The sequence below is a fragment of the Arctopsyche grandis genome, chromosome 7 (genome assembly GCF_051622035.1).
Source record: "Arctopsyche grandis isolate Sample6627 chromosome 7, ASM5162203v2, whole genome shotgun sequence".
NCBI lineage: Eukaryota > Metazoa > Arthropoda > Insecta > Trichoptera > Hydropsychidae > Arctopsyche > Arctopsyche grandis.
Window position 1 is genome coordinate 17,803,220 of NC_135361.1, and position 144,179 is coordinate 17,947,398.

Sequence of the window (144,179 nt, forward strand, 5' to 3'; positions counted from 1 at the left end):
GGTAGGAGCCTATTCGAGACACACACAAACATAAAAACAACAAACTAAAATATGTAAAACCTACAAATGTATTTTAACTATCACTCTAAAATTAAGAATAAATTTATGTAAATGCAGTCCATTCGATACAGTCTCCTTAAAATAACACAAATGATTACAAAATGTTGTACATAAATACTTGAAATAAATTTGCTGAAAAACAACGTGTTGCGCCTGCAAAGTACTAAAATATAAGCACACGCGTAAACACAATTGCATACAATCAGGCGCCAAATCAGCCCGTTCGTCTAGTTTTCAGCAGCTGGCTTGCCCCTGAAACCGACGATGACGGAATCGCGCTCGCTCTGTAACTCCGCACGATAATAATCTACCATATCCAAAAATACATACACAAACACACACGACGAACGAACCAACAGCTAGATGTTGAGAAGCGCGTGCCGGCTTACGTCACGCATTGTAAATATAAAATGGGCGAGCGCGCTAACCTTAATCGCGCGCGAACATCGGCCTACGTTGCCACCACTGTCGGCTGCAGGCGCGCGCGTTTTTTTCCCGGTTTTATTTTTTGTGTTTGTGTGTGTGTGTGGGTGTGTGTTATTTCGATAAGCAATATCGTGGCGCTATCGCTTTGGCCGTAAGTGCGATTCAATTATTCGGAAAAACGTGCAATTAATTGGTGCTAGTAGGGATAAGGTGGCGGACGCGCTATGACAACATTGGGACGTTTTCACCTGTACTTTTTCCCGTGCAAAACGGTAGAAACACGTGCGTAGGTCGGTGTCACTTCGTGTAGGAAAATAAACAAAATCGAGATTCGGATGCAGGAGCTAGTATCAGCCGTGGATTATAAAAGGAGTCTGCTGGGTATGTAGACTCTTCGAAAAATGTTTCAGCATGCTTTTGATGAGTTGAAAGTTTGTCAATTATAAATTGAAACAGAGCGACTAAACAGTCCAAACGTTTTAATGTCGAAAAGTAATATTTTACATTAGCAGTGTTACGGTTTATTACGGTTTTGGTAGTGGATTGTATCGACTGCTTAGTGTCAAGTCGGTGTATTTTATTACTAAAACAATATATGTACATCGTTTTGATCTAAAATAAAATATAAATAATACCGTATAATAAGATACAAATTTAGTTATAGCATTTTGACACGTGGTAATATTGAAATAAAAGGATAATATCAGTCGCAATATCTCGTTGTTGTATTTTTTGTAGATACACCGATTTGACACTATGCAGTCGACATGTGTACATAATATTTATAACGTTGATTGGGATGTTAATTTAACCATATCTGTTAATCGGGAAAATCGTTTTGAGACGATTCTAGATTTTTTTTAGATATAAAGATGATGCCACTTAATTGATATGTAGTACTGACGTATTGTGATAGACTATAATCTATGACGTTTACGAGCTTATAAATTAATTTTGAATTTATTCTTGTAGCAATAGTGAAAATAAGCATAGTTATTTAATTTTATTAAAAATCTTTATATTCAATTCAATTTATCTTGTGGCTGAGTGACTGTTTTCGTTAAAATGTTTCAAATGAAATATATGCGTTATGCACTATTTTCTATGTATAATATCTGGTAAACAGTTTTTGTATTTGTACAATAATTTATTGTAATGGGGAAAAACTACGTCATTCGAGCCCAGAATGAGTGAAAACTAAAAAATGCTTATATCCAACATTGATATGTATGTATGTAGATTGTTAGATTACGATTTGTTCTCATGCTAACAACGATTGCCTCTCTCAAAAAATGAATGAATTTCGGAATGGATTGTGTCGTTGTTTGATTGTTTCAAGTTATCTGTCAGATCACTGTCGTAAAATGATATTTTTAATTCAAATTTTTGCACTTTGTTTCGTAGCCTTTGAAATATTTCAGCGTTGACGAATTATCTTCCAAACTTAGAAAATTGCAGTATGTACATACGTATGTACATATTTGTGTATATTTTAAATCGAATTTTCTCAAAATATACGATGCTAATGTGGCCATTGTTTATGACATGTTGTTCGCATTTGGTGTCAGAGACTGCGCGGCAGACTGCACGGATCATTTTTATTTTTGTCTTGTTCTGCTGCACACGCTGGACGAAGACCTTTCAGCAATGGCGTCACTCTATTTGTAAACAATTGCCAATGAGGAAACTCGGCATTATTTCGACCGCAATGAGCAACACGCACAAGACAATTTCCTCGTCGATCCAAAAGAAACGAAAATCCTATGCACCTGTTGCACCGAGCTTTCCATCTAGACATATGTATGTTTACAATATATGTATGTATTATATACGTAAATGTTATACCATAGTTTGTTGTGTATATATGTATTAGTTTGTCCAAAAAAATAGTCTGGAAGCAACGGGTCTCAAGCGTTGAATTGGGAAGATAACGGTGAAACTGTGTCATTGAATGAAACCAATGTTAACCTTCAATTGGATGAAATTTGGTGAATTAATTGTTAGCATGTTACATTTGCATATGTACATATATACGTTTATGACTCTTTTATACTTCAGCATAAGTATACCGAATGTCATCTTTCATAACGAATAACAATCTTATTACTTTATCTATGTACGTAATAACAATTTTGTGATCATGCGAAAATTCGAACTCGTTTTTTTTATTATTTAGTCAACAATGTAGATTCAATATTTATGTAAATTATACATATAAAATTAATATACATATGTATTTGGAATAAATAAACTAATAATGCATTTCAGAACCCTCTCTTTTGTACACTCGCTAAAAAATAATCTTTCCAAATTGAAGACGATAAAAGTTAACAATCTTATATGTACCTATGTAATTTCTTCTGACCGTGGAAAATCATGTCTGAGTTTGAAAAAATCAGATTTTCGAATTTGTTAACAAAGACAAATCTACATATGACCCATTATATTTGAAAGTGGCATATGTAAGTCCACTTTTCTTCATTTCGAGAGATATTTTGCGAAATATTAAATGTACTGTTTTGCGTTTAACAATATTTAAAAATACTGGTGGCCTGTAAATACGTTTAATGTTTATTCGACTTTTCCTAGATTCTGGACATATTGAATTAAAATAATTGATAACAATTTGTGAATGAAGTCAAACAGGAATAGTGTTTTTGGAACTGAAAATTGGACTTCTGCCACTTTCAAATATAACGGCTCATATATTGTTTGTTCATATTTGCTCATATTTGACCCGTTTTGTAAGTATTCGCCGCTTAAAAGATAGTGATGTGCAAGGATAGGATCTTTATGAGGGCTGATTGAAAGGGTGGTTTTTTGTAGAAAGAAAATAAACGACTTTTGTCTCGACTCACTGATAGAAAAAGACTGCCACTTTTTATACAATTTTAGTTTTCTTCCTTTCTGCAGTGATTCAAGTACAGGATATTCTTGTTATATTAAAACATTTCGATTGTGGCTATAGGGTTAAACTTCCCTTGTGTTATTTACATTCTTGACAACACAATGGCCATTGAAAACTGAGACAGTAAAAATCGGAATATTAATGCAGCCCACCTGAGAATCTGTACAATTCCCCTTTTTTCCCACTGTTCGGTTCGTTCGAAAGCGGTTTGTTTTATTGTGTACCTATAGATGCTCGATTTGTTTGGTCGAGTAAATATTTTAATAATCGCAAAATACTAGGAATCGTGTGGGCAGATGAAGGTGACGACAAGATGTGCACATGTGCAACAAAAGGACAATGTTTCGAATTTGGATGACATGGCGATGAGCTCACTGTCCTTTAGTCCGGCTCACTTCTCAAACATTTCACTCCAAACTGTTTCATTTGCGATAATATTGAATTAAAATTCAATTTTACAAAATTAGGACCCAAAAATGAGTCTCGTAGATATAAATAAGATCGCGGTTTTTACGACGTCTGCCTGTATAAATCAGATGTCATTCTTTCGTCTTTTTGCTTTTTTTGTTCACTTGCTGATAGACCGTGTTGAAATAGATAGAACTATTAATCAATATGTCTCGGGCTCGTTTTGAATTTGAACTCTCTTGGTCCACTTGTCACATATGTACGTGACAAGATGACACTCTGACATAATGAGAGGAAACAAGCTCTGGTGGAGTCTATTTCTATTGAAAATTCGTCTTTTGCCTATTAGAAAATTACGTATATGCATACGTACATACTTCGATTTTGATTTAATTTTCTAAATTCATAATTGAGGATGCGTTCATTTGCTTTATTAAAGTTCTCGATAGTTTAAGTTTAAGTTCATGTTATGGATTATCAAAACGTAGTCAATATCAATCAAGATTAGGGCCAAGATAAATTCAGTAGTAGATTAATGTATGGTTTCGTAATCGATTTAGATAACTGCTATCAATATTGAGCATATAAAAGTTATCACAAAATATTAACCTCCTTATTGCCGAAATTGATTCACAATGTTATTGCTCATACAATGCTAGATTTTTATCTGAAATTCCACTCGAATTCGTCTTCGGGCTCGATTGTTCACTATTGATGTAATAATGAACTTTCAGTAGGAAATGTAAGTAGGTATATATGTATTGTATTCAAGTATGCATATTCACATACTCGTATATCCATAGATAAAATATAATATAAATATTGCAAGTAAATATGTATAAGAACTTCTAATCTGGTCGATGATTCACACTGCAAGCGTATCTCGTCGAATGTTTTCAGTATTAATTTTACGACATGACAGGTTATATTACATATATAATTGCACATTTGTCACCAAGTAAACGAGTGATTTCCAGTTTATTTTTTTTATTTTTTTATTATTGACAGATATGAGTTTTCGATTCGTGTATTTGCTTTGACGAAACTTCCAGTGCAGATTATATTCTATACACGGTAGATTTCGCGATAACATTTAACTAGACATATGTATATGTAGGTACATATGACATTTAGTCATCCTTTGATTTTATTTTAGTGATTATATTGTTGAGAAATATAAAAACATAAAATATGTGTGTTAATTTTATTTGGTTTATGTTTTTGTATGAATGCATGTATGTACGTTCGTATAATAATAAGGCCATATGTCATACTAAGTTACGTGTTAGGAAATATTTACATAAATGTATTCCATTTACTTAAATATTTTGTATGACTTGGAATATATGTACAATGTATTTCTAATTCTAAATCTGATTTTTTCTGTTGATATTTAGCACACAATGTAATAATGTAAAATTTTAAACGTTTTTAGCATTAAATTTTTCTTTTTAAAGGTTTATATGCGGGCTTATGTTGATAATTTTATTAGGTTTCGTTTTCTTTAATAACATTCAACATACATACATACATATCAGTACCGTTATTTATCTAGGACCAATACTGGACAGTATTTTAATTAAAACTAGTGTGTTTTCAACTTTTATTTAGAACTATGTATGTATAATAGTTGTTTTCCCCGGCTTTGCTCAGTATTTGTAATATAAACAGCGTAAACATGGCGAATCTAATAGTAAATATTCATTTGTTTTTTTATTAAATTTATTTGAATCGAAAAAAAAGTCGACTCGTCAACAATACTTACATACATACAAAGTCTCTTTCGAAATTATATATTAGATTTTATTGAAAAAATATGAAAGCTTTCTGGGCCTCATTGATGTATTTAAAAACTATGAAATTTTGAATTTGAAATGATTTAATCGTCATATGACGACTTGTTGACACATTTATCTGAAGTTGAATTTGTATAAAATAGATTTTTTTATAAATTCCATTTTTTGATGCATGGTCTAAATGATAAACGGATTATTTCGCACATTGCGATCGCGATACGGAATGTCTGGCACTCGAGTTCTCGTTAGTATGATAGTTAGCGTGCATGACTCACGATGGATGGGATTTTCAGGTGTCAGATGTTTCGTGATCGGAATTTTAGTGACGTATGCGAAATCGCTTTGTGCGCAATAATCACCGAACCGGTTTAAATAAATGCATACATTTTCATGAATTGATACATACATATGTACGTATGTATGTATGTAGATGCATACGTGCGTACTATAGCATTATACTAAACTGCGCATCAAAAAGACTCTCATATGAAGTCAGCATCACCGGTTGTCGGACATTTCAGCGCACGACCATTTCATCCAGTGACAACTCGCTGACAGATTTCATGCAACTACTTTTAAGTATATTATACGGCAATAAAAATGTTCGTACAAAATATTATAATTTATTGTTTTGTTGATATAAAAGAAAGCTAGAATGTTTTCAATTAATTTTATTAAAAAAAAGTAACTACATGCATATGTATTATTCAAAAAATCATTTCTCCAGATATTTGAATAACGGTTTCAATATGCATTTCAAAAAGTACAGTCAACATAAAAATTAAAAATTAATATTGTGGATAAAAAATGATTTACCTGAAATCTGTCAGTGAGTTGTCCCCACGATAAATAAAGTAAAAACCACCGCGATGAAATGGTCATGCAATGAAATGTCCGGACACGGCATCACCTCTTCTCGGCTGAAATTGTTTGAAACTCTTTTATGTTTCACTTACGATTACAGTTCTGAAAAAAAATTGCCTCTTACTTTTTATTAGTTTCACTTACATAGTTGGTGTAGGGCTGCCAAGCGCCCCAGTTTTCCAGCATTGTCTCGGTTTCGCACCTCTGATGCCGGCATCCCCAAAGGACCTTTCGGGACCTTTCAAATGTCCCAGTTTTAGATAACTGTTTATTGACCTCGCATTGTTCAGGAATACCGATCCCCCCAGTAACGAAACTATAAAATAATGCATGAATCTCAGTGGCGTAGCTACCGCACCCTCAGACCCCGCAATTCGGGAGGGGGGGCGCCGCGCCTTTTTTTTTAATTTGTTCTGTAATTTCTTTGTAATAATTTTTTTAAAAACCTCTTTTTTTTTCAACTTATTTTCATCTCGTTTTATTGTATGTACATATAGCTGAGAATTCTTTCTTATTCTTGTATATATTTTTACAGTATTAAAACAATAAAACTAAATAATATGAGGCGTGAAAACCAATAAAATTTACAAATTATAAATTTTTCGCTATCTACATTAACAGGTGGGAAGTTTTTAAGGAAAATTCACCATCAGTTACTAGATTGTAGATTGTTAATAGATTGCGCACTGCTTGTTGGTCGTCCAGATTAGACTCTATTTAATTGCACTTCGATATATAGGTACATATATGGATAGATGTTTTAAAATTTCTTACAGAAATAATTTTAAAAAGTAAAAGAAATGATGAACAATCGGAAGAAAATTGACTAAAAAAGAAAATGGAAAGTTTCGAATTTATTCTCCTACTTTTTGAAAAATTCTTCGGCCTTCCAACTTTGTTTCAAAGCTCCTTTAATCAAAAAACGCTGATGTTATCAGTGAGATATGTATTATCAGTGATATATGAGATATGTAGCTCAGTCTATGATTAGAAATGCATATAGCCAGCAGCATAGCTCGGACGTTAAGCTTCTGCTTAACGTCAAGAAGGTGCCGGGTTCTATCCCTGAATGAAAATGAATTTTTCAGAGTATGCTGTTGGTCAGACCTGGATTTGTGACTCCAGGTTGATCGTTTCCTATCAGAGTTTGCCAATTTTCTCTGATTTCATTGTTGAAACGGTTCCCGGAAAAAAAAATTGGCTAAAAATCCTTCCTACCTACTATGTCACCACTATTTGAAATTTGATGGATGTACAATAAGAATTTATGTACAATTCATAGATGTCTCGTTAATTTGCGAGTTTTTTCAGTGTCTCGCAATTCAACGAATTATAATAAAAAATGCTGCATTTGTATTTGTAATTGGCCAGGAAGGCGCATTGGGATTTTCCTGTAAGGCCTTCCTGGTATATATGTAAAATAAAATAAAATAAATAAATAAAAATAAATAAATATTGCGAGATCAGTAATTTTAGAAATAAATTTGAAGAATTTGTAACAATTTCAACAATATTAGGGTTGAAGACAAAATTGAAATTGAATCGTCATGATACACGATTCCAGGATCCATTAAAATAATTTTTAAGCAATTTTTAATGCGGCACTAAACGTAACCTTAGTGTAAATGAAGGTTCGTATCACGTTATTTAATGACATGGTTTCAAAGTTCGCTTTCCTGCTAATCAATTATTATCAGATGACGATTTACATACATATGTATGCACGTACATATGTAGTATATCGTAATAACTAATAAGTCAATGACTTTGACAAATCATTGCCTAATCGGGTGCTTGATTTCCGTTCGTGCATAAAAGAAAATAAACCTTGTAAAAATAAAGAAGATCGACCGTGTTCATAATTTGGCAAAGCTCTTCATTTGTATTTTTAATCCTTTAAATTCACACTTCCGGTAACTGTCGGCACTACGGAACTTAATCATTTTTGTAATATCAGTGCCTATACCTTCTTTAATTCTTGTTTTATTTTATATTTATTTCATAAAGGCCACAGCGTCCAAACATTTTGTAAAATGTAAAAAAGATTCATACAAACAAATGAACCAATATGATTTCAGATGGTACATGGTGGGGTGGGTACAATTAAAATGTCCCGCTTTGGATATCAATAATGATTTGGATATCTGGTAGCCCTAGTTATGAGTAATTTTTAACCTTCCGAATTTTGTAAGTTGATTTTGTACCACTACCACCCTTCCGATCGCTTTGGTATTTTGCCGATATAATTTTTATTATTTTATTTTATTTTTATTTTACATATATACCAGGAAGGCCTTACAGGTAAATCCCAATGCGCCTTCCTGGCCAATTACAAATACAAATACAGCATTTTTATTATAAGTCGTTGAATTGCGAGACACTGAAAAAACTCGCAAATTAACGAGACATCTATGAATTGTACATAAATTTTTATTGTACATCAATCAAATTTTTCAAATAGTGGTGACATAGTACATAGGTCGGAAGGATTTTTAGCCAATTTTTTTTTCCGGGAACCGTTTCAACAATGAAATCAGAGAAAATTGGCAAACTCTGATAGGAAACGATCAACCTGGAGTCACAAATCCAGGTCTGACCAACAGCATACTCTGAAAAATTCATTTTCATTCAGGGATAGAACCCGGCACCTTCTTGACGGTAAGCAGAAGCTTAACGTCCGAGCTATGCTGCTGGCTAATAATGTAAGTAATTTGTAAGCAAATGTCTCCAATATGAAACTAGAGGAATTAAATAATTAAAAATTACCCCTGATCATCCGTCAGATCGACGCGATGACAGCTGGCTATCAGATACGCCTTCTCGCCCCCTCACTAAAATTCACGGGTTACATAGTTGAACGGTTATAACTGCTACTTTATCTCATGTAAACTTAATATTACAAACTTTTCCACTTTCTTGTCTACATTTTTCATTTCCAATTTGTAAAATGAATGTATTTTTGTAGGTGGCGAGGTGGGTCGTGGCGAGCGCGGCGGGCTGCAGCTGCGTCTGTGCCGCAGCCTCAGCTCGCCGGGCAGCCTGGAGCCGGGCAGGGGTGTCGTCGATGGTGGAGGCCGAGGGGCCTTCGTGTCGCCGGGGGGCGTCGGCGCCGCCATCGGGGCTTCGTTGGCGTCCCGAGTGAACCCCCTGCATCCCGATGCGCTCCGTCGCAAGCTGGAGCGCGCCGCCACCCCCTTCCTCCTGGTCGACTGTCGTCCCTTCCTGGCGTACAATGTCAATCACATCAGAGGGGCCATCAACGTCAACTGTTCGGATCGCTTCAATAGGCGACGACTCCAGCAAGGCAAGGCAGGACTTGCTGACTTGGCCACCAGCCACGAGGGCAAGGAGCTGCTCAGGAAGAAACTGTACAAGGAGGTTGTCGTCTACGACGAGTGTTTCACGGACATTGATCGACTACCCAATACTCATCCACTATTCCTAGTGCTCACCAGCCTCATAGACGACGATCGGGAGCCAGCTTTACTTGTCGGTGAGTACTTTTTACAAGGCCGATCCTTCCGATCGGTTTGAAACTTTGCCATTTTGCGCGGATTGGTCACCGATAGAAAAAAATAAACACGTTTAAGAACAGGGGCGTCATTTGGGGGGGGATGGGGGAGCAGCCGCCCCCCTAGATTTGAACGGGACTATCCACGTTGTTTAATGTATTATTATGAATTCGAATTAAAACACTAAACCAACAAAAATAGAATATTGAAATTCTTTAGAACATTGTCAGGTATAAACACGTCGATTTTTTCCCAGAAAAAAAATATATTTTGTTTTGTTGTTTATCTTGCTTTGAAAGATATTTGTTTCTCGTTTTTTTTCGTAGGACAAAGATATTTGTTTCGTAAGATAAACGAGTGGCGAAGCTTCCCATAGCATAGTCATGCAAAATATGTGAGCGCAGCTGGACAGGGGTCTAAATTTATATATACATACTTTGGTACACTCAATATAATTAACATTGTCGAATATATCGAATGTACGACTCGTCCGTATATATGTATTATAATATTATTTTGCTTCACCTTTATTTTACGTTACAGAAATGTGAAAAGATCCAAGCAACTATTTGGACTTAGATAAGCTTATACCGCACTAGGCGGTACTGCACTGCAGCGACGCAGCGCAGCCATATATTTTTTTTATTACATACCTCTTATACAGTTCACATGGTTTTCGTTTATTACATTGTAAATAGAACGCACTACGAGTAGTATGTAACTCTGATGTGCTGCGTTGCGTTGCTGCAGCGCACTGTCGCTTAGTTTCGGCCAGACTTGTATGTACATTGTTCCAGACTATAACAAGCCACTTGGGTTCAAGTGGGATCATCAATCACGTAACGCCATTATTTAAAAGACTTAATGGGAAATATATCCATAAGACTCATCGCAAAATTTTGAAAACCTTAAATCGAGAAACGATGAATTTTTAAAATCGGTGATCTAAGTTAAATTTGCATGCGGACCCAAAATTCCTAGCTATGCCACTGTATCCATCGATTTCAATTGAATTAGGTAGATATTCTTTACTGCATTTAAGCGCTTATCGCTTTGTTTACATTAGAATTCTGAAATGGATATAATAAGTATCTAGAAGATCGAACATTGCTCAGAAAAGATTAGCTGAAAGCATACAAATTCAGTAAGATGAAAACTGGGAGAAAACTTCGTATCCTTTCTGTTAGCATTGGTGGATGTTTTTACGGGGGGTAGGCTGTGATCGTGTTACGTTTACGCTCCTAATAGAATTTTGACTATGTTGGTTTTAAATTTTTTCATTTTATAGTAAACTCATATTTGATTTTTCCAGAGCTATAAAAAAATTTCGAACCACAGTCAGATCAGTTGAAAAATGATTATGTACGTAAAAACTAAGAATTCTATATTTTCAAATTTCCCGCATTTCCATTGCCTGTTAAAAAAAATTATAGGTTTGCAGGCGCCATCTATGATTTTGTTTATGAAACTCTCTCATTATCATTTTTTTCTAGCTGTGGCGCTGATTATTAATTTTTCATTGATGTAATCATCACGCTCTTCTCTCGCGTTAATTTTAAAATAACTTTTTTGCTATATTTAATTTGCTTGTGATGCCATGCGAATATTTGTTTAAAAGCTCGAGAGCGTCATTCTAAATTTTGGAACATTAAAAATGATATTTTGCCAAAGGGGTTCCGTTTGAAAATTGAGTAGCTTGGCCAACAAAAATACACATGACTTAATGCTGAAGCGGCGTATCAGAGTTGGTCTGTCAATTAGGAGGATTGAAAAGAGTTAAGAGGAATGTTGAGAGTGCAAATTATCTTCGGGCTCGGGTCATCCTTCTTAAAATCAATGTAATTGTCGCAATGAGAAACTATGTTATGATTTTTTTAATCAACGAATTGAATATCAAAACTTTCATCTTCATCTTATGATAACTAAAATAAGATGACCATTTTTTACAAAAATATTTATTAAAAACTTCAATTATTAAAAATAAACATTGAAGATTAGTGAACGTACATTTATGAAAAATGAATTCATTTTCTTGAATGTTATAAAATTCTACAAAAAAAAAAAATAGTTAAACTTATATTTAGTAACTTTAAAGTTACAAAATTGAATAGCGTTTTATTACTGGACCACATATTTTTCATCAAAGTAAAATGTTCTGGTAAATATTCGAGTAATTTGTCAGTATATTTGTAGGAGACATAATTTTGTTAAAGGTTTTAATTATTTAAATCCATCTATTAGATACAATGAGATAAAAATATGTTCTATTAGATAAAAAAGTATACTGATTTTATCTCACGATTCACTAGGACAGATATATAAAAACCAGTATTGTATTACCAAAACCAGTACGAATGTTCACCTTAATCTTGACTCAATTTATTTTTCCAATGGGAAAATTTTCCGAAATGAAAACTTTTCTTATAAGATTTGTTTACCATGCCTGTTATAATATTTTGTCAAAGTCCGCCAACCGGAAAAGACAATTTACTAATGCGTCAAAATGACTTGCGGCATTCTAATAGCACATATACTTATATGTATAAGTGTATACAAAAAATAAATTGTATTCGTAGTCGTGTTTAACAAAACCTCATTGCGCACGCACCGATAAAATTAGAGGTTGTGTGCATCGTGACCTTATGTTGATGTGATGCATCTTATGCCATAAAAAGCAACAACGATATTTATGGCGGACGAACAATGTTTTAAAACGAGTTCGATAAAAATTCGTGAGTCACCGTTTTCGATTCGCAATTTGTATTGTGCGAGGAGAGAACCAAAGGACTCGACGATTCGCGGGGGCAAAATTTTAAGATAAAAATGATGTTGTTTAGCGACAACAATATTGTATTATATGTTTATATGGCCTTTTACGAGCGTGCGTCAGTGCTAACAAATGCTTAAAAGAAGAAGTGTCTTTAACGAATGGAAAACAAACGTTTCGTTGAACTTCATGTGTCAACTGAACACGAATGACTTTATGAAGACCTTTATTTTTTGCGATTTTTACACGTGTGAAATCACCTTTCTTTCATACTTTATTCTCGTGTTCGTGTGTTTACTTTTGTAATTTTAGTGTTGTGCCAATAATAAATAATATGAAAATAAATATTTGGGGGTTGTGCTTTTGAGCGTGTATGGCGTGCAGTATACATAGTAACACGTAGTGAGCACGTTTATGTACTGGAGATTATTTGTGGCGGTGAGTCATCGCGACTTTCACAAATCACCGACCGATCTCTAAGTGGATACCGACGAATGTCAAACTTTGAACGGGAGTGCACCTCCTGCTTCGTTTGTACATATTTGAATTCCTACCGAGGGAATCGACCATTCTAATAACAGCCGCTCAATCGGCTCCAATATGGAAATTTTCATAATAAACATAAAATAAATTTGTCTTGTTGTAAAAGCATGTATTCAGACATCAGGGCTGTTGCGTCGTAGTCGGGTTGGAGTTGTGGAGTCGTGGTTTTTTGGCCAAAACCACACTCGGAGTTTGATTCGTGAAAATCGAGTGACTCCAACTACTTACGATTTGGCATTAATTACACTGAGCAACAAAAAAAATCACGTTTTTGAGTTACCAGAGCGGAGACAAACCAATCTTTACTAAGTTTGACCCACTGGATTCGAATATGATAATGTATTTTGTTGGTTAGTGATCTTTTACGAGATATGAGCGCTTAAAAAAATGCGCTAGATAATTAATTATAAGTATTTTAAAGCAATGAAACATCACAATCAATAGGAAAAACATCTGACTATTGATTCCAATACTCATTTTGAGCACAACAATACTAGATTTTGAGTTAAAGACCGCAGAAGTCAAAAAACTGTAAAAACTGCGCAGTTTTTTAAACGCTCGTATCTCGTAAACGATCACTAATGAACGAAAATCATTGTCATATTCGAATTCAGTGGATCAAACTTAGTAAAGATTGGTTAGTCTCTGCTCTGGTTACTCAAAAACGTGATTTTGTTGCTCAGTGTTATTATATACTAAGGATGTGTTAATAGGTGTAAACAAAACACGTCGGATCGCACGCACGCTTCGCGCCTCTCTGTTGTCGACGGCCACATCCCTGTAAGAAAGCGCGCCGCGTCTCTGTCGTTATGTGAAATTGGAAACAGGCTTTCATCTCAAATAATTTCAAAAAAGTCTTAGCCCTTTGTGTGCTGACGTCTTTTCTGTTGAAAGCTGGCCACGCTGAAAATTTCGCCAACATTTCCAACTAGAATTATTTAGAAATCCAATAGAATGCAGGTATTAAAATTGTAGCTAATACAAACAAACCTTAGGTAGCTACCGCCGAGGATTTCGAGTTTTGTAAAGGTGTGTTTAGACTCTCTAATAGATGCAACAATATAAAATAAACAAAAGAAGTCTATTAATGAATGTATTTTTCCAAAACTAGTTCCAGCTACTTCATTGTTGTTAAAATGTAATGCTCACAATCTAAATACCAAGCCACAATCCAACTCAGCAGTTAAAAAACTTAAACGATCGGCGGTGGACAGCATTCAAAGGGTTAAAAATATTGAATCCGTCACGAACGACCAAATAGATGGGTCTGTGATTTTTATTTGTTTTACTATTTTTTATTTTATTTTATTCATATATCAGGAAGGCCTAACAGCTAAACCCCTATGCGACTTCCTGGGCAATTATAAACATCGATAAAAAACTTATAGAGCAATTTTACAGAGCATCATAGACACATAAATTTAACAAACATTTTTCCAGCATTATATAAAATAAATGTTTATATTTTTTTTTCATAAAGAAATCATCTAGGAAACAATCAACCTCACATATTCAATGTCTGGCCAGCAGCATCAGACCAGGGATTAAACCCGTGACTACTCAGTTGAAATCATTACACGCCAACCACTGATCTATGCTGTTGGTTATATGCGTTGGTTAAATAAATAAATAAGTACTTCACTTATAATAATGTTTTTGATAATACTCGATGTATGCAAATCTAAGACGTAATAAGTTTATATTTTACTCATATTCAGGTCAAATTGGGGAGAGGCCTGATATTTGATGAATCATTTATGCCAAATGCGTACATTTTATTAGTTTTGTGTGTGTATTCATAAATAAAAAAAATAAAATAAAGTCGTCTGTATTTATGTATCTAAAAATATTATTACCCGCATAGGGAAAAAATTGAGTTTTGCATTTCCAACTTTTAAAATCGTATTCTAAGCCGGAGTCGAAGTCGTGTATTTTTTTCACAATTCCACCGGTCTTTTTAGATTTGACTTTCGTGATAGTACGTTTTAAGATTATGCAAATTTCATTTCTACAATACGAATAGGTTATTTTTCTAAATATATTACTATTATTTTTGTTCTTATTTTGTTTCGTGTGTATTAAACATCATCAATTTATTACCAAATCGACTTATTTAGACTTTGCTTATAAGTGGTAGTTTTTATTATAAACTTTCCTTATTTTCGTGCACGCAATCAGCTTGCTTGTTTTCAGTGGCACGCAACCCTTATTTTGTATCACATTTTAAATAAAGCAATTTCTCGTCTCTAAGTATTATGTATGTATGATTATAACCAGTAAAATATACGACCTTTCAGAACAAATATATGTATGTATATTTTGATTAAAGTAGTAATGTGTTGCCCATTTTTCTTTTTAAATACACAGTTTATTTAATTTATATAAATTGTCTTCAGATATATGATAATATAATATAATGAAGCAATACAGGATAAATAATTGACTCACTATTTATGTTCAATATCGTAGTTTCTCATTTCTTATATCCGTTGCTAGGTATTTGTCAGGCGGACACAATATCTACTATTTATATTTAATTATTATTAATAATTTCATACACGATGACTATGTATGTAAGTGTCAAAGTATTGTATGTCTAATGACATCATTTAGATAATTATGATATTTATACGTCACAATTTATTCGTTCAAAGCTGACATAGCCAGATTTGTTTAGTTATGATGCTTATTCTTTGAAGTTAGCGTAATACGCACAACTATAAGTAATTACGTAATTTCATGTCCTGAATGTGAAGTAATTTTCATTTACATACTTATGTGAGGCTTACATTTCATTTTACTTCTGGGATCCCTTTTCTAATTGTGTCTTTTTATTAATTTTGTGTTTATTCAGTAATCATTGTAACAATATGACAAAATTATGATAATGTACATATGTCGTTAAGGATATATCAATCAATATCATCAAGGTCGTAGCATTTTAACCAGAAAAGTTAACCGACACCAACTTCTTTTTTACAAAGCTTTTATTAGCTTCACTTCGCCATTTGGTGCGACACTATTTTTTTTTCTATATTCTTTAATTAATAGTATTACAGCATGTGTCAACTAGAGTCTCCAATGTAACCAACAAATCGTTCGACTTGTTGGTTACATTTAAGAAAAAATTGTATTTCATTGAAAAGTTAATATACATGATACAAGGGAAGTTTGACTAAATCCATTAATACATTAAAATTTTATATTAGATTTACAAAATTTATATAACATAAATAAATGTATTTATATAACATAAATAAAATCGTCGAATCGCACGTATTTTGATGTGTAGTGGCCAAACCCGATTGTCTCATTTTTTTATTAACTTGATTTGTTTGTGTATGAAATTCATACACATACATATGTACACTATGAGAGTACTTACTTTTTATTTACATCTATTTCATTATCAATAATTGAATAAACTTTTTATTACTTACAATTTTATACTTTGGCAAATTCACGTGAACTTATACTAACGAGAACTCGAGTGACAGATATTCCGTATTCGCGACAACGATTGTTGTGTGCTCGATCGCAATGTGCAGAATAATCCGTTTTATTCATATATATGAATGCTTGGTTGCTATTCGTTTGAAATTCTAAGTTTTTACAAGACTTTTCCATGTTTTACTTCGCTAATGATTCAGTATCTATTCCTACAGTCTTCCGATAATTTCAAAACTTTGCCTTTTTGCGCGGAAATTTAAATCGATTCTGATAGTTCAATAGTGAAAAATAATCGTAATAAACACGTCTAAATTTTTGGTGAAGATTGATAGCTAGTAGCCTTATTCTTATTCATTGAAAAATCAACAGACAATAAGATGTAGAAATGCATAAAAACAAAGAGTAAACATATAATATACATATATAACATCCGAGTCCAATTACAGATTTTTACAAAGATAAACAAATTAATAAGATAAACAAATGAAAAGGAAAAGAATAAAAGCTATAACATGACTAAATAGCACATTGTATAACTAAACTATAGTTTTACTTTCTTTGTAAAGCCTTATATGTTTTACTTTCCGTCGCCCTCTCGTTTTGTCAGATTTTAATTATTTAAACGCCTAAAACTTTATCTTTTTCACACTATATCTTATTTGTAGTTTAATTTTACGTGATATTCTTTAGTTAGAATGGTCAAAGTTGCTGCCAAAATGATCTTCAATAATAATATTAATATTAGTTATTTAATCTTCTATTTAACCAATGAGCCCAAATTGATACAGAGTTTGTATTCCCATTTATTTTTTTAATGTTATTGTAAATTGAAAAAAAAATGGAATTTCGAAAAAGTTTTAGAATTCCCGCAGTCCATAGCTGGCAACTATTGTGCGCGTTGTCTGAAGGCGCCGTAAAAATCCTATCAAGATCGCACCAGGTCTCAGTTCAGCTAAGTGCACCTGCAATTTTGTGCTTTATTACACATTGGCGTAAGGTTGTATTTGGTCCAGCGAACGAGTTGAACGTCATTGCGGCTCGTACGTCATGGAATACTACCTCGCAGTGGCGATTGCGCATGCGCTTGCGCAGGTGAATATGCGCCGTTTGTTTACAAGTTGAACCAGACGCGCCGTGACGTTCGGCCTGATCGACAGTGGCGCCACACCAGTTCGCTGAAAAAAAAAACCGACTTCAGCGCATGACTTTTATTGTTTAGGTGCGAATCTGTCAGTACAGAAACATGAAACTGAAGTTTACAGAGTTGGGCCTCGGGCGCGTTTCCCGCGTCTTGCGGAAACGGAAGTACGGCGAAGCGTCCCGTCAACCCTTTGCGGTCGGGTCGGTTGGTGGTGAGCCGAAAATAAATAGAGCTGAATAATGCTCGTGTGTGTGGTGTGTAGTAAGCACGCACAAAACGCGCATCCTAATTTAGACACTGGCTTATTTTCGTGTTCCCCGGCTCTGTGGCGTTTTCTTTTTATCCGGGCGTCTGAACCCGCACACCCGCACCCGCTGACTCACCACACCAAAATACACGCATGTGGGCCAACGTGAACACACTTTAAGGCCGAAGCTTCTCAAACCGTGTATAAAATGCCTATGTGGGTGCTTGTCAAATTATTCGGACCTTCGGACTGAGGTACTGCAGTACCTCAACCAGGGGCGTCATTTGGGGAGGGGTCTGGGGTGGGCAGCCGCCCCCCCCCCTAGATTTTAACGGGACTATCCACTTTGTTTAATGTATTATTATGAATTAAAATATCAAAATACTAAACCAACAAACCAAATGTCTTAATATATTTTAATTTTAGTGATGAAAATATAAAAATAAAAAATAATAGTAGTTAAATAGTTACACTCATTTTTTTTAATATAATATAACCCCCTCTGGAATGTCATTCCTTACTGGCTAAAAATTTTGCCCCCCCCTCTGGGAAAACCTGAAATGACGCCCCTGACCTACACCAAATCGGTTTTTGTATTCTATATGGATACTGGTAAATGGAAAATTTCGTACATTGCGATCATGCACACCACAATCATTGCTACGAAAATCGCGAGTACGGAATATGTATCTGGCACTCGAGTTCTCGTTAGTACATACATATGATAGTGCACGTGTGTTAACTCGTCACACGTCAATAAAATCTCGATTACGGAACATCTGGCACCCGAAAATTCCATCCATCGAGAGTTGCACACGTCAACTATCATACTGAGATTATTTAGTGCGGAATAATCACCGAACCGAGCCGCCACTGGAGACGTTACGTTACGTTACGTTATAGACGATATGTTACAGTCCGTGTTGATTCCGATTCGTTCATGAACGTACTAATTTGCTCATACACGAACAATTTATTTTAGTTTAAGTGCTAACAGTCAAAAGCTATATTTAAACTCACCAGGATTCACATGAGACTTTTGAGCTGTCAAAACTTTTGACATGTCAAAACTTCATATATTTAAAAGGGAAATCTTATGGAAACCACATTACAACGTTGCTATAATTCCTGTTCCCGTTAATATTAAAAATATTGCAACGTATTATACATATTATGTACATATAATAGATAGAGGTTGAGACAATCGATTTAGAATACTTAAACTTATACCCAGTAGTCTGTGTATGAACACGCTACATAGTGCGTTTTTCATTTTGTTCTTTTGTGTACACTATAACTGGCCAGATTGGTTTGTGTATGAACAAACTAGTACATATGTTAATTAACGAACGAAATGTACACTTGGACTGTAACATACGTATGTACTTTTCAAGTCTTCCCTTTCGCTGGTCTTGCACTGTAACTTGCTGTATAAAGGTTGAATCAATGTGTTTTTTTGTTAGTGTAGGTATTGTGTTAACTCGTTAAGAAAACAAGTCATAATATTGTACGTCCTACTGACAACATTGAAAATATCTAAAATTTACTGAAAATATTGTTCATGCCTTTTATAACAGGAATTAAATCATTAGGACAAACAAATGGGCCACTTGTAATTACTTGAGGCTGAGCTTGGCCACATATGTATGTATGTAGAAGCTATGTAGGTATTTATATATATGTATAATTTAAATCAATAGTATTCCAGTTTACCTATGAGTAGATATGTAGGTATGTATGTAGAATAGTCCATGTGGACTGTGTACCGTTTAAATTTTTATGTTTTATGAATGTTTGAAGAAAATTACTGCGACTTCGTTGAGATTTTCGTACTAATTTTTCCAGGGTTTTCCCGTCGCCTGATTATCTCAGCTGGTTCATTTTGTCGTTGATTCGTTCCCCATCGCACATCCGGGCACCCTAATTTATCGCTTTTTCTCGTAGCATCCTCAAAGGATTCAAAAATAAACGGAATGTAAACAGTGCGTATACACCCACGTTCGTGTGACTCATTTATCCCAATTCCTTTGGGTTTATTCACGCGTTGCCATTCAGATTCAGAACTGGCGAGTGCAGACAAATCGGTCCCAAAACGACACGCTCCTAAAATGAAAATAAAAAGTCCAATCCAATACTCGGAGTGTCATCGCGAGTAATAATATGGACTTCGATTGGCATTCGTGGGTGTGAGAGCCCACCCATACCGAAGCTTTGTGCATTTGCATTTTTGTGCATTGAACCACATTCTGTGATGATGATCGCATGATGTGGTCCTTAACATTACAATGATCGTAACGGATGCTTCCAATGATCGCCCATCGCCGAGCCCTTCCATTGTCTTTTCGGCCCTGACGCATTTACAACACCAATTTATGTGGATCAATTAGTTTGTCCCTTTGTCCAATTGGAGTTTACGTATCTCACGACAAAAAATAAACCGAAGGAAATTACGAATTACGGAGATGATTCATTGCCGCTTAAGTTCATATCCTTGAGGACTACTATCTTACACACAACCGGATTTACCATTTTTTTCTTCCATAAAAGCACTGAGTAGCTCAATGGCTTACTGCTAGTATTAGTTGAATATTAAAAATAATAATGTCTTATTACTGCTTCTACAATTTGAATAATTATAAATCAAATCGATCTTCGATTTTATCTGATGTGTCAAAAATTGGTGTTATTTTATTTTACTCAATCAATCTTGCACAATCATCTAACAGATTGCTCCAACGCGATGAGTATGCTATATTAAGAATTATTAATTATATATATACCCATTTATTTATATTAAAAACGACATCTATAGGTATGTTCAAACACTGTACAAAAGTATTGTAAGTATTGTTGCGTAGGTGGAGGATCCAAGTAAAAGGCCAACAGTCGTTTCACAGCATTTATTGATGATTAAGGAGATACACGCACTGGTAGTGCTCGGTCCAGAATGCCCTGATATCGCCTAAGTATCGCCTTATAAGGGATAGATCTCTCAGGACATCTTCGACGTCTAATTTGTTTACCGATTTTTATGGTCACGTACGGATATGTCTTCCCCCGACATTCGCTCCCACGGTACAGGTCAATTCTGCGAAAGGACCAATACCAGCCAACTCGGTCGCCATTGTTTAGCCTACATGCACTTAGCTTGTCGCTAATCCTTAAAACCACTTACACCGGTCACACGGTCTCTCAGGACGCTACCCGGCCTAATCCGATCGCAATTATTCGGCGGCTCTTTTTAGTATACGTAACAGTATTATACAAGGCAATACAAACATTGATTAACATCCACAGAGACATCTATGGACAAATTTCCAGCATTTATACAAACAGCGAAAATCGAGATGCTGACTAAGTCGAATTTTTGCGAGAGAGATAAAATAGGGTTGACAATTTGTTGGAGCCGTTTCGATGAAATCAGATGAATTGGCCAACTCTGATAGGAAACGTTCGACCTTGGAGTCACATATCCAAAGTCTGACCAGCAGCATACACCGAGGATAGAACCCGCGACCACACAATTGAAAGCATTACATGTTAACCATTAATCTGTGCTACTGGCATAGATCAATATGTGTATCTATGTAACAACATAGCACAGAGTTCGTTCAATGAGAGACCTACCAATATAACAATATTGGTTACTACAGGCTGACTACAAAGTATGCTTTACGCATATACATACATATGTATGTATGTACATATACATTCATTTTTCAAAGTTTTTTTCGAAAATGAAACAAAGGTCTGTTTTAATTTCTAGATTTATTTCATTTTATAAATACAAAATTTAAAAATTACGAAACTTAAAAAAAAAATTAAAGAAAGATATTTTAGAAATCGGTTATCTTAATAAATAATTCTGCATATGATCTATCGAATTCACTGTCTGATGATTCGAGGTTCGTGGAAACAAATCCATAGTTGACAGTAAAGCGCAACGATCGTCGTCAATCATTTGGTCCATTATGTGGTTATTTTCAATGTATTGGTCTTCACTTTTTTTCTGTGGTCACAAACATTGTTCCACTCGTTTTTTGTTACATCAATTTGTTTTCGGCAAAGATCGGTTTTCTTTATTCTCTTTAATATATTATATTAATTGACGTTTTGGAAACATTTAAGACATCTGCAGCTACTATATCCATGAAAGGAAGAAAACAAAAATGTTTTACATAATGAAATGCTTATTTACGAGGTGAACATTAACAATTAAAAAATACAGTAAAAATAGATTTTCAAACTTCTTTGGATTAATAGTTTCAGCACAAAAGTGTATTAATGGTTTAAAAATCTATGAATGATCACAATATTTCACATATGTACATATATAAAAGATATTACATACATACATGTATACAAAAAACTTTTTTTTATATACACAAACTCCTGTAAGTTTATAAAATACGGTCAAATGAGGATTGGTCGAATAGAATGGACTCGTATATTGACATCAAAAATTCAAGTTTGAATCATAACTAACAAAAAAAATTATTTATTTATGTACGACAAAGTGCAGGCACGTCATCCCAGGTCGAAAGCCGAAGCGGTACTAATGACTAGAGTACGGACCCAAAGCGCGCCGCTCATTGTTCAATTGTTGTAAATGCTTTGTAAAAAAGGTTCGGCAAACCTTTAACAATGCATTTACAACATTTGAAAAATACGCGGCACCCTCTGGGTCCGGGCTTTACTAATGACTAAGCTTCAGTGCGACGCTGCGCACCATTGTTCATTTTTATGGTGAATTTTTTTTTTGCTCCCTAGTTTTGTAGTTTGCCCTCTTTCCTGGAAAATAGCCCCAAAGCTCCCATTTTTTGTTGTAAAAGCACGCTCCATCGCCGAAGACTACTAATGACTAGTATATGTATTTGGTAAACGGTAATAATAAAAATAATAATAATAAAAATTTCGTAAAAAAAAAAAAGTATTTGCGACCAATTTTGCAAGCAGTTTTCTTACTACCAACTTTCCTGTGCGACCAATTTTCGTGCGACGGGAGATCCGCACTAGCGATTTTCATGCGAGCGGTTATCCTGTTATCGATTCACATTTGACAAGTAATCACCGAACCATGTATTTATACTAACACTATGAATTTGGTTGCTTCTTCGCTGAACGAACTCTACATATGTAGATACACTTTTTCGATTTATTTTCGCTTTTAAAAGTAATATGTAACCTCAAGCACGGATAGCCACCGTGGGCTACCGGCCTTCGATGGCTCGTTTTGGAAATTCGTGTCACGCATAATCGGATGAGCTGTCAACGAAACTGTCTCAGGAAGCGGGCAACGCCATTGACGAAGAATGTATTGTATGTATTTGAAACGAGCGCGTGTTGTTGCGGTTTTGATATGTAGTTTTAAAGCGTGTTTTCTGGCTTCCGTGGCGGGTCCTCTTCTGAATATTGATCAGGATAACCGACGTCAGGATACTCAGCATTCGCAAGTACATACATAGGTATGTTGGTTGGAAGATAGCTGACTAATCTTCTGACAAGCCAGGAGGAGTCACGTTTCGTTTTCGGGTGGAAATCGACCAAAGTGTGGGAACACCGGCAACGAGCGGTCTCAAATAGTTTGATAATTTAGTGAATCCCTCGGCTAATTTTATGACTAAATTCGTGACTGCATCAAATAGTTTTTGAACGGTGGAAAGTGCCCATAATGAGAGATGAGGTCGCCCAGGGCGTGGAATATCTTCAAAACACTCTTGGGTTAATGATATACATATTTCATTATAATCTGTGGCGTAAATGAGATACCGATAACCTTCTTGACCTCTTCTTGAAATTTCAACAAAAGTCTCATTTTCTTCTTATTTTTGTATTGCATTCAAGAATAAACTGGCAGGCAAAATCAGATTCAATCAATTATGTATTTAATTTTTACATGTTTTATTATTGTACTGGTAGAGCTACAGCATATTGTACTGGTAGAGCTTTTGTATACCAATATATGGGTCGTGGGTTCAAATCCCAGTCAAATACGCTGCTGGAGATGTCTTGTGGTTATTAAAACACAGATCGACCGTCTCCTGTTAGAATTTTCCGATATTTCTAAATTAATTGTTGTGATGGATCCAATAAAATGATATCCTCCCATTCGCAAATTCAAATAATTAGCATCTCGAATTTATTGAATCTAATAAATGCTACCTTCTAATGTATTTCTCGCAAAGTTTCTGTGTATCAAAATTTTGTTGATTGTTCATAGATGTCTCTATTTGTATTCTATGTACTGTTCAGTTCGAAAAATTATTAAAACTTATGTAAAAAAAATGATCTAATAACTTGTCTCGCTTTGGGGTAATTCCTGTCATATGTACATATGTAAAAAAAAATCTCATATAAAAATTGTATAAATAAATGACAGTGGCACTTTACTTGGAAGTCGTACCTTAAGATGACTTTCTTTTTTTTTATTTCAAGCATTTCATTTGAAGAATAAGAACGAAAAATAATTATTTTTATTAACTGAAATGTCATACGCACAAGCGAAAGAGAACATAAAAAATATTCAAATGGGAAAATAATGGCATGGACGTTCTTAAAATGTAATTAAAATTTTGAATATCATGCGTAATTTAAATAAACTTAACATTTATATGGTAATAATATTATAATATGTATATAAAAAGTGTGCTTCAACGTATGATATGATTGCTACGGAATTTTTCAACATATTTAGTGACTAATTTAGCATTCGTGTCATATCTGATTACTAATATGATTATCAATAATCAATTAATGAACTATTTCAGCGTCATTTAAGCATCATGTTCGTTTTTTTTAAATGCTATCTATCATTCACATCGGGTTAGTAATGTTGTAAAATGTTAAGGAAAATATACATACCGAATTTTCGAACTTATTGAATTATTTAATCTGAGAAAAGCAACTTCGTCTGAGAACTCAACTTGGGCTGAACACTTGTTTAGTGACGAAGCCACATAACATAGCTTCAACCTTGATGATAGATATAATACGTACTACATATGTATGTACATATAATCCAATTTTTGATTATGTTTAAATCATATAGGATTTTGATTAAGGATATATGTGTATAATATTAACATGCAGTTTGTTACATGGGCGTGCTTGTATGATTGCGTATTTGTTTACTATTCACGTTTTATCGTGTTTGGGAATGCCTTTCTACTACATACATATGTATGTATGTATGTATGTATGTCGCCTCTGACTCAACCGTGTTTACATTTTTTTTTGTACTGAAACTGCACTGTGTGCTCACGTTCACGTTGCATTACTGGCCAGTGGCTCGCAACCTTTCCGTTGTACCAATTATTTCGAACGATCGTTACTAACTCTAGAAGTATGGGCGTCACGATCTCTTTTTTTCATCTCTGTGTGTGTATATTTTCATAAGCGATTGGTTTCGTAAGACTCGGTCGGTTGTTAAAAGGCGTCAATTAAATTGATTGGTAGCAATTAAATTGCCGCGCATGAATCATTCGCTGCAGCAAAACAATGCGGTATTTTCGTTTGAGAAGTTTAAGAAGTAATCTGTTTGACTTTTACGATTATTGTTAATTGTGAGACATGATGTATGCATGTATGTATGTATATATGTACTCGTTTGTATCGAACTTCCGCATTGCTCAGCTACTATAGATTCTATTTTTTTATATATGAATCGATATATTGATTGATAAGTCAAACTTTGATGAAAGAATCTCGTAGCTATGTGACGTCGTTTGATTGGTAGTAACCAGCATAATAAATGGGTCAAACTTAATTTAATAACCCATCTTATACGAACGTTGCATTTAGAAGGCATGATTCACGAATGTATGTACATAAACGATTGTGCAGATTGTTGTCTTTCTACGAGTATGTGTATGAAATAAGCCAAATGGTTTTAGTTATGGTTTGCGATGACATATTTAAAATACAATAAAGACTAGTTTTACTTTATCTATGTACATATGTATGTATGTATATACAGTGGCGGACTGGGACTGAAATCAGTGCATGCCAGGAGTCAAAGGGGGCCCACCCAGGTTTAAAAAAAATTGTCCCCCCCCCCATATAACAAAATTTTCTTCTTTCCATCACTCTAAAAATCAAGGGCAAAAAATAAATAAAATTTTCAAAAATGGGAATAAACAAATTTAGGTACAAGAAAAATGGCAAAAGCAAAATAGATCCATAAATTACATTGTATATTTCGTTTTAATCCTTGTCCTAGGTAGAGGTTGTGATCGAGAAATCTCGTCTCGAGATTTCTCGAGAATTCTCGAGAAATTTTGATTCTCGTTTCTCGAGAATATTTTATTGTAAAATTCGAGATTCTCGTATCTCGAGAAATCGTTTATTAGAATCTCGAAAATATCGAGAATATTCTTAATTTATCACTACTTACCAATAAACTGACTGATTTGTATACTTGTTAACTCGTAAATAATTTTGTGAAGTATTGTAATATGTATAGATGGTCAGTATTTTTTTTATTTGTCCGGTAAGTTATTATTAGGTCATCATATAAGTACATATACACATGTTACAACGAAATCGCACTATGTATAAGTTACATATATGTACATATGTATGTGCATGTAGGTACTCGTCGCTAGTGCGAAAGTATTCGGTTATGATATCACTAAAACGCTAGTGAAAATATATTTTCACTGACAATATGACCCCTCTTAACACACATAAAACAAAGATCTTTGATTTATTATTTATTTATTCGAGTATTTGTTCCTTAGATATTAATCAATTTATAGTCAGTATTTTAATATGCATAGATGGTCAATATTTTTATTATTTGTCCGGTCACAAAAACACGGGCAAAGCCGGGTAGCAACACTGGGAATTTTATAAAATTCTTTTTTACATATTGTTATTTTTACTATTTTAAATTACTTTTGTATATTTTTATTTTCTTTTCATGCCTTCTTTTATAATATTTTTTTTATGTAATTTTACTTTTTTTTCTTTTCAATGTTCTATTATATCTCTCTATATCTTTCTTTTGTCATGTCTTTAATAAAGTTGTAAACCCCTGATATAATATACATATGTATGTATGTAGTGTTTGTGTCCTTTTGATTTTTGTATGTTGTCAAGTTTATATGCTAAAAAAATCAATTCGCTATATTAAAAAAAAATTATACTTTCTCGAGAATTCTCAAGAATCTCGAGAAACAAAAAAAGAAAATCTCGAATTCTCGAGATTCAAATATTTCGAGAAAATAAGATTCTCAAATCTCGAAATTCAAATATTCCGAGAAAAGGAGATTCTTGAATCTCGAGAATCAAAAAAAGTCGAGAAATCACAACCTCTAGTCCTAGGTATATCTTTTTTATATCGGAATAAAAATGGAAAATATAAAATATGAAAAAAATAAGCTTATTTTTGAAAAAATAATTATAAAAAAATATTATGTATAAAGGCAAAAAAGCGCCGCAGGCGAAAATTTTTTTCCAAAAATCTTCGCATGGTTAACAAAAATCGACCATCAAAATGTATCACTATATCAAAAAATATACGAACTTTCGGAAAAATAAACGATACACATCTGTTTTTGAGACAAAATAAAGTAAAGGGGACCTTTCTAACGATTCGCTCCATGGGATGAACAATTTCTAAGAATGTTACCCAAGGCATACCACTTAAAAACCAAAATATACTTGCTTCAATATAATAAAATCTTTTTTTTTTCAAAGCACATAACAGCGATTATATTATTAGTTACCCAAAAGTAACATACATAAGAAATAAACGCAGCATTCATAGATCCATAGTATCTCATTAATCATTAAATTCATAATATTTTCTAAATTCACACTATTCCTTAATTTAGAGGGGTGAGTGCCCCCCCAAATTACGTCCCTGAAAACAAAAAATGCATAATATTTTCAATTAATGTTAATCGAAAATCGGGATTTTGGGGAGGGGGCCCCTATCCTAAGTTTCTATATACATGGATGTGTCTAGATTAGGAATAGATTTTATATTCGAAAACTGTTTAAAATTGTGTATTTAAATCTTACTATATCGTCGAAGTATAATCAAATGTTATTTTAAAAGTATGTATGAAGTAAATTTAAATCGCTGGTTGATAATGAATCGTCCTATCAAAATTGTTTTAAGCAATTCAGTTTATAATATTCACGGAAATTTGTTTATTCCCATTTTTATTTCAATAGGTAGTTGTTACATAGGTATTGGTATATGCATAATCTTGAGGTTGGAAATGGGCCCGGTAAAAGGGCCCACGCAAATGTTGAAACTTATATTTCGAGCCTAATAAAAAAAGTTAACCGATCCTTGGGCTGTTAAAGCAGGTATTAGTTGTTTGCGTATATCGTAAGAAATTTGTTTTGTTGAAATAATAATCCCAAATTGCAATATCCTATAAATTTTTACACACGTGAAATAGTTAAAAAATTATTTAATTTTACTGAGGGCCCATATTTTCTAATGGATAGTGGGGCCCACATGCCATCGGGCATGTACGCTTGTATGGCCAGTCCGCCACTGTGTATATACGTAGTAACAATACATGAAGTTTTGTGATCATGCAAAAATTTTAACCCGAGATTATGACTGATTCGAACTTAGAATCGATCACTGATTGTTTTCATGGTCTAGAAATATGTGTGTGTCTGTGTATTTTGGAGATTTTTCGAACACCGTTAGTCCTATTGAATTTAAATTTAGTATCGGTTACTGAAATTCTTATAATATAACGTAATTTTTTTTCAATTTTTTAAAAAGACAGGAAATGGTACTTACTCTTATAGGTGTCTTTTATTTTAGTTTTTGGATTCAATTATCTCCCAAACCGCTCAACGAATCAGACTTTTTTCCACATGTAATAGAAATTATAAATTTTATACACAAATATTTTTTTAATATTTTAACCTCAACCAGAAGTAGTACTTTTACTCTAGAGTTTAGAGGTTTTTTATGATTTTTTCAGAAATCTTATAGTGAAATTTCATATCTAGAAGGTTAAGTTTAATTCCAAGTTATATATAAAGTTTGTTGAACACCCGTTAACCGGAAGTGGCAGTTTACTCTTGTTCCATTTTTCTTCCACTATTTTTTTCGACTCTTTTAAATATTATGTGTGCTCTTCATTTTTGTTATTAGATTGATCGTTGATCTTACTGTTTTAAACGCACTTGATACAATTATCTCGTAACAGCTGATGGCTTCGAAGAAAAAAATGCAAGTGATTGATATATACATACATATTTAGTACCACAAAGAATGTGACTCATTCAATTGACTGTGTTTACATTTGAAATGTAATCGTTAGGTGACACTTAATGTCTTACATTGGATTAATAAGTATGTATTTATAAAATTGCGATTATCAATATTTGAAGAACTTGATGATACGTTTATTCGTCATGAATATTTACTTGATTTTTTGTTGTTGAAATCCCTAGTCTTATCAATGACTCATGTGAACCGTCGAAAAGTTCAAGAAACGTGTCCTGAAAATGACTAATTGTAAGTAATAATGCTATCTCTCTTACAAAAAAAAGGTTGCTCATGCTACAGTCCGGATAATTAGTTGAAGGAAGCAAAGATAAAGCTGTGAATCACAGAGAATATACATATGTACCTATGTATATACATATCTTGATGCCTTATTTAAATGTGAACTGTTCACCTCACCTTGCATTTATGTTTTTATGATTGTTGTTTATTTATGAAGCACTTTTGCAAGTACTTGAAGTGCGCAATGGTAGATTTCGGAGTGATTTAGAGTACAGCAAACTGGAAGAGATAAAAATATGAGGGACACAAGGCAAAATTTCGCATTTCAACAAGTACTCATAAACGGTTCAAATTTAATTGCTAACGTGTCTCAAGAGTTGTGTATAGTTTCCTTTGATGTTCTCGAGTATTTTGCACGCTGTACCATTTGGTGCATTTTCCACTGCTATATAAATATGTATGCTCATATGTGCGTCGGTCAGTTTCATTTCCTGGTAAGCCGAAGACGAAAATGAAATGGTGAAAATTCTTCAGCGGTGACTTTCTGGTCAACCGTCTGGTAGTGGTCTGAAACGTCCCAGCAGACGCATAGTCTGCCGATGCTTTGATCTTTGCCAACACAACGAACTCTTTAGTCATATCGCTTGTTACAATTTCAACATTTATTTTCATCCGACGTTTTGATTAATGGATGAAAATTCTTTGTTTTGGTCTGAGTGTCCCGAAGGTCGAACGGGAACGTTGCTCGAAACGCACAATTTTCACGATTTTCCCAGAAAATGCCACAAGCCTTCTAAAATAACTCGTGTGTAATGTTTAAATGTGGGACAAATGCTTTGTATTCGTAATGACTTATTTTGCGAAAATAAAATTTGACAAATCTTTTGTTTGTCCATGTATGTATACATGTATACGTCAAACATATGTACATGTACACGTCAAAAACTTGAGAGAATCTTCAAGATAGCTTTGCTTGTTCACATTTAGCGGCTGTAATACGTCAGGTAACTGCTATAAAAGAAGCTGAAATTATTTAAACAGTTCCTTGAATGTTGTGTGACGCACATACATACATATATTCAAATCGAGAATTTATCATTTTTAAATATTTTACATAAACTTCTGAATCACATTTGATGTGTAATGATGTCAGTGATGATGTCTGACGGGGTTGAATCAATGACCCAATTTTCAAATTAGTAATTTGTATCATCCTGCTGATATAAAATTGCAACTTAATTTGAGTGCCGTTTATGTTGAAGCTCCTCGAGTAATATGTTATAACGATCTAAATGCTATTCGGCACTAATTAGTTCTTGAATTATTCAACAAATGCTCGCCGTGGACAGGTTTCGCTTTATCAGACTTTAAATTATTCAGCGATGAAGTCTATCTGTATAATAATAATATATGTAATGTAAAAAGTTGGAAAGTGGGAATCCTGAACGACTTTATTTTTCAAACGCATCTACATACATACTATCCTTCATGTTTTTATTATATTTTTTTTGTATTTTAGTTACAAATTGAAGTGAATTCATGCTATACGTGAACGTGTTCGGAATTTATATTTATTCCACTTGGTAGTAGTGAATCCATCTTTGGTATTGCAGTCGATGTCCAGCCTCCTTGAGATGGAAATTAAATTCCTGAAGACACCTCGCTTTTGCACTGCATTTTCAATATTGAAATTCCATTTTCGCCATGCGGCATTCATACTCGGAGGATTGTAGACCGTAGAAAAAACAACAATTTTGGGAAAATCCCAATAACGTACGTAGAAGTTCCGAGAGGTGTGACCGCACGCGACGAGTTCTAGTCCACGTATTATTTTGTAGTGTGTAGTGGCGAATTGAATCATCCATTAGTCATGGAAAATTAATCAGCCGCCTGATCAGATTTGAGCATGTGTGACTGGTAGATCGTTTTGCCTCCCTTTTGTTGTGTTTAATCGCAAAAATATGTCGCAAAGGAAGCGCATGTGAAGTTACTCATATAGCGTTTGTATGAATCCACACCGTTCAGATTGGATCTCGAAGCGTCTGAGATCACAAGCATAGTTTTGAAAAAAATCATGAATGATTTAAAAAAAATTAACATATGGGCACTGTACCGAGAATGAATGAATAAAATTCTACTGAATTGAATGTCTTTTACGTTACTGTGACGGACGTAAAGGTTCTAGTATACTTAGTACATAGTATAGATATACATATATATATATATCATCATCATCATCATTTACAGCCATTCGCCATCCACTGCTGGATGAAGGCCTCTCCAACACGCTTCCACTCGTCTCTGTTTTGCGCAACACTCATCCATCTCATTCCGCACATTTTCCTAATTTCGTTCACCCATCTTCCTTGCGGTCTTCCTTTTACTCTTTTGCCTTCTCTCGGGTACCATTCAAGCACTTCTTTTGTCCACCTTTCGTCCATCCTCCTAGCTACGTGACCCGCCCATTGCCATTTCAATCTCTTCACTCTATCCACTATGTCCACTACCCTTGTCATATTTCTCACCCACGTGTTCCGCTTCCTGTCTTTCCTCGTTATGCCAAGCATACAGCGTTCCATACTTCTTTGAGTGCATTGGATTTTATTTTGCATCTTGGCGTTCAGTGTCCAAGTTTCACATCCATACGTCATCACTGGCAAAACGCATTGATCAAAGATCCTTTTCTTCAGGCAGAGTGGCATTTTTGATTTAAAAACAGCATTCATCCGTCCAAATGCACTCCACCCTAATTTCATACGTCTCTTTATCTCTTCATTTTTACTACCAGACATGTCAATTATTTGACCTAAATATAAATAATTATTTACTACTTCTACTGGTTTATCATCTAAGGGGATGCTATCAGGCATGCAATAACTATTGAACATTAGTTTAGTCTTATCTACGTTAATTTTTAATCCTACTTTTCTACTTTCCCTGTCCAGCTGTGTTAGTCTGATAAGTAGGTCAGCTGAATCACGAGCTACTAAAACTATATCGTCTGCGAACCGAAGGTGACTCAAAAAGCGACCATTGATGCTTACTCCGGCTGTATCCCAATCCAATTTCCTGAAAACTCCCTCAAGCACCGCATTGAATAACTTGGGCGAGATTGTATCTCCTTGTCTTACTCCTTTTCCTATGCTAAATCTATCTGTACCTGAAAAAATTTTAACCGCAGCTGTGGCATTCTTATATATTGCAGCTAACAGTCCCACATAGGGTTCCGGCACTCCCTGTGTTTTTAGAGCGTTAAGTACTGCATTATGACTAACTGTATCGAAGGCTTTCTCATAATCGACGAAACCTAGGCACAATGGCCGTTGATATTCGTTGGCGCGCTCGATTAGTTCGCCAACTACTTGGAGGTGGTCCATTGTGCTGAAATTTGCCCTAAACCCTGCCTGCTCTATAGGTTGGTTCTCGTCGAGGATATTCTTCAGCCTTTCTGTAATAACCTTCGTGAAGAGCTTGTAGACCGCTGAAAGTAGACTAATGGGTCGGTAGTTCTTGATATCGCTTTTGTCGCCTTTTTTGTGTATTAAAATGATAGTTGCGTTATTCCATCCTTCTGGTATAACTTGGTTCTGGATGCATTTGCTGAAAAGCCTAGCTAAGATATTAATTAGGGGGGGGCCGCCACATTTTAGTAAGTCAATGGGAATATTATCTTCCCCTGGGGTTTTACCGTTCTTTGCAGTTTTTAGCGCGGCCTCTACTTCGCTAGGCAATACTGCAGGAACCCTTTGGCCGTGTGTCGATTCCAGAGCGGGGAATTGGCCGTTGTCGTTCTCGTATAGTTTTGCATAGAACGTGTAAACTCTGTCTATGATTTCTTCTCTATTCCTAATTATTACTCCGCTCTCTGATCTGATTGCGATCATTTGGTTTTTGCCTAAGAAAAGATCCTGTTTGCACTTTTTCAGGCTACGGTTATTCTTAATGGTATTTTCTATTAGCTTGCTGTTAAAATCCCTGACATCCCTGACTATTCTCTTTTTAATTTCCTTATTTACTAGATTGTATTCTTGCTTATTATTATCCCTATCTAAATTCCTTTTATGCTTAATTAGGTTTTTTGTTTCCGCTGAAATTTTGCTTAATTTAATCTGTTTCCTGAATCCACCTAATTTCTTACCTGTTGAGGTTAGAACCGAACTAATTACAGTGTTCAATTCCTCGATGTCTGCTTCTGGGTTTAATTTCCCGTATCGATTTCCAAGTTCGAGTTCGAATTCCTTTTTCCTAGACCTTAGTTGAGCGAAATCTGGAGAGTTACTGCATCCTTTTATTAATTTCCTACGTTCGCAATTTATATTAATGGCCATCTTGGCACGGACTAATCTGTGATCGCTACCTATATCTACTTTACTTAAAACACTAACGTCTTTAACGGAGTGCAGGGCATTTGTTAGGATGAAATCGATCTCGTTTCTGTCTCCTTTAGGACTCTCCCAAGTCCACTTATTGTTGGTGTTTTTCCTGAAAAATGAATTAGTGATAAAGAGCCTGTTGTGTTCTGCGAATTCTATGAGGCGATCGCCTCTGTCGTTTCTTTGGCCGGTACCAAAATTGCCTACTGCTCTTTCAGTATTTGCCTTTTGTCCTATTTTTGCGTTAAAGTCGCCCATGATTATTTTAAAGTGGTGACGGCTATTATCGTATGCGTCCTGTATTTTTTCGTAGAAGTCTTCTATTTCCTCGTCTGGGTGGCTAGATGTGGGGGCGTACACTTGGAAGATTTGACAAGTGTACCTGCTCGAGATTCTTAATACTATATAGCATATACGTTCCGATATGTCGCTTATTTCTATAATATTTCTTTCTATTCTCTTATTGATAAGAAACCCTACTCCTCCTATTCTACCATTTGGTAGCCCTCTCCAGTAGAGACAGTTACCACTTTTTAGGATTATTTGGTTTTGCTGTTTTCGTCTTACTTCACTAAGTCCTATTATATCCCATTTGATATTTTCTAATTCATTCTCTAATGCAAGCACACATGTTCTTACATTGTACGTGGCTAAATACAGGTTTCTATTAGCTAAGCTATCATCCATCGTCACTCTTACCTTGTTGGAGGTTTGGATATTATTTTTCTCGCATTTATCCAAGATGTGTTGAGAAAAAGGCGGTACTTGAGAGAGATTTCCATTCAAGGAGTGAGTTCTTACCGCCATAGACTCTTCTCTGTTGTCAGCTTTGACAGATAGTCATCCTAGGTATCACTTGGATCACTTATGAGTTATTACATGCCATTTAACAGGGTTACTTTGTAAGTGAAAGTAGTTAGTTATGATAATAATAGATTAGCAATTGTTATACTACTTTTTTACAGATCTTTATCGTGAGACGCCTCTTTGGAGGCAACGGATTTATATATGTGAGTGCGGTTTGCAATTTAATATTTTAATAATAAATTTAGTAAAGAATATAAAATTACACGAATTACTTTAATATAAATTAAATATGAAAAAGAACTATTAGACAGTTGGGAAACACCGTTTCTGTTTGCTATTATTCTATTAAGTAAAGTTCGTTAAAAATTTTTGTCTGAAAGCAATTATGTGGAAGATTTATTGCTTCTGTGGGACCGAATTTTGACTGGCGAGCAGGGACCCTTATTTTTTTTTGTATTCAGGTAGGGAGATGTATCTCGTTCGTATACGCTTTTGTAACTGACACAAAATTAACACAAAATTTTTCGCAATCACTGATATTAAAAACGCTGTTAACGGCCGATCGTCTGTTTATTTTTACACTTAAATTATACTAGGATGCAATTAGTAAAATAAGTGATTAGATGGTTAAATTTTTAGATTAAATTTCGTGCAATAGCCGGGTTTAAGCGAGTAATAGCGGGAAGAACGCAGAAGCACGTCTTCCCCGCATGACACGAAAGACCGAACCATATATATATATATATATATATATATATATATATATATATATATATATATATATATATATATATATATATATATATATATATATATATATAATATCAGAACAGGACTATGTAGGTACAACAGAGTTAATAAATGGTCACATTTCCATTGAAGTATGACTGTTTTTTAAGCCGTAAAAGTCAATATATCTGATAGGAGAAAGAGAAAAAAAATCGGAAACTGGTGGCTTTGAGTTTCGTGAATAAAGTTAAGATATAAATCGTAATCTATATGGATCTTTCTGTTTATATATGTACATACATATGTAGACCTGTTCCCTATTCTATCAACTATTCCTGTAATTCATTTTTATATGTATATGTATGTAGATCGTGCTCTTCTTTAAAAAATATTCGTAAACAATCACTGTAATCACTCATTTTGATTCTTTTCTTGCTTTAAATTTCTATTGTTTGATCACTTTTATTTTCATAGTATTATATGTAAGGGATACATATTTATATGTCTCCCATATCTACATACATACATCTTCTATATTGAATGCTCTTCTTTTTGATTTTTTGATTTTTAAATGCTTTTTATTATTACGAAATTATGTTCACAATACATCTTATATCTATTTTAATAGCTACTGATCTACTGATCATTTTCTATTTTACAATTTTAATTTAATTTGGTTAGTAATCACAGTATTATATTATTCTAATGTTAATCTAAAGCATAATTGGAAAAAGAGCTCAAAAACCTATTTACAATCCTTATAAATGTTCATAATACATCTAATACATAATATAAATTAAAGACTCTCTAAAGTCGATGACCTAAAGCAGATTGTGTTTAGGTAATCTGTGTTTATACCTGAAGGGTATAGACTCTTCTTTTTGGTTTTTATTTTATCTATATAGTAGTAACAATACAAATGTAGATAAAGGTTTGGGATCGAGAAATTCGAACTCGAGATTTTAACTGATTCGAACTCAAAATCGATCACTGATTACGTTTTCATGATCTAAAAAACACGTTTGTGTGTCAATTGACCGGAATTGGTGCCTCCCATTATAAGTGTCCTCTTTTTTTTTATATTTTAAGTTTTTGGATTAAATTATCTCCCAAACCGTTCAACTGATCAGACTGGATCAGATAAGATATCATAAATTTTATAAATGCATTTTTTTTAAATATTTTTACCTCAACCCGAAGTACTTTTTAGTAGTTTTTAGAGTATTGAACTAAAATTTTATATCACGTTTTCATTGCTGTTAATCTTTATAAACTTTTTTGGTGTCAGTTTTATGCAATTTATAATGCTGTTTGTTTCCATTTATTAAAATAAATATAAAAAAATCCGAGAAAGCATTTGAGTTGGTAAATCAAAATAGTATTTTATGGATTTGAAAAGAGGTATTAGCATGTCGTAATAAAAACTTTCTCTCGAAGTACTTATAATAGAAATCTCTCTGAAATTTCCCATCTAATAAAACTATCGATATTCCATTTACGAAATTTTAAAACGTGAAATATGAGACCCAAAAAAAATCTTTCAATTTACACAACGTTCGTCTATGGGACAAAAAATATTGTGGAAAGTTGGGATTATACTGTATTCGTAAAGGAAAATCCTAGTTTTTCAAGATGAATATTGTAAGAATTTAACTATAAATTCAATATTGATATAAAATAAAACTTTTGAGAAATTCTTGACAATCTTTCAGTTGTATCATAGGAAGATTTGATTAATTCGATTGATAATAGGAGTTTCGATCAGACAATCGGATAGCTAGAATGTACCACTAATAGGTGCATACACGGAAATGTACAGAGATTTCTTAGAGGACGGTTATTGCTTTTCTATTCAAAATTTGACTAAAAATACTCGATTAGACAGTTTCCTTTACATATGTTTTAGTAATTGTGAACGCGGATATTTCAATCAAGGATCGCCCAGATATGAAGAATCAGGTGATCCATACATGGTTTCCTATGGCGAATGTGCGCACCATATGCGAAAAATGGAAGTTCTTCCTAGAAGGATATTTGTATCCATGTCATATTTCGCAGAAAGTGGTTGTATTTATACCTGGCGACTGAGTCAGACCAAGTTGTATTGGATTTGCGACCTTACTCAACGGAGCACGATGCCCCGGGCCACCTATACAGTGCGCTAATTACGTCATGCTAATTTTTTTCACCACTTTAGATGTGTACGATATTTCTCACGTATGCGCGTCATACGTATGTAATGATGTTTTTGTCGCTGATTTCGCCGGAAGAATACCGGTATCTCTCCGGTCGCATCCAGGTGGATGAGGTTGAAGGTCCTGACGTCGTCGGATGAATCAGCCTCTTCGACCTTCGATGCTGTGGAATTTTCCACGGTGACATGGCTTCAATTTCAAGTTGGAATCATGAATAAAGCATTGAACGAAACGAAAATACAGAAGGCACAAAAGATGGCACGCTCGTATTTTCCAAATTATGCATTTTATTTTTGTATAAGATGTTAGCAGTCGTTATAATTATAAGGCAGAAATTCTAGTAATTCGAGTAATTATGATAAATACACTTTTATTGCACTTGGTTTCACAGAAGGCTAGTTGTGACGTTGGACACGATTTTTCTTAGGACTGTTTTCTTTTGATTTATTTATTCAGTATAAATCTATGAACTATCCTCTTCTTGGTAGTAAAATTTAACAAAATAAATTTATTATTTATAAGGTAATTTCTTGAAAATAAATAGCCGGGCTAAATTCTGAGATATGTTTAAAATACATACATACATATGTATACGTTTAAGAGAATCAATCGTATACACATCATCTGGATAGTGTTAAAATAATTTGGCAATGAAAAGCAATAAACGCGAAAAATTACATAAATAAACGCTTTATTCGACCATGAGCATTTATTTCCTTAAAATTTAATCATTTTTAATTTCGTCTGAGGATTTCATGACTTTATATTTTTAATAAAGCTTAACTTCACATCAACTCCAATAAGAAATAAATAAACAATAATTTGTTTAAAATAACATTTACACTATCAAAATTAGGTTATCTATTAAATATATATGTACATAATTTTGTGACTGACTACTCAACGGAGTTTTGAATATGTATTACGCAAAATCAAATTTAGTAATTACCAATTATTATATGAGCCGTTATATATTTCGGAAAACATTAAATATAATTTTTTGAGTTTAACAATATTTAAAAAACTGGTGGCTTGTAATATTATACATTTATTCTGATTTTTTGAGAATCTGGATATATCGAATTAAAAGAAGCGATAGCAATTTGTGAATTAAGTCAAACATAAATAGCCTTTTTTAAACTTAAAATTGGACTTGCGCCACTTTCAAATATAAAGGCTCATGTGCTGAAAAAAAAAAAAACTGGTTAAAAATTTTAAATATAAAATGTAAGTCATAAGAAATGTTTGTCAAATCATATGAGATAAAATAAATTTCGGTATGATGCGATTTATTTTATTTTAGAAATTTAATTTATATTCAAATAATTCGCTTTATTTGTGAAAAAAATATTATTTATTATACGAACTTAAATTTAAATCGTAAGACAATATTTGTGTACGATAAACATTTGACACTTTATGCGAATTATAATTTTTAAGTTTTGTTTATTATTTCAATACACATTGTATGTTTGTATATGTACATAAACTTTGCTATTGTGCGTGTGAGCACCATTGACAAATGTTGATGATGATTAATGGATAAATATTTACTTAGTTACATTACGCATTCGTCATCCATTGCAATGCAATCCATGGGAATTAAAAACAATACAAAAGCAGGTGTTACTAAAAAAATCAAGTGAGACAATTTTGTGATGTGTAATGGCAACTATGTATGTATGTATATACATTTTTATGTACATATGTTTAAGAAATACGTTCCTCGAGGTTGTATGTAAAATTTATCGCATCAGGTCATCATGTAATATTTTATTTATGATTTTTAATTAATTGAATTTTTAAAACATTTGATAAAAATTAAAAAAATGCACACATGTCATAAAGGGTATCTATTTTTCTCATAGATAATTATAATATATTTTTTGAGCAATATTTTAAGTAATAATATTTTAGTGGCCTTGAACTGAATGATTCTGGTGTATTCATCAAAATTAGTTGTGAAAAAATTTAACCGTGACAAATCGCAACCAGTCATCTTGAATCGATTCAATTTTCATCGATAAGTAATTGAATGCTTTTTGTGTTTCTGACCAATGTGATCGATTATTATAGTCATATTTCTTAATATAAACTTGTGATAAATCTGATTTATTTATATATTACATACAATCGCATTTGGTAGTGATGATATATGCAGGTATGTTAAATTGATATGTATAGATTTCATTTTATTTGTTAGATTAAAAATGAGTCTTAACAACCCCTTTCGAAGTCTCTTAGTAATTGGGGTCATGAGGAAAATTCAATGACTTTAGATTCGAGGAAAATTACGTCAATCGAAGCATCAAGGGAAACATGAAAATATTCAAACAAACAGAAATTACTAATTTGCATGATTAATTCACTATTTTTATAGGGTTGTCCCAAGCGTAAGAAACTATTGTTCAATGGATTATAAATAAATCACGGAATTTCATATATATGAACATATACTTAAGTACCCATATATTGTAATATCATATGTATATGAATAAAATACGTCAAAATCGTAAGTTAAAGTAAGAAGAGGCTAGTAAAAACCGTGTTATTTTCTCGACAAAAGGCGATCTTCTGAAGTGACCAATGCTTTATTCTTTATGACATGGCATTGCCAACTTGTTGACCAGCTGAAAAGCTGTCAAAACAAATAATGGTTTGCTGAAACGCCAAGCTTTCCTTCTACGGCTAAAATCTTAATATTTTCAGCGTGAGTCAAGTATTTTTGGCTGTAATTATGCTTCCGTTTTTTTTATTTATTTACGATATTTGTGTTTTAAATGTGTCATTTTTAACATAATAAATAATGATTTGTAATTTTATGGGAATATAACAGAATATAATGAGTGATAACACTTTCAAAGAATGATTCACTGCACTCTGTCCATTGGATTATCAGCTAAGTGCATTTTATCTGAACATAAAACTCCTCTCCTCAGTATACGCCCTGATATGTTTTATCAAATATGTACTTCGAAAAACGCTATATATGAAAAGTAAAAACAATTCATATGCATAGACAATATGAAGTAAATAAAATAAAAAATTTTGGCGTAGGTCATTGTACTGTGCACGAATGCATGAATAAAAATTGATTCAGATCTTTCGTTTTTTTTTTTTTTTATAATTTAGTGATAATGGTTTCCCCGATTAGGATTAGCTATAAAGTAGGCTGCGTGTATGATCAGTTTATCGGTCTCAAAATAGACTTAAAACTTTTGAGTTTTTAAGTATATTTGAGTATATGTAGCTCGATATGGGTAGTATCGATAATTATATTGAAACATTCATATAGTGATCTCATGCTTATATGGTGGATGTTTACTGGATTTTTTTTTGTATTCTCAATAGTTTTAAGGTCGTCGACTCATATATTCTTGAAATTCTTTCCTCTTGAATTCGTCACTGTATTTAGCCATTAGTAAAAGAAGGGTTGCAATCCGTTTTGAGCGTATGTGTCGATTGACCGTTGCAAAGATGACTAACCGTCCTCAATTTCTCAGTATTTATATAGAAAACATTTAAAATACAATTTCCGATTATGAGCTGTCGGCACATCCTTTGAATCGATGCGCAATTCCACATCCTGAACCCATAGTCGGATGACCCAAGTTCAAGCAATTTCCGTCCGTTACAATCTCTTAAAATACAATTTTGATATTTTCTCAGAAATTTTAAGGACATATTTTCATACCTATGTATGTATATTTGACAGATTTTCGAAATACTAGTTTGATAACTCATTATTTTACCTGCTTTCGCATAATTTATACACATTTTCCTCACTAAACTGTAATATATCTATTGTATATCCTTGTTGTCTTATGTATCTTCAGAATTTTTAATTTATGTACATATGGACTATGTACGTAGTAAAAACGTAAAGGAGGTATGTAAAAATAGATCATCCGAAAATTCGATTTTTGACTGATTTGAAATCAGAATCGATCACTGATTATGTTTTCATGGTCTAGTTTTTTTTTTATTATTTCAAAAGTTTCGGAATGCATGTTTTGATATTCCATATGTGATATTTTAAAGTTTGATATTAATAGACGTGGCTATTTTCAATTTATTGCTTTTGGAATATTCCCCTCATCCACTGAAACGTATAAACGTAATTCACAATTTCAATTAAGATTAAATTAAGAATTTCAATAGAATTTACATCGATGGTGAAAGGGCTTTGTCATCCATTACACATGGGAAATTGTTAGTCAGACTATGTATGGCCTTGTGAAATTCGTATCTCATCATATGATAAATATGGTGTAGTTTCAACACAGTAATGTCTCTTTTTCAAAAACGTTTAACTATTGTTTATGTAAAACTTTATATGTACCTGTGTATTATGTATGTATGTACATTTGTACGTTTATTCACATCTGAATATAAGGTCAGGTCATGGCTATCGTTTAATATTGCCCATATGTATGTATACATACGTATTATAGTACCTACATATATACTTACAGTGCAACAACAGATATTGATTGATGTTTCAGCAAACTATAGTTCTGGCACAGTTATTTTTAATTTGGCGTATTCAAATTATACTTCATTAAAAAAAACTATCTATTTTGTACGAACACTTGCTCATAAATCAGTGTTTGTGTATATAATAACATTGTATTTGATTAAATAGAAACGCACTTTGAACTCCTAGTTTTCCATATAATATAAATATTTCTTTAGCCATGAATAATTCAATTCTAAAAATTATCTGTTTAGGCAAGAAGAAGATACGTGATGGATAATATGTTTCTGTAGCGATCTGATGTACGCATGAACACACTTGCTCATATATGTATATACATATATGTACATATGTATATTATTTGCGAAATTAAAATTATCAAAAACTCTGATAAGATAATGTTTTAAGTCTTAAACTATTTGCTGTCTACTGCATTTCTAAGCATATTCATTACTAATGAGAATATGCATTTGTGTTTTTGAATGCAACTACACATATTATTACAGATAATATATCCATGTACATATGTATGTATAAATATTGTGACGATGGCTACTTATCGGAGATACATACATATGTTAGATGTTATTGACATATTGCGATATACATATTATAATATTATTCATTCATTAATACTTTATCCGCGAATGACGCACGTCGATATACATATAATATCATACATATAATAGATAAAAAGGTATGTTCGATTTAAATATTTGACATTGAAATACAGATTTTTAATCTCAAAATTAAATGCATTTTCAGTCGGAAACGGATAACGATTTGTGATTTATGCGATAATGAGTATGTGCGTCTGTATTTGATTCACTACAACTGAATTAAAAAAAAAAAAGTAACAATGTTCTTTATTTAAAAATAAATCCAAAATCGTGTCGACGTTAGCGAAATCTTCCACCTATTGAAATAAAAGAGAACGTATTAAATTGAAAATATTAAAGTAAGTTATTTTCTAATTTTATAGAATGAATATTAGATTTTCGTGAATCAAATAAACTTGTTCACTGACCAAATTGATAAATTAATTGACTAAATTTATATATACATTTGTAACTAGTTACTAACCAATTATTATCATTAATAACCCACTAAACATTCAATTACCAAAGAAAATCCGTGGTGAAATGAGTTTTTCATTAAAAAAATCAAGTGGAAAAAATTGTCGCATAATATTTAAATAATAATAAAAATGAATTGTGCTGTACATATACATATATTCATGTTTTACATATATTGCAAATTTTGACGAATACTTTTGGAAGAAAGATCTCGTGCTCTTCCCACACAATACCACAGTGTATCGGTCTCGTAAGTTCTTTTAGCTACGAGATTATTCCTTTCTTCACTCGATTACCCAGCATGCATTTTCTTCTCTTGGTGACAATATGGATTTTCCTTCTTAATCACATGTAATAAATATTACATACATTTAAATTTTATTTTCTAGCGTAACTTTTATTAAAATAAAAACTATCATACAATAGTTTACAAAATAATCATTTATTTAAAATAAAACAAAGGAAAACTTAAGTTAAACAGTCAAATTGCAATGATATGTATATTGAATATAATATTGTATACAATTATATCATACACATATTGCAATTCTTCTACAATGATTCTTTCGCAGGTGGTTCTTTTAAAATGGTATTTTTTTTAATCTGAGATTTCTTTTTATTTTCCAATATAAAAATCAGACGTAAAAATCGATAGCGAAGTAAGAAGAGGCTAGTAAAAAAAAGCAGCTGAAAAATCAATTAATTCAAAATAATTTCATTTGTTTTTTTTTTTTCATTTATATCATAGTGCCAAGCAGGTTGCCCCAAATTGACACTTATGGCCAAACTCGTACATGTTTTTATATATTTTTGTATGTATTATATATTTTAATTATTCCATTTAATTTTGATCTCATTAAAAGCAATTTAATCTTTGAAGAGATGCTGGACTTTTCGGTATTAGTGTCTAGCTTTAGTTTGTTTACAATATGTCTCATCATATTCAGTCACACAAACGATAACGATAAGCGATCGACTTGGCCACGCAATAATCGCCATGAACATTTCGCAACTGAACGTACTGCTACATATTAGCAGGGAATCTCCTAGTGATTTATTAGTATTAGTAATAACAATAAGAATAAGGCCGTCTCATTACGAAATGTGAGGATGTGTGTGTGCGTACGCAAACGGCGAGCACGACGCGCGTGGCCAGTGACGTCAGTGCCCTCCCACTCGCCCCCGGCCATATATACGTGGACGTGAGCGCGCCGCGGTTCATTTGAACGCGGTCGCTCGTCGGGTGCGCGTCGACGACTCAGTTCGCGTCATTACACATTACACGCCGATGATTCGCGGAGTGACAGTGCGACACAAACATTGCTAGTGCTAGTACATAGTAGCTAATAGTAACTCGCGATCTCGGAAGCGGTGCACAGGTGCATCGGTGCATCGGTGCAACGGTGCATCATCAGCTCGAGCAACATTCCGTCGGTGAAGGGATCGAGAGCGGCCCGGTCGGCGGGCGAAGGCCTGAACATGAGGCTCAAAAGGCAGTCCCCATGCCTAGTGTTGCGCTTCATGCCCCTACAAACTGTCGGTACGTCGACACACTACTTTACCGACTCGAAATTCGTACATGTTTTGTATTTGTTTGTGTGTGCGTGTGTGTGAGTGGGATGTCATTCACGTGCTGGAATGTGTTGGTTGGTCAGTGTGTACGTGTGATCAATTGACATCGTTTTAGCGGCAATTCCGCAATTGCTGCCATGGCTACGAAATTATGTATGTGTACGTTCGCAATTGAAAGGACACGGCGACCAACTGTCAAAAAGTGATGCGCGCGCTTTTTTTCCGCGCGCGGTCGTAACTCCGCGGTGTACGGCCGTGATCCGCGCGAATAAATTAAACATTTCGCGTCAAAGGTGTGTTTTGTGCGCTATTGTAATTTTAAACGGTTGTACGACGACGCGCGGGTGCAAGGTTAATGTAAACGAACGTCTGGTTTCGTGACTCATCGCGTAGCGTTTTTCCGAACCGGGGTCTCGCGGTTACCTTTTGTGCTCTAGTGGTCGCCGATGACCGTTTTTTTTTTTTTTTGTTTTATTTACTTAGGTTCCATCCGGAAGTTGGAGGAAACTCCGACTTTTTTGACGCGTGGGTTGATTGTTTGGCGGGTTTTCGATGTTATGTTGTGAGAAGTAGGAAGGAGATTGAAAGAATTGCGAGTGGTGAGCAATCGTTTTGATGGGAATTCCCTCATTTGTTGTTTAGTAAATATTCCGAATTTGTTCCATAACAGTAGACAACTTAATCTTACTTTAAATTATATCAGTTTCAACACCAGATTGAGAAGTTACTTCTTCGATTGATTCATTTAAGAAACCACCTTTGACTTTTATAATTCTTAATAGTTTGTATTGTTGTTGTTGTTGTTTAGGTGGAAATTTCAGTATCTTTTTGTGAAGAGATGCACATATGTGTATTATATGGTTCGGTGATTACATTCCAAATGTTAATCATTACCAGGATAACCGTCGCTATGAAAATCGTGCGGGTCTCCCGTTGCACGAAAATTTGTCGCACAGGAAAACTGTCCAAATATTGCTCAAAAATGCCCAAATCTTGTAGAAAAAAAAGCATTTTCTGAGTAATATTTGGACAGTTTTCTGAATGGCAATTTTCCTGTCAGGAGATTCGCGTGAGCGATTTTCGTAGCAGCGGTTATCCTGGTTCACATTTGGGATATTCACGTTTACCGTGCGCCATTCGTCTGCTTTTCAATTGAGTCACTTTCGATCTTTTCGATTTCGCATACTTATATATTTTTGCCATTGATATTTTTCATATCAAGTGAACGAATAATGATTTCCTTTCAATGCACCTCAATTCAAATTATTTTTTTAGCTTCACTCTGTTAGTTCCAAGATATTCCCGCCCGTCAAAAAATTGTGAACTGATTTTGAACCAATTCCACTCTTTAATAAGTCGCTTTGCTATTTTACCGACATACACAGACTAGCTAACATCGAAGTAAACTCATCTTTCAGACATGAAGCGAGGAGTTTAATTATTAATTAACTCGTTAAAAATTATTCAATTTACATTTGAAAATAGTAATAGGTGCCGATTGTACTTGGCTTAAGCCAAAAATTACTTACATTTTTACCCTTTCCTCTGTATATTAAATGTTTTGATAAAATTATTGTCCAATAGAGTTTAAAGTTAAAAAAAATCATCAACTGAGAAACTTTAGTCCGTTTTAGACTTTTGATTGTGCTTCTGTATTCTACTAATGCTATTTGCAGCATGTTTCTCCATCGTAGTTTTTCTTTAGCGTCCTTTTTTATTATATTTTTTTTTATTTATCATTTAAAATATAATAGAAAGGTCTTCGTAGTATAGGAAATGGACTTATTTTCTCAAAATTAGAAAGTAATTTGGCTAAAAATGGTTTCGAGCGTTCATTCATCGCTCGGTAGAGATCCACAGGCGGGGTTAAACTAGTCGAACAGTATTATACACGCGGCAAGGTTAATGTAAACGTCTGGTGACTCATGCTTTTTGGATCGCTACATTTTTACGCAGCCTAGTTTCTATGCCAAGTCTGCTGAATGTGGCCTCTACGGTACGATGAGTGCGATATTTAGCATCGCCATAGTTGAACAATCGATCCGTAATCAAACCATTTCCGAAAAGATAATCCAATCTTATCGAATTCGATCGAGATGCTGTGCGGAAATGATACACTGCGTGTGCATATTTTTTCGACGGCCGGCCCGTGTGTGTACATAGCGTAGTCTTGTCATGATCGCTGATGTCATTCTCGATGATAAAGTTTATTTGCATTACGCACATGTTCGGCTATCGTTTGTTTCTCTGAATATTTAAATTAAATTTTCCTTGATAACGTTATTATTATTTCCGTGTAACTACCTAGGTTATCAGTATTTCTGTACTGTCTGTGCATTGACAATTAGGTCAGAAAATCTTATCCAATAGAGGAGTCGGCGAGTTTCCTATGACACGTAGAATTTTTTCGCTCGTTGAACTTTGTTTTATATTATAATATTATTTATTAGATATGGCCCTAATTTTTTGATCGTAGGCATACTATAAAAATAATCGATATGTGGTTGATAATGACAGATAATCATATCTGACTGTGCCTTGATACTTTATGGCTGTTGATCGTGGAGACGCTGTATATGTACATGCTTTTTAGTTATTTATTTATTCAAAACATAATAAATTATCGTTGTTTGCATACTAAACATGGTAATCGTTCGTACGTAATAAACACTGCAATAATGATTCAGATAAGCAGAAACTCTCACCTGAAAAATACAAATATTTATTACGTTTATCTCTTATATTATTAGCACCAGTGTTTTCTTATACGCGTTGCTTTTTTATTATGTGTATATTTAATTGTTCGTATATCGCGTTTAAGTATAGCTTGATGTATTTCTTGTCGTGTCCGGGATTAAGCAAATACGCCAAGAATCCGAACCGGATTAATATATGTGGTGTCGTACAAAACAACTTTGTTTGACCTGCTGCTCGGTGCTGGACCTGGTCTTGTTGTCTTTGGCGAAGAGATGTGTTCATGACTCATCGTAGACAGGTTCTGCAAGGTCCTCTCCTTCGCACTCTCTTGTTATTTCGAGAGGTTTTCTCCGACTGTTAAAAGTATGTGGTCTTGTATTTTTTGAGAACTGGTAGCTCTTCTTACCCGAGAGAATATACATACCTAACCAACCTTGCCGTTTTTTCAGTATTTTGATTTACATTATTTCGATAATACGGTTCAAAAATAAGCAAACACATCCATTACACATTGGTCCAATGTCCCTCTATTACTGAATTCTACATGTTGTAGTCATTGGGGAAAAAAAATCGATTTTTTCGTAATACCGAGTTTATGTGCTGTCTGACACCATCTTCAGATGTTTGAATATAGATTGGGCAATTTAATTTTTATTCTAAAATAGAGGTCTAGTATCAAATGTCTAAACGAGTGCACGATGAACAATGAAGACTGATCGAGTGTCACGGATGTTTGTACTCGTAGCTATAGTAATTCGAGTGGGTCGTACTCGTACACAGTCGAGAATTCCATTCCAGCGTTTCTTATTTACATTTAATTTACATAGTTTAATGTTTGTACACATCTTCGACGGCACACTACCGGTTCAAAGTTGCAATCTTTAATGTGCAGAATCCTGCATTGTCTCGTGACTCAATTTGTGATTAACGAGTGTGTGTGTTCTGTATCCTTGTCGGTTATGATTCATTAAATTGCGACGTAATCGAGACTATTGAATATTGATGATCAGTGCGTGTGTTGTTAACATGGTATTTTTTTTTCTTTTTTTAGGTGGTCATAAAGAATTTCAAAGGAGACACAGGGAATTATGTGAAGATGCGTTATTACCAGGCGCTGTACCTCGAGTGCCTCTAGCAGGAACGCCGTGTCCTCCTCCTCCCCCATTGTCTGGAGAACTCCCCCTAGGAAGCCCAATTGAACCTGCTGGTAATTATAAAATCATTTTATTGTATTTGAAAAAGGTTAATCTTGAATATTTTCAATTAAAATTACCTTTTCTTAATCTACCCGAACAAACGGTGTCAATGTTGATGAATCATTCGGTAATTACAAATGCTAATGTTTGTTGTGGAAAAACGCTACAAAAATTTCAACTCAAGTTCACAATTCAAAGTGTGTCCGCTTAGTCAGTTTTTTTGCTTTATTATATTAATTTATTTCACTAACTTTTGTTGTGTTTTTATTATGTTATTTATTTGAGTACGATGAACTGATTAGTTCGGCATACAAGTCCATACGATATCCCTCCGGTGGATGATCAATCTTTTCTAGAACACGCGTCATATTAGGACAAAGTTTCGTCATGTCCTTCTTAATTTTAAGAAACGGATTTGTGTGATGAAACTTCAAAATTAAATCATTCCATCAAAGGTCGGAAACATGTGGAATATTTTCCTCATGCGGTCAACCGATTCAAAGAATCGCCGCCGTCACGTCTAATAGTGCAAATGTTTTCATATTGTGATTCATTATTTTATTCTAATTAATAAATTTTATACAAATGACTTTGTGTAGGGATTTCCCGGACAGTTTGTAAAATTCAATCGAAGTGTGTAAAACTCCGATGATGACACGGGTTTAGTATTGCGAGAGGACGCAAGAATGCTACCCATGGATGTGAATGAACCAATCCCAAATGACTCACTGCGAATAGAAGTACCTCCCGGCTAATTTATCAACATGTTCTTTTTTTTCTGCCAAAATACTTTTAGCTCGAATGCCTTGTCTGTGTGGCGTGCCAAAATATTCCGTCAAAGTCTTGCTTTGAATTAACTAATGAATTTCGTCAATTTTCGCAGATATTGACAACCACCCGGCTTCTCGGGTTTTACCCTTCCTGTACCTTGGCAACGGCCGGGATGCCGCCGACCTGGAACGACTGCAGGAGCTAGGTGCAACCTGCGTCTTAAACGTGACTTGCAGCCTCCCTGGACCCTCTTCTACGGGCATCACCCACAAAAGAATACCCGCCAGCGATTCGGGCCAACAAAACTTGAAACAGTACTTCGAAGAGGCCTTCGAATTCATAGGTAAGTCTTCGACACCGACAACTACTTGGGTATGAAAGATAAGCGTGACCGGGCGTGTGTGCAGTCGGATGATACCATTTATGTCTAGGGCCTGTTTGTTTATTGGGTGGTGGCCAGGAGTGGTCAGAAAATAACGCGGTCGACTCATCATATCACAATCGGTCGGTCATCATCAGACACTCCTCCACGTCGGTGACTCATTTCTTGTGTTTGAAAGTATTAAAATAAAACACCCCGAGAGCGGGGGAGGTCGCCGGGTCGATTTCCGATTTACGCATGGGCCGCTGCGTGTAAATAAACCGGTTATTTTTAGGCCGTTCTCCTCTATGTTTTTGTTTCTGTGTACAACTAGTCCCCCACATTGACGAACTATTCTCTCACTTGCTCACTATACACATGGGACGTAATCGATGATTAACATTCTTTTAGATAGTCACCAGTGGCCTGCCGTGAAAATATCCCTGTTCTTGTCGCACAGCCTAACTTTCGCACACGTAAGTAAGGCTGTGCGACAAAAATAGGGAAATTTTCACAGCACGCCATATATAGCCACCTATAACTGTAACGCAACGCCAAAAGGATATGCATTACTTGACAAATGCACACATTTTTATTTTATTACATCAATTAATCATGCACACTCGCCTAACAGATTGCTCCAAAGCGACGATTGTGCTAAACAGATTAAGATAAAAAGATAAATACATGAATTACAGAATAAAAAAAGAAGAGAAAGAAAAAAAATGTATATATACATCCATACATATATACAAGACAAATTACTACAAGAGATATATAAAAATATAATAGCCAAGATAACAGTTGAGAATTAGAATGGTCGACTATTAACTGCTCTGGTTCATCGCGACCCCCATAACCGAGGAAGTGGTGCAAAGAATGAAAAGAGATATGACAAATACAAAATAAAAGCTCGAATTCGCGTCAAAAGGACGCTCGCCTTAAGCTGTCTTGATAATGATAATAGTAAGCATTTTGATATGTGGGATTTTCCCTCGTACATTAATTATATTGGGTCGATACCCCAATTAGGAGTTTTGGTGGCGATCAAAGCAATTGCATGCGGCCAAAAAAAGAAGTCTTTCGCTGTGACTCATTCGCGGACCGCCTTCATCTCGTGTGCGCTTTATTTTGTGAAAGTAGCGATCGAAGCGCGTATATGTGTGTGGGTTTCGCTACGGCTACGTCTTCTGAAAGTGGAACCCGTCCGGCGGTGGAGACAGACGGTGCGGCTCGAAGAAATGTGCATCGGAGACAGATGCTCGCGTGAGTCAGCCAACGGCCATTCAGAGCACAGGGACGAGAGATGCCAAACGGAGAGAGGAGGACAACAGAAAAAAGGGGAAAAAACAAGAGTGGTGCTCTCTCAGGGACTGGTGGCCTCGCGCGTCCTTGTCTGGCACGCGGCAGCGGTTAACGACCGACGAGGACGCAACTAGCGGCCTCAAGGCGAGCTGCATACTCTTTGACTTGGACTCGCTTACCTGCAAAGGTCGCCTGCCACTGCCGCCAGCCATTCAGCTCTGGGCGGACCACTGGCGTCGAGACACTTCCGTTATGTCTTCTTTTCATGTCACCACCACATTGTCAAACTAATTGGTGGTCATTATTAGACATCTATCTAGTGGCGCTAGTCTTACGTGACCCTTTGCCCGCAGCTACTTTAGTGGTACTTTTTTTTAGCGATTTTTCTTTAATCGAGGTTTCGACCATAAATAAATATATATACGTATTCAAGTGAACAAATATCTCAATTAAAACCTGAAGTATTTTGTTTACACAGCGAGTCACGCTATTCTTGCTTCTTACATTTTGCGCATGACGTCTATAGCGGTCGTCCGCAGGCAAAGGGTTAAGAATAATTTTAGCTTATTAGGCAAAATTTGTAGAACTACGTATAGGTCATTTTGCACAGATGTAAGTAGCAGTTGCTATTTGACCATTGTATTAAATATTTACTTTGTAAACATTTTTCGCATAAAGTTGACGCTAAATAAATCACCAGTTCAAATAATTAATATTACCAATGGTCAATCTTATATGATTAGGGCTAGGACATATAGGTTTTTTTATAGATAGTTTTGCATGACATGTTAAAAAAACGCTAGCACGCCTGATCTATGCCAGGAGAGGTGTTTTCGGTGATATATTTTCCTTGTATTGACATATGCTTGATGGCGATCGATAACGGTGATTCCCATATTTGAATAAATGTTTAAGAAACTTAATAATGAGATCGTACGAATTAGCATTGACATAAGACATACCCATTCACCGCTGGGGTCTATCTAGGCAAGACGTGCCGTGCCGTACGATTCTGTGTGTCTGCGCCTTTAAATACAATTATTATTGTTATGCTAGATGCTAATATGCCGATATTGATTATATGAATCTTAATTGGTTCAATAATGAACCTTGGATTATACGAATGGAAGTAGTCTAAGTTAAAAGGTACAAAGACAACAACGAATGAATGAAAATCCATTACTAAACTCAACTCTACTGGGGATTGATGAATTTACTACGATGTACGTGGTGTGGTATTGAATGCTTGAGAACAATTGTGGCCAAATTCAAACCACGGTGAGTCATGCTACTGAAGCCAAAGAAAAAGGGATAGCTAAAGAGCTAGCGAGCGATTCGTGTTAGTTTCTAGTGTCATGCATCGTGTCTATGTAGTAAGACAATAGATCGCTATTGAGCGACAACCTACTTTGGTTTTGAACGGTTGCTTGGCGCTCGTGTTAGTTCTGTTTTCGTTCTCAATATGCATTGTATACTGCTAACAGGTGTAAAAATGTAAACAAAACAAACGGTGAGTCATTCGGCAAAATTTGCCAGCGCTCTGCCATTTTTACGTTTGCGACCTTGTGACGATCGGAAAAATTCTTGTTGTGGATTTACGAATTGGCGCTTTGTCGAGTGCGACGAAGGTTCCCTTCGATGAGTGTGCTTTTCAGCTTTTTGCACGCGGGGGTGTGCAATAAAAGCAGGTGGATGCACACCGCTTTTGAAATGCAGGTGAGAAGCGCATTCTCGGAAGCGTCCGAGTGCACTTGTTGCTCTGCTGGGTAAAAAAAAGTTGCTTCACTGCGTTTGTTGTCGATGGATATATACATAGGTATGTATATATGTAGGGGCTTTTTTAATATTTTGACAGGAAAAATAAATAAAACACTCATACATATACGCGCACGAGTACAATTTAGATAGTCATAAAATACGTACGCATTTTAGTAAATTTAGAAATTGTGATGACTGCGAAATTTATATATAAACTGTGATTTCGTGTAGTATTTCTATATATAAAAGTGGAGAGGCCGATTCTTTGGTAATTTGCCCAATTTCGAGCAACTGCTAAATTTTTGAACCAATTTTAGTTTTCCGCCAATAACTTTGTTCGGGCATTTCGTAAAATATGATTCGATTTATATATAAAACACGCCTTCTGACATTTGAGCTTGGCATGCTTCATTTTGGTCATTCATTCTTTATACATTTATGCATCTATGTATTTATTGAATACAAGATGATATCGAAAAATGGACTAATGCGAATACTTTCACTCGGCTTCACTCTTCACTCTGTTACTACAGTGACATTACTGTCCGTCAAAAATTTGTTATATGATTTTGAACCTCTTCCACTCTTCAGGTGTCTTTGATTAGCTAACATTGAAGTAAGCTACTGTCTCCGTTATAAAGCTAGATAAGTTTAACCATTAACGAACTCATTAAATATTATTCATTTTTATATAAAAATAGTATTATTTTTATATATAAAGATATTATTCATTTATATATGTATACAAAAATATTAATTAAAATTTAAGTCGGAATCTTGTGTCAGATTAGAGTGACAGCTAGCTCTTCATACGTCTGTTTCTACCACTCATTTGCAACTCATTACAACAATGGCAAAGCTATTTTTTTACTCTCATTTACTTTCATCTCGCATAAACTTAACATTAGAAGCTTTTGTACTTTCTCATATTCCTATTTTAATTCACTGTTTGATTAATTGAATGATGTCCATACAGATTACTACTTTTGCCCATATTATGGTATTGTAGTGAAAAAATGGACGATATCAATTGTATTCTCTATATAAATTTTCTTTGTTACATTGAAAAATTAGTTGAATACAAACAAAATTATGTAAATATTTTTTTTATAAATTGGCGTCGAGTTCTTTTTATATGGGTTTGTTATGCAACTGACGAAATGCAGATGTCGAGATGTTCCTTTCTCTCGTTTTAGATCTGCGCCGAGATGAGTCATCCAGTCGAATGTTGCACGTGGTGCATGGAAAAGCGTTCTAAAAGCGACAGCAGACGCATGAATAGCAATAGAAACCCTCCTCATCCTCCCCATAAATATAGGGGACTTTGCTAAAAATCACGCGCCCCATCCCACGGTTGACTCATACCCGTCTGTATTTTTGCTGTCAAACTGTACACAATGAGGGGATTTAGATGCGAAATTTAATTCGGAGGCAGACGCGGCCTTCGTTTATTTGTACGCAATATACGATATATTAGGACGATAATATAATGGGGTGACTCACACCACAATGTCTATAGAAAATGTGACAGCAATTCATACGCGTAAGTTCTGCTATTCGTGCTTAAACTTTGTACCTTTGTAGTTGGGTTTCATGGACAAAACTTACGAACGATTCGCGATAGCTACTGCAGAGTTTCTTATAGTTCTCATTCGTGTCAAGTAGTCGTGAACTGAGTTTAAGCATCCACCTGATTGCTTTGAGAGTTAATGAATGAGCATTGATTGCAAATCACTCGGCAGTGTTGAATGGAAAATTGGGGTGTTTGATACAAAATTTAATAGTCCTCCATGTCCGAGTACAACCCCTATCGCGAAAGTTTAGGAGGGTTGCAAATTGCCTGCCACCGCGCACATATGTGCCACCGATGTTTAAGCACCATTTAGGATAATAGATTTTATGAATGGGCGAGGGGACGAGCGTGGGTCCTTTCAATGAATGAATCGAGACTCTTCGCGTTCTCAATGTGTTATTCACGTGTTCCCAATTTGATTGATAGGCCAAAGGTAGTGCTCATCTTCTCTCTGGTTTGAACTGGGTCGTTGTAATGCGAGTTGCGATTCAACACGTAAAGAATTCGAATTTAAAGAAATTGGAGTAGGAGATGGGCTCAGATTTGAATTGGATCATCGTCGTTATGTGTTAGCTGGCCAAGTTTTCTACAGCGTGACTCATGCTCATTGTGTGTGTGTGTGTATTGTGTTACAATTCTGAAAGAATAGAAGCAGGTTGGGTTGCTCAACCGACGAGTAAGTAGCAGCAGCTACTGCTTTTCCTCTGTTTTGAGCTCATTTCGGCTTCGATTGAAACTCCCAGACCTTCTCATTCTGTATTTTCAACGTGTCGTGTACTTTACCAGCCATTGTTCGGTGCTTTCCTGTTGTCGATGACTAATGATGTCTCACCTGTGCATGCGCAACACGTGAGCTCGAAACATCCACCGGTTCACCCTCGTTAATCAGCGTGACGTCATATCTAACCGCACGTGTAGAGGGGTGTGACAATTTGACAAGTCATTAAAAACTTGACCAATTTTTTTTAAATATTGGCTCTCCCAGATGCTTAATTTTTGTACGAACGCCGAGACCCAACCGGTGAAAGTACATTATGCAAGTAGATGGGCACATTGAATTTGATCAACGGCTCGTACCTACATTGTGTTCATTCACCCGTGTCGCACGTAATTTCATTTAATCGCAATGAGTGCTCTTATCTTAATTGTTCGCGTTGTGTGGTATACACAGACGGACGTGTTTACCTACCTTTCTACCGATATGGCCACGATTTGTGCCTGTAGAGTGGTGATTAACGAAGTTCTGGCGTTCATACGCAATAAGATAGACACCCTAGATGAAGTATCACTTGTCCAAATATGCGACTTCTTTACTGAGGATGAAATGATGGTGGCGAGAAACGTGCTCATTTCACTTCTGCCTGATGTGCGAGATACACGACGACAAGGTGATCTAAAAAAGTTAAGATGTATTCAAGACATTATTAAAATGTTTAAAGAAACAGATGTGTCTGTTCTACCAAATTTTGGCGCTGTCAACCTGCGACGTTTGCCTCCTGTTTCTTTCGATTCGATTGATGTTACATCACTACTGAGTGCCATTCAAGATTTGAAGGAAGAGGTGAGAGTTCTGAAGTCTCAGGGTGGGGCGAATGATATTTCTCTCATTAAGGATGCAATAGCTGAGTTGCGCGAAGATATGAACAAGATCACTTCCGATGTTTCAAATCGCGATTTGAATGCGTCTAACTTGGTGGAAGAGATATTAAAAAAAACCGGAACCTTTGCGGATGCCGTACGTAAGCAGACTAATAAAACCAACAAAAATAATAGCCAATCGAAACTACCTCCTGTGCCGAACGCATCGAATAATGTTACATCGAATAATGTAAACAAGCAGAGAGCGTCAACCAGTGGCGGCGCTTCGAAAAATGTTACATCGAACGATGCAAACAATCAGGGAGTGTCAACCAGTGCTGGCGCTCCACTAGCTGAAAATGATAACAACGATAATTTCAAATTAGTTAAAACGAAAAAAAACATTAGACGAAGTGCCAACTTAAGAGGCACTTGCAAGGATTCTGAATTGCAAGCTGTAATTCCAGAATCTGAAATTTACATCTCTAGATTCTCGTTAGAGACGAATGTCGAAATAATTAGTAGATATTTAAAGAAAAAAGTAAATTTCAAATTCACCTTAAAAGAACTACCATCTCGAACAAAATGTGGTTTCAAGTCTTTCATTGTTGCAACTGAAGCCACGAATGCAACAAAACTGCTCGTGCAAGATTTATGGCCGACCGGAATTGTTTTCCGACGTTTCCGAAAAAACTATATTAATGGGGGACAAAACAATAACAATCGTCAGCTATAATTGTCGCTCTTTTCGACGTACTGAATCCTACATTTCCAAACTATGTAATGAGGCCGACGTTATTTTGTTACAAGAAACATGGTTTTTAGAATTTGAAACTGTATACTTGAGAAGATTCCATCCATCATTTGAAGGCACTGGTACATCTGCAGTGGACAGCGGTAATGGACCTTTAGTTGGACGTCCCTATGGTGGTGTTGGTATATTGTACAAAAAAACTTTTACAGTCACCCAAATTGACCTTCATAATCCGAGATTACTTTGCATTAAAATTCAGCAAGGTGATATTGAATTGTTAATTATTAATGTATATATGCCGACGGCAAAACCAGAAAACTTTGAAGATTTTACTACTTGCTTGGGCATTGTTAATGCCGCTATCGAAGATCATAGTCGCTCGAATTTTATTGTCATGGGTGATTTTAATGCTCATCCTGGCTCTTTATTTTGGAACGAACTACTATCCTTCTGTGAAGAAAATCATTTGAGGATTCATGATTATGCGTGTCTTCCATCTGATACATTTACATATGTTAGTGACGCACACGGCTCCTTACGGTGGTTGGATCACTGTATCACATCTGAAGGAATTTTAGGATCCATTCAAGATTTTAAAGTCCACACTGACGTAGTATGGTCAGATCATCGTCCGCTTTTTGTTATAATTGCTTCGAATGGTCTGAATCGTTCGAGACCATATCACAATTATCGTCATCGCGACATTGCAACTTGGATGCCACGCAACCCTTCCGACATAATTGCATATTCACTAGAAGTAATTAACTCTTTGGATCGTATTGTATGTGATAATAATCTTCAAAATTGCAATTTGAGAAAATGCACTGATACTGAGCATAGGACTTCCATTAATTACCTCTATCATTCGATTGTAGATGTGTTGAGAAATGCCGCTTCGACATCATTTTCTTCACCAACGCATCAGTATAATGATAAGAGGTTTAAGGTGGTTCCTGGTTGGAACGATCAGGTAGCGGCACGCTACCTAGATTCGAGGAACTCATTTATAGAATGGGTCGCAGCGGGCCGCCCTTCTACAGGAGAAATTGCCGACCGACGTCGTCATGCTAGGCATGTTTTTAAAATTGCACTGAAGGTATGTCAACGCAACGCTAATCAAAGTATTATGGACAAGATAGCCCTATATCATAGAAATAAAGAATTCAAGCAATTTTGGAATGCTACAAATGCTATTTTAGCAGTAAACAGTACTATCCCGGTACATATTAATGGAATCTACAACCATCGGAGTATTGCCAATATGTTTAGCAAGCATTTCAAAGAGTCGGATTTGATGGGCAGGGCTGATATGGTTATGTCTATCTCAGAAGATTCGTTTTTCGTCATAACTGGCGAAGAAGTTGAAACTGCGTTAAGGTCAATGTCTGGAGGGAAAGCAACTGGTTGGGACAGCATTAGTACGGATCATGTTCTGCATAGTGGTAAGAATTTCTTCATCATATTAGCAAGGCTTTTCAATGTGATGATTTTGCATGAACATGTACCTGAAGAGTTTTCAAGGACGACTATTGTTCCTGTCCTCAAGTCATCAAAGCTTGATGCTTCAGTCATTGACAGCTATCGTCCTATTGCTCTAGCCACCATTTTATCTAAAATTCTAGAGAAGATATTGAGTTGCAGATTAAGTGGCTACCTTTTGTCAGCTGATGAGCAGTTTGGATTCAAGAAGCACTCATCGACGGACATGGCCATCTACACTTTAAAACAGGTAGTGGATTTTTATACATCGCGAAAAACTTCCGTATACGCCTGTTTTCTAGACTTATCCAAGGCCTTCGATCGAGTGGATCATGATCTACTTTGGTCCAAACTTTTAAAAAGGGGAGCTCCAAGTCAAATCGTGAGGTTTTTAGCATCCTGGCACCGGAATCAGTTCAGCCATGTACGCTGGGGGAATTCATACTCTGATCCCGCTTCTTTGAAGTGCGGGGTTAGACAGGGTGGGTCAATGTCTCCTGGCTTATTCAACCTTTACATGGATGAACTTTCACATCGCCTTCGACAGACTGGAGTTGGTTGCCACATAGGAGGAATATGCAGTAACCACATCAGCTATGCGGATGACATGGTGATCTTGGCGCCTTCTCCGTCAGCTCTGAATCGCCTCCTGGAAGTTTGCTCGAGTTATGCTGCAGAACATAATATGCGGTATAATACGAGTAAATCCATGGTATTGATTTTCCGATACGGTCGAGGTCCTCATTTCGTCCCCAACATTATTTTAGATGGGCGTAATCTTGAAACTGTTAGGGAAGTCAAGTATCTGGGACACTTGCTGACGGAGGATCTATCTGATGACCGTGACATCGAAAGACAAAGAAGAGCCATTTGTGTAAGGGCAAATATGCTGGCTAGACGATTTTTCCACTCCAGTGTAGAGGTTAAGAGACAATTATTTATGTCCTTTTGTACTAGCCTCTATACTGGTGAATTATGGACCAGATACAAGCGGGAGACGATGAGGAAGATAAAGGTACAATACAACAACTGTTACCGTGCTCTTTTCGGGTTACCTAGGAGCTGTAGCGCGTCGCAAATGTTTGTAGAAGGGCATGTGCCTCATTTTGAAGCCATTCTCAGGATGAGAGCGGCCTCTCTACGTCTTCGTATATTTTTATCGCCTAATTGTCTTCTTGCTGCTGCATCTTCTCATTTGCATTCTTCATTGTATGTTCGATGGATGGAACTGCTACACCGACCGCCTTGAATAGACATAAAATTATTATTATTTATTATTATTAGACTTATTTATTATTATTTATTTATTATAATTATTATTATTATTATTTATTATTATTATTATTTATTATCAGTAATATTTATATATTTACTTATGTATTTATTTATTTATTTTTTGTTAACTATTTTTCAATACTTTTTTTTTTTTTTTATTTTTATTATCTATATATTATTTATATGGGCGTTGGGGATTGCACTATTCTCCTCATCGTCTGGAATAAAAAACTATTATTATTATTATTATTATTATGAACTGTAACTGGATGACTCATAGCCCGAAATGTGGCTGTGTTTTTTAATGTCGTTTGCGGCTGGCGATTTACCCTCGGTGGGTCTGGTTCGTCACAGGGGTAGTAAGTTGTTTAACTCGACACTGACGCATTCGGGATAATTGTTATGGTAATGGGGGTGAACTGCAGATCCTGTAAGGTTATTGTGTATTATTTTAACCCCAGGCGGTCATGGGGGACCCCCTTAAATGTGTCCGACTGGGATGAGTCACGTACGCACCGTTGAAAAACTGCTTGCTACCCTTCCACGATTGAAATCGGCGATATTTGCCTACCGATTGCCGTTGCTGTTGCGTCATTTCAACGAAATGCAGTTGTTCTCGCTCGAGTGCAACTCAAAATAAAGTGCATTATGAATTTTGATCAAACGGATGGTGTGTGACGCATACGCAACGGTTCAACGGACAACAATGGGACTCATAACGGATAGAGCAAATGTTCCAGTTTTTAAAAGGGGGAACACCTTTGATATGTACACGTTGGTCACATCTGTTGCTCGCTTTGACACAACGACCAGGTGCTACATATCTATAGAAACATTTCCCAAGGACGGCAAAGTTTTGGCGATTTGATTTGACGAAGAAAGCCCTATATATTCGAGCTAAATCATGCTTTCTGTAGAGAATGCTTGTGATTCATGAGGACTCGTTTAAATTTAGCATTTTATGCGTGGGAAAACACTTTTTAATTGCCGTAATGAATGGAGTCTATCCACTGCCAGATGAATGGTTTTGAAATGATGATGCATTCTCCGGATTTCCGACGACAATTGTATTAAACGAAATAAAAAAAAGCGTTTCATTCAACTAGTAGCTCCATTGCGTGATATGAACTCTGAATGAATTCATTCGTTCAGAAGGGGGACCTGAACAATTCTGCGAAATGCTTCGGATCAGATTTCTCATGGTGTACGCTTCCAAATAGCTTATTTTGCAGCGTTTTGAACAAGAATCTTTTATTCAAACTGCTTTCGGTGGTTGTGAATAGTCGTTTGATATCCTGTCGTGAGAAACTCGTTTGCCTTGGATACTCGAGAGGGGTAGCGTTGGACCACCGAGAATTTGCAGGCTATACTTATCTATACTATAATACATAGATGCTATGCTGTCGTTAACCGGTGTACTTATATGAAACGGTGTTATTAGTCATTCGATAACATTCGAGGGTGGATGATTCACGCAAGGACGATAAGGAGTGTTTGTTTAACTATTACAGGATTGTATGTCCCATCACGGCGTTGTGTAAACAGACCTATCAGACACAATGACTACAGTGTGTTTCATCGCGACTTAGTCACTTCAACACAGTGCATTTTTCTCATGCTGTCAATGATGGGGGCGCTTTCCTTCTTTGGTACTTTTTTTTTTACTCGCTGTTTGTGTTTACTGTGTACGTTTTTGCGTAAAGGACGTTGCGCAAACGGCGCTCTGGTTGGATTTCTTCAGGCGTAGTCAAGCCGATCGTTGCGATGGCTTTCCGCCGTAGTCTTCTGGGTTCAAGTTGTACAGGGAAAGGCTTCACCAGCTCTGTGTCGAGGAATGAGTCAACAGCAGCGTTGTCGAGACCGGTTCTGCACGACGGCCGCTCAGCTGCCTTGCCAGCGGCACTCGAGAAAGCTGCTGAACGGCCTTACTGTGTGACCATTGGGACAAACAAAACGCCGAATATGTTGCTCAAAACTGGAAACGACTATTTTGAATATATTTTATTACCGTGTCTTCTCTTCTACTATGCATAATATAATAGATGCCGGATTCACTCGAGCTCGCGTGACCCTGGGCTTTAACTATCTATGTATGTACATACATACAATACCATTTAAATCCAAAAATATGGCACTACATACATATGTGAAATGTATTTTGAATGCATTCGAGAAGGCATTTGCATGCATTGTAACGAATGTCATTGAATTTCTTGCATCCTCCAGCTGAAGGGTCGCTATCGTTACATGGCATCATCAGTCACGAACTTTGCGCATTATCTCATTCCACAATCTTTCGTTCTGAATGCATTGCACTTTGCATTTTGTTTCAAAGTTCCAATCGTCGTTTTGGTGTTTGTTGCTGCTTCTCTACTGATACGTGCTCGTGTTTAATTTTATCGTCTTCCGCTCTACATTTTTATCTATGTTTGTTATTGCCACCGCTTCGTTTATTCATAGTTTGTATGTACATGAAATTCAATTGACTCGACGCTGTTATCAGTCTATTTTTCAACGGACAGTTTTCTATTCCTTGTTTCCATTCACTTATGCTTCGCAATCGAATGATTTTTCTGTGGTTGGATTTTTTCTTCGTGGTCTAAAATGGACGCTCGATAAAAGTTTGATTGCGGTTTTTGTGCGCATCTGGAAAAAGTTACTTATTGTTGCTGATTGTTCACATGCGAGGTTGGTTTGTGGTCGTTAATTATGTCACAAGTAAGCGATATAGTAGATGTGATGGTGTTACATATATTTTTATTGTTATTTATCTGTTTGAAACTTATGCACAATGCTTGCTGGAGAACAATTCCCATGATACAAGTCGTTGAACAACCCAAATGCCAATCCGAACTGTAACTACACACTTCCTGTATTTGTCTCGTGATAGATGTGTTTGCCTATAGGCGCATATTTGCTATATTAATCACACAGACAGTTGGGTATCGTTCGAACGGCTTTTACTTCCTCTCTCAGTTCAATCTTTGCACTTCCTCGATTATTTTTCTTTTTTCGGAGGTCGTCGTCATTTGTGAAGGTTTTCTTTTTTTGTTTACACTCTCTTCTTGTCGTGTACATATGTATACATCGGTACGTTGTGCAACATTTGTCGAGACCCTAGTTGTGCGCAGTTCCGCAGCATCCGCTCCAGCCGTGCACCAGCTGCTCATCGACACTCCCTTTATCTATCTAAGATTCTCAAATTTAAATTATTTATGATGATATTATGCCATGTACCACTGGGACAGATTATTCACATGTACATGCCGTTTTATAAATCCCACATGATCGATTTGATTGTAAATATTGAGCAACTGTTTCGTATAGTCAATGTCATGTTAATACTACGCGTGTGCTGGTTACAATGCTGGTTATTGTCGTTCTTGAACGTTTTCCATGGGATGATGATTCATCGATGTGCTATCGGGTGTCCCGCGGTCTAGGGGAGATGTCACACAATCGACAACGCTCGCTGTGATGCTTTTGTTTGATTTGATGTCAAGATACACGCTAAAATAAATATGAAGAAGCAGTTTTGTCATTAGCATCGAGCACATGCCGTTAGTGTTTATCGTGTGACGTCACGCCATCTGCTGTAATTGGTTCAAGTGTTCGGGCCAATCAAATTCCTATAAGAACAAATTGCTACACTATTTGCAATAAAAAAAGACACTGTGTACGCGCACTATTTGGTTAAGAGACGTTCAAACAAAAAGGCAGTGCAGTGGAAAATGGTTAAAACTGGTTAAAATTACGCATTATCTCCGCCCGTCACAATGCTAATATGCTCGAATATGCGCCTTGTCTTTTTTTTCTTGAATATATTTTCTCTTGGGTATTTATTTGTCAATGAACGTGGAGATATTTACTTGGAGCGCGTAGACAGATTTTGAAAATGCTACACGTGACTCTTGTGTATTATCTGCTATTAGCTATTACATGCCTGTTATGTAACGTAAATGGTGGAAAATTACTCGGTGGAAAGTATCGCGTGGAAAATGTTCGAAATATAATCCGTTGGCAAACGCGCTTGTCTTTCACGTGTCAATCCACCGGTTGATGACTCACCAGGTATATACGGTGTGTTGTAACTGTGTTTGGTTAAGATTGCTTGTTTTATTTGTATGCCTACGAAATTTATCAAAAATTTATTGCTTAAAAAAAACTCAAAATTTGTAACTATCGAACATATTTGAATATATACACATATGTACAAATAACTAGTAAGAATTGTATTTTATTAATATTTTTTCATATATATGTACATGAAATGTACCTAAGTAGTTTATCATGTTGAAGAATTGTGATATCGTTATTACTATCGCGGTTTGTATGTTAATCGTTGTGTAAAGGAAGTATTGGTTTTTTGGTATGAAAGGGAAAAATTATTTATAAACGTGTTAAATTGTCCTTCTTGTGTATTAATGGTATATTTTATTTGTTTCAGAAAATGCAAGGAAATCTGGTACCCGTGTTCTCGTACATTGCCAGGCGGGAGTCTCTAGGAGTGCGACGATAGCCATAGCCTACCTGATGAGATACCAGCGTCTGTCGATGGTGGATGCGTACAAAATAGTCAAGTCGGCTCGTCCCATCATATCCCCCAATCTGAACTTCATGGGACAGCTGGTAGAGCTGGAGCAGACTTTGCGCGATGGCGGAGCTGGTCCTTCCTGAGGCTATGCGATCAGTGGCCGGGGCTATTCGGCCCGCAGCATCTCCAGGCGTATGCCAGACAGGCTCCACGATGCCATCTCTCCGACGCACAGATCAAGAGACGCGACGGTCAGAAGCACCTGTCTAGTGGGACGTGTTAGGTGCCAAAAAATGCAGAGTATCCCTTGACGAGGACATTCTCTAGGTTTTAGCAGTGTTCGGTCATCCGTCGGATGGTGTCCGACCTCTCAAACTGAGAATCGTACGAAGATTATGAAAGCATGAACATCCAAAGACTTGATAAGTCAGTATGTAAAAACATGTATTATCAATTATTTTTTAGTTTTCACTTTCGAATGTTTATCATTAGATAATGCTAAGATTAAACGGAATGAAAACTCGAAAAACGAATATGTGTTTAGTAGGAGGAATTTTATTTATTTGTTATTATATAGAATTTGAACTGATTGTATATAGGCTTAGTTTGATATGAACGATATTTAGCATCAATAGGAATTTACGGGTTTCGATATATACATGTAAGTATGAGTATATGTACATAATACGTACACACATGTATTCACTTATTAACAGTTTCACTACATTGTTATTTTTTTTTTATTGTACATTGTAAATATTATATTGTATTTCTCTCCTGTCATATCAGTATTCAATGAAACAATATGCATAATGTTATGATATATTATTATAAATCACCAGTACGTAATTGTGTTATAAGACAATAAGCACAAAATTATTATTTAGTAACAGTACAAACACAAACGAAAAAAAATTGGATCTCATGCTTACAATCAAATCCATGAATATTCAAGATCAAATAGTTCAACGGAACAAGCTGTAATTGTTTCGTCGCTGAAGTTTTTACTTTGAGTTATAAGATTTTTGGATTCTTTAATGTTTTATATTTTCTGACTCATGAGTGCCCAGTGTGTGTAATATGTAATGTAATAAATAGGACTTGTACCACCAGTACTTGCCCGATGAATGATAGATGTAATTTTGTGTTTTTGCTTTTTTCGTGTTTTGGGAGCAATACCGAATATTTAGAGGGCCAAAGTTTGCCGTATTCATACTGATCACTAGCATTATACTATTTAAAATTTCATTGTATATTTGTAGTCATTTAAGTTATCCTTACTGTGCCGTGCGTCTGAATAGACGACAGGCAGAAAAATCTAGTCTATTGGGATACAAGGCTGTGTTAATATTTCTTGTAAACTATATTATTATACTATTAACTTTATTATGAATAAGTAAGACAACAAACATATTTGTTTACTATGCCTCTAATATGACGCTTGTCAAATTGTACAGTGTCTAAATATTATGTAATTTATACTTATCTAAAAAAAATACACTTTATCAGGCCATATCGTGCACACTGCCTTCAGATATTTGTATATCATTTTATACACCGAACTCTTTTGTAATTTTAGATATGTGCTACATATAGCGTATTTTGACATTTATGTAAACAAAATTAAATATTGCTTTTTTGTGATTTTTTTGTAAAGGTTGCGTGTCGAGTCAATAGTACATTTTTGTTAACGACAATGATGTCTTTGCTCACAGCGTTCATATTTGTGTAAGTTGCCGGAGATTGCCTTGCCATCGAAATTGTATCAATTGATGGCATTACTGAAATGTTAATAAATTAGAGAGAAAAAACACCAAAAATTAATTAGATTGTATCTGGGAGTAAAATTTCTAATCATTATATAGTAATCTTTTAAAAATTTTGGTATTTATAATCATGTAAATTTATATATTTTTTGTAGATAGTGGACATATTGTTTTGATTTAGTTTGTAGGGGGTGGTTTTATAATTTGGCTGCTAAGTAAAATATGTTATAAATCTACAACCACTGTTTTTAGAATGTTCATAGTGTTGCAGCCAGGATTTTATTGTTTTTTTTTATATACGATATACCATTTTATTGTGATGAGATGGATTTGAAAATCACACTATTCACATGTGCCTCTTTATTTGTATTTAAGAAAAAATTAAAAAAAGTATTTACATGAAGCTATTTGTTTTATTTACATTTTCAATAGATGTACATAGTCAATCTTAAAATTGATTTACAACATAAATGCATTATATTTACAAGAAAAGCGAGAAAGATATGTTATTTATTGAATCAACAGATTTTCTTAGATCAAAATTGATTTAAATATGTAAAACAACATAATTACTACACTTTACTAATAAGAAAAAAAATCAAGGATTGCAAAGAATTCTTTCGATCTACAGTTGATGAAAAAATAAGCAATATGGCAAAGTATGAAAAAGATCGGATAAGAGACAAATTGTCCTCTGAATTGTAATCGTAAGTGAAACGTAAAGGAGGTTTGTAAACATTATGTTAATTCGTTGTCACGAATATGTATTACAGATGGACTTAAATATATAAGATATAAAGAGATACTATAAAAAAATTGATTTATCAATCAATACTATCGCGTTTAAAAATAAAATAACAATCTTAAAAGATTTGATAGGTTTGTTTTGTTTGAAAAATAAAATATCGCTCTTTTGTGTAGTGAAATCATCACCTTGATTCCTATCAGGAAGGTTGAGTTGAATGCACATGAGCGAATAGTCTAAGGCTCTAACGATGTTTAAAATAGATTTGATATACTTATGTATGTATGCGATATTAGGGGAGCGTGTCTCCCCCTTCAAGTTTATCCGTTAAGGAAATGTATGAGTGTTCAGCCACTGTGACAGAGATTAGGTAGAATGGACACGTGTTAAAAGACTTCACGTCTGATTCACTTATCACCCTTTGGCCAAACAACCCTTATAAATTGTTTTCCCCGATCCCCGTGCACACAACCATCATTTGTGATAGCTCGGGGTGACAACCACTGACTCATAATATTGGAACTCTTTTAAGCCAAATAAATTCCTCTCTAGATATCAGCCCCAACAAATCCATATTTGTATATTTAATATAAATACATATTCTGAACCCCAATGGATCATGCATTATAAACCATTATCAGATATTTATGTAGATACTGATTGTTTTTTTTTTGTATAAATAAAATATAAAAATCTTATCATTCCCATCATGTATCTACATTTCATGTACAACTGATCCTTTGATAGAATTCATTGTACACATATATACATATTTTACAAATAACACATCTTAGATGTATTGTGTATTTATTTTTGGACACACAAAAGTCATACAAAAAGTATCTTATTGTGTAAACAAAGGGAGATCTTTTTAAAGGGGCCAATGAGTTGGCGATATTATCATTCTAATAAGATGACAGACTCATCTTTATTGCGTTATAGCTATTCGATCTATACAGTCATTTGGGGTAGCGTCGATATATTGAATTCTCTACCCCTATTTGAAAAAAAATATTGCCCTCGACTCATTGATGATAACGGATCCTGTTTACCAAAATATTGTTAATTGACAGATAGGCCTTTATTGATTTACGGTTGAATTGTAATCATCACAAATCATTTGATAGCCCTCAGGTGATGACCTTATATGGAGATGGGTTACTCATATGTAAATTTGATTATTTTAAATAGCTTTTTACAAATTGTTACTCATAAATACAAAGTATAAAATGATTAGATTATCTTAGTTAAATTGCGATTAAAGTCAAAGATAAGCACAGGACAATAAATTGAGTTTTAACTTACTGCAATGTATATGATATAATATGAAATTTAATTGTGGCAATAAACCATATCGTTTTGTTCGAATAGGTTAGGCTAGATAACAAACATATTTAATACACAATATCTACACATATGACAGTTTATTACATGAAAGCATCGTGAATCTTTTTTGTACAATATAAAAAATCACGGTCTCCCTCACGGGCCCGAAAGTGAAACGCCCGAAAACGCAAATATCGGAAGGCAAAGATCGAAAATCGAAAGATCAAAAAAAAAAGGGTGCATGGATAAACCTTTTTTATCTTTCGACTTAAGATCTTTCGATTTTCGTTCTTTGCCTACCGATATTTGCGTTTTCGGGCGTTTCACTTTCGGTCCCGTGAGGTAGACCCAAAAAATCAAACTCATAAAATTTTATAATAATTAACAACATATCTATCTATATATATATATATATATATATATATATATATATATATATATATATATATATATATATATATATATATATATATATATATATATATATATATATATATATATATATATGTATATAAAACTCAAGCGATGTATGTATCCAATGGGCTCCTATACGACTCCATGAATCTTCACTGAATTTGGCACGAGTATTCTATGAAATCCAGAGAATCTATACATGTAATCAGCTGTTTATAAAAAATGATCTGACGCTATCTTAAGATAAAAAAGATTACCAGTACAAAAAGTTATTTATTAAAAATAAAAATAAAACAATTGAATAATTTAAAATATACATATGTATAACATGTAATCATTCCACAATCACTTCTCTTCTATCGTCTGTCTTCACAGAGTCCCGAGCAACGCCGGGTAAAAGCCGCTAGTAAGTACATAAATACATTGTTACCGTAATAAAGAGTCTCTGAGATTCAATTTGACTCTAAAGAGCATTCAAAAAGGTAAGTGACAGTGGCGGTAAGTGTTATAAGATTTAAATTGACCGAATCAATGAAAATGATGAAAAAAATTGTAATGTTTTTATCCATTTTCAATTTGTTGAAATAATTGAGTAAACAAACAAAAAATGTCAAATTGATACAACTTCGGTATCGAATACAATTTTCTATTATTGGTCTTATCTTGTGGGCGTAATGTGTGTGGGTGATAAGGGGAGATTGAGCGTTGATAACTGCCTGGTGAGTCATAAACAACGTCCGGAACAGATGCATTCAAGTTTGAGGGCGCGATAGCTATCCAAAACAGAACACTAATTTTTTCGTAGTATTATTGGATGATTTAGATGTGTAGGCGTATCTATTGTGAGAAAAATAATGAATAAGTACGAAAAACTCGTGAGAATATTGATGCATCATACAGAGACCATTTCCCGTATGGTATCTAATTTATTTTGACTTCTAATAACATACGTGAAAATTGAATGGAAACCATGATAATCATAATTAATATCAAGAAACAGATATAAGAAAAGGTTAGATGTTGTGCGAGAAACAATAACAACTAATATAAACCTTGTAAAAAGCAGATTCATCCTTAGCCAAGATATTCAACGCTTTAACTCAGTGACAAAATGAAATGACGGTATATTGTTATTATTATTACATGCCTCCTTTACGTTTCACTTACGATTACAATTCAGGAAAAAGTTTGCCTTTTATCCGATCGTTTTTATACTTTGCCATATTGCTCATTTTGGTCATCAATATAAGTAAATGGATCCTCCGCCATTACGATGGTGCAAAAATATCGTGTAAGACGCGTTTGGAATCTGCCCGGCGAGATAGTCGTTGACGTTTATCCACCGTTTGTTTATTAGTTTTAAACATAGATGGCGGTAGTAAAAAAAATTTATTGGTATTTTTATTCAAAATAATAATTTTATATACAAATTATAGAAGAGGTATGTTTTTAAAAAACTTTTTTTTTATATAACTTTTTCTTCAAACTGAGGTTTTCTTTTCAAACCGGCTTTAAAAAAACAGTAATGTACATATGTGTTTGATTAATCAGAGTTTCAAATCATACTCACCACACGAAAGCTTGATATTTCACAACTAGGATCGATTATCTGTAGGACATCGTGTAAATGGGATATTATGACGTCAAGATTTTTGAATAAATCGAAATTATATTTTATCCACTTTTTGAACAAAATATTTAAGAGAATACCAGTGTATGGAAATTAATTATATTTACCTCTAAATATTTGATAAAATAGCAGGTTTCGCGGGATTACGTATGGACGTAGAAAACTAAGAGTGTGTTATTTATAAAAGTAGCACTCTGAAGGACCGATTTATGTCCCTTTCATCCCCTGACAACCTTAAAAGCTTCTTGTGGAATAAAAGAAAGTTGTGTTTGAGATTTGGAGTTTTCCATAGTTGTCAAACTGTCAAAGGCAGCACGACAAACATTTCAGATCGCCCTTCCTCCCCCTGTTTTTTGAAACGGGACCGTTTCAACATAAGTTTTTATTAGTCATAGCATTCACCCTTGCAGATTTGAGTGGGTTTCAAACCACAGAAGGGTATGACTAAACACAGGAAGAGCTGGAGTGGTGCATCTTATCGCCGGAAGGGGTGTCGCTGGGTTCAGCAAACTGAGATAGCCATTTTTGTTATGATTCATACTATGTATGTACATATACGAAAAGTTAGATATTGCACAATAAATTTGAGTATTATTGATAGTAAATCTAAGTGTAGTTCATACATGTTAGCTCTGATAAAGAATAACATAGTTAAACATTTCCAAATTATTATTTTCATTTTTTAATGTTCTATATATGAAATGATATGTAGATGGGATACGTTTCAATGTATTGATGCTATTTTATTAATTATTAATCTGGTTATGCTTGAGATGAACAGATTTGACATGCGAGACTCGGATAGGGTGGTTCAGCCCTCGCGAGTTTGTTTGAGGGGATATGTTTGCAATTTTTTCACAGCGTTAAAGAGCAAACACTGTGAGGCAAATGTATTGAATAATGACGATGATTCATCTAAAATCGCGATGACGTAACCCTACAGCTTCCACGAGGGTGCAGATACCCTACCGGGGGATTAATACCCCGATTATGATGTGCACGGGTGGGTCATTTACACCCACAGCTTTCGTTTTAGAGCTTTGCAGCATAGTGCGAAAGTGAAAACTCATGTTTTGTACTGATTTATATATATAGCGAAAGTACCTAATTATATTTACCTACAATAACCGTCTGTTTCTATATATTTAAAGACCTAATCATCTTTAAACCAAAAAAGAAAAAAAGAACAAATTAATCTGTTTAGTCATTATTTATTATATTATATACTAGTGGTTTTACCCGGCTTGGCTCGGTATTTATAATATAAACTGTTTAAACATAAGGCTAATCTAATAGTAAACATTCATTTGTTTTTTTATAAAATTTATTCGAATCGAAAAAAAAATTAACGACAGCCAATCAGAAAACAAACTGAAAAAAATAATCCTGAACCGAAACTCAAGAAGGAATCGGGATTTATGTAGAACCTGAAATGAAAAAGGAATCTGGATCCAGAAATTAAAAAGGAATCGAGATCCGGAACTGAAAAAGGAATTGAAATCTGAACAGAAAAAGGAATCGAAATCGTCGCCATAGAAAATTAGATTTTTTCGATAACATCACGGATTCTATAACCCAAACCTTACAAAGTATCTTTCGAAATTACATATATATTAGATGTAATCGATTTGATTCAGGAATTAAAAATAATAACAATTTTTGAAATATAAACATTCACATGCCTATACAAATACCTGAATATTCTTAATAGTTTGGATTTGATGAGTAATGGTCAATGGAGTATGAAAATGGGGTCCACACTGAACTGACTATTCAATTTTTAACATACCTTGGTATATTTAATATACTAAGGCTGAATTCAAATTACAGAAAAATGTAATTATATTCTAGCGCTAATTTTCAAGAAGTACGTATTTTTTATTAAATACTAGTTGTTTTACCCGGCTTTGCTCAGTATTTGTAATATAAACAACGTAAACATGGCGAATCTAATGATAAATATTCATTTGTTTTTTTATTAAATGTATTTGAATCGAAAAAAAATTGACTCGTCGTCATAGAATTTTTGAATTGTTTGATTTTGATTTTTAAATGCTTTTTATTATTACGAAATTATGTTCACAATACATCTTATATCTATTTTAATAGCTACTGATCTACTGATCATTTTCTATTTTACAATTTAATTTAATTTGGTTAGTAATCACAGTATTATATTATTCTAATGTTAATCTAAAGCATAATAGGAAAAAGAGCTCAAAAACCTATTTACAATCCTTAATTTTGACTTGTTTACGAAATTCCCAATATATACATACTTACATACAAAGTCCCTTTTGAAATTATATATTGGATCTAACATTCAACTATTTAATCTCCATGTACATATGTAGATAAATAGACCCAACGATTTATTACTCATGCTTACTAACAGTGGGATATTAGTCATCAGTTAGTCGACAGGGAGGAGGGGGTGGCGCTTGGGAGTCTCTTTTTTATATTGAGTGCATCGTGTGAGGGGGTGGTTGCCATTGTCTGTTTGGATGACATCACTAATTGAAATGAGACGCAGCTGCAAGGGCGGCTACAGAATACACAGACAAAGTCCATCTCTCGAAAAAGCTCAATATAACGCAGATACACTATATTTCAATTAGCTTATTAGAAATCTACAAATAATAAATACTTTCTTATGTGTGTTTTCGATGGATTTAGTTTGCATGGGATTTTAGGCGAAACCGTTTATATCTGTGGATTTTCCGGTGAATTTTCATTATGGGATGTGACGTCATTTAACAATGGCCACGTGTCGTGGCTGCAGGAAGGTCTCCCCTTCAATCGTGAGAATTTGAACGACCCCAAAAGAGCACCCCCCCTTGAGTGTGCATCTTCCTCAATTTAAATGTACCTATATATATATTTTATATATATAAGTATATACACATAATTTTAATATTAATAAATTATGATTTAAGTACATTTCCCGTTAATATATACATATTGTTCTTCGTTGCCTTATGTGTTCAATTTGCTTAATCCTGTACATATCTACTCGTCCTTCAGCTCAGTGCACTTTTATTTTCTCTAGAAACTAGCCAAATTGCCTGAAGTTGCCCAAACTTGTGAAAGTTGAAGAAATGGGGCGGCCCATAATCTTAGAACGTGTCACTGAATTATATGTATATAAAGTTTGTTGTTGTTTTAAAGCTTGAATTGATGAACTACATATCAGACGGTTTTATGGTAAGAACAAACGCAAAAGTGCGGCACGGAGGGCGGTCGTGGTTTCCGACTGTGATGGGCGTATTTTCGTGTCATGTTAATTCGTACGATCTTATTATTTCGATAAGTTTCTCCTACATTTAAAATATGGGAATCAACGTTATTGATCACTGTCAAACCTATGTATGTCAATAGAAGGATGAAATATTACAGAAAACACTCAGGGGTGAGGTTTCTGAAGAGACGCAATGGTACAGATTTGACCTAGCAGCGTTTTGTTCATGTGCAAAATTATCTAAAAAAAAACACGAGCCATGTACCACTGTATTTTGCTTACACAATGAGTCACACCATTCTTGCTACTGGCATTTTAAGCATGACTTCTATAGCAGTCATCCGCGGGAAAAGGGTTGATACTCTCATATTATCTTCATTTTTAAAAATTAAATTCAATATACTTCACCAGATTTTTAATATAAATAAGAAGGGTTTTACTTCTACGTTCAACATTAATATCAACTGCGAATGATGTGTCATTCAATAAATAGGCCGGTCGTCACAAAAGGGGTAATTTATTGGGATGAATCCCCCACAATGCAATGGATGACTAATCGCAGACTTACCAATACTAATTTTCCGAATAAGTTTGTGTGTGTATTTTTTTTTTAAATTAAACTTTCGACTAATATATGTATGTATGTATGTATGTATGTAGGGAGATAATGGCTGATCGATATAGTTGCATTTTGGTCCTTAGAGCGAGGACCACTACGCAGAATCCGCAGATGCGAGTTTGCGCATAAGATTTCTCGTTTGGTAAACGTCAAAACGGGACATCTCATCTCAACGATGGATCATTACAAATTCGACGGTAAGTACACCCAGATAGATTAGAGTGCTTTAGAAAATGAATTATGTATAGCTTTATTATAAATTTTTTAGGATACGATGACATGGGGGACGGTCACGATGTCACAGAATCGGTGGACGAGCTAAAAGCAAAGCTTCAATCGATGAAAAAGTTGATGGGAGAGAGAAAAGCAGCTGGAGCTGATACATCTGAACTCTTCAGGGGAAGACCTACTTCTCTGAGAGGTGCTGGACTTATCAACGGCAATTTTCTGAGTTTTGTGTTTGGATCGGCCCTATGTGTTATAGTAAGCGTTTCAATCTATGCGTTTTACAATCTGTATCATGCCGTGCTCAAAAGATTCCCATCCAGGCATACAGAATTGTAAACCACATATTTTAATTTAAAATATTATTTAATTTAAAAGAAGTACAAGGTGTTTGGGTGGAAATGGAATATGTTGAATCGCATCGAATGTTATGATGTATTTCTGCTTGTATGGCGATAGATGGAAAAGTCATTTGGACACACACAAACCATAGTAGTGTTGATTTGTGACATTTCATGGCGATTTCTACATTTTATATCATCTTACTGTTTGATCATTATACTATTTTACATTTAGATACTAAAATCTTTCGTACGCTTCTTGTGAAGTCATTTTTAATAGAAAAATATATATATCCAAACACATCTAAGGAGATACGATAAATACATTTCAAATGCTGGCACGTGAGAAGCGAGTAGATACAAGATGCTAGAATGTAGTAATATTGACTTATAAACGTGTATTTTGCGGCTTAAACCAAGGTGACCATATTTCACAGAACTCAAAACGGGATCCTCAGCAAAAAAAAATTGTCCCCCCCTCCATTTATATGTAAAATAAAATTGTTGCATGTCCAAAAATTTCATAATTTATCAAATAAACTGTTTTTTTTCTGTACGTGTAAAATTAATAAATAAAATAACTACAAATTTTCAAAAATATATTCTCGGTTTCTTTTAATAAAATTATGTATGTGCAACTGAAAATTTTGATTTCAATTTTCGTTTCTTCTTTTGCTAATTAATATAATTTTTACTAAAACGTACATTTCTTTAACCACTTAAACCGATTCTTTTATTTTATTATATGTGTTTAATGTCTACCTTTAACACTACCTCTTGAATATATAACAAACTAACGAAAAATATTGACTTTTTTAAATTTCATTAGTATCACAGGATATTTTTAGATGTCGCTGTAAAGAAACCAAAATTAATTTTGAACCATAGCCTTAGATACGAAGGAGCGCGCACCGGTGCGCTTATATATATAAAAAAAAATATAATATAATATTGTATTTTAGTTATTTAAAAACTTCGTCAGACAACAAAATCGATTCTGAACTAAGAAGAGGTTAGTAAAAATAATTTTGATGAAAAAAATAACACGAAGCGATTTTTTTTAATAAACTTGTAAAATGAATCATGTAACAAAATATTTAAATGTCACCATAAAATGAATAGATATATTGTATGTAAATGTATATTTATGTAACAATAATTGTTTTTGAGAAACACGTTGATTTGGAAATACAAGGAAAAATATGGAAATATAAACCAGATCGAAAAAAAAATCTTCTGTGCATGATTGGACGTAAAAATGGGACTGTCCCGGCCAAAACGGGACGTATGGTCACCCTAGGTTTAACCCACCTTTTTACTTGCATCGTGTATAGGTGCCTTCAGTCCAAATTGAAAATTGAATAAATTGAAAACATGTTATTCATATAATTGGTATGCAAGAGACAATAATACGGCAGAATTGATTTTTTGAATTATATTTAAAAAAGGATTTTTTTAAATTGTGGGTGATTTTTACTAAAATGAAAATGTTTTTTTTAATCGACATGTGAAATGGAAATCAAAGGTTGTTTTTTTCAATTATTACTATTTAAAACTATGTATGTATTATGTTCTTTATATATTGTCAAAATAAATATTTAAAAAAATTCAGTGTACAAGTAATTCAATACAACATTTATTTTAAACTAATTTAATAAAATTAATTGGTTGATTTTTCTCTACAGACATTTTTGATCGTGCGTGTAAACAAAATCTTTTCACATTATTTATTTGTACGGGTGGTATTAATGATGCAAATTTTATTTCTAATTTTCGCATTCACTGCTGTTTTTTTTGCTATCATCGGAGCATTTGCCGTCGTCTGCAATATAAAAAAAAAGTATTTAATTTCAATTATACATATGTGTATTTTAAGTGATTGAAAAAGCACATGAAATTAATTTACCTGGAATTTCAACGGCTGTAGGGTAGCAAGTTTCGCTGCGTCCATCGCGATTGCATACGCAAATTTCATGCTTTCTGGTTTTGGTTACCATTCCTGGAAAACACTTCCTCCTTTTTGGCTTTTCTGATGGTTGTTCTGCTGGCTTCTCTGTTGGCTTTTCTATTGGGGCTTCTGTAAAATGTAAAAATATTAATAATACAAATATAATCAATCATCAGTTACCGAAAATGTCTATTTGTTAAATGTCGATCGATTTATGCATATATTGATGTACCAAAAAAAAAATATTTGAACAGATGTTTTAGTCAAAAAAACAAGTAATGAAAACAAACAGCGACAGTAAATATTCAAAGGAAAATTGATGTTTTTTCATATGTTTTTATAATGAAAATTGATGTTTTTATAATTTCAAAGACGTAGATATGTATGTAAGTAGTTTTTAATTTGAGTAATTGCTGAATACGAATTAAACGGAAAACTCAAATTGAACTATTGTACATAAATTGTCAACTTATGTATATATCATCACGTAAACATTGATTGAATGAGAAACCAATGAATAAACACGCTTAATCTTCATCTAGAGAAAGAGGTGGTTTATATTTATATTATATAAGGAAAGGCCACATATTTCATAGTTGTTTCTACATATACATACATATGTATATAAGGCATTTTATGATATATTTTACCTGTTGCTGGTGTGACCTCGCTCATGCTAGTAGTATATTGTGGACAATTGTAGATGGAAACACATTGTCCAGCAGAGTTCCTGACGGTGCCAGAGGCGCAGAAGCATCCATCTTTGATATTGATGTATTCAGGGTATAAATTGTCGCAGGAGGCTTCTGGGTAGAAGTCGGTCATGTATACTTCTCCAGCTCCACATGTGGGTGCAGCTGAAAATATAAGGGTTTATATCATTTGTTTATTCAATGAAAAGTTGGCCAATCTGATCATGCTTCTTTATATTTAAAAATTAGCTTTTTTGAGTATCATGAGGGATTACAACTCGGTATATGTATAGCAATGGTCAAACAGACTGTATACTAATGCCATTCATTTTCATCATTTGATATGTTAAGGACAGTGCCGGTTTTAGGGGGGGGCTGGGTCGGGTGGCACCCGAGGGCGTCAAATAAGTTAGGGCGCCGCACGATGCATCAAAGGCGCTTTAAAATTTAAAATTAGAGCGCCAAAAGCCATACAAAATTTTAGATTAGAGCGCTAAAGGCGAAATTTTTTTCTCAGAGTATTTAGAAAAAATTATCCGAGGGGGCCATTGGGTATAAGGTCGGCAATGGTTAAGGAATTGATATGGATCAGGAACAATTTATATTTTGGATCGTTTTCCCCCATTTTATGTGAAGTTTTATCAAATATTATACTATATTTTATAATATAATATAATATTTTATAAATTTTCTTTATCGTGTTGATATAACCTTCTAGAAACATTCTTTTGTTATTGTCAAAAAAAAAAAACATTCAAATCGCAGAATTCATTTATTTAATTTGATTATAAAAAAATGAAAAATGAAAAAATGAAATGAACTGACTGCGATTTAATATTACTTAAACATAAATATAAATATGTATATAGTTATTTAACTGATGAAATGTTGAAATAATATAAAGGTGCTGAAATGTATTGAAATTAAACTGAAGACAATGTTTCGATGGAATTTTTAAATATGAAAACGCTTACATTTTATCACAAAAATGAACTCAATAGTCAAACAATTGTATAGCACTGGTATAAAAATTCTCAGTTTGATGGAACGTGTTTATGTTTACAAAGATATTAGTAATTACTCACGATTTCTTCCTTACTGATATCTAGAAGAAATAGCGGAAATAAAATATTGTAATATAGTAAATGCGAATATAATTATTTTGTTCAAAAAAATTTGTCAAGCTGGAAGCGAAAATTTTGAATATTAAATTTCGATCGGCTGTTTTAAACTAATGATAAATCGAAATGTAAATATTTTCTCATCTCAGTTTGATTAAGTTATTTTGAAGTAGAGATGCGTCAATGTCACCTCTTGGTCCACAATTGAAGGTAGTGCATACAGTCGATTTTCCATCTGCAGCGCATGTACACAAGTTGCAATCCACTTTAAATGTCTCACCAGGAGTGCAGGTAAATTCGAAGACTAAGATTTCTTAAAATATACATATTTCTAAAGAGATACAAATGGAAATAAAAAGAAGAAATCTTCACATCTTGTGACATCACTTTTCTAAGACTTTCGATATCATATATTTATTTGAACAATTATAGCCACTTTTTTCAAACCTTGGTTGCTTGGTATAGGTACATTTCAAGAAAATTTCACACCCTTCATACACAATGAAAATAATTATTAGATATCTGGTAGTATGCATGATTATCAATATGATTTATTATACTACAAAATATCCTTAAGCCTAGTGAACGAATATTTTTCACACGAAATAGGCATGAAAATGTTAATAAATATATGAATTACCTGGTGCTTCAGTTGGTGCAAATTGTGGACAAGTCTTCACATCGATACACTTTCCTTCAGCGTTTCTGACGAAATTATCTGGGCAGTAACAACCTTCCTTTACGATCACGTTTTCTGGGAAGATATTGTCGCAGGTTGGTTCAGGGGACAAACCATTCGTCCAAACCTCTCCTGCTGGGCAAGTAGGTGGAGCAGCTGTTGTAGGTGATTCTATAAAATAAGTATTTATATGTATACTAATACTTAAAATTTAAATACTGAAAAAATAGTTAATTAGTTTTATATCGCTACCAATATCTGAGCCAGTACTGCATATTGCTTCTCCGTTTTCATTACATACACAAATATTGTAGCCTAGTTTAAAGGTGGTACCTGGAATGCACTTGAAAGTCGGCAGGCAGGATCGTAGAGCTAGAAATCGCAACTATGTTAATCGGTATCGGTTAAAAATAACAAATCCATATAAATGAAATCAGTGGCGGCTCGTCCTAATGGGCTGCCGGGCTGCAGCCCCTCCTATAAAATTCTAAAATATATTAATAATACATTTAATATTTTATTTATTAATGATATTTTTTTTATTAGTTGGATGGACGAACTATTGGGGCCTTCGACAGAGTAAATATTACTTACAATATCACCCATATCCAAAAGGGTAATATTGTAAGTAATGTTGACCGTTTCGAAGACCCCACTAACTTATATGGTGACAGATGAATTAAAATGTTGTTGTACTGGCTGTAAAGTTTTACAGCGCCGCCCTGAACGCCACGCAGCCCGGAGTTGCGAAACGAGAAAGAGAAAGAGCTATTTGCAACTGCAGATAGCTCTTTCTCTTTCACTCACTCTGGCGTTTTGGGCTGGATAGTCGGCAGCCTTCGCCTGTTAAACGACATTCATCTGTCAGTTTGTGTAAGATTTCGCGCGCTTGATCTTACATTTGATTAGTTGAATCGCACGATCACAGCTTTATTCGTTTTCGTTACTCTTAATTGGTTGTGTACGATCCCTCATCAAAACTTCGGTGAGTCGTTTTCATTTTGATAACAGCAAACTTTTTTGAAATCTGTTTAACTTTTTCTCGTAATTTTTATTTAAATATATTAAGATTTTTTTTCTTTTAAAAATGGAAGAAAAAAGAATTCAGTAAAATATTTACAAAATTTGCACTTTTCGCGACTAGAACTTACCGAAAAAGTCGCTATAAAAGCATTAGGCTGCCTCACGCCCAATTTAATTATTTCACAGCCTGCAACTAGTAGATCTTTTAGTTACTCGCGAAAATTTAATCCAGACATTTATAAAACAGGAGTTATTGACTTAAAACATTTAAACGATAAAATTAAATAACACGAGGGAAGTGTCGAACACTTAAAAAATGTGTGTAATATCACGATTTTTGGATCGGCTAATATAAAAATCCATTTAAGCGAAGCTTGTCGGCGGGAAATAGATAAGCATAACGAAAACGTCAAAAAAAATCGGGATGTTTTATTTAAAATTATTGATTAAATTTTGCGGTAAATTTGAAATGCCAATGAGGGGACACGATGAAACAGATAATTCAAAAAATACAGGAGTTTTTCGGGGGCATCTAGAATATTCACAAAATTTCGACGATTCTTTAAAAAAACATTTTCAAACTTCTTCGGTTTTTAAAGGGACATCAAAAACTATTCAAAATGAACTTTTAGATTTTATTTTGAACGTGTGTAGGGAACAAATAAGTGCTGAAATAAAAAAAGCAACTTATCTAGCTGTTATGGCAGATGAAACAACCGATGTATCGATACATTGTCAACAGGTTAATGTTTTTCGTTACGAATTAGGGGGTAAAGTTTTTGAAAGGTTTTGGGGTTTTTTTTAATCCGGAAAATAAGAGCGCATGCATTACTGAACAATTAAAACTAGTTTTAAACGATGACAATGAAAAACTTATTGCTCAAACTTACGACGGTGCCGCTGTAATGAGCGGAGAGAGGGGAGGTGTACAGAAAATTTTGAAACCAACTTATAAAAATGCACACTTCGTTCACTGTTATGCTCATCAACTTAATTTAGTTGTTGAGAAAGCCGGGTCGCGAAACCAGCAAGCGCGAATTTTTTTAGCAATCTTACTGGAGTAGCAGCGTATTTTTCGTAATCTTCATCGCGTTTGGACGCTCCCCGTTAATGGTATTTTTCAATAGTACTTAAATCCACATGTAAGTGGTCGTACGCCAAAACTGTTATGTTATGACATGATAGAACAATTATGGTCGTACTGTTATGACATGATAGAACAATTATGGTGACATGTTTTAGACATCTTTTCAGTGCAGCCCCGCCACTAAAAATTATCACGAGCCGCCACTGAATGAAATCCATCCTTCGCGCTTTTCAACATTTATTCCGAGTTAATTAAAAAATAATAAATTTTAAGTACAATAATCGCCGGTTGCTGGTACTTCAGTAGCTGGTGCTTCAGTAGCTGGTGCTTCAGTAGCTGGTGCTTCAGTAGCTGGTGCTTCGGTAGCTGGTGCTTCGGTAGCTGGTGCTTCAGTAGCTGGTGCTACAGTAGTTGGTGCTTCGGTAGCTGGTGCGTCTGTTGTTGGTTTTGGGTATGGTTCAAACATTATAATTGGCCCTGTGGTGATTGGCTCTGGGGCTGCTGTTGTTGGTTCTGAAACTATTGCTGGTGTTGCAAATTGTGGACAATCTTTAACTTGAATACATTGTCCAGCAGCGTTTCTGACATAGTCTTTTGGACAGAAGCAACCTTCCTTCAAGTTTCCATATTCAGGGAATAACAAATCACAGCATGGTTCTGGGTACAAATCAACTTTATAAACTTCATTGGCTGGACAGCTATAAGCTACAAAACCAAATGAATATAAAAAATATTAAATGCAATAATTAAATACTTTATTCATTCGTAAAATGTAATAATAATAAAAAAAAACAACGCATACTTGTGATCGCAGGTGCTACTGTGGATTGAACTGGTGCAACTTCTGGACCTGTTAAAATATTTAAATGTAATTAGCATTGAAAATATTGGAAAATTTACACCTATTTTGTAAACTGAGCTACCAATTGGGATGGGGATTGCGTATTGTGGACACATGTATACTTTGATACAATTTCCAGTCGCATCCCTTACTGAATCTTTTGGACAAAAGCATCCTGATCGGATACCAACTGCATCTGGGTATAATTCTCCACATGAAGCTTCAGGGATAGAATCAGTTCTGAATTCTTCTCCATCTGCACATCTGGTCAATTCTGCTGGACTTGGAGGATACACATACGGCTGCATTGGTCTTCCATAGACGTCACATTCTTGTGCTTCAACATCTTTAAACAGACCAAATAAATAAATATAATCCAAAATAATATTGCAAGTAATACAAATATGTAAAATCGAATCCGTAAAAAAAAAATCGTTATTTATATAGTATTGTATACGCTTCAAGCTCACAAGCATTGAAAAATAAGAAGATAGATATCCATAGAATTTTGGCCGCCATGTTGAACGATTCAGAAGCGAATGCGTCGCAGGAACCAAAGAACATACTTTATTAAACACATATGTATATTATTTTCAAAAGATATTTGGCACCTGCGGTTTTGACATATTTGCTTAAGGTTTTAAATTTGAGCCAAATATCATTACGCTACTTTTTTATAAATTTATCGTTTGATGTTTGATGTGCAAACTATAAACGTTAAACTTTAGGTTGTTGATAGCAACTTTGCTAAATGTAAGACAAACATCAATTAAAGAGAGATTGGATAAAACAAAATAAAGTATTAAATGTTCTTAAAAATTCTGAATCTAGAACTAGAAATTTGGTTTTTTCAAACACTGAGTGCCTGTGCTGTTAATAATGTGTAAACATAAATTCGCATATGAGTATAGTTATATTTCGCACTTCTGGAAGCAAGATGTAAATTATCATCATCATCATCTACAACTATTCACCATCCACTGCTAGTTGAAGGCCTCTCCAACACGTTTCTGTTTTGCGCAACTCTCATCTCACCTAGCACATTTTCCTAATTTCGTCTACCCATCTTCCCTGCGGTCTTCCTTTTACATTCTATTGGGTACCATTCTAGTACTTTTTTTCCGCCTTTTGTCCATTTTTCTAGTCACGTGGCCCACCCATTGTCATTTCAATCTCTTCACACTATCCACTATATCCATTATTCTTGTCTTACTTTTCACCCACGCATCCCGCTTCCTGTCTTTCCTCTTTATACCAAGCATACGCAGTGGCGCAACTACTGACGTGGGGGTATGCGGTGCATGCGAGCCCTTGGGACTGGAAGGGACTTAAGGAGGGTCACCAAATATTAACTAAAAATAAAGTTACAGTTAAAAAATACAGGAAAATCAATGCACACAAACTAAAAACAGTCAAAAGTATGTTTAAAAAAAATTCTGACTTGGCGAACATTAATACGAAGAAGGTAAAAATATGTCTTTGAAAAATGTGACTTTACATATAGGCATATAGACTGTCATTATGTGATTTTACATAAGGAAATTTAAGATTTGCAAGTTTATTTATTTCATTGAAAACGTTCCATACCGTTCTTTGAGTGCATTTGACTTTATGTTAAAAAATCATTGATCCAATTAAAATTTTCCTGGATTTGAGCTGTTGACAATGTGGTTTAAAAACCTTAGTATTTTTCTTTTAAAAATAAAATTATGGAATATGTACTCAATATTCAATAATATATAATTTCGAAATAGACTTTGTATGTGTGTAAGGTTTAATTTTTTGTTACGAGCATCGAAAACAAATCAAAGTTATTATGAAGACGACATCTAAATCGACGAATATTATTTTTTTTCTATTCAAATAAATTTAATAAAAAAATAAAAGAATGTTTACTATTAGATTGTTTTGCCATGTTTAAGCTGTTTATATTACAAATACCGAGCGAAGCCGGGTAAAACCACTAGTATTTAATAATATACAAAAAATTGTTTTTAGATTCTCTATTTATAAATATTGTATGTACATACATATGTAGTTCGATAGTGAAAATCTTCGAAATAAATTGAACAAGTTGAATTTAACTACTTCGAATTCCGAAAACAATCAAGAGTACGTAATATATTTTTGATTATACAATACTTTCAGAAAAAAATAAAACTTTTATAAATTAGTATGCAGCTGGTTAAATTTGTTAATATCATCAACAACTTCAGACTCAGAACGCTTCTTGAACATTGTAGTGTGTGCTCATCTGGATTCAAATAGGCTAGCACTGAGTGCTGTCAAAATGTTTAACAATGTCTAAGTACTATGTATTTATTATATTTATTGCTGACAATTGTTACACATAGTTGTCAAGAATGACATTAAGCTATACGTATCAACATGTTACATGACTCATTTGAATGCATTTTATTAATGTTATCAAATCGTTCCTACAACAATTTTAGGAACGCGTTTCAAATAATTTTTGATAATATGAGAAATATATTATACTTTTATAATTACATAGTTGTAAAAATTGTTAAATATTTACAAGGATTATAAAATTATTATTGATCCTGTACATTTACAACTACAATATATTGTCAGTGATAATTATTTTTGATAAAAATTTTGACATATGTGAATAATGTATTTATTTTCACAACACTATTTGATCAGTTGTTTTAAGATGAAACTAAATTGATTAATATGTTTGAATTAGTGAATGGTGACAGTAAACGAAATAAATATTTTATGATTTATAGTATATTTATTAAATTAAACGTCTTCATATATATTGCGATTTTTATGCAACGCTCAAAAAAAATATATACATTTATAATAAAAATAGCTAATAAATTATTGGAAAAAGATCTTTGACTAATGTGCTTTGATGGTGCTGGCGTATGGATGTGAAACTTGAACATTGAATGCCAAGATGGTACACAAAATTCAATGCATTCAAAGAAGTATGGAATGCTGTATGATCGACATAACGAAGAGATATAGGAAACGGAATACGTGGGTGAGAAGTATGACAAGGGTAGAAACAGAAACCATACCCATTCCGCTTGAAATGCCCAGACTCCACGACACCGACTCTGACTCCACAGCCCTGCTTTAAATTCACTATGGCATAATATAAATATATACGAATAAAATAATTTTGACTATAGAATAAAGAACACACCACGTAGAGATTCAAGATTTTTATTTTTTATTTACATAATTCACATTTTTTGTTAAGATTTACAATATATCACACATATTTTACAATGCACAGTCTCATTCTTTTGTATAACTCATACAGTGCATAAAACGAATAAGTAATAATTTGTTAAAAATGATAAAATTGAATATTTTCGAACACTAGGAAAATTTATACTTCATTAAATATAATTGCGCACAATACATATGTACAATCGGATGTATGGCAAATAGTATTTATTAATGTACCAAAATTAAATAAAGAAAATTCTCTCATTGTCGCATATCATATTTTAAATAGAATTGAAATTGATAATAATAATTAACTATACTAGTGTAATTTTTTTACATCAAAGCTTATTTTAAATTACTATATATGCATATAAAGTATTATTCAATAGCAATTAAAATGCACTCGCAAGGAAAGTTTTCTTACACAGATGTTAAATATGAAGACAATTTTTCTAAAATTTATATTTACATCAGAAATTTCATTAATTCGACAATGTTTCATCAAAGTTTGCCAAGTTTGGCACATGTGTTAACTATTTGCCATCGCCATATAATATAAATATCTGAAGTCATTTAACAATTGAATATATATTAATATTTTAAATTTTAAGCACATTTTCTCATCGAATTACATATACAGTATTACATATTGGTATATAACACTTGACACATTTGAGCATATCTAGTCAAATATTTTTTATAGTATTTAATGAGAATTGGAAACAATATACATAGATAAATTTATATACAGTTTTCTTATTTGTAAATAAAAGCTAGGGCACCACTGTTTCAAGACACAATCAAATTCCGTCTATAAAACAAATTTCAAAATACATATTTCACATGCAATGTATGTACATGTTGGTTAAAACAGAAGTAGACATTAATTATTTGATCTATCTCCAGATGCTGATCGTTTTTAAATTAACATCAGGTAGATGAAATGTGAAAATATTTCAATAAATAATCTTAATAATTTTTTTTATTAGAATTGTGACATAAACTTTTGTATAAAAATATTATTTTAGTCAATTCACTATATATTAATATTAATAAATTCGATTTTAAATTTACAAAAAATCACATTCGAAATAAATTATACATAATAGCAAAATTTTTTACTTTAAAGGTGAGTCATTTGGTAATAATTAACTTAAAAATAAAGAGTGTGATTCATACAAATGCAAACACAACATTATTAATGCTTTAAAATCCAAATATATATGTCCATTTAGTTACGAGTTAAACGAATTTTCTAAAAAAAAAATCAAAAGCGTCATTTATTTCTCAATACAAGATTGTCATTATACATTACGGACATGGTGGAATTTATCAAACTCAAATATAATTGCATCTATTTTCAAAAGGAGAAATAAACTAAAATAAAATTTCGTAATAAGTAAACCTGTTGGAATGATTCTTCAAATTCTTTTCATTTAAATTTCACAAATACCACCATGGTGTCATATAAAGATAAAAAAAAAAACTGCTAACATATTTAAAACAAATATCTAATAACATAAATTTGTGCAAAAATAATATTGTTTATAAAATGTTTAAAAGAATCATTGTGCATATTGAGTTACAGATTGAATAAATTTAAACATTTGAATGCATGGAAAAATCTAACATGTTGATGAAGAAGTTATGCAATTCTTGCTAAATGTTTGCATTTGCATGAAATCGATTTATCCTAAATGTCCGTGAAGTTGAATGAAAGAATGGAGGTGGATTGGAACTAAGCCTCGATAGGTAAGACTGTAGCGACTGATGACTTGAGCGGCTAAACAAGCCAAACGTCCTCTCCAGTTTCTTTTCAATAACAATTGTAAGGGTGCTAAAAATAAAAGACGTCATCATATACTTAGCATTGTTGAATAAAATCTCATTCAATTATTTGCGAACATTCAATCAAAACGAACCTGATGTCGTTAAATCTACAGGGGTGAGACCTTCAGCATTAACGGTGTCCACATGTGCGCCGTACTTGATCAGGTCGGTGACCATAGAGCTATACATTTCGACAGATTCGTCACTAGAATTGCAAGAGTACGTGCTACACCGAATGAGATAGTGCAAAGGTGTATCTTTTCTCAAATCTTGGGCATTTGGATCAGCTCCACACTCGAGTAGTAATCGACACGTAACTAAACAGGGAAACCTGAAAGTTAAATTTACATTAGTTATGCGCAAAATCTACGACAATGCATTCAAGTTTTAAACAATGCCGATACTTACTTGCAAATATCACTAGTGTGGAAATCGTCAACGGGTACATAAGGATTTAAAGCAAGGTGTAATAATGACTGTCTGTCTCGTATTCTTGGCTCGCCCTGTACAACATGGTAAACTGCGCACTTTGCATCACAAATTTCGTCGGATAGACAATATTCACTGTCAAGTTTTTCTACGCGCATATTCATTAAGCTTCCAACAATGGTAATCAGATAAAGAGATGTTCTTATGTTGCTCTCATATTCATCCTAAATTAATTAAAAATAGAAAAGGATTATACGGACAATTATTACAACATACAATATAACGAAGAAGACAAACCTGAAGTGATTCAACGTCATCTTTAGGACTAGGCATGTCTAATTTTTCTCTATTGCGATGTAATTCTAAAGAGCAAGCGTTCAATATATTTATGACCTAAAACCATAAAATAAATAAATTGATATGTATAACAACTGCAAGGCTAGATTACTTCCGATTATAAAACAGTCGTTATACCTGATTGAAAGGTATTTCTATTCCTATGTGCAACATTTGAGAAAACACTTGAGCGAATCTAAGGAGATCTTTACAAACAGATATCTGCAAAAATAAAACAAATGTAAGTATTCAGAAGAATAATTCAGAAATTGGATTAGCTCAAAAGGCGCATACTTGATTTTCTTGACGTAAAGTAAGTGCATGCCACCACAGCGAAAGGCATCGATCAAAATGTGCGTCGTCTGCAAATACAGCTCCTCGGAATACGATGGGATGGGGCAAGTCAGGACACGACCGTCCCAATACCCTCTCTCTTATAGTTAATCCTTCCATGTGCAAAGCTGCCGCGTTGTCTTGTATGGCTACTAATTCCTACAAACAATTTCGCATTACAATGTTTACGAAATGACTTTGTATTGAACGAAATTCAAATATATTCGTTACATCTAACGTTGTACATTCTCTCCAGTTATTATATGCAGCGATTGGATCCGATGGTATTTTAGGCAATGGCGAAACATCATCAGTGCCTAGTCTCAGTTCCATACTTTGTTTTAAATATTGATAAGATAACTATAACAAAAATTACGCACTATAAAATATAAAAGAAAATCTGTGTTTTTAATAAAACTTCATTAAAAGACAGTCAACACAGCATGTGTTTTTAAATTCTACAAACTTTCATTCATAGACATCATATCAACATATCTTTATACAAAATATCGACAAATAACTTTAAAAAAAAAAAATATATATATATATATATATATATATATATATATATATATATATATATATATATATATATATATATATATATATATATATATATATATATATATATATATATATATATATATATATTTCTATTGTTCAAAAGCTTGACAATTTTTTTCAAGGAATTCATCGATAATATTCCAAAATAATTATATTCAGAAAATATTTCAAATTCTCAGATATCGAAATTCACAGGTTATTTCTCGCGTAGCATACATACTTCTCAAATTGAATCTTTCGTTCAAACGAATAACACAATGATATAAAAGATAAATATCGTCTATTGCGTGGAAATATATTGAAACGTATATAAATTTAAAACAAAATTGAACACAGCAATCACCACAGTTTGAGAAATACTAATCTGATAATTCATATGATCGAAGACAACTGTAAAGAAGCTGTATTCCAATTTTGAATTTAATTCATATAAAGATTTAGTAGTTATGTTTAATTTACAAAACCTACTATTTTTACCGTTAATTCGCGAAAAATACACAGACTCTCAAAGAGTTTTCGGAAAATTCATACTGTCCATAATGAGGTAATATGAATTTTACAATTGTAGAGTTAAATAGACTAACGGGCAAGCAGTACAATTCCTTGTCATTGGCAAACGATGCACCTAACAACTCCAAAGCTTCAATAGCTTGTTCTCTAGTTACTTCCGGTCTTTCTATGAAGAACTCGACTACACTGGCTCGTGATCTCTCTGCAGCACATATTAAAGGAGTCAATCCTATAAAATAAGAAATATAAGACTAAATAATAAAAAAAAAATAGCAACAAACACATTTCCGAACAGTTCAATAAGCTAATACCATTTTTATTTTTTGATAATTTTGCTCCATGATCTAAAAGCTCTTTCACAACATTAATATGTCCACATTCTGCGGCAAAATGCAAAGCGGTGGCACCACATTGAGCTGGTTCTTCGACACGGGCGCCCCGTTCTAAAAGGTAAAGGACCTAAAAATAAAAATTGTATTGATGAAATCATCCGTAAAACAGTCAGAGTGCGGCAAAGATTCAATTATAAATATTTGAAAGTTATCCAAAGCATTGAATAATCGGATTCAGTTTATATAGGCACACTCATACAAGTCTTCTTCTAGAGAATCCCTAAATGTTTGGCCATCCCGCGAAAACATCATCCAGATGATTCAATTCTGATTAAAACAATCATAACTAACGGCTCAAATCAAATAAGCACAATGAATAAGATACAAAGCAGTCGAATGATAGGACCAGTGGTTTGGCAGTTTGTTATTTGGCCAAGTTCCAATGCTGAGACAAAGGAACCAGATGAAAACAAACAAATGGAACTTTGCAAAAAAAAATAAAAAGCGCATTCATATTCAAAAACGCTATTAGCAAATTTTCAATTTGCTATGACACTCACGATATCCATATGGCCTTTGTATGCGGCTATCATGAGGCAAGTGTTGTTAAATTGGTTAGGACGGTGAATATCAGCTCCTCGGTGAACTAAGTACTTAACAATATCCAAACGACCGTCGTAACAGGCCGCTCTCAACGGTGTAGACTCGGTAGCCGTAGCGTGATCTAACTGAGCACCCGCTTTCGCTAACCTCTGAAAATAATATCGAATGTGTAAACAACGATTGCACTACTCGGTAGGAAATTTATACATGTACATACATAAGTTTGCATACTTTGACAACTTTCAGGTGACCGGCACCGCAAGCGGCCCACAGTGCAGTGGCTCCGTTGATCACATAATCATCAAATCGAACGGAAGCTTCAGCCTCCAACTGAACGGGAGGTAAAAACTTCTCCAATAATATACGCACTGCTGCATCTCGTCCGTGCCTCGCAGCCGCTATCAACGGCGTGCAGTTTATACCTTCGTCTTCCACAGCCTGAAAACATAAAATGTTCATGTATTAAATATAATTCAAATATTTTTTTGTAAATTAAAAACGGAAACAATTTAAACGTCCATTTTATAAAATAAATGTGCATTTGAAAAAAATATTTCCTACTTATAAAAAGTGCATTAAATCGACAGATGAACTGTATCGGCAACAAAATACGAACTAACGTTTGTTTAGGTTTTATTTATTTATGGTTTGGTTAGGTTAGGTTAAGTTAGGGTTGGTTTTATTTATTTAAGATTAAATCTCACTAGAGATAAACAAAAGTAAATACTTTTGACAGTTGACAGTTGTCAATAGCGGAAGATTGCAACGTTGCCACTATATGTATCTATTCTAATGCTAAAATCTATTTTTTTGAATGATCGTTTCATATTTTTCAATGGTCACTTTATAATGCCAAAATATTTTATTCGATGCACAATACGAGACTGTCTAATGCACAAACATTTTTTTTAAGATACAAAGTATTTTTCTCAACGTACAGTTAAATTGTATTATTGAATCTTTTGTTTAACTTTCATATTAAAAAAAATAAATCTCAACACTAAGAAAATCAATAACCGATGTCATGACAATACGAGCGATGCCTTTTACACAACAATATGTAATGTTTACAAAAGTATGCGATAATTTTACCTCTAAATTTCAACGTATCATAATAAAACACCATCACTTGAAAGCATCTGCATCTTTCCCGAAATAAATCTCATGACAAAACACATTAATTTTGTGTCTTTTCAGTTCACCTTTTCAATATAACTTTAGTACTTTATTAGGTCATCCTTTTCTCACGCGTGTTCGTATTTCATTGCCTTCTCCTCATAACAAATACACTGATTCTCTGTGTACACATAATTTTACGTAACATACAAAAAAAAATTAGCATACAATGTTTATATTTTTTTTCTATATTTATACATCGTACAAAAAGATTCAAATGACACTTTGTGGCGAATGTCAAATAATCAATCGATTAATCACGATTCGAATATGTATGAATTACTATCAGACAATAGGGCAATTGAGCAATGGGTGAAAATATAGACGTTCCAGACGATTCGACACGACAGAAAGAAAGGAAAAAAGAGGAGCACGCATATAAAGATGACGGGCGAAAATGTTCTTTGTGATTCAGATGGTGGGTCATCAACCTGTCAAAAGTGTCAAAGTGAGGTTATGTGAGGATGGGAATGTGCGCATGCGTATTGTATTGTACCGTATTGAGCAGCTGATGCAAGTGCTGAGGGTGGGCGTCCTGCAGCAGAGCGAACAAAGTGAACGGCAGGCCGTCGCGGGCCGCGAAATAAACGCGCTGCTGGACGTTGTAGGCGAGGGGCGGAGGCTTCAGGCTGTCCTCCCCTCCTTCGGGGCCCTCTGCGTCCTCCGGTCTCCCCGGAGCCGCAGCCGCAGCCGCGCTACTCTCCATGTGACTGTCGACGCAACACGCAACACGCAACGCACGACACGACACGACCGCTGTGGCAGACGGCTCACAGCAGACAGCGATCCCACACAAACAATATTATTTTGGGACTCGCGCAGGCCACAACGCGTTGCACAAATGCGACCATGCCTGATTCGACTCGTGGCCGTGGCTCGTCACTCGTGGCCTTCGCTATTTTTAAGCATTTTTTGTAAACACAAAGAAAGTCTGCGTTCAATGCCCACGATTATTTATTGAATTCTGACATATACGAAATATTGCGTGAGGAAAATGTTTACGCGCCGAGTAAATGACGCTCACGCGGCCACATCGTCATTGTCACTTCGCACAGCTGCGACAAGTGCGTAAAGCGAGTAATTTTTTATGTAAAGTAAAATGCTCAATGATTAGTGTGTTCTGTCAGCGGTTGAAATATCCTGGGTTTATACTTCGGTTCGACCTTGATCGAAAAAAAACGTCATATTTTATGATTTGAATAGCCAGCAGCATAGCTCGGACGTTAAGCTTCTGCTTACCGTCAAGAAGGTGCCGGGTTCTATCCCTGAATGAAAATGAATTTTTCAGAGTATGCTGTTGGTCAGACCTGGATTTGTGACTCCAGGTTGATCGTTTCCTATCAGAGTTTGCCAATTTTCTCTGATTTCATTGTTGAAACGGTTCCCGGAAAAAAAAATTGGCTAAAAATCCTTCCTACCTACTATGTCACCACTATTTGAAACTTGATGGATGTACAATAAAAATTTATGTACAATTCATAGATGTCTCGTTAATTTGCGAGTTTTTTCAGTGTCTCGCAATTCAACGACTTATAATAAAAAAAATGCTGCATTTGTATTTGTAATTGGCCAGGAAGGCGCATTGGGATTTACCTGTAAGGCCTTCCTGGTATATATGTAAAAATAAAAAAAAATAAAAATTTCAAATTGATCGTTTTCTGTTTGACATTTTGTCTAATTTAACTGTCGAAACAGTTTCTTAGAAAGCTTAGCTTAAATAAGTTTAAGCTTACCCCTTTATTTTCACCACTTTAAAATTTATATAAAATATATCTATATTTTCGTAGAAATACATATGTACAGGTCTGTTGCTGAGAGTTGGCGCGTTCTCCGTTGGCGAGAAGTGGGCGAAAGAGACAGAGCGTCTTTTTATTATTGAATACAGTGTGACAGCATGCTATACACCTATTCACTGACACTACACAAACGCATTTGTTCGCGCCAACTCTCAATAACTGACCTATATGTGTATGTGTAAGTTCGGCCATAAAGGTCTGACCGCACTATACGGCCGTCGACTGCTGCAGTACGACACAACACGGTGTAGGCGGGGTACGATGTGTTGACCGTATCCCGGCCTAACGAAACACTGTTGTGTGGTTCAAAGATGGGGTCACCAATGTAGGCGGGGTAGCGATGTGTTGACAGCGCTGTTGGATGATCAGAAGGTTGCGTAGATCACGTCGGATTAGTACCAATGTAGGCGGGTTACATGTGTGTTGACCGTATCCCGGCCTAACGAAACACTGTTGTGCTAGTTTTATAAAGTTTTATTGTTTGCCTATGGTTGTACAAAGGTATGGTATTTGTGGGCAAAAGTATGTCGTTCAGCGGTCTCTGGATATGGTAGAGTGTCGCTGGCTCAGCATTCAGCTATGTACGGAAGGTCTCTGGATACGGCAGTGTGTTGCTGGCTCGTCCGGCTGGTTGATCTTCCAAGTCCGCGTAGTGTAGTGGTGGCTGGTCAGGAGCTGTATGTTGACTGGTCTGCTGCTGTGTGTCGACGCTTGCTGCTGTGGGTCGACTGGCGTTGTTTGGGTTGTACCTCCTTTTATAGTGTTTCTGGAATCGCCTGACCGATGGTGGTGGTTTGTTGATGCGTAAGAAAGGAATGCACTGTTGTCGAGGCGTAGAATTTTCTGGAACGCTTGATGGAAGTGGTTATTGATGCGTGCGAGCATTTAGTTGTTGATGCGTACAAGAGGAATGCACTTTTGTCGAGGCGTAGTATTTTCTGGAATGCTTGATGGAAGTGGTTGTACGAGCATTTAGTTATTGATGCGTACAAGGGGAATTTGCTTTCGTCGAGGCGTAGTATTTTCTGGAATGCTTGGCGCTGTTCCGCTCGATGTATTTTGTTGTTGCGGAATATTCTCGAAGGTTTCGATGACGATGACGACGACGAGATTCCTACAACGGCAAAGTTGATACAAAAGGCAACTCTGTCGCGTGACGCGTAGTTCGTTATATCTCATACAATTTCATACAAACAATATTTGGCCGTATGCTGCCGTTCGTGTCGCAGACGCATAGTGCGGTCAGACCTTAAGAGTCAATTTGGAGCAACCTATCATTGAGTCATGATAAAAAAACAATAAAAATATTGTATTGACTATTATTTGTTTGTTTCATTGGTGTCTGTCCTGTTCAATATGTCCCGTATGCATTGATAGTGTAATAGGTTAGTATCATGATAATCAGTAATATATCCGGGCTGTTTTGAAATTCATGATACTAAAATCAGGATCCGTGTTGATAGTGTGGTTCGGTGATTATTCCGCAAAAAGCGATCTCGCGCACGTCACTAAAATCTCGATCATGAAACACCTGTCACCCAAAAACTTCATCAATCCAACTCCACCCAAAATACTATACTAACGAGAATTCGAGTGACAGATATTCCGTATTTACGATTTTTGTGGCAACGATTATCGTACGCGCGATCACAATTTGCACAATAATCCATTTACCGATAATGTAATACCCTCCATATAAAAACTTTTCCGATCTTTATTCATTTCTGATTATTTTGTCTAGCTTAAAACTATTGTCCATTTGATTGTTTTTTTTTCATCTTGGAATACCATTTGAAAATGTACTTATGCTAACAATTAGTATCACTGAAAGCACAACAAATAAGAATCCAATGAAATCGTGTAATACATACTTACTTTTTTATTTTAGATGTAAATTCCAAATGACCAATGGCGGTTCGTTTATATAGGCTGCGGGGATACAGTCCTCCCAGTATAGTAACTATGCATGCTATTTTTGTCTGCATTTGATCACCGTTATGGTCAACGAGCTACTGCAGCCCGATCAATCTCTGCAGCCCCACCACCTATGAATTCTCACGAGCCGCCACTGCAAATGACGAATATATGTAGTACGCAAAAATTGTATCATTGCACAAATACAATTATTTCTCATAGTTCGGTGATTGTTCCGCAAAAAGCGATCTCGCGTACGTCACTAAAATCTTGATCACGGAACATCTACACCAAAATACTCCATCCATTGTACTAACGAGAACTCAAGTGTCAGATATTCCGTATTCGCGATTTTTGTGGCAACGTTTGTCCTGCGCGAGAACGTTTTTTTGCGGAATAATCTCTAGGAATATAGCACGACTTGTGCTATTACACCAAAACCAGTGATCTCATCATCGATCCTGTACAAACATGCATAACTCAAGGGCAACGTCCCCTTCGACATTCCAGAAGAAAGAGTTCATCGCTTGATCGTAAAACGAACGAAACGCAACAGTGATGGCATCAGGCGACCGCAACACATGCCTGAAAAGTCGTTAAAGGTCTGTTCATACCTAGTCAGCACGTTCCGACTTCAGCAGGTATCCGGCCGTACGAAAAGTATTCTTTGGTACATTTTGTATGGGTATATTCATTCCAACCGTCACGTTTACACCACGGCAGGCTTACAGCAGTACCCGACATTTCCTGTTCATACCTTACAGCATCATCCGTCAACGTATCGTATCCGTTTTTTTGGCCATCGTGGAAATGTACACGCGAATTACGTGCCATGAGTCTGCCGCTTTGCTGTTTTGGACCAATTATCGATAGTTACAGTTGACAGCTGTTCAATCTTTCGACATGGTTTTGGCGCTGACAATGACTTTTTGACAATGCTTCCTTAAATTTTGTAGATTTTTTGGTGATATGGGGGATGAACGAATGAGACGACTGGCATGTTAATGCACGTGTTTATTATATGACAGCTGAAGACAGAGTGAGTAGCAGCTGTCCGAACCCAGCCGGGTTGGTCCCCACTCGCAGGAAGGCAACCAAACTCGACCATGTCGTATAAGCGAGCCGCCACATCACTCCCCCCCCAGCATCAGCGATACCAAAATTACAAAGAAACAAATTTTACAAAAGAAAAAAAGTTATTGTTACACAAAAAGCAAAAAAATTATTGAGTGGGGAGAAAAAAATTATGTTGACGTGGGTCATCCGCTGTGTACATAGGTGTACCGCCCTGAATGGTCGGTAGATTCGAGGGCGGTGACGTCGCGAGCAGGACGGTGGGTGGTCCGATGGTCGCGCGATGCGATGCTGCGGCGGCGCCGCTCTTCCGAGGCTGATGTCGGTTGGTGGGGCGGCGGGGGCGGCAGGGGCATCGATGTGGTTGATGATACTCCGAGCTGGACTGTGAGTCGTTGTGGCTCGTGGAGGTGTTGTAGCGCTACCGCCCGTCTCGGCGTGACGACGCTCGTGGGGACGGACGGGGCCTTGATGATGATGATGATGATGATGGTGCTGAGGTGGTGTATGTCTTGTGGTGCTGGATGACCGTTCTATGTGTAGTGGATCGCGCATGACTCCACATCCAGCTGTCAAGATCGTCGTCTCATTCGCTCCCCCATTTTTTAAAAGCACCTGTCGTCGACGTTGTGGCTGGACGTCGGTAGGTAGGTAGGTAGGTAGGTAGCCGTGTCTGCTCGTTTATTGTCACCCGCGGGCCGCGACGCGTGTTGATGGCGATGGGGGCGCGGCGGGTAGCTTCTCCCGCCTGACTCGGCGAGGCAGGGATGAGCGGCATGTTGAAATTGATCGAGGCTGCGTGGCTCGATGTCGGGGGTCACCAGTATGGAGGATGAACGAATGAGACGACTGGCATGTTAATGCACGTGTTTATTATATGACAGCTGAAGACAGAGTGAGTAGCAGCTGTCCGAACCCAGCCGGGTTGGTCCCCACTCGCAGGAAGGCAACCAAACTCGACCATGTCGTATAAGCGAGCCGCCACAGTGATTTGTGTTTTTATTTTATCCAGTATTGTTTCACATTGGTATCGGTTCATACGGAAATATTTAAAATAAATTGTCCATCATCCACAAGCTCCTTATACAGTGTCCAAAACTCTCCTCCGGTTTTTCTATTTTTTAGCATGGGATGCACATCAAAACGCCTTAGTGCTTTTTTATTACCTTCTTGAGCTTCTTCTTCCAACAACAACGCGATTATACATAATTTTTCGTTCGATAAACGCCGAAACATTTTTGCTGGCTTGTATTCTGACGCGAAGCTACGAATGCACATGTATGCATTCATATTGTAAGTACTCGACAATACGACGTAAGCAATATTGCGCCGTATCGTCATGGCCTGTAATGTATAAGTAAGCCGATTTTGCCTTGCACTCGGCCAAATTGCTGTAAGCGTGACGTGACCGCGACGTGTAGGTAGATATGAATAGAAATCTAATAAAATGACATATTTTAAACGGAGTCGTGCGGTGCTGAAGCCGTGCAGTGCTGTTAAGTATGAACAGACCTTAACGCGTGGCACGACCCCATTCTCAAACGAACGACGTCCTGGCGCTGACCCCATAGCTATAAAACACACGTGCCTCGAAAACAGGTCAACGCGTGTTTCTAAGACACGTGTCCTGGAAACGAAGACAAAGCATCTGCACACGGCACGCCACACCAGCTCCCAACACTAGAGTGAACCTCTGGAGTTCAACCAGCTCACTTCTCCGAAGCTCAACCTCTTCGTACATACAATAACCATTGTAACGATTGAACAAAATTAAACGATCCTCTTACAAACACAAACGGTGTTTTCTTAGATCGGGACACGGTCAACACATCTGTCCCGCGTACTAAAAATCCATTTACCGTTTCTCATACACCGAAAATTAAATATTATATATAAGTAGAAAAAATAAAACAATCCACAAAACTACATTATATTTATACAATGTCACAAACCTCAGCATACAACATCTGTGCCCCTTTAAAATTGCTCAAAAATGGTCAAAACTATTTTCATGGATTAAATTAAATATAATTTAGATAAAATTGACACAAATGAAGAGATCGCAAAACGGAACAAAACAACGTAAATGCAAACGTGTAAACGTAGCGGAAAAGCCAGCGCAGTGTAAAGTATGGCGTGTAGTGAGGTTGTGTAGCTGTTCGAGAGTACACGTGCGCACGTGCGTCAGGTGAGACGGTCGGATCCTGGGGCGGTCGTTGGGGTAAAAGGGCTCAGCCTCAGCTAGAGCTGGTGCTGATGCTGTGTCTGAAGCTCTTCAAGTGTCGACCGACGGCTGGGGGTGCAGCTGTTAATTGCCTCAACTCTTGGGTGTGCCCTCTCTCACCTACTCACCCATTCACCCATTCACCCATTCACTTCATAATTCTCCAAACGTTCATGATTCACTATTGACCTTTACCCATGTTGATTATATTTCAAATAAAAAAAAATCATTTTCTTCCATCGTTCAATACTCCCTTGTATACTGAATACTAAATCTAGAATTGCAAACGTTTCGTCATATTTGCATATTTATCAATATTTCATCATCCGTAATACTACGTACATTGATGCACTTCTCCCTTACGTTACCTGTATATGCTTTCACTAAAATATACATGTTTCTTATAAATAATATAAATATAAATAAAACATAATAAAATCTAGTTGCAAGTATTGGTTTCTTTAATTCAGTTAATTGCAGCAAACATACAAATTATTGCATCATGTAATTGTTTAGTGCATCTGACTTAGTAATTCGCTTTTGTGCAATTTTCAACATCATAGAAATTGGTCATATGTACATATATACATATGTTTATTTGGTGACAATAGGTATACATATACTATATTAAATCCATTTCGGAAAAAAATTTAAATGACTGCTAATATAATATACATAATTCTTTTCATAATCTAGTTCAATACACTCCTTCGGCTCATTCTTATTGCATAAATCATGATCATTCTTTCATTAACATTCTATTGAATTACATTTTTAGGCTTTGGTGGAGAGTGTAATTGAGTCTCTAAAAATTCTACTAACTTTTCTTATATATTTGTTAAAATATGATATATTCTATCCCCTCTTTAACCCGACGACCTCAGTGATCAGCCTTTCCATTTATTAAGCATTACAAATAATATACTTTTAAATACTATAATCAGTATTATTTATATCTCTTAATTTAGGCCAGGAAAAGAATGTCTAAAAAGAAAGGAGTGAAGGTGGAAGGTGTTGGTGTGAAAGAGCTAAATCCATGGCCTGATTATATCGAGAAGCGTATCGCACTTTGGGACAAATTGAAAACCAATTATATCAACGATCTGGCTTCCAAGCCTGAACTGAACATTGTCGTGTCTCTACCCGATGGAAAGAAAATTGAAGGAAAAGCTTGGCGTACTACTCCTTATGAAGTCGCTCAAGGCATCAGGTATAAAATATATTTGCTTATGGAATTCGCTGCTAATTTATAAATAAATCATGTTTGTAATACATTGTTCATGTGATGACAGTCAAGGTTTGGCGAGTAATGCTGTCATATCTCGCGTAGACGGGGTTCTTTGGGATTTAGAGAGACCGCTTGAAGGTGATTGTCTCTTGCAAATTCTCACATTCCAAGATGCAGATGCTCAGCAAGTATTCTGGCATTCTACTGCACATATACTCGGCGAAGCTCTCGAAAGGGTGAGTAATGATTTGACGTTTTACTTTTCAATGAATTTGTAATTACATGTATTCAAATGATATATATTGACTTTAAGGTGTACGGTGGTTGCTTATGCTACGGCCCGCCCATAGAAAATGGATTTTATTATGACATGCATTTACCGGAAAAGGGGGTTAGTGTGCTTCCAAGAAATTCTTATCTTATCAGGTTATTGTGTATTTGATATTTGATTTATTTGTTTGATTGATTTGTAGGTATCGTCTATGGATTTTCCATATTTAGAAGATTTGATGAAATCTATTACCAAAGAAAAACAACCATTTGAACGTTTAGAAGTGTCTAAGGAGGATCTTTTGAAGATGTTTTCTTATAATCCGTTTAAAGTGCGTATTCTGAAAGAGAAAGTGGATACTGCTACCACTACTATATATCGGTGCGGTCCTCTTATTGATCTTTGTCGAGGTCCTCATGTTCGACATACTGGAAACATTAAAGCTCTCAAAGTAACAAAAGTAAGAAATGCTTAACTAAAGAAGCCTCGAAAAATTCTGCTAGATAAATTATTGGTGTTTAATCATTTTTATTTGCTATATATAGAATTCCTCTACGTACTGGGAAGGAAAAGCTGATGCAGAAGCATTACAGCGAGTGTATGGCATATCGTTCCCAGATAACAAACAACTCAAAGAATGGGAAAAGATTCAAGAAGAAGCTGCCAAAAGAGATCATCGGAAGATTGGAAAGGTTTGTTTGTTTGGTTTTTTAATTCTACTTCAAAAATTTATGTAAAATTTATTTGGTTATAATATTTGAAACTTTTTTTATATTTAGGAACAAGAGCTTTTCTTTTTCAACGAATTGTCGCCAGGATCATGCTTTTTCTTACCTCGTGGGGCTCATATTTATAATACTTTGATGGAATTTATTCGATCTCAATATCGTAAAAGAGGCTTTCAAGAAGTTGTTACTCCCAATATTTACAATGTAAAATTGTGGCAAACCAGTGGGCATTGGGCCCATTATGCGGTGGGTTATTTTTGTGATTTAAGGTTCGTTTATATTATCCAGCACTGCACATCAACAGCTCATCACAGAAAGGACTACTTCTATTCATACTATATAGCATCGTCCGTTTTCGGCACGTCCATATGTACTTGTTTTGTACGAGTGCAATGTAGAATCGGCTTACATATACATTACGGAGCGCGTTAATATGGCCCAATATTGCTTGCGTCGTATCGTCGAGTCAATTGTGTCAAGATATGACGTTATTGAAAATCATATGCAAATGGTAGCACTTTCGTTAGTACGCAACTATGGGCGAAAACACACAGCGGTGCACGTGGCATGTGGTTTTTTTTTAGATACTTTTAAACATGCGGAAAAAAATGGGCCATGTTCACCCTCTGGAGTATTTTCGGTAAAATTGTATGCTTGTATTTATCCTTGCTTGACAGTGATCGATAACGGTGTATCCCATATTTGAAGAAATGTAGGAGACCACCCACAGTGGGGAGCCATGCACACAATGTGCCGTTCATCGCTGTGTGTTTTCGCCCTATGATGTCACGTCATGCACAAATATTTCTACAATGGCCTAAGGCAACTGGTTCTGCTTGATACGTTTCGGTAACATGTGCTGCTGTATAATATGAATAGATTGTGACGGTTACTACTGTTTCGTATATTTTACGGAACATATAAATGTGTCCACATAAAGAATATTTTTTGTACTGCTGTTGTCGGTTTGAGCTAAACTGGTATAAACGAACTTTTTTGAAATGATATTTCGAAAATAGTTTCTTATTTTCAATATCTGGCCGATCCTCAAGTTTATTTATTGTATGTAGTATGTACAATTCACTCATTATACTATTTTTATAGGAAAATATGTTTTCGTTTGATGTAGAAAAAGAAACATATGCATTGAAACCGATGAATTGTCCCGGGCATTGGTATGAATTCAATAAATATTCTTATATAATTTATTATTTTGCAAATGCAAGGAAAATTATCATTTTTATGTTTTCAGTGTCATGTTTGATTGGCGTGTGCGATCTTGGCGTGAACTTCCGCTAAGATTAGCTGATTGGGGTGTATTACATCGTAACGAAATGTCAGGAGCGCTCACTGGACTTACACGTGTACGACGTTTCCAACAAGACGATGCACACATCTTCTGTACTAATCAACAAGTTAAACAAGAAATAGTCTGTATACTTCTACTACATCAGTACATGTTAATATAATATATTTGTAAAAAGTACATTTAAAGTATTCACTTTTGTTGTAGGTTAGCGCATTAGGATTCTTGAAGGATGTCTATGGAGTGTTTGGTTTTTCATTTAGCTTGTGCTTATCTACTCGGCCGGAGAAATTCTTGGGGGAAGTTTCTGTGTGGGATGAAGCTGAAAAGGTAATTTATTTTATTTATATATTGACTATGCATATTTTGCAAATGTATTAATTTTTAATTTAACTTTTGCAGGCATTGACAGAATCTTTGGATGGTTTTGGCCAACCTTGGTCTATTAAAGATGGCGATGGAGCTTTTTACGGTCCTAAAATTGATATCACAATTCAAGATGCGTTGAAGAGAGCTCATCAATGTGCCACTATTCAATTGGACTTCCAGCTTCCGAATCAATTCAATCTCACATATGTGAAGTGAGTGAATATATATATCAAATTATTCTTTTGGTGAATTTATATCAATTATTTTAAATATGTTTCAATATTTTCTAGTGAAAATGGTGAACGTGTACGACCCGTTATGATCCATCGAGCTATCCTTGGCTCCGTCGAACGAATGGTAGCTGTATTGACGGAACAGTATGCTGGTCGCTGGCCATTCTGGCTTTCGCCTCGGCAGGCTTGTGTCATTCCAGTGATTCCCCAATGCGACGAATATGCCATCGAGGTAGTCTTTTTTTGAAGGTAGCATATCAAGTAAATACTCTTAATTGAATACAAAAATTGTATTTATTTTATTTCAGGTTAAAAACGAATTATTGGCAGCTGGTTTCATGGCAGAAGCTGATATTGACCCTGGTGACACTCTTAATAAAAAGATAAGAAATGCACAACTCTCATACTTCAATTTCATTCTCGGTGATTATAATTATTATCATATTATACTAGAAGGTAATCTGAAATGCATTATATTTATTTTAATGTGTTTTTTTTTGTAGTTATTGGTGAAAAGGAACGCGCGGCTGGTACAGTAAATGTGCGCACTCGTGACAATAAAGTTCACGGAGAAATGTCACGACAAGAATTGTTGGAAAACTTCAAACAACTCGCAACCTCACGCTCACTTTCGGAAGACACTCTGGCGTAGAATGCTTCTTCACATTTACACGCTACAAAAGGCTTTTACAAGATGTATTATAGATTTCTATTTTATAATGAGCATTATTGCAAAGTGCATTATCAAAAGATCTGAGATGAAAAATAAAAAGAAATGGCATTGTTCTTTAAAAAGTGTTCATTTATCGTTGGACTGTTTGATGGTAAAAAAAAAGTAAGAACAATGCTCTGCGAAAAAGAATAAAATTTTTCAAGCTTGGCTTTTGTTAATTATTGCCACTTATTATATGCTATACACAATTTGATGATATATTTTGGTTTGGATTTATGTTTCGCAATTAAAATCATATTTGTAATAATTTATTCTAAAATAGATGGTTGTTTTCATTTGGCTGTTACATTTTAAGCTAGCGTGGATGTAATTGAATTACATAGCTTTTTTAAGATCAATGAAAAAGTATGTTTGTGTAATTGCAGATGTATATTAAAACAACTACTTTAATTATAAAAATGCATTTTTATTTTTTATGATTTAATTTCAATTGAATTATTTCATACACTTCGTAGCGTGGGTATGAAACTCATTTAGTAATTCATTAAAATCTTTGTGGCCAGCCAGTTCTTGCGCTTCGGTGAGTTTCAGCCATCTCAGCTCAGTGTGTTCTTCAGATAAAATAATCGGCTTTTGAGGATCCCTTAATTTAGCCAACCAGTATATAGTATTTTTATTCTTATTCTTTACTTTGTATTCTAGGGTTTTAGTCACATTTTCAAATATTTCTAAATCGGACTCATCTAAACCAGCTTCTTCTTTCGTTTCTCTGAGCGCCGTAATAAAATCGGACTCTCCAGGATCGACGTGTCCTAGTCAAAATAAAATGCCAGAAATACAAATAATGCCGTATTTAAACAAATAGGAATAAAATTACGCAAAAATACCTTTTGGAGGTGTCCAATGACGATCGCCATAAGATGCTCGTAGCAGCAAATATTGGATGTTTTCATCCAGCACTCTAAATATTACAAAACCGGTAGCCCTTAGCATGATCGACGACTAGGTGTCTAACTTATTTAGGCATCAACTGTCAGCGTGACATTAAACGTAATATTCGAGTTTATCGGGCATGATCGAAGGAATATTTACCCAAATGTTTCATTTTTATAAAAAAAATAGCAATCTATTAACTTCATAAATAATAGAAACGATCATAAATAATAGAAAAAAAAACTTCATAAATAATAGAAAAATAGAAACAATCGCTTCAGTTGAAACATAACCTTGTAGGAATATAGCACGACTTGTGCTATTACGAATCAAAACCTGTGATCTCATACATTTCACACCAACCATCATCGATCCTGTACAAACATGCATAATTCAAGGGCAACGACCACTTCGACCATTCCTGAAGAAAGAGTTCATCGCTTGATCGTAAAACGAACGAAACCCAACAGTGATGTCATCAGGCAACCGCGACATAACACGTGGCAGTCATTTACGCGTGGCACGACCACATTCTCAAACGAACGACGTCCTGGCGCCGACCCCAGCTATAAAGCACGTGCCTCGAAAATAGGTCAACACGTGTCCCTAGCACACGTGTCCTGAAAACGAAACGCTTTAAGCCAGAACGTATATAAAGCGACGCACCAGCTCCCAACACCAGAGTGAACGTCTGGAGTTAAACCAGCTCACTTCTCCGAAGCTCAACCTCTTCGTACATACAATAACCATTGTAATAATTGAACAAAAATAAACGATCCTTTTTCAAACTCAACTGAGTTTCCATAGGCCGGGAAACGGTCGAAACCTTTAACCTGGTCGAGTTCGTGCGTAAACAACAGGTACGCCACATTAGATTGATCGAATCTCTAGGTGTCCAGACAATAGACACGTTTAAGTATCTTAACGGATCCCAGAGGTTTGTCCTTTATATGGAGGTACGTACGGTAGATCAGATATTCTGGAGTGAGCGGCATAAACCAGCAGCGTAGACTAGTGGTTAGCATATATGCAAATATAGTGGTCACGGGTTCGAGTTCCAGCTAGCCAGACCTTGGTTTGTGACTCCAGGTCGATCTTTTCCTATCAGAGTTTGTCAATTTATCTGATTGTCATTGAAACGGTTCCAACAAAATGGCAACCTTTACCCATTTCTCGCAATTTTTGAGTTTCTAGCATCTCGAATTTCGCTGATGCATTTTAAAATGTTACAAATTTGTCCATAGATGTCTTGTAAATTTCGAGTTTCTAAGCATCTCGAAATTTGACGATTTATATAAAAAAAAAAATGCTGTGAAGCGACTTTGGCCTTTCATTTGGATCCCTACGCAACAATACTAATTCTCAATTACATTACATAGAATTACGACGAGGAAGATGTTTTGAATTTTGTTTAAAAGAAGGCTTATTTAAGAAAATATTTTACCTTTTGATAAGTAAATTTTTATTTTACGTTTTACATATTTTACGTTTTAAGTATTACGTAAAATATTTTACGTAATACTTATAGGCAAAACTGATTTTGGCCCTAAAAATCAATCAAAAATGTTGCTCTTTTTATTTGAAAAGGTTTTGATTAGTTACATTACTACATTTTGATTACAAAAATTCAGATGCAGTTTGTTTTTCAACTACAAATTCACTTAAAAATAAATGTTGATTTTTTAACACATTGTTCATATTGATAGAAATTCACTTACATTTTTCTTTATAAATTAGTATGGAAGTCTAAATTTTTATTAAAAATATCACGGGTAATTAAATAGAATCAAATGACGGACGTAGATGACTCATTTGATAAATTACGACGTATGTTTATAAAGCTTAAGTAGAAAATCGAATTATTAAATTGAACATGAAGTATATGAGTATTGAAATAAAAGAAAATGTTACTTAAGAAATAATTTTATTGGTACAAAATTTGTTTTAAATATACATTTTACATGGTAATTTGAGATTACAGGATTCTTTTGGGGTAATTATGTGTGGTAGAGTGATTTTCAGAAGTTCTCGCTTCTAGAATCGACTTGCACCAGCTTTCTTGAGTGTGCTCCAAGGCAGGCGAGTACTCCAACAACTGATATGAATATGCCGAGGCAGAGCGCTACGAAATCTCCGAAGTCGAAGGAACCTGCAGCCAACGCACCTTCCGCCATGCACAGACATAACAAGATAACAAGTGATACTCCGGTAGAAGACATATTGGCAAGCTAACTTCCAATTACGTCTCTATTCAAATGGTACTGACAGCTAGGCTTGACAGGCGCTGTCATTCAGACACTAAACAGTGATACCATTCACAGCAATCACTCATACCACTGCTACCAAGCGCAAAATAATTTTTCAATGTTGTTTACATTGAAAACTAAGGTTTAGATTCTAAAACTTAGAGTATGAATTAAAGGTAAAATAATAGTTTAAGCGGGAATTTTAAGAAAAACGACAGGTTCCAGCGGACGTTTGGTCACGTGTAATGGCCGTCATCGAGATTTGTAGAAGTTTTCAGACTGTCATGGATATGGCATTTAAATGGTTTTTTCTATGACAGAATCACTAATAACCATACTAACACACTTGTGAAGAGTCTCGGTGATTACAACAAAATGTCTATACCCTTCAGGTATAAACACAATCTGCTTTAGGTCATCGACATTAGAGTCTTTAATTCATATTATGTATTAGATGGTTCGGTGATTACTGGTCACAAAGTCAGTAAAATCTCTATAACGGAACATCCGAAAAGTCCATCATACTAATGATAACTATCATACTAACAAGAACTTGAGTGCCAAATATTGTGTATTCACGATTTTCATGGCAAAAGTTGTCTTTGTGATTACCGCAATGTGACGAATAATCCAATTACCGTATTAGATGTATTATGAATATTTATAAGGATTGTAAATAGGTTTTTGAGCTCTTTTTCCTATTATGCTGTAGATTAACATTAGAATAATGTAATACTATGATTACTAACCAAATTAAATTAAATTGTAAAATAGAAAATGATCAGTAGATCAGTAGCTATTAAAATAGATATAAGATGTATTGTGAACATAATTTCCTAATAATAAAAAGCATTTAAAAATCAAAAATTTAAATGGTTTTATAAAAAGTACTCAATTTTGAAAACCTTTGTTGATTGCGTGAATATGGTTGAAAAAAAAAAAAGAACCATTGCTATAAAAATACACATTAGCACTACAGCCATTTGACTAATGAACTGTAACATGTTTTATAATTATTTTGTAGCATGTTTTGGATGGTGACAGGGGGTTTTCAAATTAAGAATGCTGAGAAAATTATGATAAAACGTTTATTTCATAAAAAATAAAATGATAAATAGTAAAAATTTAATATTTCTTGAATTTCATAAAACTTCGATATTTTTTAGGGTTCAACCCGTATGCTTTGAGCCGTTCATCAGAAAGTTTTGAGGCTAAATTATCATCGTTTTTATTAGAACTTTCTTTATTTTTCTTGTGAATTTTATGGCTATTTTTAGATAATCCTAATTTATTTTTATCCTTTGACTTTCCATTTTGATTGTTATCAAAATTATTTTTGTTTTTGTTCTTTTTAGATTTATTTTTATGATCATCAGACTTCTGGTTTTTGGTTGATGGATTATCAGTGTTATTTGATGATTTTGGAATATTGTCAGAAATCTGAAATGAACCATTTGTGTCAACATTTTTCTTTTTATTTCTCTTTCGTTTTTTCTTAGCAGGAGCAGTTGTATCTTCAACAGCAGAGTTTGCAGATTCAACTGTTTCTTTGTGTTGATCATCTTTATCTTTATCAACATGATCCAATTTACGTTTTTTAGATGCAGCTGGTTCAGAACTTTCAACATTTGCGTTATCATTTACAACAGATGGTTCTTTATTCTTCTTTTTCCTTTTTTTCTTTTTTGATTTACTGACAGTATTGTCATTATCCTCTTGATTAATGTCGTCGTCCCTATAAATTTAATACCAAATATTATACACAATCATTTATAAATAAATCACAAGTATTTTGAATAGAACATACGTGTTATTCGGTTTGTACACGCTTTGTAGATATTTCATTTTAAGTTTCATATCATTCGCTTTTCTGGAATATACTTTTTGGTCATTATGTTGCATGTGATCTGGTCTGTATTGAAGTGTTTTCTTCAAAGGATACCACCTATTCAACTCTTTATCGTCTGCCATCAAAATCTAAAATCGTTCATAACGTTAAAAAGGTTTATTCAAATAAATTTGAATTCAAACAAAATTGGATGTTTATATTGTACCTCTTCAACAGTTAACCCATAATCGCAGGCAGGCACTTGTCTGTATTTGAATCTGCAAGGCATATCTCCAATTACGTCCTCGCAATCCAGTTTGTAATATTCTTCTATATACTGCGAAAATGTTTGGTTCAATTTGTTTGGGTCAAACACTGGTTTCGATTTCGATAAAGCCTGAGATAATTTATTTTTCTTTTGTCTTTTTCGTTTTGGACCTTCGACAGTTTCTTTTAAATTTTCCAATAAAGATTTACTACTTTCTGCAGTGGGATCATATTCACAATCCATCTAAATATAAAAAAATTAAAATATAATACTAAAACTTAAGAAGAATATATACAACATATGTAAGATGGTAAGACTAACGTTGAAATTTTCATCTTCACAGTGTGGTTCAAAATCATTTTCATCCTTGTTGGCCCCCCAAGAATCCCAATTTTCTGAAATATAATTTGTTATTCATTGAAATAAATTCAACAATATTCAAGATGATTGCCGTAAGAAAAATATAATACCAATATCAATCTCTTCATCAAGCTCGGGAAATTTAGGTTTTTTGACATCAACTTCCTCTTGATAATACTCTTCATCAAACAATTCTTTCATTTTTCTATCGTGGGCATCAGGATCAAAATCATTTTCCAAATCTTCAGGCTGTGATAAGAAAAATAATTTTTTATAATTTTTCAGTCATTTTCAAACATAAATATAATTAGGGTGAACATACATCAAACGCCAACTGATCATTTCCAGTGATTTCCTTGAGTTGAAGAATCTTATCTTGAATTTCTTTCAATTTAAGAGCTTTCAATTGTGAAATTTCTTCTTTTTTACGTTTTTTTTCTTCTGCTTTACGTTCTTTAATTTCAGATCGTTTTTTAGAACGCTTATCATCTTTACGTCTTAGTGTGTGTTCGAGTGTTCTTGGATACCGTTTGATCTGGAAAATAAAATAAACATTAAAAAAGAATTCTATAAAAATGTATATTTCCATTAGTCATTAGAATGTTATACAAAGTCTTGATCTGGCTCCTCAAACCTAAAGTTGAATTTATGCTCAAATTCTGTTTGTTGGCCAAAAAGTCTTTCATCTTCAGACACATCTTCATTTTCATTGACAATTTCATCATAACTTGGAATCCTATCAGAATCATTATTTTCTTTAAATCTGAAAAATAAAGATACATATAATATTTAGTATTTCATATTGATTCGTGTATATAATATGTATTTATGTATAGATAGATATGTATGCAAACCTTTGATTCAATACGTAATCTCTCAAAAACGCTTCATCCACATCCAACTTTGGATTTGACCAATAATCTTTCAATGGTTTTAAGTCATTTTCTTCATTATTGTCTTTTAGATGATTGGCTTGTCCACAAAGCCAATCACGATAATTCTTTTCTTCTTCTTCCTAAAAAAAATAAACGAATGAAATTGGTTTCGTTAAGAACTGATACATATGTTAATCTACATTTAATTGAAATTAATACAAAAAAACTAGTAAAACCAATGCATGCAGGCAGATCGTAGCAATGTGAGCGAATGTCTGTGATCTACACTGTGAAAAATTCCTATCCTAAATCTATTGATGTCATCATCAAAGGTAAAATAAATAAGTATAGGACTATTGGACAGTGTAGCCTTGAACACACCACAAACACTACAAAGATTAATTTGCAGAAATGACTTCTACTATACATACCTCTTCTTCCTTCGTTTTTCTCTTTTTAACAAATAATCCACCGATAGATTTCTTTTCCAGGTCGTTTTCATTTGCATCAATAGCACTATGAAATGCTTTTTTTATTTCATTTTGTTCTTCAACATATGATGGTGAAGGTGGACGTTTATCATAATCGTCTGTATAAATACATAAATTATTAGCATTGATAATATTGTGCAGACAATTGATAGTGATAAATTATAATTTTACCTTCATCTTCACTAATTTCTTCATTTAAGACCATTTCTCGGTTGTAATCACGAACAGTTAGTGCCTTTTCTTTAGTATTTTGTTTTTGTTTAATTGGTTGGCTATTTTCGTCAAAGAATTTTGTAGCATTGTCATAGATTCGTGGATCTTTATTTTTCAGGCATGATAGAGTTTTATAAAAATCTCTTTCAAACTGTTCTGAGAATGTAACATCATCTATGTCTTCAGAACTGCTTGATTCATCTTCATCTCTCACCTGCTCACCATATTTATTTTTTACTAAAAAAAACGGGAAATGAATTAACTACAACATGTAAATATATGTATATGTATATGTATGAACATATAAACATAAATTTAATGCGATATTCTTACATTTTAGCAGTTCTTCCTTTCGTCTCAGAGTCTCGTACTTTTTTGAATATTCCGAGGATTTTTTAAATGTAACTTCATTTTCAGAATCATCCTCGTCAAAGAGTACACGACTCATCTTATAGCCGGAGCCACGTGCTCACACGCGCCTCAGCATTTGACAGCTGTCTCCAATTTGGCCTTAGTAATACATATCGTGTGCAATACGCGTTCGCGAATCCCGCAAGTTTTAATTTGTTTATCCTCGTCAAAAATATGCAGTAAAACTCAAAAATGAATTTATAAGGATTATGTTACAACTCAATATAGATTTTTTTTGACAACTTTTATTATATTGACTTTTCGATAACAATGAAATGTAAATTGCTTCCACCCTTTTCAAACTTATAAAAAAAAAACTACGTTTATAAATGAAGCTATTTTTAACTACCAATATAGATTAAAACTAAGGTATAGAGATGTTTTTTTACTTTATTTGTACTTAAGTTATATATTACCATTTCAAAACAACTTCTCAAAATACAACAGCAATAACAATTCAAAAAATAGTTTGCTCCAATTCTTTGCATATATTTAATTTTGTAGTCCATTGTCTAAGTATCAAGAGATCTTTTTCTTCTACTAATGCTTTATCCATCATTGAAAGTTGGCAGTCATATTTGCGATGAAAATTTTGTTGACCGCACAGAACAGTGCAGTCCGTGCCGGCCTTACACCCGATGGCGCCCTCGGGCAATTTTTTCTAAACACCCTTAGAAAGAACGTTCGCCTTTGGCGCTCTAATCTAAAATTTTGAATGGCTTTTGGCGCTCTAATTTTAAATTTTAAAGCACCTTTGGCGCATCGTTCGGCGCTCTAACTTATTTGGCGCCCTCGGGAGCCGCCCGACCTAGCCCCCCCCCCCCCCTAAAACCGGCACTGAGTGCAGTGGTACTTCGATTGAACTATTGGCTGAAGTTTTTCAGCCAGATAGATATCCTTCTTCTCATGGGGCCTTCTCCTTCCAAAGATCTTTCCTTGGATGGTGAGATGCAAGAATGATATGTTTAGGAGTGTCGCATTATGTGACCAAATAAATCAAGTTTTTGTCCCTTGATTTTTGGCGATTTCTTCAGATATTTTGATACGAGACAAAATACAATCATTTATAACCTAATCTGTCTAGCTTACTATGCATATGTACATACATTCACCCGTAGATCCACATTTCGAATGCTTCTATATATTTTTATGAGGGTTTTCTATGAGGGTTTTCGTTTACACCCCATATAAGAGAACTGAGAACCCATCAAGATATAGCATACCAGAATTTGGTGGTTCTACATATGTATGTAGGTTAAAAATTCTAGATTTTCATATTGTATGTACCGGTCTCCCTCACGGGACCCAAAGTGAAACGCCCGAAAACGCAAATATCGGAAGGCAAAGATCGAAAATCGAAAGATCTTACCTCGAAAGATAAAAAAAGGGTGCATGGTAAACGGTACTATGTATATATAATATATATGAGTGGTATGCGGTGAAATTATCTCTCTTTTTGTCATACAGCCTTGTTTAATGTGCGCGCGCATAATACGGGAGGAAAAGCCTGTTCCTCTTGTTCCTGTTGTATCCTGCTCGCGCAAATTAAGTGAGTATGTACGACGGGGGAGAGAGACCCTTTTTTATCTTTCGACTTAAGATCTTCCGATTTTCGATCTTTGCGTTTTCGGGCGTTTCACTTTCGGTCCCGTGAGGTAGACCCATACATTTTTTTTCGTCCAAGGCACTATCACATGAGAGTTCATTAAATTTTCAAGATTTGTATAATTTTTGACAAGAATTATATGAATTTTTAGATTAAATAACGGGTTTCCGGAAACTTTTGATTTTTAACAACGGATTTCCGCTAACCCATGGAAACCACTGCATATATACATACATTCTAAATTCAGATATTAGAGCATTGGCTATTTTTTTTGCATTCAAAGAATATATTTTACAAAAAAAAGGAGAAAGTATAAGTAAATCTTAAATCATCTTTTATGATTAATATGAATAAGTCTGATTACAAAAATTACGTACATACATACATACATACATATTTACATATATGTATATAGATTGACCACCTATACACATATATGTATAAGTGGACGATCATACATATTTTACGCATATCATCCATTTCCTGCAGGCTACAATTGGAGTAAAAACAAAATACCGAAATAATTAGCGTGACTAAAATGGTCATGGAAAAAAGTAGTTTTCTGACATAACACGGATACTGCATTATGGTTAACAGAGGAGTGTGTGTGTATGTGCATGCCAAAAACGGTACACGTGACCCACCCGTACTCAAGATGCACAGGAAGACCTGGGATAGGACCCGAGAGGCAGGTACACGAGAACACCTGCCACCCTGCTAAATCACATCCAGTGGCTGCACGCGAAGAAAAAAAGTACATACGAAGTTTGATAAAAGCAAAATTTCGTTCTAAATACATTGTATGCACGTATATTTACCGTGTAGTGCATAGTGGAATGTGTGTTAAAATATGTACTTTCCATAATTCGATGCAAACGCTCTTCGCAAAAGTTATAATAAGACCGCGTCAAAGCCGAGTGTGTATTACATATACATATTTTGTATCTCATCAACCTTAATTAATGCATTCTGCACTAGGGCGGGCATATGCACTTTATGTATGTAGTATTTTATATCTCAGTTTCTGGTATAATATTAATGACGAAGTTCATTTTCAGAGACACGCAAATAAACCATCAACCCGAAACCTCGTGCAAAGAGACACGCAGACAAGTGCCAATATTCACATTCCATATTTACAATTTTTATATGGTAAAAATATGAATTTCATAAGCTTACATATGTACACATGTATGCATATAAAATTAAACTCGTGTTTATAAGTTTTCAACAACAAAAAAATATGTTGGAAATTGGTAAGCCACTGAAACGCAAGCTGGGTACGTATGCGTATCAGATTTCTTATTTTGTAAATATGCGCCGATTATATTTAATTTTAGTTTATTTTTGCAAACGGTGTACGTTTATTTTTTTATTGATATTCAATTCGTATTATTCTGTGAGTTAGTTAAACACTTCGACTGCATAATCACAGTTATATGTTTAGATAGGTATATTCACATGTGTGCGCGTTCACATCGTAAATGTGTAATGTAAATATTTTATGTTTCGGCTTATTTATTTTCTAGTTTTGACGATCGACAGAAACTATCGTAAAATTTCCAGAAATATTTGTTGTAATTTTATGGAATATTTTCGATTTTAAATATCAAAATGTTCCCATAGATCTGATATACATCTGTGTATTGTATAATAATATTCGATTTGTAGTTTTTGCATAATAATATACATACATAATTGGCTATCAGAGCTTGAAATACATTGTTTTTAAATAATTTACACATCTACTTATACATACATACATATATTACAGATGTAAATATATGAAACTTTACTTCACCAAATCCTTTTATGTAAAACGTCAATGAGGAGCGTATTATTTGATTTTATTTTGAGCATCGCATAAATATTTAGCAATTATAAGTATATTTAAATTCAATATTGGTATGTCGGCGCATATCGTTGATTTGGCCCTTCGGGCTTTCAAAGTGCAACAAGATTTGGGACGGTTTGCAGCTGTCGTTCTCGAGTGCACCGTAAAGATGCGCGCCTATGATGCATCGGCAGGTGGTCGACTATAGTAAGAAATCACGTACAACGCCGATTCTCAAATCGTCTTCAGTATATCTACCTTTTGAAAGAAAAAAACTGTTTATTCAGGAATTTCAATGGTCAATGTATTCTGCAACACATGAAAAATTGCGACTTCCAAGTGAGTTTGTTTTGTTGAACATTTTCAAGATGTCTAAAAAAAATTCATGTTTCCGTAATTATTTTGAAAATAAAAGTCATTGAGAGCTTCTGTGGGGATATACGTTTAATTTGAACACAAAAATTCACGAATTTTATGAAATTTAAAGACGCCAAAATGACTTACATATATTGACTCCATGTTTTACGTAAAACAAATCATTTTGGCTTCCTTATAATTCATAAAATTCTTAATTTTTTTCGGAATGTTTTGTTATCAGATTAAAGGTATATACCCGAGGAAGCTCTCAACGACTTTTATTTTTGAAATAATCACGGGAACATGAAAAATATTACGATTTTCTGAAAATAACGTTTCCCCCATACACGCATTGCTAGTGCGGCGCGCATTGTATGGGGACTTTCGAATTCTCGTCAACCAATCAAAACTTATTAATAATAAGTTATTATACATAATTAGAGGTAGGACCGGAAGCGTGGCGTTTATTGATCAATTGTAGTAAATGATTTGTAAAAAAGGTTCGGCAAACCTTTAACAATGCATTTACAACATTTGAACAATAAACGGCCCCCTCAGAATCCGGGCATTAATTATAACCGACCCATTAATTATAATAGGTTGAATCAATTGAGCCTTTATTTTTTAAATAACAAAAAAAATCGAAACTATTCTCGAAAAAACGATGAAAAAAGCCTACTTTTTCAAAAATTTTGTCAAGATAAATCGATTGTTTGAAGGCACAGGGAGTTGTTTAAAATCAATGATTTTTTTATTCAACATTCTTTAGATACGACGAAAATTTCATCGATGAAAATCCAAAATTTGCGTTTTTCGCTCTTGTCTAATGTACATAAGTACATTAAAAACTAAGTTAGATTGAAAAAAATGGGAAGAACTGATTCATAATATATATGCTATGTAGGTATCTAATCCAGCTGTCCGCTGTGGGTACAATTCATCAAACGATCTAACAAAATTGCTTTATTATGTGACTAGCATATGCTATTAGCACACAAAAGTTCCGAAGGACCGCAAAAAGTAATTAAACATATGATATTTTTAATCGCCCACATGCTGATTTTTTTTTGTGGTATATTCTTACCATGTATGTGGTATCAAATTTGTTTGTATTTTGAAAGAAATGCCGGAAATCGGCCGTAATTCAATTTTGTTCGAACGGCAATTTTCAAAATGTGCCACAATGGTCAATTGGAAAACTTCTCATATATCTCCGGCACAAAGGTGGGTTTGAAATGGCGACTCCACACAAATTATATGTGTAGTTATGGTGAATTTACGACGTGGTAAGCATTTAAAAATGCATCTAGTAAACGTCCAGAAGCATTGTTGTACGTGGACAATAGAGAAGCTCGTCTATTGTGGATGATTTACCACATTTACTTCACATGCTATCTCGTTTCAAGTATGACAACTATTTTCCGTATGAATCATGAGGAACTTTATCGTGATAAATGTCGAATTAATATATTTTACGATGATACATATTTCAGTATTTATATTTTAAATACAAGTAAAAACGTTTTTTTATTCGAAATATGTATGGTAAATTATCGCACAGCTGTCAATATAAATATTATAGCAAAAGTTATATAATAAAAATCAATTATGACACCCCAATGAGTTAAATTGGTGAGTTTGTAATCTAAGAATTTAATTTAATTCCGCATTTACGCCATTGTCCTTTTCGTTTGAACCCACGTCAATCGGATTAGCAAACTTTTAAGGATTGACATCCATCATAAAAGGGATTCCGATTGAATCGATTAAAAACTATTTATTCGAGGGACGACATAAATGGAAAAGTACTCCTATTGAACGTGTGTCAAAATCAATTTTATTTAATTTTGCGTTTATTTTTGTTATTAAAACTGTCAAAATTTCATATAGAGTATTTGTAATTTTTGGAATTTGGTCCTAAAACAATACACTAACAATTGGTGGCTAAATATTACATATATTTATAAATGTTTTAGTGAACAGCAGCACTACAGGGTTTGTATTTTTAAACTTTAAATCCAAATACATATTGTACATAACTGATAACTATGGTTCGGTGATTATTCCGCAAAAAGCGATATCGCACAAATCACTAAAATCTCGATCACGGAACATCTGGCACCCAAACACTCCATCAATCGAAAGCTTCACACCCGAAATATTGTGTTCCGTGATCGAGATTTTAGTGACCTGCACGAGATCGCTTTTTACGGAATAAAACGTTTACCGATAACTATACACCAGCCAATAACTATAGCGTTTCCTACATCGATTTTGATTGTTGTCAGAGTAGAAAAATAAATTTATGATTACATATTCAAAAAAATTATAGCAAACTAAGATGCATTAACGTATGTATGTAAAAAATTATAATTTAATTTAAAATGCAATTTAAATAGTAAAATCCGGTTTGATAGATATAAACTTCCAAACAAATAACGTTTTCAAAACGTATCACAGTTAGTATGGCAGCCCCGTTTAAAGGTCTGTTCATACCTATTCAGCACGACCCGTATCCTGCAGGTGTCATGCAAGTGCGGATAGTATTCTTTGGTACCTTATATGGACGTATTCAAACTCCATTTGCGCATGCGCATTTACGCATTCATGCGCGTCCATATAGAATGTACTACAGAATACTGTCCGTACTTGCAGGATACTTGCAGGATTCGGGTCGTGCTGGATAGGTATGAACAGACCTTAATACATTGTAGGTGTCACGACTAAAGCCCGGACCCTGAGGGGGCTGTATATTGTTCAAATGTTGTAAATGCATTGTTAAAGGTTTGCCGAACCTTTTTTACAAAGGATTTACAACAATTGAACAATAAACGGCACGCTTCCGGTCCTACTTCTAGTCACGACAAATCACTCACGGACGGTCAAAAATTTTCAATATAAAGCATTGTCAAAAAAACGAATATGGATAATACACTCTGTTGTCGTCACTAGGGATTACAATATCGAAAGTACCGATACCGGTGGTATCGATATTTGACCGAAAAAAAGGTTTTGGTACTATCGGTACTATAAACTAAATAAAAGCTTTTGAAAATCCGTAGATTTATCAAAATAATTGATCTGACTTTTACAAACGATTGCAGTGATCACAATTTACACGTTAATTTGAACTCTATATGATTTGATACATGTGTCATTGCATCGATCAAAAACTATAAACCGTTGAGTGTAAAGTCCGTGAGTGATTTGTCGCGGAACCCAGCCCCGTTTAATACCGGTCTTCGTGACGAGCCAGAATATTAAATGACAGAAAACGCAAATATCGGAAGGCAAAGATCGAAAATCGAAAGATCCTAAGTCGGAAGATCAAAAAAAAGGGTGCATGTTAAATGATACGGTTACCTGACAACTCGTTCACAGATTTTCCGTAAACCGATGATGCGCTCCAAGCATTACGTATACGGCCATCTCTTTCTCACCCCGTCTGTTCACCATGATCTTGTTTACTATGCCATTACGTATGCAGCCATCTCTTTCACAGACCGTCTGTTATCGGTGAAAAAATGGTATGTGAAAGAGATGGCTGCATACGTAATGACAGAGTAAACGAGATCATGGTGAACAGACGGGGTGAGAAAGAGATGGCCGTATACGTAATGCCTGGAGCGCATCATCGGTTTATGGAAAATCTGTGAACGAGTTGTCGTGTCACCAAACGGTACATACTCACTTAATTTGCGCGAGCAGCGTACAACAGGAACAAGAGGAAACGGGCTTTTCCTCCCGTATTAATGTGCGCGCGCAGAATACGGGAGGAAAAGCCTGTTCCTCTTGTTCCTGTTGTACCCTGCTCGCGCAAATTAAGTGAGTATGTACCGTTTACCATGCACCCTTTTTTTTGATCTTTCCACTTAAGAGGGCTGGACAGCAGCGCCTTGTCCATACAAACGTACTATACTTCTCCCTTCCTCAATTATGGCACTAGAGAAATTATTTTTTAATATGCTATGTATATCCACCATTGGGGTGCATCTATCGTTTTATTTTTTTGATTAATTATTTTTTATATGAGCTAGGAGCCGCCAAACATCTATAAAATCGCCTCTTTTTTACACCCACGAAACGAGTCCAGCGTGCTTGTTTAACGGTCGATTTAAAAAAAAATACGCCGATAGATGCACAGAAAGTATCTTTCTCATACCGATGATGAAATTTTTTTAAAAATTGGTCCAGTTTTGGAGGAGAAAATAGTAGAATACGAAACCTCGATTTTGTCAATTTAAAATACGTTTTATCTGGTCGAAGTGCAACTGTCGCATTCACTCAATATATATATTGATATATATTGTCGCATTCACTCAATATATACATACACTCAATATATATATCGAAGAAAGGAACGGTAACAAGTTTTTAGCCCTCTTAAGATCTTTCGATTTTCGATCTTTGCCTTCCGATATTTGTGTTTTTTGTAATTTAACATTCTGGCTCGTCACGTAGACCCGTTTAATACATATGTATTTGAATTTGATACACATTTACTTTGTTTGATTTTATTTCGGAATGGCTCTGTTTTATTCAGTTTCAACACCCGAGATATTTTTATCGCATCTGAAAATTTACATTGCAACGTATGAAACTGCATGCAGGCGATGCCGGTTTTGATTACATCCGATTTATAAACAGCGATCAAAGTTTGACGTGTGCAGTTTTATCGACTTCGCATTTTGTATACAAAGTGACGTTTTGAATATGCGCGTGCAGCTTCACCGTAGCTCGCACAGAGCGCGCTAGTGTCTATGTGGAGATTGCGCATGCTCGATGTCGTCAATCGTACTGAATCGTACTACGTTCGGTCGTCGCTCCTCCATTTGGTTCATTCGCGCCTAGAGTGTGGCGAACGGTGGTTGTGTGCGTTTGTGTAGCGGCACGTCTGCGAGTCAAACGCGAGCGCGCGCTTTTCAAAATTTTCCATTTCGATACATCGACGAAACATAGTGTTGCCAGCCGAAAAAATAAACAACGCGTGTGAAATTAATTAGTGGCCGTGTGTTGTCAGTACTATACGATTTGAAAGTATAATTATTTGTTTTAAATTTTATTTCGCTCGCGTGTGACTTAAAACTCGGTGCGCTCTCGTGTATACATTTACAACATACGAACTGTTTGAAACGAACGACTTGAATTGTAAAACATTTCCAAATTGCATTGAACAAGTTTTTAAGTTGGGTGAGTGTATTTTGATATTAAATTAAATATTCTGTGTGTTTATGAAAGTTTGTGTCGATATATCGTACCTCCACGTTTCTAAGAACATGGAGGTAGGATATACATACATATATATTTTCCAACTATAGTGGTGCTCTATTTGTTTAAGTATATGTACATACATAAATTTGAATTTTATGGTATGATACATGAATAAAATATCAGATAACCTGATTATTTTTTCGGTTTGTTTTGCTTTATATAATATGTATACATACTTATATATTTATGTCATGATTATTTGATATGTCAAATATTTTACATATCAAAGTTTGACCAAAGTCAAAGTTTGCTCGTTAGTAGGTACATATGAAAGTGCAAATCAAAATTATTAAAAAAAAAAGGAAAATGTTACTTGTATGTACTTAAAATATTTTTAGACGTTTTAACGATGTTTACATGAATATTTTTAAATGGCTACAGCATGTATCATAGATTTATAAATTTTGGTCACTTACTCACTATTATGTTATAAATAAATGGAATTGTGCAATCGCAATATTACTTTTGTATGTAATGCACTATTTTTATTATGATATGTTCGTGCATTTACATATTTTGGAGTGTATCTATGTGTATTATTTATTCGCTCCCTATTTTATTAACATCGGAGTGAGTGGGAGGGGGGAGGCTAAGGGATGGGGGTCACGATAGTGTGTCTTTAAAACTTGTCGCAAATCGATAAAAATGTATACTAAGCATGTCGAATCGATATAGTCAGCGTTTATAAATAAAGGGTAACCACCGACCCCCATTTAACCCCTTCCCCATCACCCCCGCGTAATTTCGACTCATTCAAATAATGTATTATGCACAGTGTGATATTGTGTTACACAACTAGCGAGGGTCAAGGCGAAAGGTCATATGCGACCCACACCTCTTCTGTATGAAAGGACCTCGCTCTGTCTAAATGCAGGTCTTCGTCGCGAATTTCCGAGACCTTGAACCGATCAAAAGCCTCCGAAATCGGCCATGATTTCCCTTTTGTACTACATAATACTGCGTTTGGTTCAAGTCCGCTTTTCCTGATTTAGCGGGATGCTAACGCTTTTCCGCGCTAAGATATGCTGTAGTTTTATCTAACGTGTGTACACCCTTTTCAGTAGGCAATTTGTGCATAATATGGAAACTGTACCACGTGTTTGTGCAGTGTCCACAGATGGAATGCAATTAGGCAAGTGAATGCACCGAGGAATTTAATTAAGTCAGCGTCTATTGTTCGACGAAACATTTACTTTGTAAATGTGCTATAATAATTAAATATTATCTACATTTTTATTTCGTGAATTTTTAAACTTCATATTTTTTATTATGTCTAAGATAAAATTTGACTTTCGTAAAAAAGTGTTAGATGGATGTACATATGTATGTAGCTCTTACGCACGAATATGATATTGAAATTTGATTATTAATTTAAAAATACTTGCGAGAGGTGGCATAGCCGATTTACTCAAAAGGGTTTGTTTTGTCTATAATATGTAATTACAAAAAAAATAATTAAAAACAAGGATTAAAATTAAAAAAACAAAAACTAGATAATAAAAAAAGCAAAACCCATTAATGTTTAGGAAATCATCAAGTTCATTTATAAAGAGATTAAGATTTCTTAAAGTTACTAATTCATTTGACAGACTATTCCAAATTTTAAACACTTTAAAACTATTTTCTAATATTTTGTAAGGAAATTTTTTTTGGAGTATGCGAGTATGGCCTCTCAGATATGTAAGTGTTTTTAATAAACATTAGGAGGTAAATCATATTTATTTATTTATTTAAAATTCTGTTAACTACGATTAGATCGCCTCTCATTCTTCTCGTCTCAGGATTTACATAGCAATATATGTAAAAAAAGAGTTGTATTTTAATTTATTTATGTAACTTTGTTTTAATGTTTATTTTGGACATACATATGTATGTACAAAGCTTTTGAATCAAGGACATCATAATCAAATTATAATTTTTTTTTACTAGAATCGTCCTCTATAGATTCGAATTAGTAGAATTTTTTGACTTTCAGCCGTGTTGGAATTAAACGTATATCAGCATATGCACATATGTACATATTTGTTTTAAATTTTTAGGTCAAATTCTAATTTTTAATATTTCACGTAGAACTAAATAAAAAAAAAATCCATTTTACGATATTACGAGAAGTCACACCCCATTTTCTCGCATTCAAAAATATTTTCCTTTTTTTAATGCACATAATAATAATAATGTATAATTAACATAATTTTGCGTGAGGATTGGGTTGAAAAACTCCCCTTCACAATTTGGATTAAATTACAGCGTAAAAAAATGCATGATTTATAGGCTTGCATATTATTTTACATACACTTTGCATGCAAAATGTTCAACCACTCGTTTCCGAGCAATATTCGTAAATTAATCGATTAGTTCATTCAAACAATAATTATGAATTTGTATTGAAAAACAAACGAACGTCGAAACGAAAAATTCAAAGAGAAAAAAAACAAAACAAAATGACTACTTTCGTCCTAGCTGTTGTAAGTGATTAACGGGTAAATTTTTATTTATGTTTTAATATAGAAATTAATATGTATGTATATTTAGTTTATAGTTTTTTTTATACATAATTTCATAACATTACAAATCGACGCGTATTTAACCGAATTATGTGTATGAAGATGTCGGTTTTTTAACGTCATTCTATCTGGCTTGTGAATCTGCTGATTGAATGGGTCGAATTTGGAATAAAAAGATAGAAAAAAATAAATAAAACAAACAATCCATTACTGTCGTCCAACATTCACACTTTTCCATTAATTATTTTCGTTTCGCTCCCCTTCTAAAAATATGTTTACACGGTAGCTTTGCGGGTTTGTCCGGTTTTTAGGTGTAAGAGGGGGGGGGTTCGGGTTTTTTTTTTAATTTATCGACCGGTCCCAATCTAAATACAACCGGAACAGTGTATAAAACCGATTAGAGACTCCATTGTTTTTGGGTAATGTAAATTTTATGTGTGATTGAAAAGATTCGAATTTTTACGAAAATTCACACTTTATTGAAATATTTAGTATGCCAACGATTCAATATTATATTTGTAAATGTATAATATGTATATATTATATATTTTTAAATTTTTCTTTGTTATTATAGGAACCTTCTAGGGATATTGTAGCTTTCGCGTCATTAAGCGGCATTTAACAGTTTCTGGGATCTGAAAGTGCCGTTCTCGGTGCGCTGTGGGGCTCGCATGTCCTTTAAGGGTTAATATTGCTCGGATGTACCATTCAAATTAGTACCACCGCCGACCCGTCGAGACCCAGAAAAGATAGAGAGAGAGACCTGGCGTGCTCTTTCCTAATGAGAATTTATCGCAGATTCGGCGGGATCCTTCCCAATAAAGACCGCACTTAACCCTTTCCATTCTAATTTCATTAAAACGTCAACGAAACATTTTTTCCTACCGGCCGCGTTCTGAAATTAGACCGAGGGTTTTAATTGATTTTAAAATCCACAGGGAAAACTATCGTAAATAATATCAAAACACTTTGAAATGAAATAATTTGAATTGAAACAGTCGATGTTTCATGGTTTGCTTTATATTTATTATTTTATTTTACATACATCTTTTTACACTATTGTTGTACCCGATGCAATATCATCGCATGTGTGTTGCATATTATGTTATAAAATTAAAAGAAATGTGTCGGTTCTGTGTTAGATCCGCACGCGGTGGAATTTTTTCAAATAACTTTTAAATATGTTTAATTTAATATTTATATTTAACTAGTGTTTTTCATATTAAAAATATAGATTTTTTAAATTTGTCATATAGCCCGACATTATTTTTCCCAGGGCCCGGGATTCTTCTAGGTGCACCTGGATATACCTATACATACATATGTATGTATCTTATGACGGAGTGCTCTCTCCAGTTTGTCGTTAATTTATTTAACTCGTTCTTATTTTAATGTTGCGATTTAAAATTCGTGTATTTTCAACGAAAACGTCTCGAGGACGCGTCAGGTTTAATTTAAGGTCCTTGTTAAATATGATTAATGTCGTAATAAATAAGTGAGACTTGTCTTGAAATAAGCCCGGGCAAATGGCTCGTTTAGCCGAAACGCTTCTTCGCCGTCCATTCATGAATGCATTATATAATATAATAAAATGTTAAATATGCACACGTATTTGTATGCCTATAGCAAGCACGCTCGAGTGTGCTTTCACTCAATTTTCAGTAATTATTTTTTAACGATTGTCTTCGTATATTTTTTTCAGATAGAAACGACTCGTAAAAGGAAGCGAGAAAATGCTAAATTTAAATGCAGATAACGATTTTCATCTGACCGATAAGACGTGCTAGCGAAAATCACGCAGATAAAGAGGACGCCAGGTTGGTTTTGTTCAAATATCGCTGAAAATTCTTTACGACTTCATCGTAAAAATATTATAAATTAATTTTGATGAGTGTTCTATTTTTATTTTTAAGTAAAAAAAAACGGTTGCTCCGATTTTAATCGTCAGGAAGTTGCGATTTGATTTTTTATTTTATTTTTACCACAGTGTCATTACGGGTTTGCCCCCAAGGCTATACCTATGGCCAATTTTGCATATATAAATTTATGATATAATAATAAATTTGAAATTAAATTCAAATAAAGGTGACAAATGGGTAGGTAGTCAGTTTGGTAAGAACCGTTTCAACAATGAAATCCGATAAATGAACCAACTCTGATAGAAAACAATTGGACTGGAGTCACATACATAGATGTATCCAATGTCTGGCCAGCAACACTGGATCAGAGCTTGAACCCATGACCCCCTCAGTTGTTAGCGTTATATGCCAGCCACTGTTGGTATTATAAATATGTATATATGTAGTCATTCATGAACCTACTAGTTTGTTTTGGTTGGTTATAATGTGCAAAAAATAAAAAAAAATTGACATACGATTTAGTTTGTTCATGCACAAACTATTAGGCATAAATTTAAGTATTCTCAATCGTTTGTTCCATCTTTCATTCTCTGTTTTCTATGCTAGCATACCCCGGGTCGAAATGTTTTAAAGATCAGTGGAATGGGAATTATAATGACGATGTTGTAATGCGGTATCCACAGGATTCCCCAGCTAAAAGTTTCATGCGACACCGGTGAGTCCATTTGAAGATAGCTTTTGATTATTAGAAATTAAACTAAAACCAATAGTTCGAACTAACTAGTATGTTCATGAACGAACCGGAGTGAAGACTTAGACTGTAACATACATACATATATATGTACATTTGTATTTCGATGCGAAATTCTAATTTAGAGTTTTATCTTTAAAAATGCATGTACAAAGTTGATCGTATACGCCGGAAAAGCTGTAAACTTGACAAATGTTTCATTCGAATTGTTCCCATGTAAAATGTCAGGGTCAAGGTGGATAGATTGTCGGCCGCTGAATATAAATAGGCCGACCATTTAAGCGCACCTTCAAGTGGTAAGTTTTCTTTTGGTCCTTTTCGACCTTTATGTCTAACTTCGCCCAAGACGAATTCTACATCTTTTCACCGGGGAAAGTTTAAGTCTATTGAGAAAAATCGCTTTTCTTTTCTAATTGTTACGAAAATCCTACCGAACGGGCCATTAGTCTATGAAAGTATTCGCATTATGTTCACACGTAGTACATATGTACATATGTACATAGTATAATATGAGATGTTTGTAGAGTGGACGATTTAACGAGCCGTCATGCAATACAACAGCGCACACTATTATTTACTTAAATAATGCTAAATATATAACCGTCTGTATTGAAGTGGAAATTATCATTCAGCGCGGGAAGAATGACGTCATATCGAAGTGGAGTTTTAATTAATATTTAACAGTAATTGATTTCATTCGTACAATGCATGATTAAAACCCATATATCTGAAACTTACAATAACTTTCACAACGGGTCTCCCCCACGCGGTCGAATTTTCCGTCCACCCCCCCATCGGAAAACTAAGGGTTGAACGGAATGCATCTTCTATGCCTTTCAACACGGAAACGTTACCATAATGCGAAAAAGCTTATTTTGTCCGATTCGCCGATAAATTCAATTTGTTATGCTCGGTCATAACGCGATCATAATATTGTAGTAGACCCATGGGCGGGGAGGTAGGAAGTTGCCCACACGTGGCAACTTCAAGGGACGCAATAAATAAGGGTGGCTTATCTCGTGCACATCACCGTTCACCTTCCTATTGAATCCCTCTATTATTCTTCCATCTTACCTTCATCCCCCCCCCTCGGTGAGGTCCATCGTCTGGACGCGATCAATAAATCTCCCCTTTCTCTCTGTCCGCGCGCATAAATTACAAATCGCACCATGTGGATTTGGAATGAAAGACATTTGGGCATATGAAGTCGTTTGCCGTGTAATGAGTTCGGCGAAAGAACGCGGAGACAGGTAACAAATGTATCAGTCCGTTCTTTCTGTGTTTCATCGTTCTCTTAGTCTCGCTGTGGGGTTTGATGGCTGTTTAGAAGCTTACAAGTTTATTGTTTCCTTCGCCCGCTTTAATTATTATGGTCCCGTAAACGTGAAAACTAACAGTTCGACTGTGCGCTGAATAAACACTGTTCAGTGTTTCAGTGCCACTTTTATGACTATAGCACCGGATGAGCTCCGTGTTGGACCAGCACCAGAGCCGTCTCTACCGTATTAAATTTTCGATCGTAATCCATTTTAAGGCATTTATTTTTCAGTATTCATAAGAAGCACGCGAAGGGTTCGGGTGATGATAATTTTGTAGCGTCAACTTTTCTACGGCATGAAGACTGATTTTAGTGTTTTCGAACTCTGAATTTTTCAAGACATTCGCTAAAGATTTTTCACTCTTCAATGTTTGAAATTGTACTGTTTAAAATTTAATTACATATAAACTTTTCAAATATAGATAAGCCAGCTTTACGACATTGAGAAGGGGAAATTGCGTAACGAAAATAAAATTCCGTAAACAAACAGTTAATTTGCGCTCTTGATTGTTGAGAGATTCGCATTCTTTTTTTTTAATGCTTTCAAAAACGAGTTGTGCAAATTTTGTCGTAACTTTTCACAGGATATTTAACACGTTGCGCTCGGATTTTCTCATTTTCGTCCTCCAGGGAAGAATTTTGCATTTTTAAGTTTACTTTTTGAATAGTATAAATTCGTTCGCTTATGTTGTGTAGTCTCTTGTTTAAGATTAAAACGGATCTCGGTATTAGATTTCTCTTTCAAAGAGGGATTACCGGACCGCGAGGCATTAAACAAAAGGCCGACTTAAAACAGGCGAGACGGATCTCGATGAAAAGCCTCCGCCGGGTTTAAAAACCCGACGAGAAAGATTATAATTAAGAAAATATCCGGAATGAGTTTGAGTTTAGAAGCGGGGCGTTGTGAAAATCTCTCTGTTTTCTTGTCGATAGTCGGCTGACAAAGCGCGTAAACGGAGATAGGAAGTCTGAAGAAAATTCGTTTTTCAATTTTCATGCGAAAACTAGGAATTATTTAATATCTTATAGCGTTCGAGACATGGGTTCATCGATTTTTCTTTGTTTTAGAAAAAAAATTTCTAACATACTTATGTAAATATCTACTCATATGTACATATTTATGTATGTTCGGGATTATATTTAAATTTATGAGAAGTTGGGTACACGCTAATTATGCAACTACATACATACACTGGGTACCAGTATATGTACCCAGTATATGCACATATATGTACATATACTGGGCTATCTTTACCCAACTCGATAGAATCTAGTGGGTTAATTTAAAAATTAATTTTTAACGTGACACTCGCTGCAAGAGCATACAAAATGTTTCCAACTTTGTGTAGAGGACGATCTTATCGTAACATCGTAAAACACCCCAGTAGCTGCCCACCCCGCTACGTTGTAAATTTTAAGGCACAGCTAGTTAGTACCTAGGTAGAGGAAGGGGGATGCTCTCCAGAGCAAAGTATGTAGTGTTCTTGGGTCTGTTTACATTGAAAAAGTCAGCGTCTGACGTTCATCGAAGCGTGAGCGTAAACGTTCGATTATTTAATCCCGTAACTTGGCGAGGGTGAGGGGGGTAAGTGGGGGGGGGGGGGATTGTCCGACGAAGTTGAGCTTTCGCTCGAAAGCTCTCTCGCGAGTCTGTTAATATTAATTACTGAAGATGTTTACCGCGTAACTCTCTCGCACTTTGGAGTGAAGTCGTTTGCCAAGAATTAGTAGATTGTCGACTTTTAAACCCAAAGGTGCCGTAGACGGATGTAACCAATTAATTAACTAGGAGAGGTGGATATTAATTATAATGCATATCTTAATTTTGAATATATTTTTTTTCTTCTTCCAATTTCCAGTAATCTGGTTCGACTTTCAGTGCTTGATCATCCTGAAATTTTCGATTTTTTGTCAACTTAAGTAAACTTTTCTATATACTGAGTGGAATCAAAATTTGAAGACGAGAGGAGGAATAATATTATATATACAAACCCAATAAATGGTCTAACGTTTTGTGCGCATTCTGTGATCGTTCCTGCTTGATAATAATAAATTGTTGCGAACATTGTTTTACACGGTAGTTTATTCTTCTTATCTATCTATTTAGTGTGGTAAACCTCTAGTGACGTTTTCTTTATGAAAAAATGCTATCAGTATCGACTTCGGTTCAAAGCCGGCCATAAGTCGGGACGTAATGGTGGCTTCGTTCAACGTAGATAATATTTCGACTTGGGCGGGTCAACGTTAAAACGTAAAATCGAATGACCCGATAAATTGCTGGGAATATACGTTGCCGAACTTTTATAGTCCATGAAAGGCTTTCGATACTGGGTCTGGTCCGTTCTTTGTTCTCGCATGTCCTTGCTCCTAGAAGTTTTGGTCTCCGAAACATAGACAATGGCGGCTAATGGCCCAACATCCACGATCACCTCTTTACGCACCGATGAACACCCGACTGGGCTGCCAAAACAACCAATTAGCCAACACAATGGACGGAGAGACTAATCGCTTCGACGCAGTCTAATTTTGATTGATGCCTAAATGTGCCAAAATCGACTGCACATCCAAGAGTGATAGAGTGAGTCTGCATACGTATGTATGTACATAGTCTTGGAACACGAAGATGAACAGAGGTTGACAACCTATTTTCAACGTGGCTACAAGTATGGCGTACAAGTGGTGAAATTGGCTATAAAATAACAAGTTTTAACAATTTAAGCAAGTCTTTTTAAAGGCAATTTCGTAAGTGTTTCAACATGTTTTATGTAACTTAAATACTTCACATTTATAATGAAAACATGTATTTTTTTCGTCTTATAATAATCCTTTGCGAATTAAAGAGTATCATATTGAAAATTAAAAAAGTTATAAGCCAGTGGGAATATTCAAAACTTTTGTAATTGGATATCTATGTACCATATGTACATTCAAAATGTGCCGCAGTAAGAGATTTTTTATTACTATTTATGAAATTATTTATTTCATTTATGAAGTTATTACACTATAAAAGTGCAGACACATGGAGTGTGTACGCGTTTTTTTAAAGATAGTTTTGTACATGAAAAAGGAAACGCTGACATGCTAGTCTGGGCCGTCGCGATTTTCTCAAAACTCACATCGGGAGTGTTTTCGGCGACATTTTATCCTTGTATTGACATATAATTGACAGTGATCAATAGCGGTGATTCACATATTTGAAGAAATGTTGAAGAAACTTGTGGAAATAACAAGATCGTACGAATCAAGATTGACCTGAAGAAACGTCCTTCCCAGCTGTAAACCACGAGCATGTGCATACCGTATGATTCACGTTAACACAAAATAATAACTTTTTTCTGTTATTAACAACATATTGTAGTTTGCTTATTTATGGACTACTTAAGCATATATGTATGTATGTATTATATATGAACTTCTTTGAACAAGGAGCAGAAGCTAGCTGTCTGACAAGAACGCTAACAGTGTAGGATTAAACGTTTTTGCTTCTTCTCAATTATGACACGTAGGGGGTGGGAAATCCTTCGCCTACCCTCAATAAAAAGTGTACAAGGGGGAGGGTCCCCTCCGGGTGCAAAAAGAGGGTTAGCCGGTCACGCGACTCAACTACAGCGATGTGCGAGCCCTGCAGTATCCAGTAAGTAGTACATGCATACATAGAAGTTGCTTCAAGTTATCCCCTTTGCTGCGTGAAGATTAACGACCCGACGACCCAACTCGCTCTATTGGACTATTTACGTTGCATTCGTTCCTCGGAACTGAAGCCACGTTGCACTGAATACTTAATGGTTCTGTGACGTCTGTCCCTTTTTCATGTTTTCTGGCTCCTTGGGGAGGGAATCGTGCCACATTCTACTGCCGTCAAGCTGAATGTACAATTTCATTTTTCTTCGTTACCTTTGATAGTTCGGTGGACACTTTTTTGCGGTGTTGAAGTCGGAGAAATTTTTTACGTAATGCAAATTCAATGCCAGCGTTTAGTGCATCGTCCCATTTGTGATGGGTGGTAATACATACACCAGAGGTTGAAGGAAAGCGTGTGTTTACTTTGGGTTTTACGAGTGTCTGTGTGTTTGGCTTTCGCCGTAGACGTTTCTATTCACTATTATTAATTAAGGCTCTTTAGAAATTGGAAATTGTATGTATATTTACTTACTCGGAGATCCGTTTGTTTTACTTTTCATTGTTTGCTTCCAAATAGTATCATATTATGTATTTCAGTTAGTGAATCCTATTGATGGAATGATGCATACATGCATACATATGTATGTATGTACATATATACACACGTATGCTTATGAATGTTATTCATACATTTTACATATAAGATAAATATTTGTATTTTTTTAATGTTCCTGAACTGATAAGCTCGGCAATTAAATAAATACCAAGATTAAGTTTATAATGGATTATTTTTTTCGAGAGATGATTTTCATAATTAACGTGTGAAAATATAAAAAGTTTAAAAGGTGATTTTTTTTATGTTTGACGTTTAAGTATATTCTCATAATTATACATACATGTATGTAAGTTTTCAAGTATGTATTCTTACACGTCAATCATTAAGACCGATTGATTGTTGCCATGGCAAATACATATTATTAATTGTCGTGCTTAAGTCATCGAGATACAGTGGCTTTACTAAGATTCACAGTCCATTGGCGCTTCGTCACCATGGTCTTTGTCCGGCCGCTAAGTGCAGTTTTTGATCCCGGAATAAACTGGCGATGTTTATTGCTGAGTCGAGTTTATTCGCGGCAACCGTAAATAAACCCAAACGGGCAGATTGCGGTGCACTCGGGATACACACCCTGCACTCCCAACAACTTCGTATACCCATATCTATAATGCATACACATAGGAATTCTACGAGCACCTTTAGTGTCGAACGACGGCATAAATCACCGCTGGAAACCGCGGTCTACGATCTCTCTCCCTAATGAATCAGCTCTAGGGACTCCTCCAGATGTACTAATTGATCCGTTCTTCTTTCTCCGCAAAAGTTCAAGTGCCGGCGGTTGCATAACCCCCTAGCTCAGACGTTTGGTGTGTGTGTGTGGGTGTGTGTGCATGGTTTATGATTTTCGATCTTAGCATAGTGCGCGTTTCGTAATATTTCGAAGAGCTTCATCGTCGAAGTCGAAATTGACGATGCTATCTGCTCGGAAGCGGCGAGCCATCTCTGGAGGAGTCCCGCGTGTTTGTTCAGTTCCGGTAATAGACTATGCAAATTGGATTTTGGGGCTTTGTCCCAAACGTTATCCGCTCGCTGGACCCTTTTAGGACCGTCCCAAATCTCAATTCCTCCAATATCAAATTCGACATATGATCGCCAAAATGTTTACTTTGTGCACGGACGTTTAAAGCCTGGCTTGTCTCAATTTTATTTCATGTTCATTTTATATGTACATATGTATGTATGCATACGTAATTGTAGCGAAAGCTGAACCTTAAGTACATATAAGGTTATGTTTGAAATATTATAAATGTCATGGCCCGGGCATCGGGGGGACCAGCAACGAGATATATTTTTTTGAATTTGTTACGATATTGTATTTCGTCTTCGTACTAGGGATCCCAAATATTCGTCGACTTCAACTATTCGAATATCGAATAGTAAATCAAGAGCTATTCGAATATTCGAATATATTCGAAAATTAAAAAAAAAGTAGTGATATGTACTAAGCATCTATCACACTATATTTATATAAGTAGTATATTAAAATTAATAACAAAACATAAAACTAAAATACACACATAAAACATAAGATAGTTTGTAAAATTGACAAAATTGCAACTAAAAATAAATTTACAAAATATAATATGGAAAAATCTTAATTTAGTTTCAGAAAATGATATTTCAGAAATAATAATGCGTTGAATCTTTCATTGTCGAGTCTATTTATAATTTTTGTATTCATCTACCCTGCAGTCAAAAATACTCGTTCACACGCTATTGATGTCGGTTTTATTGTTAATAGGGCACGGTATAAGATATCCAGGCTTTTTGTTTTCAAATTTGTCGAATTTTTTGAAATCATCTTTTACTTATTATGCTATTTTTTTTTTGAAATGTTTTTTATCAATTCTTGTTCCATAATTGTTCCTAAATTGTTAGTGTTAATTTTAATTTCTTCTATGTCAGTAGAGTTAGTGCTTTCTGAAACTAGTATTTTTTCCATCAGTTCAATTGCAAATGATACAATTTCAGATTTTGAAGTATTTTTAAAAATTTCGTCTGATTTTGGAATAATTTATTTAGGTAAATTAGTAATGTTATTACCGTCTTATTACGTCTTTCATTCGTTCTGTTTTCCATTTTCGGGAAGAATTCTGAGAATCGGCACGTGGCATTCAATCGACGAATATATGTACATATGTATGTATGTACCTACTTGCACACGCATGATGTTAAATACATACATACATTTAAAATACATTTGTGTATACGAATATGATATCAATTTACATGTATTGTAAGATCGCAAAATATAACTCGTTTATGAAATGTTTTAAAAAAATAACTTTTTTGCAAAATATGTATATACCCGACATATAATAGTTGTTGAAGTATTCGAATAACGAACGGCTGAAAAATCAGACGAATAATTTGAATAGTCGAATATTCGAATATTCGATTGGGATCCCTACTTCGTACATCGTAGTTTTTTGTTCAAGTAGTAACTTCGTCGGTAATACCTTAGCCATTACTTTTATTTGAAACTTGTGAAAATATATGTTATCACTTATCAGGTAATTCTGAATCTTATTACTCCTTAGAATTGTAAAAAATATTGATGAAATGATTTTTAATTTCAATTTTGAAAACTGGGGGGGTGGGGGGGCTTATGCATGTTAGTCCAGGGGATCCCGGGCTATTCCCGGCTTGTGCGGGCCATAATATACATATGTACATATGTATGTATATATAAAAAAAATACATGACTTTTTTAAAATGCAATACTGTATAGATAACTCGTTTTAATTGTATTAATATTATATGTTTCGTAGTCTTGATTTCCTTGTCGTCTTAGCAATGAATACCTGCAAAATAGGGAGGGTTCAAGTATGAATTTTGCGCGTTTTCTTCCGCTTGAAGGGTCGCCTTATTTGATTTTCTCACAATCAACGTATTTCTCTTTTCGCTTCTCAAAACGTTAAACGAGAAACAAGCTTAATTTAATGAAAAGTGAAATAATGATATACACGCCGTCTCTTCCCCGGAATCCGATTATCTGTAATTCGATCGAGGAAAAGATTCGCTTAACCGTACCGATGAATTGTTTATATAGTAAAGCGATTTTTTGCTTGTTTCGGAAGTATGTATACTGAAAACGAGAATTGTCGCGTTTAAGATTATTATTAGTGTGGAGTACGTGTGTACAAACAGGGGTCTATATTCGGCGAATTTCTACATAAGTGCATTAAGCGTTTCATCGCCTGAGTTTCAGCTGAAATTCAATTACTGAAACCCGGGAACAATTCTGGGCGACGAAGACGCCGCAATGCGATTACATACCGTCTCGCACTAACAGGGGAAGTTACTAAATTTTCGACAAGGGTCAAATAAGCGCTTAAAGTCGCATTAAATTTTAAATCTAATATATTGTATTTGATGTATGCGAATTTCAGCCGATTCTTCCGGCGCAGGTGACATGTTAAATATTTTTAATTATAGTCGTCGAAGTCAGCGAAGCAAAGGTGACGCCCGTAACAACAAAGAGAAGTTAGGAAAGGTAAAGAACGGTTCAGTGGTTTGTTAAAGACTTTTCAGAATGTAGATAGTGAAAGGACTCGAGAAATGGCCCTTAAGTGAATCGATAAGGTCGAGTGTCCCTTTGGCAGTCTTTCAACTCCTTTCACGTAACCGTTGAACTTTGTTATCACTCAAAATAGATTTCTAAAGAGCGCCGACTACCGTGGAATTTATAAAGTACATTATTATTACATATATACATATATGCCTACAATTTCTTTGTTGTTTTTTTATTTAAAAAAATACATTGTACATTTGTATTCGATATCTCTGGAGCGTGTAAACCTGTGTTCGTACTAATCGGGACTTCTTGCTACTTATAATACATACATATTACTAATTATTATCCTAATATAAATATTATTATTAAAGAATACAAACTAATTAATTCCATATTTCACTTAATTAATATATATTCTAATTCATTTGCTGCCATCAATGATTATTATTTGAACAATAATTATATATCTTTATTTATAATTACTAATGCATGTTCATTTATATACATATGTCTACGTTTACCTATGCATGTAAGCTAAAATGTCTATCTTTACGCACTCTATCAATTCTACCTATATATTATGGGTTTTATTTTCATTATTAATTATTGGTTCTTTCTTATGTTTCTGAACACACTTTATTTTCAATTCTATCGTCAATTGTCATCTAAATCATTGATTATCTTTAATAAAAATGCTATAAAAGCTAGAGTGATTATTGCAAATTTGTTTTTCGATGATTAACTTTATTGAAAATTTACAATTGTGATTATGAATTTTTATTTTGATGTATTTATTTTATTTTTTTGTTTTTATTATATATTATTTTTATCATACTGTTATCGTTTTATTATTCTTATTATTTTGATATTCTTATTATATTGTTATTTCTTTTCAGTTTAAAATTTCGTGATCATGTTTAAAGAACAATTCAATAATAAACAATGAAAAACTTGTTTGGTCACATTATTTAACGTAACGTGCATTATGTACATATTTTACTGCATTTTTGGAATTGAACATGTAAAAAGTTGTGAAGCGATGCAGATAACGTTCGCCGAACACTTCAGAATTCTGTGTCGAGTCTCTGAACTTCAGTAACTTCAATAATGCAGGGGGTGGTTTGAGAGGGGTGGGGGACACGCGCCGCAAAGCCCTTATGTAAATGGAAAAACGTATTCTACATTTTTCACCCCGTGACACGGCGGCGCATCGAATATTTTATTTTCCGCCGAAAAGCGCGACAATGGGAAAATTCTTAATCCGACTTCCGGTCGCATATGGGATCGTCGTAATTTTTCATCGCGTGCTCTTCTCCAATATCACTCCACACCGTCACCATATATTCTATATATTTATTTAAAAGCATTTCTCAGCATGCCGATACCATATGCCGCCCGTTTTTAATTGGCCTAGACGAGGATTTTTCTATCACACCATATGCTGTTGAGATGCACCGCGAGAGCAAAAACAATGGCAGATGTTCGTGTTTTTAAATATAGGGCCTGATCGTAGCCCGCGGACATATTTGTGGTCTTTTTTAAATGATGCGAAAACCATATAGCCGAGGGTCACATGTTCAGGTAGGAATTCGACTGAGGTAGGGCTTCCCGAAACCCACATGCTCGACCAGTCATAATGACTGGGTATGTGAGTGTGTAATCTTTTTTTTCGGTAAAGATTCCCTTTTCGTGTTTATCAATTCTGGTTGGATGATAAAGCATCTTGCAGGGGCAGATGTTCATCGATTAACGATGCGTATCTTTGAAATGTGAATATCATGTTTTTGGCAGTTGAAAAAAGCCGGAAAATCGTCTGTAGGTACTTTTATTGCAGTTTAAATAGGATTATTATACGATCGGATTTTATCGGGACTGTTTCACTTTTTTTTCGGTTTTAGTTAAAAATTTTGGTTTTTTCAGGGGTATAAATTATTTTTGTTGGTGGTGATTATTATTATTTATTTTAGTAAAATTCTAAAAATATTCCACCATAAGAGAATTTGATTCGATATTATTACTTTATGAAATACTTCCTTTATGTAAGCTTGAGTTTGAGTATTAGTTATTTAAGATTTCTTGTATGAAACTTTAAATAAGTTGGAAAGTTAAGTGACTGGTTGAAGTTCAATGCTTTGAGTGGATTTTATGCGGTATTCTTGCTGTCCAAACAAGCTAATCGAAGTTGGGAAATTCGTTTAAATTAATTAACACACGATAGTGGGTGGATTGGTTAAACGTTGTTGCGAGGGGGTACCATATCCCGCTGTTTAGGGCTCGTAATTGCGTTTGTTAGGCATTTATATACCATTTGTGAGAAAATTAGGGGAAAACTCTTTGGAAATTCGCTGACAGATATTAAAATTTCGCTTTCACCCCCCCCCCCTTCCAACCCCACTTTCCATTTCTAATACTCTCCCCGTTGTTGTAGTACATGTAAGTCTAAAGTTTATTTGACACCCCTCCCACTTTCCTCCTATCCACCCATTACAGTAAAATAAGTTGCAGTGTTTTTCTTATTTGTTTGTTCGACTCCATTGCAACTGCAGCTCGAGAAGACAAGCTGTTTAATAACGTTGTGAAGTTTTCCGACACTTTTCCGAGATAAATTCAGGAGGAAGTTTTCGCTTTATTTGCAGCGGCACTCGAATGTTGATAACTTAGTTTTATTCAAACACGTTTGCTATTTCGCTGTTTTGGCTAATGCGAAGCGAGTCGAGGCCTAACTTTTGATATTACGCTTTCAGTTAGCGTTCCGATTGAATTATTTTATTTATGCATTTTCCACATTTAGCCTTGCTGCTATTTTTTAATTGCTTGTGTTGCTTTCTGTGAGGAAATACTTCGGTTAATTTCGTTTGCATCACTTGTCAATATTTTCTCTTTTTATATTAAATAGATTTAATTATTTTTTAAATTCAATCGAGGCTTGAAACCAGACACTGAAAGTGCATACAAAACATTCTCGTTTTGTGTATGCAGACCGGTAATGCGACTCTGTTTTGTTTGGTCCACCGACATGGCAAAGGCGTTAACCGTGACGCAAATTGTGTCTGCTGTATTCCCGCTAACGACGTTAACCCTTTTCGTACCTCCCGGAGCTGCAGAAACGTGTATTTCCTCAACTTTTTAGCAACATTTCCCCCGAAATTTGTATAAAGATGAAATCATGCGTCGATCGTACCCAACGGAATTTTTATTTCCGCAAAAAGGACGCAGATGGGAGGATCTTGTCCAAACAACGCAGGCACGTATTAAAATATTCGATGGTGCGGTTAATTGAATCCGATGCTCAGTACCTACTGATGTCTGAGGAGGGGCTCTGTCGCCTTTTATGCAAATCAACCTTTCATGCTTTTGTTCGTTGAAAAAAAATTGTATTAAATATTTTTTCCAAATACGTATCCGTACTTATTATGTATTTTTTTCAGAGTCTGGCGCTCATTATGCAAGGCGGGCGTGTCCCTTCCTTGGTAGAAAGGAGGCTTTGTCGTTTAATTAACGTATACTTTATGAAATGAGCGTTACGCGTCAGACCAGTTGAATTTGTATAAAGATGAAATTTTTCGTATTTGGGTTGAACGACCCGTTAAGAATAATATTGTTAAATATAATTGTTTTAATCTCGCTTATATGACATTTAAGGTTCGTCCATTTCGGCTTTTGTCAACGTTAAATTCCCATATCTACTCGAAACATACCAAATATATTACATGCTAATTGCTCATCACATTTAAACTTACCATTATATATTGCATTTTCGTATGACGGTTTATACAATCCTGTGGTAACGTTTTATTACTCAACGTATTACGCAATGGGACTCAATAATATAAGATGATATAATACACCGTTGCACTTTGAATTTGAAGTCTTTAACAAGTAATTAACGGTGTCTTGTTCCCCTTGAATCAACATTGTCGTTAAACAACATCGTTACTCGCCCTTTATAGTCGAACATTGTTACCTCGTAAAGCTTCGCCTTCTAAACGAACCATTATTATTATCGAATCAGATATTCCCCTACAAGTACATATACATAGATACACCGATAGGTATATTAATTGTACATAGTATATCTATTTGTTCTTTACAAGAGACAAAGCAAGAAAATCGCTTTAATTTATATCGCTTATGCAAATATTCACCCTCGCATTCATACAGACCGTAATTAATTCAATCAGTGGGAAAAGTGAATTCATTGTGGATAATTTTGAATTTATTTCATTTTTCATTTGAATATAATGAAATATGTAGTCTATCTTTGGAACATTGATTATATATCTAGGCATTTATAATGGAGTAATTGAAAAAAAAATGTATGAGATGAGAGTATCTGTAACTCATTTTCAATTTCATTTTCAATAGTCACAGGTTGTGTATTTTTTTTAAACAAGAAACATATAAAAATAATAAGCATTTCAATATTGTTGCATAACATTGACACTAAAAAAGTTTCTATATATTTATTTATTTATCCATTATATATGTATGTATTAACCCCGACCATAGGTGCCTCTACAGGTTGCCCAAGGCGACACCTATGATCAAACCGTCATATGTAGATAGACGTTCTTCTTCCCAACTCGTCGCGGAGTTGATCGCATTGCGCCTGAATATTATTCCTGCTTCATTCAATTCAACAAGTAAGGTCGAATATTCTGACATTACATCGTCATCGTCATTGCCCAGCCTTGCAAAATTTCCATCGACAGTTAAACTGCACTCGGCAGCCCTTGCAAAAATATTGAGATTATTGATGCGAATTAGTAAATACGGAACATTAAAGATTTCATTCAATATGTTGAATAAACGTTTCACCGTCACTTATTTTTAATTACATTATTTAAAAATTTATTCTTTAAAATTAATTTTTATATGTAAAAACAATGCTTAATCATTTTTCTTTTTTTTTTTGATAGAAGTGGAGTGAGACAGAAGTGAAATGAAATGAATAGGTTTTCGTTAAACTTTAGTTGAGTACATATGTACTCTGTGTAGTTTTGTCGGTCTGAGTGACACGGATAAAAAATGTGTACCTCGGTTGCGGTTAATATCGTGCCCATGTTCTTTTTTTTATTTGTCGTATTTATCGATAATTATCGGTCCGCATAATTCGAACTGGTTTCGCGTCAAAATCGCTTGGCAGGTGCTCGCATAAATTACGCGTTCGGTTCGCGTGATTTCGGATTCGCGTAGCGCTGCTTCGAGCTGTGGCTCTACATACATTGTATATGCAGGCTAAGATGATTTTGCGGTAAACGAGCCCACAACGACAGGTGCCATGGACAAATTATCGGGGCCACCCGCTATCGAAAAGGAATCCGAATCGCGTGACAACAAACAAATCTTACGCAGGCACACGGCGATTGGGCTTTGGCTTTGGCCGGATCTTGCGCGCATCGGGATTTATAATTTAAACGGCGAACGAAAGGGGGCCAAACGTTGCCCGCGAGGTTTCAGCGTTTGAATACGTAACGGAATAATTCAAAAAAGAAAAGTCCGGCGGGAGCTTTCCCGCTGATCTTTCGTCGAGTTAAAGCGGCGAAGTTTCAACAAAGCACACCGCAATGTTTATTTATTATGCACGCTTTCAGACTCTAAAACATCGTCGAAACTGCGGTTTGGAAAATTTTCGACCGTGACTATAAACACATTCTCACTTTTTTATTATTCATTATGTTTGACGCGTGTTATCAAAATGAAGGAGTTTCATCGTAACTCGGTGGGTGCAGTTTTACATACATACATACATAGTTTTACATACATTGTATGTACGTGGGTGCATAGTCGTGGAATTCAAATTGAACTTGGTAGTTTTCTGTATTTCGAGTGCAACACAGGGGACCGAGATTAGTATAATATTTTTAGTTTTAAGGGTTGATAGAAAGTGCATATATATTTGGTGGATATAATTGAAAATTTTATAAGATATCTAACGGTTTCATGCTAAAATTAGATCTACATATGTATGTATATATGTATGTATGTAGTATGTTAAAATCTAGCCACGGCGTAGTTCACTGGTCAAGTTTTCCAGTAGAGAGGTTGAGTATAAAACTTAATTGAATAATTATTACATTTTATATACGCTTTTTGAATATTTATTAAATCCAGATTGAATGTCTCCTGTTAGAGTGTGCCATTTTATCTTTATTCATTGTTGTGACGGATCCAATTAAATTGGCATCCCTCCCTCTCTGCTTCTCGAAAATAGGTTTTAGAATGTTAGTAATATTTATGTACAAGTTTAACTGCAGGTCTCACTTTGCGAAAAGCTGTTATGGCACCTATTGGTAAAAATGAAATATAGAAAAATAAATTTATTTAGAGTTTTGTTACTAGAAGTGGGAAACTAATTGATGAATTGAATGTGAGTTTTTTGTATACATAATTGATCAGGGAAAATTCACTCATAATAATTCTGAAATTTATAGCTTCTGTCTTACTATAGTATATATTTTGTCAAAAAAAAAAAAACATTTTTAAGACGTTTTTATATATGTTTAGGGGACTGCATTGATTCTAAAAAGTACTTTTGAAATTAAGCAGGTTTAGACCCACTGGTATAGATATCTATATAGATATGCAGATATATAGATATCGCGTATAATATTACAAAGAAGAGGTCAATCGACCTCCGATGCAAAAAAGCTTTGGGTTTTCCCCGTTCGTGAGGCTTCTTGATCAAAGTTCTACGCTGGAAAACTTTCCTGCCAGATAGGGATTATATATGTACATAGATAGCTTTTACTACTCCCGTCCAAAAAGCCACTTCATTAATTATCATCACCGGATTCAGTCACCCTGAAGGGGCAAAAAAAGCAAAGACGAGTGATCCCCTTTTTGTTCGGGAATACTGGTTTTAATGAAAGAATGCGGATAATGAAATGAAAGTTTGTGCAAGTGAAGCTTTTCCGTTAAACAATTTGGCCGAGAAAGCGCGTCAAACGCGGTGGCCAGCTTCGTTCTATTGAACGATATCGTTTTATGTACCGGAAATGTGCGGTTAGCGACGCCTATTTATTATCAGCGTTGGATTAATATCGGGTCCGACATCTCAACTCTTTCTCTCCTCCCACGGATACCATGTAGCCGAACATTAATCACCGGACTGGGGAGCTATTGTTGCCGGGCTCGTGGGGTCTGCGGGACCCCGGAGGGTTGTTAATTTTTCAAGCGTCAAAAGACGCGGTCGGATTAATCAAAATTAATTTGCGTTTAGCGGCTCCGTTTTGCATCCATCATCCGGGATGATCCATTTATGTTTTTAACACAACTTTAATGCTGTTTAAATCATGTCAAGCTTCTATCGTTAATATTGCTCAAACTAAAAAAAAGACTTGTGGAAAGTTAATGCGTTCTGTTTTTCTTACCGCAATCTTTTTTTTTGTATTTGTAAACTAAAGGAGGATGAATCGTGAAATGCCGGCCGTGTTAAATGTGCATAATTTAGCGAATGTTGTACAAAAATGCAATTTAATTTAACACATTGTTGCCTCTGTCCATTATCCACATGTCGCTGTGATTGCTCTCGATTGTTTTCCAAACATATGGTCGATGCGTTTGAAGATGTGGGGCAGGTGGTAGAAAATCAATTGCGAAATATTTAAACCCGTGCAAATATTCATATAATATGTGTACGAAACGAATATAATATGTGAGAAATGAGAATGTAATAATCCCATGTGCGGTGTTCAACTTTAGTTTCGATGTTCGCATGATTGATTGCGAAACAACTTTTCAGCGGGAGGTGAAAGTTTCAGAAACGTGCATATATACATACGTCATATATATGTATGTACGTCAGAAATGTGTCCCAGAGTAAACTTGTAGGTAGCCGTCTATCCCCTTGACACATCGGGATGTTTCATATCATATAAATTATGAATACACGCGTGCACACATGTCATGGATGCTGCAAAAGTTAGTTCATGTCGTATGTCCACATCGTGCATGTTATTATTTTGCATACGCTTGTGTAACTCGAGTAGGTAAACATATCTACATACATTGTGTGTACATTGTTTGATAGTTTGTTATTACTTTATTACGTACCTTTTCAATTTTATATGATTTTTTTAATAATACAGAAATCTAAAAGTTTTTAACTGTGACTTATTATTAATTACATGAGATTAATTGTATCACATGCTGTTAACGATCGAAACAATTTCAGGGCCTTTTAGTAAAGTTGAGGCTGCACGCCGCAAAAGCAAACAGTCCTAGGAAGACAAATCGAGTTGCGGTCGCGGTATACCGCCAAATGCAACTTTGTACAGCGAAACCTACTCAGGATCAAAAGAGATCAAGGAGGGTATAGCAGAGTAAAAGGTTCGCAGGGCACACAGGGCATATACACACAGCCTCTCGAAACTGTTGCAACTGGTTAAACCAGTCGAGAAAAAGGAAGAGAGTTGCCAGGGAGAGTACATAGCACGAGCGAGCAATTTCAACCGCAAAGCCAGTGTTTACCAATGGGCAGGTGTTACAATGTGGCGCCAAGACTTTGACACAGATTTACAACCGCCAACACACTGAAAACTCTTCAGATATTATACCATATAAATTGATCACACGAGGCCTTTTTTTTTTCAATTAACAACCCTTACGAAAGAGGGTCGCTCATGTGTGCAATTTGACTTTTTGCTCGAGACAGCTCGACTCCCAATTAGAACGGCATTCTTAATCGCAGGATAAATGTCCTCGTACGAAACTAACCGCGAGCACTTAAGCTTATTACAAGGGGAGGACCGCCTCTCGCCTCCCACAGACTCCTTCCCCCATCTCATCGCTGGGGGAGCGGCGACGTAATAAGCGAAATAATGAAAATTCTCAAAAGCTCTGCGGTGTGGGGGTGGGACAGTAGGTGCATGCGGAAAGCTCCCCGGGTGCAATCAAGCGGTGTCGGATCAGACCGAAGAAATATTAGCGGTAAATTGCCATTCGCGGTGAATATATTTTCTGCCGCGATTTAGCACGAGAAGGAATTCCCTAAAGACCGACTTTTGTTATTGGACGAGATGTATGCGGAAAAATTGTCCGATAAAATTTTATATACATATACGTACATATATTAGTACGATTAAAGTTTTACAATTCCATTAAAAAATTAATAGACTTACCTTCACACAACGTTCACGAACTTATCATATTTTGACAGTTTCACGAAATTACATAGGTAGAAGTGTTATGCATTATTTGCAATATGATTTCATTTTCTATTTTACAATACAATTTCAGATAGTCTTCAGACATCTTATGTATGAAAATTGTGTCACATGCTCAATCTACATATTCAATAAGCGAGTCTATTCAACACTACAAACATGACGGTAAACAAATGTGTTTGTCAATATCATGAAGCGATTAATCTGGAAGCGTATGGGTTTTGCAATAACAATAAATAATTAAAGTGGCCCCTATAATGATTTCGGCAACTGATATATATGTGTGTGTATGTGTGTGCATGTTTCGGTTGCCCTCCAGCTGCATACTAAATCACTGAATCGTATTGGCAGGGCTACAATCAGTTCGACGGAGAACACCTGTCGTTCGCTGTTCATGTCCAAAAGGTCTTCTCGGCCGAGATGTGAGCAGGCTTTCGAGCGTCGCACGTGACAGGAACCGATAATCGTAAAAATTCAATGGCGCCGACCCTACCACTTTTGGCGAGTGTCCATCGCGGAAGTGTGCCGTAAGTGCGGACGGACAACTCCTTCGGACTACTATCATATAATATTTTATTTTATATTAAGCGATAAAAGCCTTCGACGCACCTGTACCCCAAATTCGGACGTCGCTTAAAAAGCTCCCGGGAAAATGGTCGTCCCGCGCTCGGAAACTCAGGGAAATTCTTGGTCTCCCATACGGGTTTGTCCGTGTGTAATTAGGGAGGTAGTTTCCCTCTGTCTGTATGTAAATACGTATGTTTGTATTGTCTTTCTATTTTCCGCGTATCTTGTTCAATTTGCACACCGCCACAAGTTGTGGCAAAATTTGGGTATTGAAGCGTGCAACCGAATAAAGGTACATATACGTATATATGTATGTTATATTTTTATCATTTTACAGGAGAGCCAAATAACAAAAGTGCTATTGCATTGTGATAAATGATAAACAAGAACGCAACACATATATATTTATTCCACTTGCGATCTATAATAATATTAATTCAACAGCAACACCTGGTCAGGGAATGAACCCACCACTCCTCATTTGAAAGCATTACATGCTTTATCTATTTTTATACATATGTATATCTTTATTCAGTTACACGCTACAATTTTGGCATATCGTCGTAGATTGTTTATTTTTTTGAAAAATATTAAAATTCGCCATTGTTCTTTTCA

At 34.9% G+C, this 144,179-nt stretch overlaps 8 protein-coding genes across 15 annotated transcripts; 3 read left to right on the top strand and 5 right to left on the bottom strand.

Annotated features, from left to right (window-relative positions):
* Window positions 1-489: 489 nt before the first annotated feature.
* puc (dual specificity phosphatase puckered) lies at window positions 490-66,287 on the top strand. Of its 5 annotated transcripts, none has more exons than XM_077434912.1 (5): window positions 490-867; window positions 9,428-9,955; window positions 48,588-48,743; window positions 49,616-49,846; window positions 64,034-66,287. In XM_077434912.1, the coding sequence occupies exons 1-5, from the start codon at window positions 822-824 to the stop codon at window positions 64,261-64,263; spliced, it is 1,191 nt and encodes a 396-aa protein (XP_077291038.1). In that variant the 5' UTR covers window positions 490-821; the 3' UTR covers window positions 64,264-66,287. The 5 variants fall into 5 exon arrangements, 3 of the variants coding, with proteins under 3 accessions (XP_077291038.1, XP_077291040.1, XP_077291039.1); XR_013260838.1 differs by lacking the exon at window positions 64,034-66,287 and adding an exon at window positions 50,350-50,562 and having other exon boundaries at window positions 492-867; window positions 49,616-50,309; XR_013260837.1 differs by lacking the exon at window positions 64,034-66,287 and adding an exon at window positions 50,350-50,562 and having other exon boundaries at window positions 492-867; window positions 49,616-50,186.
* On the bottom strand, window positions 55,490-56,306 carry LOC143914709 (uncharacterized). The gene is made up of 3 exons (XM_077435009.1): window positions 55,981-56,306; window positions 55,690-55,893; window positions 55,490-55,577 (listed from the first exon to the last, which is right to left on the bottom strand). The coding sequence occupies exons 1-3, from the start codon at window positions 56,040-56,042 to the stop codon at window positions 55,490-55,492; spliced, it is 354 nt and encodes a 117-aa protein (XP_077291135.1). The 5' UTR covers window positions 56,043-56,306.
* A 7,746-nt stretch (window positions 66,288-74,033) lies between the features above and the next one.
* LOC143914082 (uncharacterized) lies at window positions 74,034-74,422 on the top strand. Its single transcript, XM_077434173.1, has 2 exons — window positions 74,034-74,055; window positions 74,127-74,422. The coding sequence occupies exons 1-2, from the start codon at window positions 74,034-74,036 to the stop codon at window positions 74,420-74,422; spliced, it is 318 nt and encodes a 105-aa protein (XP_077290299.1).
* A 588-nt stretch (window positions 74,423-75,010) lies between these two features.
* On the bottom strand, window positions 75,011-82,643 carry LOC143914893 (uncharacterized). Of its 3 annotated transcripts, none has more exons than XM_077435288.1 (9): window positions 82,286-82,643; window positions 81,898-82,161; window positions 81,777-81,824; window positions 81,251-81,679; window positions 79,117-79,236; window positions 78,826-79,035; window positions 77,023-77,229; window positions 76,331-76,501; window positions 75,011-76,246 (listed from the first exon to the last, which is right to left on the bottom strand). In XM_077435288.1, exons 1-9 carry the CDS (start codon window positions 82,377-82,379, stop codon window positions 76,191-76,193), a joined length of 1,599 nt encoding a protein of 532 aa, XP_077291414.1. In that variant the 5' UTR covers window positions 82,380-82,643; the 3' UTR covers window positions 75,011-76,190. The 3 variants fall into 3 exon arrangements, with proteins under 3 accessions (XP_077291414.1, XP_077291413.1, XP_077291415.1); XM_077435287.1 differs by having other exon boundaries at window positions 75,017-76,246; window positions 76,331-76,489; window positions 82,286-82,428; XM_077435289.1 differs by lacking the exons at window positions 75,011-76,246; window positions 76,331-76,501; window positions 77,023-77,229 and adding exons at window positions 77,819-78,169; window positions 78,376-78,498 and having other exon boundaries at window positions 82,286-82,436.
* A 1,168-nt stretch (window positions 82,644-83,811) lies between these two features.
* LOC143914894 (protein fem-1 homolog B-like) lies at window positions 83,812-91,986 on the bottom strand. Its single transcript, XM_077435290.1, has 12 exons — window positions 91,632-91,986; window positions 90,191-90,397; window positions 89,917-90,108; window positions 89,336-89,483; window positions 89,099-89,253; window positions 88,182-88,310; window positions 87,912-88,109; window positions 87,756-87,839; window positions 87,579-87,674; window positions 87,261-87,505; window positions 86,945-87,183; window positions 83,812-86,859 (listed from the first exon to the last, which is right to left on the bottom strand). Exons 1-12 carry the CDS (start codon window positions 91,839-91,841, stop codon window positions 86,711-86,713), a joined length of 2,052 nt encoding a protein of 683 aa, XP_077291416.1. The 5' UTR covers window positions 91,842-91,986; the 3' UTR covers window positions 83,812-86,710.
* Window positions 91,987-97,874: 5,888 nt separating this feature from the next.
* ThrRS (threonine--tRNA ligase) lies at window positions 97,875-103,406 on the top strand. 2 transcript variants are annotated; one of them, XM_077434664.1, is made up of 14 exons: window positions 97,875-98,107; window positions 99,112-99,353; window positions 99,436-99,607; window positions 99,685-99,762; window positions 99,845-100,102; window positions 100,188-100,334; window positions 100,422-100,616; window positions 101,475-101,545; window positions 101,623-101,800; window positions 101,884-102,006; window positions 102,079-102,257; window positions 102,336-102,510; window positions 102,587-102,701; window positions 102,782-103,406. In XM_077434664.1, exons 2-14 carry the CDS (start codon window positions 99,124-99,126, stop codon window positions 102,928-102,930), a joined length of 2,070 nt encoding a protein of 689 aa, XP_077290790.1. In that variant the 5' UTR covers window positions 97,875-98,107; window positions 99,112-99,123; the 3' UTR covers window positions 102,931-103,406. The 2 variants fall into 2 exon arrangements, with proteins under 2 accessions (XP_077290790.1, XP_077290789.1); XM_077434663.1 differs by having other exon boundaries at window positions 98,022-98,247.
* Window positions 103,407-103,446: 40 nt separating this feature from the next.
* Window positions 103,447-103,977, bottom strand: Datp (purine phosphoribosyltransferase family protein Apf). The gene is made up of 2 exons (XM_077434665.1): window positions 103,839-103,977; window positions 103,447-103,763 (listed from the first exon to the last, which is right to left on the bottom strand). The coding sequence occupies exons 1-2, from the start codon at window positions 103,942-103,944 to the stop codon at window positions 103,447-103,449; spliced, it is 423 nt and encodes a 140-aa protein (XP_077290791.1). The 5' UTR covers window positions 103,945-103,977.
* Window positions 103,978-107,200: 3,223 nt separating this feature from the next.
* Window positions 107,201-110,697, bottom strand: LOC143914025 (protein KRI1 homolog). Its single transcript, XM_077434110.1, has 11 exons — window positions 110,499-110,697; window positions 110,124-110,402; window positions 109,893-110,050; window positions 109,441-109,601; window positions 109,196-109,349; window positions 108,909-109,121; window positions 108,697-108,835; window positions 108,548-108,621; window positions 108,185-108,469; window positions 107,938-108,107; window positions 107,201-107,865 (listed from the first exon to the last, which is right to left on the bottom strand). The coding sequence occupies exons 1-11, from the start codon at window positions 110,611-110,613 to the stop codon at window positions 107,256-107,258; spliced, it is 2,358 nt and encodes a 785-aa protein (XP_077290236.1). The 5' UTR covers window positions 110,614-110,697; the 3' UTR covers window positions 107,201-107,255.
* Between the last annotated feature and the right edge of the window lie 33,482 nt (window positions 110,698-144,179).

Coding starts and splice junctions, on each gene's coding strand:
- LOC143914709 (XM_077435009.1), bottom strand. CDS start 56,042: ATGGCACTCAGTAGTGATGTAACATCAATCGAATCGAAAGAAACAGGA. Junction 55,894..55,980: donor ACAGGAGGCAAACGTCGCAG/GTTGACAGCGCC, acceptor TAACTTTTTTAG/ATCACCTTGTCGTCGTGTAT. Junction 55,578..55,689: donor GTGGCCATATCGGTAGAAAG/GTAGGTAAACAC, acceptor AACACAATGTAG/GTACGAGCCGTTGATCAAAT.
- LOC143914894 (XM_077435290.1), bottom strand. CDS start 91,841: ATGGAGAGTAGCGCGGCTGCGGCTGCGGCTCCGGGGAGACCGGAGGAC. Junction 89,254..89,335: donor ATTATCAAAAAATAAAAATG/GTATTAGCTTAT, acceptor CTTATTTTATAG/GATTGACTCCTTTAATATGT. Junction 87,840..87,911: donor CTTTACGTCAAGAAAATCAA/GTATGCGCCTTT, acceptor TTATTTTTGCAG/ATATCTGTTTGTAAAGATCT.
- Datp (XM_077434665.1), bottom strand. CDS start 103,944: ATGCTAAGGGCTACCGGTTTTGTAATATTTAGAGTGCTGGATGAAAAC. Junction 103,764..103,838: donor TCATTGGACACCTCCAAAAG/GTATTTTTGCGT, acceptor TATTTTGACTAG/GACACGTCGATCCTGGAGAG.
- puc (XM_077434912.1), top strand. CDS start 822: ATGCAGGAGCTAGTATCAGCCGTGGATTATAAAAGGAGTCTGCTGG. Junction 9,956..48,587: donor GGAGCCAGCTTTACTTGTCG/GTGAGTACTTTT, acceptor TTCTTTTTTTAG/GTGGTCATAAAGAATTTCAA. Junction 48,744..49,615: donor AAGCCCAATTGAACCTGCTG/GTAATTATAAAA, acceptor CAATTTTCGCAG/ATATTGACAACCACCCGGCT.
- ThrRS (XM_077434663.1), top strand. CDS start 98,176: ATGCTGTGTCTGAAGCTCTTCAAGTGTCGACCGACGGCTGGGGGTGCA. Junction 100,103..100,187: donor AAGCTCTCAAAGTAACAAAA/GTAAGAAATGCT, acceptor TGCTATATATAG/AATTCCTCTACGTACTGGGA. Junction 102,702..102,781: donor ATACTTCAATTTCATTCTCG/GTGATTATAATT, acceptor TTTTTTTTGTAG/TTATTGGTGAAAAGGAACGC.
- LOC143914082 (XM_077434173.1), top strand. CDS start 74,034: ATGGATCATTACAAATTCGACG. Junction 74,056..74,126: donor GGATCATTACAAATTCGACG/GTAAGTACACCC, acceptor TAAATTTTTTAG/GATACGATGACATGGGGGAC.
- LOC143914893 (XM_077435288.1), bottom strand. CDS start 82,379: ATGTTCTTTGGTTCCTGCGACGCATTCGCTTCTGAATCGTTCAACATG. Junction 76,502..77,022: donor CGAGGTCACACCAGCAACAG/GTAAAATATATC, acceptor TACATTTTACAG/AAGCCCCAATAGAAAAGCCA. Junction 76,247..76,330: donor TACAGCCGTTGAAATTCCAG/GTAAATTAATTT, acceptor TTTATATTGCAG/ACGACGGCAAATGCTCCGAT.
- LOC143914025 (XM_077434110.1), bottom strand. CDS start 110,613: ATGAGTCGTGTACTCTTTGACGAGGATGATTCTGAAAATGAAGTTACA. Junction 110,403..110,498: donor AAAGGAAGAACTGCTAAAAT/GTAAGAATATCG, acceptor CGTTTTTTTTAG/TAAAAAATAAATATGGTGAG. Junction 109,350..109,440: donor GATTACGTATTGAATCAAAG/GTTTGCATACAT, acceptor TTTATTTTTCAG/ATTTAAAGAAAATAATGATT.